The sequence below is a fragment of the Eumetopias jubatus genome, unplaced genomic scaffold (genome assembly GCF_037043125.1).
Source record: "Eumetopias jubatus isolate StellerSeaLion01/CBP00866 unplaced genomic scaffold, mEumJub1_p1.0 scaffold_4, whole genome shotgun sequence".
Taxonomy (NCBI): domain Eukaryota; kingdom Metazoa; phylum Chordata; class Mammalia; order Carnivora; family Otariidae; genus Eumetopias; species Eumetopias jubatus.
In genome coordinates, this window is record NW_028274810.1 from 52,083,286 (window position 1) to 52,197,541 (window position 114,256).

Below are 114,256 nucleotides of genomic sequence, written 5' to 3' on the forward strand. Positions count from 1 at the left end.
TTTTATTTATTTATTTGAGAGAGAGAGAGAGCACGAGCAGGGGGAGGAGCAGAGGGAGAGGGAGAAGCAGACTCCATGCAGAGCACGGAGCCCGACATGGGGCTCGATCCCAGGACCCTGAGATCACAACCTGAGCCGAAATCAAGAGTCAGGCACTCGGGGCGCCTGGGTGGCTGAGTCGTTAAGCGTCTGCCTTCGGCTCAGGTCATGATCCCAGCGTCCTGGGGTCGAACCCCACATCGGGCTCCCTGCCCCGCGGGAAGCCTGCTTCTCCCTCTCCCACTCCCCCTGCTTGTGTTCCCTCTCTCACTGTGTCTCTTTCTGTTAAATAAATAAATAAAATCTTAAAAAAAAAAAAAAAGAGGTGCTCAACAGACTGAGCCACCTAGGCGCCCCATATCTGATAACATTTTTAAAAATTAGGGTCCCCATTACCCCCATGAATATAGGAATCCCTTTCATAATTTGTTAGCAATATTAGGCCTTCTCTTTATAAATAACAGGCAAAACCAGGCCTAAAATGTTCCTGGTTAGAAGTTAACTACACACCCAATAGAATATATGCAATAATTATTATTTAAAGTGATGGGCTATCAGACAGTATTTTAGATTCAACTTTCATCAGTAACCACTATATGAAATATCACAAGAACCTATAAGAAAAAACAACCTGGCCCATGTATTTCCAAAAGAAAATATAGCTGTTTTTAAGTATTTGGGTGATCATTGTCTCTTTACCTTTCAACTTGCTGGAAGCACATAATTCCACTTCAGGGCCAGGTTGCTATCTTGTGGCCTTTATCATGTCCTCCTTCCCCACTGCCTGCTTGTCAATAATCACTTCAGATTTTCAGCAACGAGGCAAATGGAAATGTCAGCAAAGCCCTGACCTACATTTCAGATTCTTGAAGAGGAACTCAAAAACTGTCCAATTCGAAATGACTGGCTCACATGTCACTATTTGGGAAAACCCAGATTACTGAAAGTGAACTGCTTTGTCAGTACTTTTTTTCTCATTTTAATTTAAAATGATCTGTCTCATCCAAGAAGTAGAACACATACGTAGGCTCTATCTGTCAAAATATAACGCCAAAATATACAAAAATATAATGCTTAGTTTTAATTTGCAATTAACATAGATATTTATTAAGAACCAGTTTCTTAAGGCAGTTTAAATTCTACTGTTGACCATTTATTTATTTACCAAGCATTTTGAGTATCTAATATGTGTCAGGTATTGTTTTGGGCATTAAAAATATAATGGTGATTAATTACTGAACAGCTCTTTTGTTGTATTGTTTAACTATTACCCATGCTTTAACAGGATTCTGCAAGCAAATAAAAAATTACCAAATATTTGGTGTGTTTATACTCGGCATCACCAGGGACTTCTCCCAGCCTGCTCTTTCCTCCCACGTTCTTTATCGCTTCTACATGAATATCTTTTTACTCTGTGTATTTCTTTTTATTGTAAATGACAGTTAAGTTACTTGTTTCAATGAAATTCTTAAAAAAAATTTTTTATTATCTTATGTTAGTCACCATACAGTACATCATTAGTTTTTGACATAGTGTTCCATGATTCATTATTTGCATATAACACCCAGTGCTCATTACAACATATGCCTTTCTTAATACCCATCACCTGGTTACCCCCATCCCCCCACCCCCTCACTTCTGTAACCCTCAGATTGTTTCCCGGAGCCTGCAGTCTCTCATGGTTCATCTCCCCCTCTGAATCCCCCCCTTCAATTTTCCCTTCCTTCCCCTAATGTCCTCTGTGCTATTCCTTATGTTTCACATATGAGTGAAACCATATGATAATTGTCTTTCTCTGCTTGACTTATTTCACTTAGCATAATCCCCTCCTGTTCTATCAATGAAATTCTTAAAACCAGAAACTCCATCCTGCCTTTTAAATGTTTGTATCTTTGGTATCCAGCACATTAGAATACTCTGGGGAAACATCTGAAACATTTCTATGCTCAGATTTATTCTAGACAATGAAAATTAAAATTTTTGTGGGTGAAAGCTGGACATCAATTTTTTTAATCCCAAGTGATTATAATGAAGAGTCAGGGTAGAGAACTACTGGAATATAAGAATAAGAGGGTCTTTGAAGACCACACAGAAGAAAGGACTTCTTTCTTTCCGGGGCTTTAATGATTAGTAACAATTTTCCAAGCTGTAAAGGAGAGGGTATGGGAAATATTTCACATACAGGAACAGAATGTGCAAGTAATAGAGATGTTTCGGGACTGGCTAGTTGTTTCTTCAGGTTGGAGGGAGTAGGTTATGAGCTGGAAAACTAAAGTCAGTGGCAGCTTGTAATTAATTACTGGGCCTTGTATTCCTGCTAAGTAGTTTATTTTATTTTTTTTTCCTGCTAAGTAGTTTAACCTTTGTCTTGAAGTCAGTCAGAGATAGCCAAGATTGGTAAGCAGAGAAATAACATAATCAGATTGGATTATTAAAAGATAATTCTAATTATTGTGTGGAGAATTGAATGAAGATGAAGAGCCCAGTTAGGAGGCTATTGAAAAGCAAAAGCTAATGAGGGTCCAAAGCAAAGTCGATGCAGCCAGAACTGAGAGGAAAAATGCAACTGAGAGCTATGTGGAGGAAGACTGGACAGACCATTGTGACGAGTAAGGGAATGGAACCCCCTGGAGTTATGTAGTGAAAACACATGTGTGTATGGGGGGGTAAAAATTCAGGAGCATGAAGAGTGACTCTGGTGGTGATTTTTGTTGACCCAGTAGATAACAACATTAACTGAGCATGCAAATGGAGGAGTCGTGGGGAAGTGATGAGTTTGATTCTGGTTATGTTGATTTGGAGGAGCTTACAATATGTTCAGAGAGAACTGTCTGGTGGGCCATTGTAGATACAGGTAAACTTGGGAGAGAAGTTTGAGATGGAGATCTAAATTTGGAAGACTTCAGCATGTCAATAGTATTAAAACTAAGATTAGAATAAGAAAACTGAGAGAGCACATCCAGAATGATAAGGGAGGGAAATAGGTGACCAGAACCAGAAAATCTTACCAAAGGACAAGGAGAGATACAAGGAGTGTGTGGCCAACATCTAATGGTTAGAGATTAAATATGATAAGAACTAAAAGAAAGTATTGGATCTGACAGTGTCTTCCCTTAGAACAGTTTCAGAAAAGAAATGGAGGTAGAAAGGGGATTGAAGTGAGTTAGAATAAAAAATAAAGAGAACATTGGCTAATCTTTCAGGAATTTGAACAGTGAAGATGAGATTGATAGCTCAATGCAAATGAGGATTCATTTATTTTTTTAGTGGGGACCAGTGGTGGTTCTTCTTCTTTGGTGAGCAATCTGTTCTCATCTTTAATCTGTTTCATTGGTTGGTTGTTTTTCCTACTATTTAGTTTTGAGAGTTCTTTACATGGTTTGGAAACCAGTCCTTTATCATATATATTCTACAAATATTTTGTCCTAGTCTGTGGCTTATCTTTTCATTTTCTTACCAAAGTCTTTTTTTTTTAAGATTTTATTTATTCATTTGAGACACAGAAATACAGAGAGAGAGAGAGCATGAGCAGGGAGAGAGGCAGAGGGAGAAGGAGAAGCAGGCTCCCTGCTAAGCAGGACCCCGATGTGGGGCTCCATCCCAGGACCCTGGGATCATGACCTGAGCCGAAGGCAGATGCTTAACCATCTGAGCCACCCGGCTGCCCCACCAATGTCTTTTGAGATCAGAAATTTTTTAATTTTGATCAAGTCTAATTCATAATTTAATGTTTCATTTGTTTTGTCCTGCTTGCATTTTCATCAACGGATTAATACATAATCTTGTCTTATGTATATTTCTGTTTAAAGACACCTTACTTAATCTATATTGTTGATTAACATTGAACTCAGGGCCAACAACACTATAATTCATGCCTGAACAAAGCTCATCTAACACATGAAGTTTCTTTGTAATGTACATTGCAGCCTTATTGTACTTATGAACACTAGATGGTACTTCAGGACAATGCTTGGGGGTCATTTTGAACAGTGAAATCACCAAAAAAAAGTACAAAATGGGAAATGTGGCACTAAGAAGACCTCCCAAAAGACACTTGTTTATAGTACGAGAGCTGAAACAAGTATTATTAGCTGGGAACTTGCATGTTGGGTGACCCAAATTTTTCACCACTCTACACATGTCTGCAAATTACTGACAAATGCTGCAAATATTGATTTGGGGGTTACAAGTAAATTTTAGCTCATAAAAGAATTAACAAATGTGGAATCAGGGAATGATGAGGATCAACTATATCAAATCTCATATGTAAGTGGTTTGACTTCATTTGCTAATCAAAGACCCACTGTCTTGACTTTTTCTCCATAGACAAGGTTGCCATCTGGGCATACCAGGACAGTTTAATTTAAACTGGTTTAATTGTAAACTGGTCCCTGGTTATTATAAAGAACACTCCATTTTATTTTCAAAATTATTTTGGTTTAGAAGATATATTGTCACTCTTTTATAGGCCTACAAGTAATAGACTTTTTTCCTAAAACTATTTCGAGTTTTCTCTGGTATTTGGTAAAAGTTTGGAATAGTTGTTGGCTGAGAGGAATGAAAAGGGCAATTGAGTATAAAATGCATGATCCTGAAAACATCATATTAAATTAGTAAGCATATTTTGAGTTAGCACATCATCAAGGCAAATACATCATAATGGAATATTTAAGATTTTTTCCCAAATTTCAAAAAATCCTCTTTAGGGCACTTAAGGCTAGAACAGAAGAAAACAACTAAAACTGTAGTACTTATGTAATTGTGCTTTTCTATAAATTGACCTGCCTATTGTGGATTGAAAATATCTGCAGTTTCCCTATCCAGAGGCAACAAACATTGTCATAAACTAACTGGCTACTAGAAGGAACTCCTTGAAGTAGTTAGGATCTCCCAGTTTAAGAAGTATAGCTGGACCAAGACCTGGAATGTTAAACTGGTTGCCCAGCAACACTGGTCTACCCATTGAAGAGTAGGCCTAGAGGGCTCTACCTTGCCTCAGGACACAGATGCCATATGTTGGTGGGAATGAGTGGAACAGGGAGTGGACTGTTGACCCCTGAAATGGGAACCTAGTGACTTTTTACTGAAGAGAGATGGAAAACCTACCACCTCTATATGGGGAAGTGATACAGCCACCCTCGTGTTTTTAATAGGGCTGGTAATCTGGTTAGAGAAGGGGAGTAGGAAACTAGTCCTGAGTTTGTGCTTGCATAGAGGGTACACTGTTTTTACTTAGATTACAGCATTTATTTGTGGTAGCTTTAGCAGGAGTGTTTACACACAGTAATTCAGTCTCTCACCCCTGAATATTATCGTGTGTAAAGCTCCTTAGACATTCCGTTGGAGGCACCACTAAATTTGCAGATCCCATTAGATAGACTTAATGTGGGAGGCTTAAGATTTTGTAGAGTGATCTAGTAATTCTGTATGAAATAAAGAAATCAATATCATGGAAGGGTAGGGAAACTGTTGGTGATGGGTGGTTGGATGAGTTGGTTTTTGAAGCAGAGAAGATGGCAACAGCTACTCATAGGGGCCAGAAGAAGTCCCTTGATATATGGGTATGCTCAGGTAAGATACTTTGTACATATCTGCACAGTTCTTGGTAGGGAAGGTGCAGTGGTACAGCCTAGGCTGTCTCTATACCTGGGTGGAAAATAGGTGTCCCCGTTTGAGAAGGCTTACAGTACTATAATGGGTAAAGTGTGACTGCATCTGCATGGGTGGGTCCCCAGAAATTGAGGATAAAAGCAGAAAAGCCCACTGTGAACTGTGGATGGACATGTACAGTGAGTCACCCTTCATAGCCTAGTTAAGATCATTTCTGTATATGCTGCATTAAGGGGCTTGATCCTGGGGTAAAGAACTCTTCTGCACTCTCCTATATACTATAGACTGTATGTGTAATTGAAGTGAAGACTTATTTTGCTAATTTATTGTGACATCCTGCCTTTCTGTTATAGGCCCAATGAAAGGGCTGCATATTCCCGAGTGCCTTAGATGTACCAGCATACACGGTACTTGGGGCTGTGACTACAGAGAGGATGTTAATGGCTTTCAAGGACCCTTCAGTGGGAAAGAAGATTGTATTTAAAAATTAAAATGCAAAAGAATAAAATGCTAACGGGAAGATAAGAAAACAGTGAAGGGAGCAGAGAGGAATATACAGCAGCCTCAGGTCCACACTTTTGCAAGCTTCAGGCCTGAATGCCAACTCCTGTAGGATAAAATTTACCTGACCTGGGTCAAGGACTCAGGCTGTTTCTTGCGTGTTCCCTCCAGTTTGACCACCCTTGTGCCTCTGAACTTGATTTTATGGTATCAGCATATCTCTTTCAAGTGCCTCTCCTGCTGCCCCATCATCCTTCAGTGGGTGTGTACCATGCTGTGCCCACTTTGCTTCACCAGTGGTGTGCAACTCAGCGTCTGGGGCTGCCTTGCTTTTCAACACTCACAACTCTGAGTAACTATGAAAAATACAATTTTAGGTTTGCAGCCTTTATTTAAGAAGGTAACAGAAAATGTTACTCATTTCAGAAAGCTTTTTATCAAAAATACTGAACTTCTGTTTCTAACTTCATGGCCTTGAAGTTATCTTTTAATTATCTTGAGCGTAGTTTTACCTGGAAGAACTCATTCTTCAAATATGCCGGATAAATGAGGTGTCATTTTGTTAATTTTCTCAACCACTGAATTAATAACCCCATCATTCATAAAGAGATATGTAGACTCTTTGCAGAGAAATAAATACCATAAATCTTATGGCTCATCCAGAGGATGGTACCTACATGTAGCTTCTGGATTCCTTTCAGCATCAAACGCCCAATGGCATGTTCAGTTATGTTGGAGGCTGACATAGGCACAGGCTGAATCATCGCTATTTCTTGTGAGGTGTGCATTAAAACTCAGCTTTACCTTATTTCCTATGAGTGCGTTAGAGACTTAAGAATGCTTAGAAGTGGAGATGATTTCAAAACCTTATTTCTAGCTCTTGGACACATATACACTTTTAAGGAGGTCAATTTCCTGAGTCTCGATTTCCATCATGTGCCCTTTCCTAAATTTGATTCCTCTGAGAATGAGTCTGGGTATAAATAGCTGCAGGTGCTGTAAACACTTAAGGTTTCTCTCATCTTTGCCTGCATTTTATATATATTTTTAGAAATGTGAAGCTTACCAAAATACTTGTATTTCAGCCCATGTTGAGATCTCTGAACTTTAGCCAATTTGGGGATATTTGGATCCGTTTTGGAATAGTCTGAGTGCCAGGCATCAGAAGCACTATGGGGACTTATGGTTCCTTTCTTTCTTTCTTTTTTTTAAGATGTTATTTATTTACTTTAGAGAGAGAGAGTGAGCGGGGGAAAGGCAGAGGGAAAGGAAGAGGGAAACTCAAGCAAACTCCACACTGAGCTCAGAGCCTGGCGCAGGGCTCTCAGTCCCACAACCCCGAGATCATGACCTGAGCCAAAATCAAGAGTCTGATGCTTACCTGACTGAACCACCCAGGCACCCCAGTTATTTTCTTAAATGTAAATGAAATCTTTGATAGACTATTGCAGTTTTTCTAGACACATTGTATAAAATTTATGTGTTAAAATTTTACTTGATTTTTTTCAGATTTAATGTACATCATTCCATAAGGTAGTTCTGGCATATTTGTTCCTATTATAGTTTAGTTGAACCTGTTTCATCATCTAAAATGTTTAATAATTTCTATTGTCTATATAAAAGGAAATAAACTTTTTTAGACTTATGTTTAATATTTTAGATATTAATTAAAAATATGCCAGTGGGTACATATTTTTAAAAGCTTCTTCTAAGAGTATTTAAGGAAAATATTTGGAAGACCACTGTACTACAGATCAACTATACAAGCCAATCAAAAATCATGGTGGAAAAAAAATATATCAAAATATCAATAGTGGTTTCTTTGGATTATTGAATTATGGTTATTTTTTTTCTTCCTTTTGCTTTTCTATAACTTTCCATTTTTTAGGATGAGTATATTATATATGATAATTTTAAAACATTGAAAAAATACTAAATATGGGCAACCCTGTCAGGACCCCTCACTCTTGAGAGCTTTTTCTGTCTTCACTTAATAAACTTTTATCACTTTACTCACACACACACACAAACACAAAAGAAAAAATTCTAAATACATTAAGGACAAGGAAAACTTTAAATGAAGGGATATAAAGGGGAGTTTCCTTCCTAGTTGATTCTAAAATATGTGACAGCTGGAGGGAATTATTGATATGTCTACTGATGTACGCATTTCATTTATGCAAACTTAATTATAAGGGGCAGGAATGAGAAGAGTTTTTCTTCCTATAGAAGAAAAATGAATTCTTTCACACCTTTTAATATAGACCTTAAGCCTTTATGACTCAAAGAAAAGAAGGCCAATGAAAAATGCAACAATAATTATTTTTTAAATTGAAGTAAAATCAACAAATAAAATTATATATGTTTCAAGTGTACAACATGATGATTTGCTGTATATATATATGTATATACATATGCATATATATGAAATGATTACAAAAATCAAGTTAATTAACACATACTTTTTTTTTGGTGAGAACACTTCAGATCTACCCTCTTAGCAATTTCTTTTTTTTTTTTAAGATTTTATTTATTTGAGAGAGACAGAGAGAGATAGGGACAGAGATAGCAAAAGAGAGCATGAGCGGGGAGGAGAGGAAGAATCAGGCTCCTCACTGAGCAGGGAGCTGGACGAAGGGCAGCTTCTTCACTGCCCTTCGTCCAGCTCCCTGCTCCCTTCACCTGACACATTCAGGTCAGGATCCCAGGACCCTGGGATCCTGACCTGAGCTGAAGGCAGACGCTTAACTGATTGAGCCACCCAGGTGTCCCTAAATTTCAAGTGTGTAATACATTATTATTAACTATAATCTCCATGCTGTACATTCAGTCCTCAAAGTTTATTCATTTAATAACTAAAAGTTTTCACCCTTTAACCAACATCTCCCCATTTCCTCCACCCCATAGTCCCTGGCAAATACCATTCTCTTTTTCTATGAGTTTGACTTTTTTTTGGATTGCCCATATAAGTGATACCATACAGTATTAGTCTTTCTCTTTCTGGCTTATCTCATTTAGCATAATGTTCTCCAGATTCATCTATGATGCAAAGGACAGAATTTCCTTCTTTCTCATGGCTGGTGTGTGTGTGTGTGTGCGCATGCATGTGTGTATCATATCTTCTTTACTCATCTCTTCAGACACTTAGGTTCAATATCTTGCTTATTGTATATAATGCTGCAGTGAACATGGTTATAGGTATCTTTTCAAGATAGTGATTTTAGTTCCTTTGGATTTATACCCAGAAGTAGGATTGCTGGATTATATGGTAGCTCAATTTTTAATTTTTTGAGGATACTTCATAATGTTTTCCATAATGGCTGTCCCATTTCACATTCCCACTTACAGTATATAAGGGATCCCTTTTCTCCATATCCATAACATTTGTAATCTGTTGTCTTTTTTTTTAAACAATTTTTTTAAAGATTTTATTTATTTATTCATGAGAGACAGAGAGAGAGAGAGAGAAGCAGAGGGAGAAGCAGGCTTCCCCACTGAGCAGGGAGCCCGATGCGGGACTCAATCCCAGGACCCTGGGATCATGACCCGAGCCGAAGGCAGACGCTTAACCATCTGAGCCACCCAGGCGCCCTGTTGTCTTTTTATAAAAGTCATTCTAACAGGTGTGAGGTGATAGCTCATTGTGGTTTTGAATTGCATTTTGTTGACGATTTAGTGATGTTGAACACCTTTTCATGTACCTGTTGCCATTTGTATATCTTTTCTGGAAAAATATTTATTCAGTTCCTTTGACTATTTTTAAAATCAGATTATGTGTTTTACTGCTATTGAGTTGTAGGAGTTCTCTATACATTTTAGGTATTAACCCATTATAAAATACATGGTTTGCGAATATTTTCTCCCATTCCATAGGTTGCCTTTCCATTTTTTTGTTTCCTTGCTGTGAAGAAGCTTTTCAGTTTGATGTAGTCCCACTTGCTTACTTTTGCTTTTGTTGCCTATGCTTTTGTTGTCATATCCAAAGGATCATTGCCAAGGTTAATGTTGAGTTTTTCCCCCACGTTTTCTTCCAGGAGTTTTAGTCTTACATTTAACTCTTTAATTCATTTCAGGTTAGTTTTTGTGACTGTGCAAAATAGGGGTTCAATTTCATTCTTTTGCATGTAGATATCTAGTTTTCCCACTACCATTTATTAAAGAGACTATCCTTTTCCCATTGTGTGTTCCTGGCACCTTTGTCAAAGATTAATATACACATAAGTTTATTTCTGGGCTCTTTATTCTGTTCCACTGATCTGTATGTCTGTTTTTTTTTTTAAGATTTTATTTATTTGACAGAGAGACAGTGAGGGGGGAACACGAGCAGGGGGAGGGGCAGAGGGAGAAGCAGGCTCCCCTCTGAGCAGGGAGCTCGATGCAGGGTTGGATCCCAGGACCCTGGGATCATGACCTGAGCCAAAGACAGACGCTTAACGACTGAGCCACCCAGGCGCCCCTGTGTGTCTGTTTTTAAGCCAGTACCATACAGTTTTGATTAGTATGGCTTTATCCTATAGTCTGAAATCAGGAAGTGTGGTGCCCTCAGCTTTGTTCTTTCTCAAGATTGTTTTGCCTATTTGGAGTCCTCTTTGGTTCCATACAAATTTTAGGATTCTTTTTTCTATTTCTGTGAAAAAATGCCATTGAAATTTTGATAGGGATTGCATTGATTCTGTAGATTGCTTCAGAGGTAGTATGGGCATTTTCACAATATTAATTCTTCTAATCCAAGAACACAAGACATCTTTCCATTTATTTGTGTCTTCTTCAGTCTCTTCCATCAGTGTCTTCCAGTTTTTAGTGTACAGATCTTTTGCCTTCTTGGTTAAATTTATTCCTAAGTATTTTATTGTTTTTGATGTTATTATAAATGGAATTGTTTTCTTAATTTCTCCTTTAGATAGTTTACTATATAAAATGCAACTCAGTTTTGTATATTGATTTTGTATCCTAAAACTACTGAATTTGTTCCAATTGTTTTTTGGTGGTGCCTTTAGGTATTTTTTTAAGGTATATTTTATTTATTTATTTATTTGACAGAGAAATAGAGAGCACAAGTAGGCAGAGTGGCAGGCAAAGGGTAAGGGAGAAGCAGGCTCCCCGCTGAGCAGGGAGCCCGATGTGGGTTTTGATCCCAGGACCCTGGGATCATAAAATATCATGAAATTTGCAAACAGAGACCATTTTACTTCTTGTTTTCCAATTTGGATACCTGTGATTTCTTTTTCTTGCCTAATTGCTCTGGCTTGTTGACTAGAAGTGACAATAACAGGCATCCTTGTCTTATTTCTGATCTTAGAGGAAAAACTTTTCACTGTTTTTTGTTTGTTTTTTTATTTTTTTATTTGAATTCAATTTAGTTAACATATAGTGCATTATTAGTTTCAGGGGAGGAATTTAGTGATTCATCACTTGTATATAACAGCCAGTGCTCATTACATCAAGTGTCCTCCTTAATATCCATCACCCAATTACCCCATCCCCTCCACCTCCCTTCCAGGAACCCTCAGTTTGTTTCCTATACTTAAGAGTCTCTTATGGCTTGTCTTCCTCTCTGTTTTCATCTTATTTTATAAAGCTTTTCACTCTTGAGGATGATGTTACCTGTGGCTTTTATTATGTTGAGATATATTTCTTTTATACCTAATTTGTTGGGAGTTTTTATCATGAAAGAATGTTGAATTTTGCCAAATGCTATTTCTACATCCTATTGAGATGATCATATGATTTTTATTCTTCATTCTGTTACTGTTTCTTCATTTATTCTTCATTCTGTTATATTTATTAATTTGCATGTTTGGAACCATTCCGTGCATTCCAGGGATAAACCCCACTTGATTATGGTATATGATCTTTTTAGTGTGCTGTTGAATTCAGTTTGCTAGTATTTTGTTGAGGATTTGTGCTTCTCTGTTCATCAGGGATATTGGCCTGTAATTTTCTTTTCTTGTATCATTGTCTGGCTTTGTTATCATAGTAATGCTACCCTCATAAAATGAGTCTTTTCCACCTTTGTGGAAAGAATTTGAGAAAGATTAGCATTAATTCTCCAAATGTTTGGTAGAATTCACAAGTGAAGCCATCTTGTCTTTTCTTTGTTGGAAGTTTTTAGATTACTGATTCAATCTCCTTACTACTTTTAGGTCATTCATATTTTCTATTTCTTCATGATTTAGTCCTGGTACGTTGTATGTTTCTAGGAACTTATTTTTTCTAGGTTATCTAATTTGTTGGCATATAATTGTTCATAGTAGTCTTTCATGATCCTTTGTATTTCTGCAATATCAGTTAAAATGTTTCCACCTTCATTTCTGATTTCATATATTTGAATTTCTTTTTTCTTTATCTAGCTAAAGGTTTGTCTATTTTGTTTATCTTCTCAAAAATCAGCTCTTAGTTTCACTTTTGATCTTTTCTATTGTTTTTCTAGACTGTTTCATTTATTTCTGTTTTGATCTTTGTTATTTCCTTCAGCTAACCTTGCGCTTAGTTTGTTTTCTTTTCTAGGTCCTTCAAACGTAAAGTTAGATTATTTACTTGTGATCTGTCCTTTTTCTTAATGTAGGTGCTTATTGCTATAATAATAATTTGAACAATGAAACTTATCATTTATTATTATTATAATTATATTGGCTTTGATGGAAAATTTATATCATTTGCTAAAAACATAGAAGTTATTAGAAGAAAAAAGTTTTCCTTATCCATTCACTACTGTCAATTGATGGGAAAAATTATGAATTCTTTCACGATGTTCAAGATATTTTTAGAGAATTTTTCAGATAGAAAAAAATATAGCAGCATGATCAAAGCACACATTCATCACTCTGTTTTGCAGAAACAGACCCCCTCCTTCCTCTGGTCTTCACATATAATTCTGATAGAGGCTCACATTGTAAGGGTGACTTTAGGCTGTTCAAATTATCAGAGATATCAATTAGATATTTTAATGTTCAAATCCATTCATTAAAACAGTTTTGAAAATTGAAGTTTCCTCCAGTAAGATTTAGAGTCCTATCAACTCAAATGGAAGAGTGAGGACCCCACTACATGAAAGCTAATGATCTTCAGTGATTTTCATTGCCTCTGCTCATCTCCATGAAAGGAAGAATCTAAGATTTAAGAGGACTTTGGATGATACAATTAACATTTGAAAAGAATCATTTAAATACTCATCTTCAGTTTGCAAATGTGTGCTCAGCGTTGTTTGTTTGTTTTGCTGGTACATCTAAACAGCGACTAGATTATGCTTTCAGGGCAACCATTTCTGTGCACCACTCATGAGCTTCTCAAAGTGACAAGTCAGTTAAGTGCTAAAAAGATTTCAAGAATGGGCTTGAAAATTAAAACATACTAGTGAACATCATCATCCAAGTTACACATTCCATGAACAGCTCTAGGAGAAAATTCAGTCATGGAGGTTTACAGCAATCATGGGCGGCCTGAATCCAACTCCTGTGTTCATGTAGTGTTCAGATTAGCACTGCTCTACTTGCTTTAGCCTTATCTGGGAAAGTCACGTCCAGAAAAATCACATTTCTGTTATGCTAGTTTTATTTTTCCTAATACACATTAAAATAAGCACATGGCTATTAAATGGAAATGTTTGTGTATAATTTAAAATTACTCATTTATCACCAGAAATACACACACTGCACTAAAGAAACTTTTTTAGAGTATCCCTATAACAAGCTGATTTTTTTTTAGAGCACCAAAAAGATCTTTTTTTTTTTTAATTGCTTTATTTTGGCATATTTTCTCTGCCATTCTTTTTTTTAAAGATTTTATTTATTTATTTATTTGAGAGAGCGAGATGAGAGAGAGAGAGAGAGCATATGAGGGGGGGAGGGTCAGAGGGAGAAGCAGACTCCCTGCTGAACAGGGAGCCCAATATGAGACTCAATCCCAGGACTCCAGGATCATGACCTGAGCCGAAGGCAGTCGCTTAACCAACTGAGCCACCCAGGCACCCCTTTCTCTGCTATTCTACCCATATGTATTTTAAAATAACTGAACGAGAGTGTTTTTTATTAACAATGTAAAATATACTATGGAATCATTCTTGCCTTGTAAATGCATTGAGAGGTATAATTCAAGGGAAAAGAAAATTATTCTTCTTCATTTTGTTCTGACCTTCTGTACTTATCTATTTCTAGAACTTTCATTTATTGAAGAGATATTTATTGAGTGTTTCCCATATTCCAGTAATTATTCTACTCCTGAGAATAAAGTGTAAACAAAACAGAAAAAAAAATCGTCCTCATGGAGCTTACTTACATTCTAGTGTAAGGAGACAGATGGTAAGTAAAATAAAGTATAGTTTTAGATGATGATAGCGTTTGGTGAGAAATAAAGTAGGAAAGGCAGACAGAGTTCAGTGTGCTCCAAGATCTTGCTATATCACTTGAGCAAAGATCTAGTAGAAATGAGGGAGAGGCTATGGAGTTAATTTGAAGAAGAACAGAAAGAACAGTAGGAGACGGGGGAAGTGAGGAGAAAAAGCAGCTCTGGGATGCATTCAAGGACCAGGAAGGAGGTCAGCATGGAAGGAGCAAAGTAAGCAAGGGGGAGAACAGTGAGAGATGAAAACAGGAGGAAATGAAGTTGAAGTAACTGCAGTAAGGGGTGATGGGCAATAGTGTACGGCTCCATAGGGCCTTCAACTCTTCTGATGATTGAGATGAGAAGTCATTGGAGTTTTCTTTTTTTTTGTAATTCAATTAATTAACATAGAGTGTATTACTCGTTTTAGAGGTAGAGTTCAGTGATTCATCAGTCTCATATAACACCTAGTGTCATTACATCATGTGCCCTTCTTAATGTCCATCACTCAGTTATCCAATCCTCCTACCCTTTCCCTTCCAGCAACCCTCAGTTTTTTTCCTGTGGTTAAGAGTCTCTTATGGTTTGTCTCCCTCATCGATTTCCTCTTGTTTTTATTATTTCCCTCCCTTCCCCTATGATCCTGTTTTGTTTGTTTCTTTTTTTTTTAAGGCTTTATTTATTTATTTGACAGAAAGGGGGAGCACAAGCAGGGGGAGCAGCAGACAGAGAGAGAGGGAGAAGCAGGCTCCCCACAGAGCAGGGTATTTTTTTTTTATTATGTTATGTTGATAGGGATTGCATTGAGTATATAGATTGCTTGAGGTAGCATAGACATTTTTACAATATTTGTTCTTCCAATTCATGAGCATGGAATGTTTTTCAATTTCTTTGTATCTTCCTCAATTTCTTTCACGAATGTTCTATAGTTTTCTGAGTACAAATCCTTTGCCTCTTTGGTTAGGTTTATTCCTAGGTATCTTATGGTTTTATGTGCAATTGTAAATGGGATAGATTCTTTAATTTCTCTTTCTTCTGTCTCATTGTTAGTGTATAGAAATGCAACTGATTTCTGTGCATTGATTTTTATATCCTGCCACTTTGCTGAATTCCTATATGAGTTCTAGCAATTTTGGGGTGAAGTCTTTTGGGTTTTCCACATAGAGTATCCTGTCATCTGCAAAGAGTGAGAGTTTGACTTCTTTGCCAATTTGGATACCTTTAATTTCTTTTTGTTGTCTGATTCTGAGGGTAGGACTTCTAGTACTATGTTGAACAACTGTGGTGAGAGTGGACATCCCTGTTGTGTTCCTGGCCTTAGGGAAAAAGCTCTCAGTTTTTCCTTATTGAGAATGATATTTGCTGTGGATTTCTCATAGATGGCTTTTATGATATTGATGTATGTTCCCTCTATCCCTACACTGTGAAGAATTTTAATCAAGAAAGGAGTCTGTACTTTGTCAAATGCTTTTTCTGCATCTATTGAGAGGATCATTTGGTTCTTGTACTTTCTTTAATTAATGTAGTGTATCACATTGATTGATTTGTGGATGTTGAACTGACCTTGCAGCCCAGGAATAAATCCCACTTGGTCGTGGTGAATCCTATTGGCTAATATTTTGGTAAGAATTTTTGCATCCATGTTCATCAGGAATATTGGTCTGTAATTCTCCTTTTTGGTGGGGTCTTTGTCTGGTTTTGGGATCAAGGCAATGATGGTCTCATAGAATGAGTTTGGAAGTTTTCCTTCCATTACTATTTTTTGAAACAGCTTCAGAAGAATAGGTATTAATTCTTCTTTAAATGTTTGGTAGAATTCCCCTGGAAAGCCATCCAGCCCTGGGCTCTTGTCTGTTGGGAGATTTTTGATTACAGCTTCAATTTCCTTGCTGGTTATGGGTCTGTTCAGGTTTTCTATTTCTTCCTGTTTCCATTTTGGTAGTTCATATGTCTCTAAGAATGCATCCATTTCTTCCAGATTGCCTAATTTGTCAGCATATGGTTGCTCATAATATGTTCTTTTAATCTGTATTTCTTTGGTGTTAGTTGTGATCTCTCCTCTTTCATTCATGATTTTATTTATTTGGGTCCTTTCTCTTTTCTTTTTGATAAGTCTGACCAGGGGTTTATCAACCTTATTAATTCTTTCAAAGAACAAGCTCCTAGTTTCGTTGATCTGGTTCTACTGTTCTTTGGTTTCTATTTCATTGATTTCTGCTCTGATTTTTATTATTTCTCTTCTCCTGCTTGGTTTAGGTTTTATTTGCTGTTCTTTCTCCAGCTCCTTTAGGTGTAAGATTAGGTTGTGTATTTGAGACCTTTCTTGTTTCTTAAGAAAGGCTTGTATTGCTATATACTTCCCTCTTTGCACCGCCTTTGCTGCATCCCAAAGATTTTGAACAGCTGTGTTTTCAATTTTCATTTGTTTCCATGAATTTTTTAAATTTTTCTTTAATTTCCTGTTTGAACCATTCACTCATTCATTCTTCAGTAGGATGCTCTTTAGCCTCCATGTATTTGAGCTCCTTTCAAATTTTCTTGTGATTGATTTCCAGTTTCAAGGCATTGTGGTCTGAAAATATGCAGGGAATGATCCCAATCTTTTGGTACCAGTTGAGACCTGATTTGATCTATTCTGGAGAATGTTCTATGTGCATGTGAGAAGAATGTGTATTCTGTTGCTTTAGGATGAAATGTTCTGAATATATCTGTGAAGTCCATCTGGTCCAGTGTGTCATTCAAAGCCCTTGTTTCCTTGTTGATCTTCTCTTTAGATGATCTGTCCATTCCAGTGAGTGGGGTGTTAAAGTCGCCTACTATTATTGTATTATTATTGATGTGTCTCTTTAATTTTGTTATTAACTAGTTTATATAATTGGCTGCTCCCATGTTAGGGGCATAAATATTTACAACTGTTAGATCTTCTTGTTGGATAGACCCTTTAATTATGATATAGTGTCCTTCCTTATCTTTTATTACAGTCTTTGGTTTAAAATCTAATTTATCTGATATAAAGATTGCTATCCCAGCTTTCTTTTGATGTCCATTAGCATGATAAATAGTTTTCCATAGTTCACTTTCAATCTGGAGGTGCCTTTAGGTCTAAAATGAGTCTCTTGCAGATAGCATATCGATCGGTCTTGCTTTTTTATCTAATCTGATACCTTGTATCTTTTGATTGGAGCATTTAGCCCATTTACATTCAGAGTACTATTGAAAATAAGAATTTAGTGCCATTGTATTACCTGTACAGTCACTATTTCTGTATATTGTCTCTGTTCCTTTCTAGTCTATGTTACTTTTGGGCTCTTTCCTTAAAGGATCCTGTTTAATACTTCTTGCAGGGCTGGTTTAGTGATCACAAATTCTTTTAGTTTCTCTTTGTCCTGGAAGATTTTTATCTCTCCTATTTTGAATGACAGCCTTGATGGATAAAATATTCTTGGCTGCATATTTTTCTCATTTAGCACCCTGAATATATCATGCCAGTCCTTTCTGGCCTTCCAGGTCTCTGTGGATAGGTCTGTTGCCAGTCTAATGTTTCTACCCTTATTGGTTATGGACCTCTTGTCCCAAGCTGCTTTCAGGATTTTCTCTTTGTCTCTGAGATTTGCAAGCTTCACTATTAGATGTCGGGGTGTTGACATATTTTTATTGATTTTGAGGGGGTTCTCTTCCTCCTGGACTTGAATGCCTGTTTCCTTCCCCAGTTTAGGGAAGTTCTCTGCTATAATTTGCTCCAATATACCTCTGCCCCTCTCTCTCCCTTTCCTCTTCTTTTCGGATTCCAATTATTCTAATATTATTTCACTTTATGGTATCACTCATCTCTTGAATTCTCCCCTCATGATCCAGTAGTTGTTTCTCTCTTTTCCTCAGCTTCCTTATTCTCCATCATTTTGTCTTCTATATCACTAATTCTCTCTTCTGCTTCATTTATCCTAGCAGTTAGATCCTCCATTTTTTTTTAAGGCCTTTATTTATTTGTTAGAGAGAGAGAGAGTGGCAGGCAGAGGGAGAAGCAGGCTCCCTACTGAGCAAGGAGCCTGATGCAGAACTTGATCCCAGGACCCTGGGCTCATGACCTGATCCGAAGACAGACATTTAACCAACTGAGCCCCCAGGCATCCCTAGAGCCTCCATTTTTGGTTGCATCTCATTAATAAGCTTTTTGATTTTGACTTGATTAGATTTTAGTTCTTTTATTTCTCCAGAAAGGGATACTCTAGCATCTTCCATGCTTTTTTCAAGCCTAGTTAGTATCTTTATAATAGTTATTCTAAACTCTAGTTCCAACATCTTACTTATATCCATACTGATTAGGTCCCTGGCAGCCAGTACTGCCTTTTGTTTTCTTTTTTGAGGTGAGTTTTTCCATCTTGTCATTCTGTCCAGAGAAGAATAGATGAACGAGAGAACAAAATACTAAAAGGGTAACAATGCCCCCAGAGAAATATACACTAAGCAAATCAGAAGAGACCTGAAACCAAAAAAAAGTAAAAAGTAAAAAAAGGAAGAAAAAAAGAGAATATAATCAGATAGGTGAATGGAACAGAGCAATACACTGGACCCTGTGTGTATTTTGGTCTTTTTGTTAGAAAACTAGATCCTAAAATTGTGAAGAAAGAAACACACACACACACACACACACACACACACACACACACACACATATATATACAAATAAAATTAAATACACTGACAGGATAGAATGTAACTGTAAAAATGAAAATTAAAAGGCAAAAAAAAAAGGAAGAATATAATCAGACAGGTGAACAGAACAGAGCAATGCACTGGATCCTACCTGTATTTTGGTCTGTTTGTTAGAAGAAACTACATCACAAAATTGTAAAGAAAGAAAAACTTGTATATATACAAAAATAAAACTAAATACAATGAAATGATAGAATGTAACTGTAAAAATGAAAATTAAAACACAAAGAATATAAACAAATAGATGAAAAGAACAGAGCAATACCCTATATCTTGGGTGTATTTTGGTCTGTTTGCTAGAAGAAATTACATCCCAAAATTGTAAAGAAAGAAAAACTTGTATATATACACACAAAAGTAAAATTAAATACAGTGAAAGGATAGAATGTAACTGTAAAGATGAAAATTAAAAAAGACTTAAAAAATAGTTGATAAAATAAGAAATTGGTTGAAAAGGAAAGAGAAAAAAATTAAAATTGAAAGAGTAAAGAAACATGAACAAAAAACCATATATTCTTTATACTATTTTCCACTAGCGCTGGAGTTTTGCAGTTCTGTATGATCGGTAAACTTGGTCTTAGCCAGATGTTCTTGCTGATCTTCTGGGGGAGGGGCCTGTTGCGCTAATTCTCAGGTGTCTTTGCCCCAGGCAGAACTGCTCTGCCCTTGCCAGGGGGCCAAGCCAAGTAAGCGGTTCTGGATTGCTCAATGTGGCTTTTGTTCCCTGAAGGTTTTCCGCACTGCTTTAGAGGATGAAAATGAAAATGAAAATGGCGGCCTCCTAATCTCCAGCCCTGGAGCCGAAAGCTCCAGGCCCCGCTCCTCAGTGTGCCCTCAGGGAAAAACAGTCAATCACTCCTGTCTCCCTGGTCTCTGCCTGCAGTCTGCACTCCAGGTTCACCCAGCCTGTGACCAAGCATTTCTATCTCAGGCATGTGACCCTGCTTTGAGTCTCCAAACCCTGCAGACTCCTGTGGCCTGCCCCCATACCACTCCTCCTGGGGGGAGGGAGGGGAGTCTCACCACAGTCCTGCTGCCTGCTGGGCCCCTGCTCAGAGAGTGGTTGCCCAATCAACACAGTTCATGGTTTATGACAACACCAAGCTGAGAGCCCATTCCTGGGCTCACTGATTATAGCCGGCTTCCCCATTCCGAAACTTGGGAACTCTGCTGCACTCAGGCACCCCCGGTCTTCCTGGTACCCCAGGGATCCTGAGACCACACTGTCCCACCTAGGTTTCTGCCCCACTATACCACCTGAGTGTCTTTCAGGCAGGGAAGTCCCTCATCAGAGCAGACTCCTAAAAATTCTGATTTTGTGCTCCACTGCTATATCACTTTCCGGTAGCCAGCTTATGGAAACTCCCTCCCCCTGTGGTTTATCTTCTAAGATATCACTTCGGATTCACTTCTCCACACCTCCTACCTTGCAGAAAATGGTCACTTTTCTATTTGTAGAATTGCAGCAATTCTTTTCTTCGATGTCTGGTTGAGTTCACAGGTGTTCAGAATGATTTGATAGCTATCTAGCTGAATTCCCGGGACCAGACAAAACTAAGGTCTCCTACTCCTCTGCCATCTTGGACCCAACCTCCATTGGAGGGTCTAAATAGAGGAATGACAATGATTTGACTCCAGTGATTCTGGCCTAAGCAACTAGTAAGGTTGGGGTAAAACTTGAGATGGGGTAAAACTTGAAGAGGAAAATATTTTGCAGTGGAATGGGGAAGGGAATTAGAAATTTGTTTTGGGACATGTTAAGTTTAGAGTGCCTAATATGCCTCCAGACAGAGATGTTCAGTAGGCAGCTGGTCACATCAGGCTGAAATTCAGAGGAGAGAGAAACAGGTGGGATATAAAATTTTGAGTGTCACCTGCACACAGATGGAATTTAAAGCCACAAATATGAGTGAGATTACCAAGAAAGGAGATATAAACTAGAGATTGAAATGGGGAGAAGCCCTAGGACAGTGCCCAGAACATTGCTATGCAAAGATCTATGATCTTCTGGGGGAGGGGCCTGAGGAAAAATAAACCAGGGCAAATTTTCTACCAACTATCCAAAGAAGGTTATTAGGGAATGCATTTATTTATGATTGGAAAAATAATTAACTGCCTATTTCACAAAGCTAAAGAATCTTGATGCTAACATAGACCTTAACCTAAGGGATGATGACATTCAACCTGTTGACCTTTTGGCAACAAATACGTTGACCTTTAAAAAAACTAGCTGACTGAGTCATTCATCAAATTCTAACTTAGGGGTTTAATTTCAGTCAAATGATGGGCAATGATTGAAATATGAACTTCCTGTCTAAAGTAAGTGAATTAGAATAAATGGGCTTACTTGAACAAAAAAATAAAGAGATCTAGTTTTAACTCAAGGGTTTGGATGGGGAACCACACAATTTCACAAATATTTATTCAGTGCCTGTTATCACTTGAAAGGGTAATTGGGGAAATACAGATAATTTAAATTAGACACTTTTTCTTCAGAAAGATTGCAACAGAAAAATGGACAATGAGCTAAGTAAAACATGATAAGAGACATAGAGAGGCAAGCACACCTCATGGAGGTTCAAGCTTAAGAAGGTGATTCTCCATTGGGTGCATCTTAGAAGCTCCATAGAGGACATGGCATTTAAGATAGCCCCTAAAATATGGGTAGAATGGGATATTGACAGGTAGAAGATATAGTATGAGCAAAGGCCCTGAGGTGGGAAAGCTCAGGAGTATGTTTCCCGGGTGGGTAGTCATGTCCCCAAACCATTGTTATTGTTATCCATATTTCTTTCATTTTTTTCCTTCCAAAGTACAAAAGAAAAGATTGTATAAATAATTATTAGCTTGAATCCACTAAGAAAATAAGTGTATATTTGCACACTTATGTTCATTGCAGCATTATTCACAATAGCCAAGAGGTAGAAACAATCTAAATGGCCATCAGTGGATGAATGAATAAGGAAATTGTGGCGTATAAATGTAATGGGACATTTTGCAGTCTAAAGAGAAGAAAATTCCATCAGATGTTACAACATGGATGAACTTTGAGGACATTATGCTAAATGAAATAAACTGGTCACAAAAAGACAGATACTGAATGATTCCATTTCTATGAGGTATCTAAAGTAGTTAAACTCACAGAAACTGAAAGTAGAATGGTAGTGCCAGGGGTAGAGAGGAGACAGAAAAGAAAAATTGTTTCATGGATATAACATTTCAGTTTTGCAAGACAAAAATGTTTGAGAGATCTATTGTACAATAACATGCATTTGGTTAACACTACTGCACTCCATTCTTAAAAATGGTTAAGATGGTAAATTTTATGCTATCTGTTTTTTACCACAATAAAAAAAAAGAAAAAATGTGAATGTGCCCATACTCCTTTGATTGTAATTAAACCCAACCCAAATAGCTTAGTCAAACAAAGGAGAATTTATTGGTTCAGAGAACGTAAGGAAGGGTAAGGATGCAGCAAAGCCTTAATAAAAACTGCCAACCAGGGACTCTAAAAAACCACTAGGTGTTGCTCTTTGCCTCCTGACTCATTTTCTCTCTGCAAATGTACTTTCTCTACAGGCTGATGATAACTCCCAAGTTTTACACCTTAAACATCCTGCCATAGAAAGATTGCCTGACATTCTCCTTCCGAGTTCAAAACATTGAGAGCAGTTCTAAGTAGCCCAGTCAGCCTCTGGACCAACTGATGACAGGATCTTACAAGAGGATATTACAGATCTTATAAGAAGTTTGTAAGTCCTGTGGGAACAATATGATTGGGAATGGAGAGGGGTGACAGGTATATCAGCTAGCTATTATCACTTTAATGCTGTATAACAAACATCCCAAACTAGTGATTTAAAACAACTGTCATTTATTTCCATGATGTGCTGATTGGCTGGTGCAGCTCTACTTCAGACTGTGGTGACCAGGATATCTGTATTCCACACCTTGGTCATCCTCCCTGGGGCCAGTAAGCTAGCCAGAGCTCGTGGGAGGCCTCTGAAGTTTAGACTGAGAACCATCTTAATGCGGCCACTCCTACTCTCATGGCATTGGTCAATGTAAATCACATGGCTAAACAATAAGTCAAGGGGCAGAAAAATACTTTCTGCCCACGGTGAAGCTATAGTCAGAGTGGGATGCAGAGGATTGGGAAGGATGAGGCTGAATCATTTCATCCACCATAGGGGGTAAATGTGAGAAACAGCTCTCAGAGAAAGACTGGATACAATAGGTATCCCATATAGTATTATTACATAGATACAAACATAGTAAAACCAAGTAGTAGATTTTATCAATCCCAAAATGCTAAAGTAGAGAGCAATTAGAAGCGAACTAGTTAGTCTTACAACATAACAAGTACTATACTAAGCTTTTGCAATAGTCAGAATTTTTTTTACTATACCTGATAGAAATCCAACTCAAACTACCTAAGTAAAAAGTGAGAATTAATATGTTAATTAATGGCATGTTAATTAAGGGCATGTTATAGCACTAATGAAATTTCTATGGGGAGCAGATCACTTCAGGTATCTCAGGGAGAGAATTTCTAACTTGACACTTCTAACTTCTAACTTGACCAGGACTCATTCTTTTTCATATCATTCATCTCTCATCTGCTTAATTCTTCTAGACTTTGCTCTCTCCAAGTATCTTTCACATAGAAGCCCAGATTACAACTGTATTTTATGCCTCTATAGAACTATAGAATGAAGGAGTGGTCTTCCTGAAAAAAATCTCAAAGAAGGACTCTGATTGCCCTATCATGGGGCCTTTACTCATCCTTTAGAATAATCCCTTTTCCTAGAGGGATGAAGTACTATGATTGACCAGAACAGGGTGGTGTTCCTATCCCTGTGGGCTAGTATCCCTGTACTATAATTGACAGTCCAACCACAGCTAATTGGGAAGAGGGAAGGGCAGTTTCCCCAAGCAGAAGGGTAGCTGTTAGTAAATGAAGATGAGTAGAGGAGAGGTACTCCGCACTGATTAAACAAACAAACAAACAATAAATGTCTCCAGTCTTAATTCACTAGAATCTGAGCATGTTGGACCTCTTGGTTTTGGCCTTCTCTAGATATGTCTAAAGGTCTGGTGAGCTTCTATCCTAGGATTTGTTTCCATGAAGGACTTGGTGCCTGTCTGGAAAGATTTCAATCCAAGGGAAGGGAATGTCATGGCACAGAAGTATGATTTAAGGACAATGTCCAGGATAAAGGACGAGAAATGATTATGAATGTAGCACTATTTCTGTCTATCTCTCAGATTGGTTTTTGGCCATGACCCCATAGATTCATGCCTGAGTCCTAGAGTGAAAGGAGTATAATAAAAATGTGAGTCAATCAGAAGAGCTGTTTTACAATGATCTCTGTGGGACACTGAAGTGCAAGAAGTCAGCAGTATCCATGACAAAATTTCTGTAGTGACCTGAGAACACACCCCAGTGTAGACATCTGCACTCTCAACATTAAGTACCAGCAGCATTAGCAAAGACATTGGCAGACACTGGTAATCAGCCTGGCATGACAAGGACTTGCAAGGCACCAGAATCGTTACTTTGGTCATTACATGTATAGAAGACATGACCACATTAAGCCAGAATAGGAAAGAAGCTGTTGATTAGGCTAAGCTGAGATGTTCTTCTGTCCCCCATGATATTGATGGGGCATGCAGTCATCTTGTTTGGAATATCAAAATGACTCATGCATGGAGCTCGTAGCTTGTGCTGGCTGGCATTTGGGAAATCAGCTGGGACTGTTAAACAGAGTGCCTCAGTTTTCCTCCTTGTATGTTCTCCACGGCTTGGGCTGCTCCGAGCATGTTGCCTGGTTTCCAAAGAGGAGTCTCTGAAGCAAAGAAGTTAGAAACTGCAGATATTTTAAGCCCAATCTTAAAAGCTGCACAGCATCACTTCTTCCACATTCTATTAACTAAAACTAACCACAAGGCCAGTCCAGATTCAACGTGGGAATGGTTTACATAAAGTGTGAGTACTGGGAGGTATGATTCATTAGGGACTATTTTGGCAAACTGTATACCACAGCCAGAGAAGGCAATTTTATGGCTTTTTTAATGATCCTGCTTTTCCTACAAGCTATGTAAGAAATTATTATAGCTAAAAATATTATTCACTTATTCACATATTCATTATTTCATTCAACAGAGGTTTAATTATCTAATATGTGCCAGACCTTGTGCATGGTAGTGAAGACATTAACATGAATCTGACAGTGAGATGAACACAGACATGGGAATAAAGAGCTACACGCAGTGCATAAGGACTAGAAAAAAGAGGGCCATGGGAACACAAAAAAGAAGAGATGGAACAAAGTGTCAGGGAGGATTTCTTCCTAAAAGGCAACAATTAAGTTGAATTTCTTTTTTTTTAAAGATTTTATTTATTTATTTTAGATAGAAAGAACACAAGTGTGGGGGAGGGAAAGGGACAAACAAATTCTGTGCTGCGCGTGGAGCCCAACATGGGGTTTGATCCTACAACCTTGAGATCATGACCTGAGGAGAGATCATGACCTGAGGCGAAATCAAGAACTGGACACCTAATCAACTGAGTCACCCAGGTGCCGCCTAAGTTGAATTTCTAAAGATGCATAGAAGAGGCATTCCCAGGAGGAGAAACATATTAGAAAAGCAGAATAAGGTACCTTTGGGAACCTGAATGGGATGAATATAAGTTGAGGTTAGTGGCCAAGGATCCTGTAGCCCATACTGCAGAATTAGGGCCTTATCTACTGGGGCATGGGAAGCCATTTAAAAATGTCAAGGGAGAACAGGGCATTAATATATTATTTTAGAAGGGGCACTCTGGGCTGCACTGTGGAGTATGGATTGGAGATGGCTGAGGATGGGGGCAAGAAGATCAGTCATTTAGAAGATTGTGGTAGCTGTCCCAACTAGAAAGACAATGAGGGCTTAGCCTTAGGCACTGTGCAAAAAACAGAGAGGAAGAAGAATTAAGGAGGAATGAGATTTGCTGATTGATTGAATGTGGAAAGTAAAGGAGAGAGAGAAATTTATTGGCATATTACCTGTATTAGTTAGGATAGGCTAGGATACACTAGGCTCACAACAGACCCTGAAATCTCCAGAGCTTACTGCAGAGGTTTTATCCTTACTCATATGGAGTCTTCTTCATCTTGTAGCTATGCCATCTGCAATTCATTGCCTCTAAGGTTGCCATAGCTGAGGAAAAAAGACATTGAGAGGAATACCATTTCTTAAATACATTGGCCTGGAAGACATATGCATCATTTCCATTCTTATTTCACTGGCCAGAACTAGATGGATGGCCCCAACCTAACAGTGAGGGAGGTGGGAAAAGGGTTAGATACATATGGATATTTGGTGCTGTTATCATTACCAGTGTGGATTAGTAGTATGGACTCTGAAAACATACTGCCTGAGTTTAAATCCCAGTTCTTCTACCTACTAGCCATGTTGCTGTGGACAAGTCTGTTTCCTCATTTGTAAAATGATATTAACTCTAGTACTTACCTCATAGGCTTGTTTTGAGCATTAAATAAGGTGATGCACATAAAAGACTCAGTGCCTGGGACAAGGTAGGAACTCAATTAGTAATATGATTATTCACATTAAAATGATTTCAATATTTCGTTCTCAATGACCAGGTGAAAGGGAAAAGGCTGTGGGATGGAACAAGTTTGGGAACAAGTTTACCTTCTTGGGGCACCTCAGTGGCTCAGTCAGTTAAGCATCTACCTTCGGCTCAAGTCATGATCCCAGGGTCCTGGGATTGAGCCCCGCATTGGGCTCCTTGCTCAGTGGGGAGCTTGCTTCTCCCTTTCCTCGCACACCTTGCTCATGCTCTCTCTCGCTATCTCTCTCTCTCTTTCTCAAATAAGTAAATAAAATCTTTAAAAAAAATAACTTCTGGACATGTTGAATTTGCAGTGTGTGGACCTCCAGTGGAGATGTTTAATAGGCAATCAGAAAATAAAACTGGAGCTTTGGGGAGTGATGGGGCTAGGAATATAAGTCTAGGAATTGTCAGTAAGTGGAAGATTATGAACGTTAGTCATGGGTGAGATTGCTTAGGGGAAGTGACTAGGTTGAGGGAAAATAGAAGTTGGAATACAGAACCCTGGAAAATATCAACATTTAAAAAGTGAGGAGAGAAAGAAGAGCCCACTATAGAAACAATCAAATCAGTAGGAGGAAACCAAAAAGAAAGTAGAAGGGGAGTGTGAGAGCATATCAATCCTTTTAGGATTAATAACAATTTATCAATATTTAATTTTGCATTTAGTTCAAAAATAATGATGGTATTTTATACAAGCTTTTAATTACATTTACTTAGGTTTTTAAATGAATCACTGTAATTAGCTTAAGAAGAAATGTGAGTATAACACAAGAAGTGAATAAAAAAATGGTTATTTTATCAGCATTTATAATAATTCTTGGTTAGAATTTTTAGGAAAACAGCTCCTCTCTTACTAAAAAGAAAGATCTTTCTGTTCTATAATAAAGAATGCCAATATAAAGAGACAAATCAGACCTCAAATAGCAGCATAAAGAGACATACAAAGAAAGTGGTTTAAGCATTAATTCAATAATTTCACTGCACTGTAATAGTAATTTCATGATTGTAATAGGTGTAAAAATGGTCAGGGCCAGGGGCAGAAGGGAAGCACTGGAGAAAACCCTTCTGAAAACCCTACAATATAGTAGTAGCTTAATCTCCAACCGGAAAAAGGCACATTTTGAGGAAGTTGTTTAGCAGCCATTATCATGGGATATTTGGTGTCATTTCAAGTCAATCTTTCTTTCTTTTCAAGGCTTTCTTTTCTTTCTTTCTTTTTTTCTTTCTTTCTTTCTTTCTTTCTTTCTTTCTTTCTTTCTTTCTTTCTTTCTTTCTTTCTTTCTTTCTTTCTTTCTTTTTTCTTTCTTTCCTCTCTTTCCATCTAAACTTTGGTATACTGCCACCAAGTGGTAGGAGGATGAATACAAGTTAGAGAATATCACTTTTCTCCTCATTTTATTCTATTGAATCTACTTCTAAAACTGTGTTTTATTTACTGAAGTTACACACACACATGGTATTATTTATTGGTCGCTATGGCCAACTCTGTCGATGTCCTGCCTGTACTCCCTCAGTCCACTCTTTAGGTCACCTGCAGCTTCATGGAGAATTCCTTTATATGTCAATGGCATCTTAACCTCAAGCATTTGTGCTCTCTGCCTGGAGACTTTCTCTGGTTTCAAGAGTGAGCTTAGCCCATTTGTGGGCAGAATGGAAGTGCCAGGGATATAATGACACAGAATAACTATTAATCGATGAGGGATGAGTGTTGCAGATAAATACCCTAGCTTCCTTACCCATAGAAGAGAAAATTCTGCTGTGTGTTCTACATCAATTCCATCAACTCTCAGAGCTACCCACGGGAACTGAGCTCCAGTTGCCAGGAGCAGTGACCCACTCATTAACATATTAAATTTTCTTCTTTTCTTGCTTTACTTCCTCATCACACTTTATAAGATAACTTGCTGAATAAACTCCTTGTACCAAAACCCTTGTCTTTGCTTGTTCTGCTTTTGAGAGAACCCAAATAAGACAGTGGAACCCTTTAGTATGATCTTTATATTTTCATTATCTATTCACCTTTAATTTTACTTTTGAAGTGAAAATTCTTCCCAGCATTATACCCTAAGTTCTGTTACTCATTTTCAAACAATCTAAAGATTGTTTATCTCTTAGCAGACTGTCAAATTTGTCTTGAATCACAGACAGGATATTCACTCTGCTTGGGTTCTCCCCATGAAGCACATGTATAGCTTTTGATTTTGTTATGCTGTGAGGGGCAGTAGAAAGATCCTGTATTGGAAAGGAAAAGAAAAATTAACCTCTCACTACCTAAGTAACTTTGTCAAATTACTTAATCTATCTGAGTGTCAGTTTTTTTCATTTATAAAATGGGGATAATAATACCTCTTTCTTAAGCCTGTGGGGAAGATTGAATGAGGTTATGCCCTAACACAGTCCCGTTAAAAGTGGTTTATTCCTTAATAAAATAATGGAGATAAAACATCTAGCAACATACCTCACACATGTGTCTTTGCTCTTTCTCCCTACCCCCTTTCTCTTAAAGTTTTACCTTCTTTCTCTACATGGTACCAAAAAGAAAATAACAAAAGAGATATCTATGACATATTCTTATTTGTATAATAAAACCTTTTGTGATTATTTTTTCTTATTTATAAATAACTTATTTGCTCTTTAATCCCCTCCCCCCTCCCATTCAATTCATTCTGATTTCTCTCTCTCTTTCTTCTCTTCTTTCTACCTTTCCTGCCTACACTCCTCTGCCCACCTTTGATTGTGGTTTGTCACTGGTCTGTGAGGACTATAATAATAATATTTTTCTCATTTAGTTTTAAAGTATTTTTTAAGTAGTTTAAAATACTAAGATTTCTGGGAACTTTTTAAAAAAGTAACTGAATCCCTTTGCAAAATTTCAAAGAAAATGTATAAATATTTCTTTTTTTTTAAGATTTTATTTATTTTATTTGACAGAGAGAGAAAGAGCATGAGCAGGGGGAGTAGCAGAGGGAGAGGGAGAAGCACGCTCCCTGCTGAGCAGGGGACCCAGATGCCAGGCTTGATCCCGGGACCCTGGGATCATGACCTGAGCCAAAGGCAGACACTTGATGACTGAGCCACTCAGGTGACCCAAAAATATATAAATATTTCAAAATCATGTTAAACTCACTTTATATCACTGTTCTACAAAAGTTGAAAACCTGATTTTGGAGTTATAAGGTAACACTAAGTTAATCTAAGCAGGAATTCTATGTTCAATTCAGCATTTGAGATTCTATTTTAATTCAATTGGTTGTATCCTCACTAGTTATTGCAATAAAAATATTTATATCTGATTTTGAGTCATAGGAACAACTAATCTATTATTTCCACTCTCAGATACAATCTGTACTTAGGAGTCTTGAAGTCAAAATTTAAATGTCTTGCTCATTTCAGATTTTTCCTGCTTTAGGATTAAAACAGATTGTATTGTATTTGTAAACCATCTTGGAGAGCAAGCTAATTGGAGAAGCTCCAGCTCTTATTCACAGAAGCAGGTCTTGGCCCCTCCCTCTGGAAAAAGTGCCTCATCCTGAAAGAAGAGAACAGAAGGATTTTAAAGGGGTTTGCTCGAAAATTATCAACAATCTTTCTTTTGTCTACTTTCAGCTTTTCTATTTATCCTTAACTTTTGAAATCATTAAGTTATTATTGTATTTAGCTTTATGTACTTTTGTAAAAACTGTTTTGGGTGTTAAATGGAAAGACATTTTAATTTTTTTATTTTAAAAAGGCTTTTGACTTTTCAAATCTCGCAAGAAGAGGCCATATTGGCCATATTGAAGTTTTTAAATAACTTTTTGGCTGCAAAAATAATACATATTCCTATATATTCTCTATGTGTTAGTCTTTGTGCATTTAGAAAATACAAGAGTATTTTTACAAGCAGTAAAAATATTCCAAGATAACCACCTTTTAAGACATTTTATCACAGATCTTCTTCTGTGAACATAGACCCATACTTTATCTTGTTAAGAAAAAAATAATTCTCTATGTAAAGTCTTAAAATATGTTTTTTTCAACTAACACAAATATCATAAACATTTTCCTATGTCATTAATATTCCTTTATGTCACTTTTAATAGATGCATTATATATAACATCATATGGCTAGATAAGAATTTAGACAAGAAAATATAAAAATAATAGTAAAGACTTAGATTTTTGGAAACAAATATAACTGGGCTTCAATTCTGAATCTGCCACTTAATAGCTTTATGATTTTGACCAAGATGCTTAATGTCTCTGAATCCAATTTTTAAATCTATAGAATAAAGAATAAGTGAGGCAATGTGTGTGAAATTGAGATTTGACAATAAGTAAACAAATAATAGATGCCATTATTCTAGTTTTAATTTTTCACACTGTTATAAAGACTATTGTTACATTTATATCATTTCTAATTATGGATTTCTATGATTAATTTCTAAATATAAATTTTTGAAAGTGGAATTGTGGGGCCATAGATTATATATTTTTAAAGATTTTCTGTAAATTGTAAGTTACCATCCTAACAATTTACTCTTGCACCAGCAGAACATATGTATACATATTTCTCTGCTCCTTTCTCCAACTTACCAATATAAGGGAGAAATTCATATCTTGTTGGTTTAATGCATATATATGCCTTTGAATACTTTGTTGATATTAAAAATTTAATTAATGGTCAGTTGTAGTTATTCTTTTGCAAATGGACAGTTTATATCCAACACATATTTTGTTTTCATTATGGGTCCTTTTCTTAATGATTTGCAAGATTTTTTTTTTAAAAGAATTTTTTTTTTTAAGATTTTATTTATTTATTTGAGAGAGAGAGAATGAGAGACAGAGAGCACGAGAGGGAAGAGGGTCAGAAGGAGAAGCAGACTCCCTGCTGAGCAGGGAGCCCGATGCGGGACTCGATCCCGGGACTCCAGGATCATGACCTGAGCCGAAGGCAGTCGCTTAACCAACTGAGCCACCCAGGCGCCCGATTTGCAAGATTTTTAAAATACTCTGCGTTTACATATGTTGGGCAGTTTCCCAAGTTCAATATGTTTTAAAATTTTGTTATGATGTTTTTTAACATGCAGAAATTTTAAATATAAAGTCAGATCTAACAATCTTTTACTTTAAATATTATGTTTTTGCATGGAAAGCGGAAAAACATTTTAAGATGCTGTTACAGTTGTGGTTTTTAATAGGAGGAAAGGATTTATGGAGAAAAAGGTCTAGGATTTGATAATTGAAATATTTGAGAATATGTATTTTCTTTTTTTAAAATTTTTTATTGTTATGTTAATCACCATATATTACATCATAAATTTTTGATGTAGTGTTCCATGATTCATTGTTTGTTCATAACACCCAGTGCTCCATGCAGAATGTGCCCTCTTTAATACCCATCACCAGGCTAACCCATCCCCCTACCCTCCTCCCCTCTAGAACCCTCAGTTTGTTTTTCAGAGTCCATCATCTCTCATGGTTCGTCTCCCCCTCTGACTTACTCCCCTTCATTCTTCCTCTCCTATTATCTTCTTCTTTTTCTTTTTTCTTAAAATATGTTGCATTATTTGTTTCAGAAGTACAGATCTGTGATTCAACAGTCTTGCACAATTCACAGCACTCACCGTAGCACACACCCCCCCAATGTCTATCACCCAGCCACCCCATCCCTCCCACCCCCAACCACTCCAGTAACACTCAGTTTGTTTCCTGAGATTAAGAATTCCTCATATCAGTGAGGTCATATGATATATGTCTTTCTCTGATTGACTTATTTCACTAAGCATAACACCTTCCAGTTCCATCCACGTCGTTGCAAATGGCAAGATCTCATTCCTTTTGATGGCTGCATAATATTCCATTGTGTATATATACCACTTCTTCTTTATCCATTCATCTGTTGATGGACATCTTGGCTCTTTCCACAGTTTGGCTATTGTGGACATTGCTGCTATAAACATTGGGGAGCACGTACCCCTTTGGGTCCCTACATTTGTATCTTTGTGGTAAATACCCAGTAGTGCAATTGCTGGATCGAATGGTAGCTCTAATTTCAACTGTTTGAGGAACCTCCATACTGTTTTCCAGAGTGGTTGCACCAGCTTGCATTCCCACCAACAGTGTAGGAGGGTTCCCCTTTCTCCGCATCCCCGCCAACATCCGTCGTTCCCTGACTTGTTAATTTTAGCCATTCTGACGGGTGTGAGGTGGTATCTCATTGAGGTTTTGATTTGGATTTCCCTGATGACGAGTGATGTTGAGCACTTTTTCATGTGCCTGTTGGCCATTTGGATGTCTTCTTTGGAGAAATGTGTGTTCATGTCTTCTGCCCATTTCTTGATTGGATTATTTGTTCTTTGGGTGTTGAGTTTGATAAGTTCTTTATAGATTTTGGATACTAGCCCTTTATCTGATATGTCATTTGCAAATATTTTCTCCCATTCTGTCGGTTGTCTTTTGGTTTTATGGACTGTTTCTTTTGCTGTGCAAAAGCTTTTTATCTTGATGAAATCCCAATAGTTAATTTTTGCCCTGGCTTCCCGTGCCTTTGGCGATGTTTCTAGGAAGAAGTTGCTGCAGCTGAGGTCGAAGAGGTTGCTACCTGTGCTCTCCTTTAGGATTTTGATGGGACTCCTGTCTCACGTTTAGGTCTTTCAACCATTTGGAGTCTATTTTTGTGTGTGGTGTAAGGAAATGGTCCAGTTTCATTCTTCTGCATGTGGCTGTCCAATTTTCCCAACACCATTTGTTGAAGAGACTGTCTTTTTTCCATTGGACATTCTTTCCTGCTTTGTCAAAGATAAGTTGACCATAGAGTTGAGGGTCCATTTCTGGGCTCTCGATTCTGTTCCATTGATCTATGTGTCTGTTTTTGTGCCAGTACCATACTGTCTTGATGATGACAGCTTTGTAATAGAGCTGGAAGTCCGGAATTGTGATGCCGCCAGCTTTGCTTTTCTTTTTCAAGATTCCTCTGGCTATTCGGGGTCTCTTCTGGTTCCATACAAATTTTAGGATTATTTGTTCCATTTCTTTGAAAAAAGTGGATGGTATTTTGATGGGGATTGCATTGAATGTGTAGATTGCTCTCGGTAGCATTGACATCTTCACAATGTTGGTTCTCCCAATCCATGAGCATGGAACGTTTTTCCATTTCTTTGTGTCTTCTTCAGTTTCTTTCATGAGTATTTTATAGTTTTCTGAGTACCGATCCTTTGCCTCTTTGGTTAAATTTATTCCTAGGTATCTAATGGTTTTGGGTGCAATTGTAAATGGGATCGACTCCTTGATTTGTCTCTCTTCTGTCTTGTTGTTGGTGTATAGGAATGCCACTGATTTCTGTGCATTGATTTTATATCCTGCTACTTTACTGAATTCCTGTATGAGTTCTAGCAGTTTTGGGGTGGAGTCTTTTGGGTTTTCCACATACAGTATCATATCATCTGCAAAGAGTGAGAGTTTGACTTCCTCTTTGCCGATTTGGATGCCTTTGATTTCTTTTTGTTGTCTGATTGCTGTGGCTAGGACTTCTAATACTATGTTGAATAGCAGTGGTGAGAGTGGACATCCCTGCCGCGTTCCTGACCTTAGGGGAAAAGCTCTCAGCCTTTCCCCATTGAGAATGATATTCGTTGTAGGTTTTTCATAGATGGCTTTTATGATATTGAGGTATGTACCCTCTAACCCTATACTCTGAAGAGTTTTGATCAAGAAAGGATGCTGTACTTTGTCAAATGCTTTTTCTGCATCTATTGAGAGGATCATATGATTCTTGTTCTTTCTTTTGTTAATGTATTGTATCACGTTGATTGATTTGCGGATGTTGAACCAGCCTTGCAGCCCAGGGATAAATCCCACTTGGTCGTGGTGAATTATCCTTTTAATGTACTGTTGGATCCTATTGGCTAGTATTTTGGTGAGAATTTTTGCATCCATGTTCATCGAGGATATTGGTCTGTAATTCTCCTTTTTGATGGGGTCTTTGTCTGGTTTTGGGATCAAGGTAATGCTGGCCTCATAAAATGAGTTTGGAAGTTTTCCTTCCATTTCTATTTTTTGGAACAGTTTCAGGAGAATAGGTATTAATTCTTCTTTAAATGTCTGATAGAATTCCCCTGGGAAGCCATCTCGCCCTGGGCTTTTGTTTCTTGGGAGATTTTTGATGACTGCTTCAATTTCCTTAGTGGTTATAGGTCTGTTCAGGTTTTCTATTTCTTCCTGGTTCAATTTTGGTAGTTGATACATCTCTAGGAATGCACCCATTTCTTCCAGGATATCTAATTTGCTGGCATAGAGTTGCTCATAATATGTTCTTATAATTGTTTGTATTTCTTTGGTGTTGGTTGTGATCTCTCCTCTTTCATTCATGATTTTGTTGATTTGGGTCATTTCTCTTTTCTTTTTGATCAGTCTGGCCAGGGGTTTATCAATCTTGTTAATTCTTTCAAAGAACCAGCTCCTAGTTTCGTTGATCTGTTCTACTGTTCTTTTTGTTTCTAGTTCATTGATTTCTGCTCTGATCTTTATTATTTCTCTTCTCCGGCTGGGTTTAGGCTTTATTTGCTGTTCTTTCTCCAGCTCCTTTAGGTGTAGGGTTAGATTGTGTATTTGAGACCTTTCTTGTTTCTTGAGAAAGGCTTGTATTGCTATATACTTTCCTCTCAGGACTGCCTTTGCTGTATCCCAAAGATTTTGAACAGTTGTGTTTTCATTTTCATTGGTTTCCATGAATTTTTTTTAATTCTTCTTTGATTTCCTGGTTGACCCATTCATTCTTTAGGAGGATGCTCTTTAGCCTCCATGTATTTGAGTTCTTTCCGACTTTCCTCTGGTGATTGAGTTCTAGTTTCAAAGCATTGTGGTCTGAAAATATGCAGGGAATGATCCCAATCTTTTGGTACCAGTTGAGACCTGATTTGTGACCTAGGATGTGATCAATTCTGGAGAATGTTCCATGGGCACTAGAGAAGAATGTGTATTCCGTTGCTTTGGGATGGAATGTTCTGAATATGTCTGTGAAGTCCATTTGGTCCAGTGTGTCATTTAAAGTCTTTATTTCCTTGTTGATCTTTTGCTTAGATGATCTGTCCATTTCAGTCAGGGGGGTGTTAAAGTCCCCCACTATTATTGTATTGTTGTCAATGTGTTTCTTTGCTTTTGTTATTAATTGCCTTATATAATTGGCTGCTCCCATGTTTGGGGCATAGATATTTACAATTGTTAGATCTTCTTGTTGGATAGACCCTTTAAGTAGGATATAGTGTCCTTCCTCATCTCTTATTACAGTCTTTGTTTTAAAATCTAGTTTGTCTGATATAAGGATTGCCACCCCAGCTTTCTTTTGGTGTCCATTAGCATGGTAAATGGTTTTCCACCCCCTCACTTTCAATCTGGGGGTGTCTTTGGGTCTAAAATGAGTCTCTTGCAGACAGCATATGGATGGGTCTTGTTTTTTAATCCAATCTGATAGCCTGTGTCTTTTGATTGGGGCATTTAGCCCATTTGCATTCAGGGTAACTATTGAAAGGTATGAATTTAGTGCCATTGTATTGCCTGTAAGGTGACTGTTAACTGTATGTTGTCTGTGTTCCTTTCTGATCTTCGCTGCTTTTAGGCTCTCTCTTTGCTTAGAGGACCCCTTTCAATATTTCTTGGAGGCCTGGTTTCATGTTTGCAAATTCCTTTAGTTTTTGTTTGTTCTGGAAGCTTTTTATCTCTCCTTCTATTTTCAATGACAGCCTAGCTGGATATAGTATTCTTGGCTGCATATTTTTCTCGTTTAGTGCTCTGAAGATATCTTGCCAGTCCTTTCTGGCCTGCCAGGTCTCTGTGGATAGGTCTGTTGCCAATCTAATGTTTCTACCATTGTAAGTTACATAGCTCTTCTCCCAAGCTGCTTTCAGGATTTTCTCTTTGTCTCTGAGACTCGTAACTTTTACTATTAGATGTTGGGGTGTTGACCTATTTTTATTGATTTTGAGAGGGGTTCTCTGTGCCTCCTGGATTTTGATGCCTGTTTCCTTCCTCACATTAGGGAAGTTCTCTGCTATTATTTGCTCCAATATACCTTCTGCCCCTCTCTCTCTCTCTTCTTCTTCTGGGATCCCAATTATTCTAATGTTGTTTCATCTTATCGTATCACTTATCTCTAGAATTCTGCCCTCGTGATCCTGTAGTTGTTTCTCTCTCTTTTTCTCAGCCTCTTTATTTTCCATCATTTGGTCTTCTATATCACTGATTCTCTCTTCTGCCTCATTTATCCTAGCATTTAGTGCCCCCATTTTTGATTGCACCTCATCAATAGCCTTTTTGATTTTGACTGGGTTAGATTTTAGTTCTTTTATTTCTCCAGAAAGGGTTTCTCTAATAACTTCCATGCTTTTTTCAAGCCCAGCTAGTATCTTTAAAGTCATGATTCTGAATTCTAGGTCCGACATCGTACTAATGTCCGTATTGAGTAGGTCCCTGGCTGACGGTACTACCTCTTGTTCTTTTTGCTGAGGTGATATTTTTTGTCTTGTCATTTTGTCCAGAGGAGAATAGATGAATGAGAGAACAAAATGCTAACAGGTTAACAACGTCCCCAGCAAATATACTGTATACAAATCAGAAAAGACCTGAAACCAGGGGAAAAGAAAGGGAAAGAAAGAAAAAAGAAAGAGAAAAAAAAAGAAAAAAGATAAAAACAAAAACAGAACAATACAAAAAAAGCAGAATATGATCAAATATGATCAGGCTAGTGCATAGATCAGTGCCACACACTACATTTTGGGTGTATTTTGGTCTGTTAGAAAAAAGTGCCTCCTAAAATTTTAAAGGAAGAAAGACATATATGTATAAAATAAGGGTTGATACAATGAAGGGATGGAAGATGACTGTAAAGATGAAAATTATAAAAGATTTTATAAAAGGACTTGATAAGATAAGAAGTTGTTTGAAAAAAGAAAGAAGATTTAAGAAAAAAAAAAAGGAAAAAGGGAGAGAATGTGATCAGGCAGGAGACTAGAACAAAGCCATACACTAGTGATTTAGGGTATATTTTGATCTGTTAGAAGAAACTGTATCTCAAAATTTTAAAGAGAGAACAACTTATATATATATGCCAAAAATAAGGGTAACTACTATGAAGGGATAAAATATGACTCTAAAAATGAAAAATAAAAAAATTTTTTTTTTAAAAAGGGATTGATAAGATGTTGGTTGAAAAAGGGAAAAAGAAATATAAAAAAAAACAGTCAACAAAAATTAACTTTGATGAACTAATGAATCATGGTAAAAAAAAGCCATGAATTCTATGTGCAGTATTCCCCTAGCGCTGGAGTTCTCACCTTCTCCTTGATCGGTAAACTTGGTCTTGGCTTGCTGGCTGTTTGTGCTGATCTTCTGGGGGAGGGGTCTGTTGCTGTGGTTTCCAAATGTCTTTTTTTTTTTTTAAAGATTTTATTTATTTATTTGACAGAGAGAGACACAGTGAGAGAGGGAACACAAGCAGGGGGAGTAGGAGAGGGAGAAGCAGGCTTCCCACAGAGCAGGGAGCCCGATGTGAGGCTCGATCCCAGGACCCTGGGATCATGACCTGAGCCGAAGGCAGACGCTTAACGACTGAGCCCCCCAGGCGCCCCTCCAAATGTCTTTGCTGGAGGCTGAATTGCCCCTCCCTTGTTGGTCCGGGCTAAGGAAGCTGCTCCGGTTTGCCCTCAGGAGCTTTTGTTCCCTGCAAGGTCTTGGTACAGCTTTGGAGGACCAGGGCAAAAATGGTGGCCTCCCAATCTCCACCCGGAGGAGCTGAGAACTCGGGGCCCCGCTCCTCAGTGTGCCCCCAGAGAAAAGCAGTCACTCCCGTCTCCCTGGTCTCCGGCCGCACTCCGTGCTCACCCGGCCTGTGACCGAGCATTGCTATCTCTGGCACCCGACCCCGTGTGGAGTCTCCAAACCCAGCAGATCCCTGTGGTGCGTTCCCGCGCCGCTCCTCCCTGGGAAGGAAGGGGAGTCTCCCCAGCTCCCAGCTCTGCCGCTTGTTGGGTCCCTGCTGGAGGAGCAGTGGCCCGACTGGGCCGCGGATCACAGTTTATGGCTACCCCCACTGAGAGCCCGCGCCTCGGCTCTGTCTCTGCAGCTGGCTTCCCTGCTCTGATACCTGGGAGCTCTGGCGCACTCAGGCACCCCCATCTTTCTGTGACCCCAAGGGTCCTGAGACCACACTGTCCCGGGAGGATTCCACCCCCTGCTTAACCACTGCAGCGACGTCCCTCAGTGGAGCCGACTTCTAAAAGGTCCGATTTTGTGCTCTGCAGCTCTATCACTTGCCAGAAGCGGCCGGCGGAGGCCCCTCCCCCACCGTCTATCCTCCCGAATATTGTCTCGGATTCACTTCTCCGCACGTCCTACCTTCCAGTAAGTGGTCGCTTCTCTGTTCAGAGAGTTGTTGCTACTCTCCTCTTCGATCTCGTAGGTGTTCAGAATGGTTTGATCCCTATTCAGCTGAATTCCTGAGACCAGACGAAATCTAGGTCTCCTACTCCTCCGCCATCTTGCCGAGAATATGTATTTTCTTAGCACTATAAAATCAAGTGCTGGTAGCAATTTTGAATTGTGTCGTGTGGACCTTGTGGGGAAAGGGAGAGGGCTAAGGGCACAGAAACATAAAGAAAGTTTTAAGTATCTGCCTTTTGCTAGGCACTGTGCTTGGTGATTTCAGATTGGTAAATCACTTAATTCTCAGCTTAGTCCTATGAGATCATTAATCTCCTAACTTTACCATTTCCCTTTATTTGACAAGTATTTGTTGAGCACAGTATCAGTTTTTAGACTTCCTCTTATAGAAAGTAAAATAAATAAATAAATAAATAAATCTAAACTAGTTTATGTGTTGTGGAAAAATAATCAGACTGGTGAGAAACCAAGTGACACTCGGAGAAGTAGGAGAAGTAGGAGAACTCGTGTTATATTAAGCCAGAGGACCCAGACGAGCTCGCACTGGAAATTCTGAGCCCCAGGCAGCAGGGTTACAGGGCTTTTATAGGGGAGCGCAGGCAGTCAGGTTCCAAGGGCCAAGGGCCATGCTGACTGCAGGTAGGTGGGTATAAACTGCCCCCCGCCCCGGGAGGGGAGGCTGCTTTAGGCAGGAACAGCAGTTAGGGAGCTTGTGGCAGGAAGCCTGTTCACAGAAGCAGAAATGGCTGGTTATCCCTTGCTCCCAGTGGGGCTTCTGGTTATCTCTTACTCTACTGACTGAGCTAGCAACTTTCCATCCTCTGGGGCCTGCTGGTCTGGGCCTGCTCTGGGTAATTTTCCTCTTCATATGCACAAAGAGAATTTATTTCATCATGTGAGATGACAAGGTCTAGCAGTAGTTCTAGCATCAGTGGTAGCTTTACCCCAGGCTCAGATGATACCACCAATATCCATCTGTCAGTTTGTTTCCTCTGGATCAGCTCCATTCTCAGACTATTTATGGTGGCCCCCAAAGCCAAAAACACACTAGGAGAAGAGAGAGAATCCGCTTTCCTGGAGGCTCCATGTCCCAGAATTGAACTTTCTGGGTCCTAATTGGCCTGCCCTGAGTCATTTGCCTCTTGCTGAGCCAATCATTGTGGTCAGAGAGTTGTGGCCAGGGGTCTCATTGGCATTGCACAGATGAAGTGCTCCTCCTTTGGAGCCACAGTGTTGAATTAGTTCTTTTAAAGTGCCTGTGCACGGGAAGCAGCATGAACAAAGACAAAGAGATAGGAAAAACCTGGAACATCTGAAGAATTTACATTAACTGATAAGCTTGTCACTTTGTGTACAATAGGTTGGCTGAGGCAAAGCTGGAAAGGAAATCAGAACTCAGTTCAACATAGACAAGACTCAGATGATACAAGGTTCCATATTCTATGCTGTATAATTTTGACTGTATTCTGAAGGCAGTGTCAAGCCCAGGAAGGGAATGAAGGGAGAAGAAAACAATAAAGAATCTCAGGGAGTGAGCAGAGAAATAGGAGTTCATAAGGGAGGGTAAGAAGGAAATTGTCAGTAAGGCAGGAGAAGTAGGAAAGAGTGGGGTCCTTGAAACCAAGAGATGGGAACATTTCAAAGAACCATAATTAAAGTGTCAATTTCAAAACAAAGATCAAATAATATAGGGTCTGAAAGATGTCCATTGGGTTTACAAATGAAAGAGATGGAACTAAGGGGTGATTAAGGGACCAAAGAGCCTATTATCTGGAAGAAAAGAGGTAATGAACTAAAGGGATAAGAGGTTGTGATCAGGGATGATCTGTCAGAGCTCAAGATTTTAGACTCATAGTTTTAGAGGATAAAGAAGTAAAGGTAGCTTTAATATGGGAAGTTAATGAGTTTAGAGGCAAAACTTTTGTCTTTATGGATTTAATATGGAAAGGGAGACTGAGAACATTCCTAAAATAGTATAAGTGGGAAATGGTTAGAAATTTGTTAGTAAGTAGGTGTGGAGAGATGGTTGGCATGAACCTCATAAAAGGAGGCCTCTCGAAAGGAAGAGGAATAATAATGGTATGAAAGGGACAATAGGAAAGCTGAAGAATATTGACATGTCTCCCAGACCTCATGGTTTGTGTGAGAGGACAGAAGATGGAAGTGGTCAATCACAGGCTTTTCACCATTTCAGAATGGGTAAATAAAAATTTAGATACTTTCTAAACCAAATAAAGTAAGTGTGTAGGAAAGAATTTACAGTACAGAATCTCTTGCTTTGGAGAGAAGTTCTGGCCTTTGCCCTTGGCTATTCTAGGGGGTAATCTTTGGGTCCTAGGGATGTTGTGCCTGATAGAATGTCTTTGTTTGCTCAAGGGCCTTGGGTCATACTGAATAGTCTAACAGTGTGATTTGGGGTGGAGGGCTGGCCACACCCATATGTCTTAAGGTGGGGGCTGACCACTCTAGAAAGACCAACAATGTGACTTAAGGTGGGTGCTTTGGGTCAACATGGAAACTGAGATTAACCATGCAGGCAATCAGTCAAACATCCCTATATGATGAAGCCCCATTAAAAACTCTGGACACGAAGCTTAGGTGAGCTTCCCTTTTTGGCAGTACTCCTTATGTATTGTTATACAACCATACCAGGAGAGTAACCTGTCCTGACTCCATTAGAAGAGACAGTGGAAGCTCTGCATTTAGTCCTTCCCCTAGACTCTGCCCTATGTACTTTTTCCCTTGGCTTATTCTAATCTGTATAGTTTCCCCGTAATAAACCATAATCCTGAGTATAATAGCTTTCAGTGAGTTCTTTAAGTCCTAGCTAATTATTGAACCAAGGGTTTGAACTTGGTGTCAGAAGTGAGAGTGGTGTTGGGAATGTGCCCTCTAACTCTGTGGTTGGTCTAAACTCTTTGCAGGAAAAAGTCTGCAGATATTACTTTCCTTGCTTTCTTATAGAATTCAGTTTATATTTTAAGAAATTGTATACTTTTGCCTTTTTTTCCTTTTTTTAGTGAGACAGTGCACAGGGGGTGGGACAGAGGGTGAGGGAGAGAGAGAATCTGAAGCAGGCTTCATGCTCAGTGCAGAGCCCATCACGGGGCTGGAGCTCAGGATCCTGAGATCATGACCTGAACTGAAATCAAGAGTCAGGTGCTTAACTGGCTGAACCACCCAAGTGCCCCAAGAAATTGTATACTTTTAAAATAAAACATTCATTAAGCTCTTTTACTCAATATTTATCTATAATAGTTTCATGATCTCATTCAGTAATTTCCTGTTGATTGTTTTAGGGTACATTTTACCCAATGTTTTTTAGTAAAGAGAAAATATTTTTCATTATATTAATAGTTACTAATTGTATGATGTTGGGGAAATCGTGTAATTTCTTTGAGTCTTATCATTTCTAAAACTGAAGATAATACCTTTCCCATAGATACTAATTAAAGATTATAGATTAATGAAAGATGAAGGATGAAATGAGATATGTCATTAAAAATTTCTAGTGTAGCATCTGGCACATAGTAGGCATCCCATAAATATTAACTGAGATAATGGTAATATTCTAAGAATTTTATATAAGATTCATGCTTTGTAAATTTTATTGATTATAAATTGGTGAGTAGCTAACATTTCTGAATTCAGTTCCCCTTTATTTAAGAAGATAATGTCACCTTTGTGCAAATTTATGAGCTGGAGGCATTATAATAATCTTAGGCAAAACTCCACAGTCAACTAGATTCTAGTTACCAATTCCCTACAAATCATGTACTTGAATGTACATGGTTTTAAAATGTGATAGAATTAAACTACTGTGTACTTTTTATTATTGTATTTCTCATATTTTAAGTGTGTGAAATAAGTTGATTCCAATGTTTTCATGCAGACTATAAATAACAATGGCTAGCCAAATTTTGATCACTACATAGTAAAAGCACATTTTTTGCAAAATTTCTTCCATTGCCACTAGCATGGACCTGTGTTGGGATGTTAATGCTGTTTTAAAAAACTTTTATTTCTATTTTGCTTTGTATGATGAGGTGAATTCCTGAAATGCTTACCAACATAACTCTTGACTAACAGCTTAATTAAGTTGTAGAAATACTCCACCATTCTCAAATCAAGAACATTTTCAAGTCAGTCATTTTTTAATTATGATTCTGTGGTGTGTATGAATGGGTTGTGTGTGTGTGGTAGCGGTGCCCAAAGCTGCTATCTGAATAATAAAATACAAGGGTGATCTTACTAATTACACGGGCAGCTTCTTGATATTAAGAATAAGAATTTTGTTGTTGTTGTATTGTTTTTTATGTCCTAAGTCATGAAAGCAGCCTTTCAACAAATATTCAAATACAGGCTGTTGACTTCCACTCAGACCTGCAGGCTGCATGGAGGAAGTTTTAAGCTTCTTTTCAGAATTCTGTGTTTCCAGGAAAGTACAAAAAGAAGAAAGAAATAAAGAAAAGCGGAGTCACTACTCCCAGTCCTTTTATACTTGATCTTTTCCTTAACCTCTTTATTCTTCTGCTCTTTCAGCATAATTGTTTTTATATCTATAATATGTGGTGAGTCACTTTAGCTTTTGGTGACTTAAGTGTGTGGGTGAAACCTCTCTCTGGGGAGAGAAAGCTGACCTTTTCAAGGTAGGGAAAGTTCTGGAAACTTTCGATGGACACAGGATGTGTTTAACAGGGCTGGAGGTGGCAGGGTGGGGAGAGAAGGACTACTAGAGCCACAAGAGAAAAACAGGAAGTAGAGGCAGTGGCATTGGAAGGCCAGAAATTAAAATTTGTGTGGAAATGGGCGATGAACTAGGAAACACATAGTTTTATCAAATCTTAGGCCCTTTTAGTCCCCCCAGTCAGTGGAACTATCTCCAGCCAGATCTAGTTGGGGAGAGAGAGAGATTGAGTGGATGTGAAAAGTGGCATGGATAAAGCTGGGCTCCTGGGTTCCCCCCACCATGGTTTCTCAGGTGAGGGTAGGATGGAGGTGGGAGGTTGGTCTGGGGCTCTTCCAGGTTCTTTAAAAACAACCTTTGCACTTCTGTACTTTGTATTAAGGATCTTCCTCTTTTGCCCCTAGTTTTGACTTTCCATTAAAGGACAAAGGCATAGAGTGTTTTAGTTGGGCTCTCTATGTTCTAGCCATGCCCTCCACCACTGTGCGGGCCAGTTGGGAGTGGAGGAGCCACCTGGAAGGTGAACCTGGGGAGGGGGTCAGAAGTGGGGGTGGGGTGGGCACAAGGTGTGAGCCCCTTTAGGGGCCCTAACTGGTACATTCCAAACTTGCCAGACAGAAACAACCTGGAATGGGATGGTGAGAATTGATCACTCTTGCAATACTTGTAGAATTTTGAGATTCTTCCAAGTGTTATCTGATTGGTTGCTCACAATAATATTCCCCAGGTCCTGTACAACATATTTTTTCAGACTTTTATGTTATTTATTTATTTATTTAGGTAACTATTTATTTGTAATTTAAATTCAATTAACATATAATGTATTATTTTTTTCAGGAGTACAGGTCTATGATTCATGAGTCTTTTTTTTTGAGGCTCTTTTTTATTATTATTTTTTATTAACATATAATGTATTATTTGTTTCAGGGGTACAAGTCTGTGATTCCTCAGTCTTATACAATTCATGGTGCTCACCATAGCACATACCCTCCCCAATGTCCACCACCCAGCCACTCCATCCCTCCCACCCCTCTCCCCTCCAGCAACCCTCAGTTTGTTTCCTGAGATTAAGAGTCTCTTATGGTTTGTCTCCCTCTCTGGTTTCATCTTGTTTCATTTTTTCCTCTCTTTCCCTATGATCCTCTGCCTTGTTCTTAATTTTTTAAACATCCTTGACATTTTTCCTTAGAAGCCTCCTACCCAACATCAAGTTGGTGATAGGCAAATTTTAGTAGTTTCAAAATAAGTGTAAATTTTCTCTCCTTCTCTCATAACAAAAAGACAAGAAAATGTGTGGTATAGATCTAAGCACATGGGCCAGATTTAATACTTAAATCTTCTGATAGTGAGCTTTTAAATTACTACTCATAATTTGTGGGCTACATTAGTTCACTGGGTCTGCCATAACAAAATGCCATAGACTAGGGGGGCTTAAACAACAGAAATTTATTTCTTTCCGTTCTGGAGGCTAGAAGGTCAAGATCAAGGTGTCTACAAGGTTGGTTTCTGCTTAGGCCTTTTTCTTTGGCTTGGGAATGGCTGCCTTGCTGTGTCCTCACATGGGCTTTCCTCTCTGCATGATGTCTGTGTCCTAATCCCTTCTTACATACCACCAGTCAAATGGATTAAGGTTCAGTCTAATGACCCCATTTTCACTTAGTTACTTCGTAAAATAAAGGCCCTGTCTCTAGCCACATTCTGAGGTACTAGGTATTTGGGCTTCCACATAGGAATTTTGGTGAGGCATAATTCAGCCCATAATTATGGGCCATTTATCAATGTTTTAGACTTAAAAAAAAAAAGGATTTCCTTGTGTCTGTACTTGAAATGTGAGGTGGAGAAATTCAGCCTGGTATCTCATTATTTAGTAAAACGTAATCATTGAACAGCGAGTTCAATGTGCTCAATACAGTGTTTAGTGGATGTGTAAGATAAAAGCATAAGACAGAGGTCTTGCCTTCAAGGAGTAAATGTTTGAACTGATAAAACCAGATAATGGAAGAAAATTTTAATTTAAACTTCCATTTTCTAGATAATTGCTCAGTCTTACTCTTTAATTTGTGAATCTGAGACCCTTTTGGTTTTCCTGAGTTCTTCCTTTAATAGGAGACATTTAGAACTTACTAAAGAAGGCTGTTTAGCAGAGCCTATTATGTTGGAAGCATGGGGGTTTTTTGTTTGTGTGCTTTTTGAATTTTTTTCAGTTCCAAAGGTGCTAACTTTTAAAAATGAAGTATTGCTCTTAAAAGCAACTTTTTAGTCTGATATTGTTATTTTTAGTATGACTCAGCCTCTGATGTGCTTATACTATTGGCCCTGCAACCTTGAAATTGTTCATTATGCAGCTAAGTCTTCACAGCAAGGTCTGTGAGTGATTTACTGGAAGAGCGGCTGAGAATTTCGTCTGTCCTAGTTGGCAAGTTCTCTGTTTCATTGTGTTCTTTTTCAAAAAACTGTCATTACTGAGCCAGTAATTGAGAACATAAATCCAAGTTTCCTTTGAAAATAATTTTACTGAATTTAGATTTGGCAAGAACCATATTTTATAATCATTCACTCAACTTCGTGTTTCATCCCCCAGTAAATCATCCTCAGTTAACATCATCTATTACAGATAAACTGGGATTACTCTCCCTAAAATGATATAATCAGAGACATCTACAAATTAAATTGTAATTTTCAGATCCGAGTTAGGTATAAAATCCTTTACCTGGTGCTGAGATTCAGAGGTGGGTAATCATGAGCTTTCAACACAGTGAGGAGGCAATTTGTCAAAGAGTGAATTTCTATAGCACAACATACCAAAATCTATGGTGTAGGACAAAGCATGCTAGGAGCACACATGAGGAAGAGACTGTCACCAAGACAAGGAATGTGAGGATGTCAAGGAAAATTTCGCAGAAGAGGTAGCTTTCATACTAGGATTTGATAAAGAGTAAGCTTTAGACTGGAAGACATGAGGAGAGAACATTGCCAGGGAAAGGAAAAGCATGAGTGAAGAACATGCCTGGGAAAAAGGCAGGATGCATCCAGGGAATAAGAATCATAGAGTATGGCAGTAGAAGACTGGATATGGGGGGAGATTAACTTAAAAGGTGGACTGAGCCAGATCCTGGACTGCCTCTCTTTCAGACATCTCATATGTCATCTGAAGAGTTTGCATGTTATTCTGTAGGTAATGGGGAGCTAGTTAAGGTTTGTATCCTGGAGCTGGAGTTGGTCAACAATTCAGTATCATCAAAAAGACAGCTCTGATGGAATTATGAAGAATAAGTATTTGAGGGATGAGGAGGAAGATTGGGGCAGGCAAAATAGGGGCAGTAGAGTACAGCAAACAATTGGAAGGAAAAGTGAAACCTGCAGGTCTGGGGAAGACAATGACAATGAGATAAAGACAAGGATCAGAAAAGTCTTGTCCAATTGGGGTCAATGTTGCTTCACTGTTCATGGAATTATGTGAGAGACTATGACCCATTCTAACCCCAAGATTCTGTGAGTTAGGCTTCTGTGACCACATAAGAACCCTACAATCCAGAGTAGAGCATTTCCCTACAAGTGTAAGTACATATATGGACACTTCAGATGTATCTATACATATTTCAGAATTGAGATCATCTCTCCCACCCCAGTTAATGTATTGGTTGAAAGGGGGATGACTAGATTTATTTGCTTGAGCAAAACCTAATTATGTGTTTTTGATGTGTATCCAGTATGGAGACATGGTAATGCTTATCAGGGTTGTTTCCCTAAATAGTTGTTTTATATATTCAAGGCCTATACTTGTGCTTTATAGGACATAGTTTTAGTTTCTGTTAACTGTACTCAGGATAAGATTTTAATAGAAAATTGAGAAATAAAACTATGAAAGAATTAGAGAAGGAAAGGAAACAATACAATCAGATGACATGATACAGAAGATACTGAATTGCTGGATTAAAATAGAAGATACTAAATTGCTGAGTAAATTCTCATTGTTTATCAAGTTCCAAGGAGTTTGTGTAGGTATAATTAAAGAAATACACTGTGAAAGAAGTAAGCAGACAGACATATGGCAGGTATTGCAGAAAAAGAATGAAATGGAATGCAGGTGGAAAACGTGCATTTTGCAGCATTTATAGGTATCCCACACATGTTATCCCTAACAGGTAAGTGCATCATTACTTGTTTTTACTTATTTTATTTACCAAACATTATATGTCACTTATATTCATTCAACTGAACCTTGTAACAACCCCATAAAGTAGGTGCTTGTCTTATTTCCATTTTACAGATGGAACAACAAAGGGGCAACACAGAGAAGTTAAGCAATTAGCCCAGAGTCATACAGCTGATAAGTAGCAGAGCCAAGGACTCCAGGCAGTCTGACTCCATCTGTCCATGTTCTTAACCAACACATTATGCTGCCTTTCTAAGTTTGAAGGTTGGAGAGAAAGTAATGCTTTTAAATGCTATAGCTTGATCTAGAAGAACGTCAACAGGACTTTGACAATTACTTTTGCAAACTCATAAATGTAAATAGCCAGTTAAAAGCTGTTGTAACATTTATAGTTGTCCATTTCCTTTGTGGCTGATGGTAAATTCATTCATATTGTTAGGTAATAGGGATGCAAAGATGAATTAGACATGGTTCCTGCTTTCAAGAAACACATGGTCTAGAGGAAGAGTAAAACAAGAATATCAAATGGTTTAATAGAGAATGATAAGAACTGGGTTAGCAATATACATAGACTATCATGTAAGCGCGGACACTGGACATTTAAATCACAGTGTATGGTTTTTGGTGCTATTGTGCACTGATTTTGTATCCTGCCACATTACTGAATTGTTGTATGAGTTCTAGTAATTTGGGGGTGGAGTCTTTCGGGTTTTCCACATAAAGTATCATGTCATCTGTGAAAAGAGAGAGTTTGACTTCTTCTTTGCCAATTTGAATACATTTTATTTCTTTTTGTTGTCTGATTGCTGTTGCTAGGACTTCTAGTACTATGTTGAACAATAATGGCAACAGTGGGCATCCTTGACATGTTCCTGATCTTAAGGGAAAGGCTCTCAGCTTTTCCCCATTGAGGATGATATTCGCTGTGGGTTTTTCATAGATGGATTTTATGAACTTGAGGAATGTTCCCTCTATCCCTATACTCTGAAGAGTTTTAATCAGGAAAGGATGCTGTATTTTGTCAAATGCTTTTTCTGCATCAATTGAGAGGACCATATGGTTCTTCTCTCTCCTCTTATTAATGTGTTCTATCACATTGATTGATTTGCGAGTGTAGAACCACCTTTGCATCCCAGGAATAAATCCCTCTTGGTAGTGGTGGATGATCCTTTTAATGTATTGTTGGATCCTCTTAGCTAGGATTTTGTTGAGGATTTTGGAATCCATATTCATGAACGATATTGGTCTGAAATTCTCCTTTTTGAAGGGGTCTTTGCCTGGTTTGGGGATTAAGGTAATGCTGGCCTCATAGAATGAGTCTAGAAGCTTTCCTTCTGTTTCTATTTTTTGAAACAGCTTCAGTAGAAAAGGTACTATTTCTTCTTTGAATGTTTGGTAGAATTCCGTAGGGAATCCATCAGGCCCTGGACTCTTGTTTTTTGGGAGGTTTTTGATCACTGCTTCCATCTCATTACTGGTTATTGGCCTATTCAGGTTGTCAATTTCTTCCTGTTTCAGTCTTGGCAGCTTATAGGTTTCCAGGAAAGCAACCATTTCATCCAGATTGCTCAGTTTGTTGGCATATAGTTGTTGATAATAATTTCTAATAATTGTTTCTATTTCCTTGGTGTTAGTCATGATCTCTCCCCTTTCATTCATAATTTTATTAATTTGAGTCCTTTCTGTTTTCTTTTGGATAAGTCTGGCCAGTGGTTTATCGATCTTAATAATTCTTTCAAAGAACCAGCTTCTAGTTTCGTAAGATACCTCAGAATAAACCTAACCAAAGAGGTAAAGGATCTATACTCTAGGAACTACAGAATACTCATGAAAGAAATTGAAGAAGACACAAAAATGGAAAAACATTCCATGCTCATGGATCAGAAGAATAAACATTGTTAAAATGTCTATGCTACCCAGAGCAATCTATACCTTCAATGCTATTCTGATCAAAATTCCAATGACATTTTTCAAAGTGCTGGAACAAACAATCCGAAAATTTGTATGGAATCAGAAAAGACCCCAAATCGCCAAGGAAATGTTGAAAAAGAAAAACAAAGCTGGGGGTATCACGTTGCCCGATTTCAAGCTATATTACAAAGCAGTGATCACCAAGACAGCATGGTACTGGCACAAAAACAGACATATAGACCAAAGGAACAGAAGAGAGAGTCCAGATATGGACCCTCAACTCTATGGTCAAATAATCTTCGACAAAGCAGGAAAAAAACATGCAATGGAAAAAAGACAGTCTCTTCAATAAATGGTGCTGGGAAAATTGGACAGCCACATGCAGAAGAATTAAACTTGACCATTCTCTAACACCAAACACAAAGATAAGCTCAAAATGGATGAAAGACCTTAATGTGAGACAGGAATCCATCAAAATCGTAGAGGAGAACATAGGCAGTAACCTCTTTGACATCAGCCACAGCAACTTCTTTGAGGATACATCTCCAAAAGCTAGTGAAACAAAAGGAAAAATGAACTTTTGGGACTTCATCAAGATAAAAAGCTTCTGCACAGCAAAAGAAACAGTCAACACAACAAAAAGGCAACCCACAGAATGGGAGAAGATATTTGCAAATGACACTACAGATAAAGGGCTGGTATCTAAGATCTATAAAGAACTTCTCAAACTCAACACCCAAAAAAACAAATAAGTCAAAAAATGGGTAGAAGACATGAAAAGACACTTCTCTGAGGAAGACATACAAATGACTAACAGACACATGAAAAAATGTTCATCATCATTAGCCATCAGGGAAATTCAATTCAAAACCACATTGAGATACCACCTTACACCAGTTAGAATGGCAAAAATTGACAGGGAAAGAAATAACAAATGTTGGAAAGGTTTTGGAGAAAGGGGAACCCTCTTACACTGTTGGTGGGAATGCAAGTTGGTACAGCCACTTTGGAAAAACAGTGTAGACTTTCCTCAAAAAGTTAAAAATAGAGCTACCCTCTGACCCAGCAATAGCACTACTGGGTATTTACCCCAAAGACACAGATGTAGTGAAAAAAGGGGCCTTTTGCACCCCAATGTTCATAGCAACAATGTCCGCAATAACCAAACTGTGGAAAGAACCGAGATGCCCTTCAACAGATGAATGGATAAAGAAGATGTGGTCCATATATACAATGGAATATTATTCAGCCATCAGAAAGGATGAATACCCAACTTTTACATCAAGATGGTTGGGACTGGAGGAGATTATGCTAAGTGAAATAAGTCAAGCAGAGAAAGTCAATTATCACATGGTTTCACTTATTTGTGGAACATAAGGAATAACATGGAGGACATTAGGAGAAGGAAGGGAAAAATTAAGGGGGGGAAATCGGAGGGAGAGATGAACCATGAGAGACTATGGACTCTGAGAAACAAACAGGGTTTTAGAGGGAAAGGGGGTGGGGAAATGGGTTAGCCAGGTGATGGGTATTAAGGAGGGCACGTACTGCATGGAGCACTGGGTGTTATACAAAAACAATGGATTGTGGATCACTACATCAAAAACTAATGATGTATGATGACTAACATAACATAATAAAATAAATAAATAAATAAATAAATAAATAAATAAATCACAGTGTATCAGAGAAGCCTTCCCCACAGAGGTGTTATTTGTGTTGGGTCTTGAAGGATGAATAGACCTTAGAAATACAAGGAATGGAAGAACAACTTTGAAGGCAGAGGGAACAGCAGAAGCCAAGCAACAAGTAAAGAAGAATACAACACATTGGAGGAACTGCAAGTTGTTCCTTAGGAGTAGGGTATCATGTATACATGAAGAAGAAGCAGATGAGGTTAAAGACTTGGAGGCCAAATCATGATTCTTACATGGTAAATCAAGGAACTTGACCCTTTGTCCTGAAAGCTGTAGGGAGAGACTGAAGCCTTAATTAGGGATGTGGTGTGTGTGTGTGTGTGTGTGTGTGTGTGTGTGTGTGTGTGTTTTCCTGAGAAAATAAGTCAGACAAATGTGAAGGACAGAATGGAAGATAGAATGGATCAAATGTATAGACATAGTTTGAAACTATGGCAATAATCCAGGCAGGAAGTTATGGAACCCTAAACAGAAACAATAGCAATGTGAATGGATAAGAGGAGAAAAACTGAGAGGATATGTAAGATGTAGCAAAGACAAGATAAAAATTGTGTATATTTAGGGAGGGAATGAGAGGGAGTTTTCCAGCAGAGTGGTGACCAAATCCCGGTTTGGGGAATAGCTGAATCAGTATGGCTTTAAAAAATAGATTCCTTCTCTTCACCTCTGTAAATCCTGACTTAGCAGGCCTGGGGTAGCAACTGGTCATCTGTATTCCTTGGAAATTTCTGAGTTCATTCTGCAGTAACAAGGATTGTTATTACAATGACTAAGTTTATGGGCTGGATGTCTAAGAGATAACTAATGTGATAATAAAGGTTGAAAGAAGCTTTTGGCTGACGGAGGAGGATGTGGACAAGTTTACATTTAGATCTAATTTGGGCTACCTGTGAGAAATGTGGGTTGAGCTAGGAATATGGGTTTGGAACTCAGAGATTTTGTTTGAAACCAGATGGTGGCAGATGAAGCTATGAGTTTGGGAGGTCATCCCAAAGAATGTATGGAATAATGAAAAAGATGGCCTGAGCCTTTAGAAACACTAAGGATGAGGAACACTTCCCTCTCACAAGTATTTAGGAAGTGATTGGAGGAAGAAAGAATCTTCAGAGAGTAAGAAGATGTGACTGTTGTGATAGAAACCAAGAGAGGGCAGTTTCCATAGAAAGGAGTGGTCAACATGAATAAGAGTTGTAGACAGGGGCGCCTGGATGGCTCAGACGGTTAAGCGTCTGCCTTCGGCTCAGGTCATGATCCCATGGTCCTGGGATTGAGCCCCACATAGGGCTCCCTGCCAAGCAGGGAGCCTGCTTCTCCCTCTGCCTGCTGCTTCCCTTGCTTGTTCACACTCTGTCTCTGTCAAAGATAAATAAAATCTTTAAAAAAAAAAGAGTTGTAGACATTCAAATAAGGTAAATAAGAGCAGAAAAGGGCTCACTAATTTATAAGATGGTGACCCTGGTAGCCTATGAGAGTAGATTTAGTACCAGAGTAGAGAAGGAAGCCAAATGATGGTAAATTAAGAAGGAAAAGAAATGTAAGAAATTAGAAACCCTAAGTAAAGATGAGCATTTTAAGAAATGTGTCAATCAGGGAAGATGAGAGAGAATAACAGCTAGCAGGGTGAGGGGAAGAAGTTTTTTCTTTTTTAAAACTAGAAGAGGTGTGAGCATGCTAAGGAGAAGAAATTGGTGAAGAAAAGATATTGACAGATACCAGAGAGAGGGTGCAACCAATGGAAGTAATTCTTTTAGCAAGACAGAGGTAATAGAGTCTAGAGTACCCTGGGAGGGATTAGCTATGGATGGGAGAGGCAACACTTCCATTAAAACTAAAATATAAGTGAGATGGGAATAGATGCAGATAAGACTTTGGCATGAGAGAGAGAAGTTGAAGAAGTTCTTACTTGATGGTCTCTGTTTTCTTTCTTTTTTTTTTTAAGATTTTATTTATTTATTTTATTATTTTAGAGAGAGAGAGAGAGGCACTTGCAAGCAGGGCGAGGGGGAGGAGCAGAGGGAGAATCTCAAGCAGAAACTGCTGAGCATGGAGCCCACATGAGGCTTGATCTCACAACCCTGAAATCATGACCTGAGCCAGTTTAACCGACTGAGCCACCTAGGAGACTGATGGCCTCTGTTTTCTTAGTGATAGAGGGTAGCCCATCTGCGTTGCTCAGGAAGATAATGTCTGCCAGGTGCCAACTTCCTCAGTAGATTTGGTGGAATGCCTAGCACAATATCGCTCATGTAATACAATTAAGTAGCCAAATGAAGAAATGAACAATTAAATGTTTACCATCTGATGATAATATATGCTTAGAAATAGAATAATGAAGTAGAATATGTGCTCATAGAAATAGAAGTATGAAGTAGAAGTTTGAAATCAATATGCTGGTTTAAAGTAGACATTAAAATGAAAAAGATTGAATCAAGAGGGGACTGAAACACAGAAAGTCATATTGAGGAACACATAATACAGTATTTAGCATTAAAGGATTAGTTTTTAGTTTATGCAGAGCAGTTCAGATACACCATTGTAGTAGACCTGCCCGATGTTACTTTGCTGTCAGTGTTTATTTGAAGAGATATAGCTAAGCCCTTGGTACCCTTGGTATAATGATGAAAGTAAGCAAGTTAGTCTGTAGTGTTTCCTCACCTCCACTTTGTCCCAGGGCCATTTATCCATTAGAAACCACTGGCACACTGCCAAAGACCTATGAAAACATTTGCAAACTGAAAAAAAGCATAGGCTTCAAAATATGAACTACAAAATAAAACTACAAAACTAATATTAATAACATTCCATCAGTTTCATTAACAGTCAAATTTAGTATTCATAAAACTGTCACTGACATTTAAAAATAATTTGTTGCTTAGGTTTTCTCACTTCAAGAAAACCTTATGATATGCACAGTGATTTGCTAGAAATCATATCATAGCTAAGTAATTTACTATAGAAAAATAATTTTAAATAAAAAACAATTCCTTCAAATTACTGCTCTGTGTGTGTGTGTGTATGTGTGTGTAAATGTGATGATATGGTGCATCCTAAAATGTCTGATGTGATGTTGAAGATGTGTGACAAGTGAGAGGTGCAGGACATCTTATCCTTTAAAAAGACCTGCTTTCTGTTCCCTCTCACAAGTAAGCTTTGTGCCTCAGTTGTCCTTTGTGTAATTTATCCCTTCCTCAAACTGGGAAACCCATTCACTTCAATATTCTTGTTCTTACACTTATTTGCATTTCTATCCCTTATTGAGAAAATGAAATCTTTGTTCCCAATTAAAGAAATTTTGGTGAGAAATATGGGAGCCTTCTCCACCCCGTTGAACTCATATTATGCTTAAGGAAAAAAACAGAAACTACAATTCCTTTAGTTGTTTTTAGTATATATGAGAGGACTGGTTCCTGGCTTGGAAAAGACAACACACAGTGTCTAGATAATCTATATTCTCTTCTAAAATCTGTCCCGTACTCTTCAATAGGAGACCCAGAAAGTCTGAGGTACTCATAGTTATGCTTACACACTTGCCTACATATCCCCTCTCCAGTCTGCAACTTCAGGTTATATGGTTTGTAACAAGGCAAACAATCTGCCTGCAGCCACATGGCCCAGAAGAGTCCAAGAGTAGAAAAGACTGCTAAAAGAAACCAAGTACTAAATAATGTGAGCTTTTGGCATAGAATCCTTAATCCTTGTCTTTTCATGCATTATTGTTTTGGGAAATACTGATTGAATGATATACAATATGAGAGAAATAGCATAGATATTTTTGAGCTAGAAAGAACCTTCGTGTTGACATTGATGTTCCTTGGAAATATTGATGAATTCAGTACTTTCTGTGAACCATACCATGTTTACATTTAAATGCCACTGGAGCACATTCAATTCACTGAGCAAAAATCTAGATGGAGCTTTGGGTTAACATTCTGATATTTGCCTCTACTCTGCTCCTAGCTATTTGTAGTGCATTGAAAAGGTACTTTATGTCCTGATGTCTAACATTCAGGCCCCCAAGCCTAATATGGACTGCCTGACCCCAGATCTAATTTTCAGCAATATTAATTGACTAGAGAATTTGAGTTATTAGGGCAATAGGACTCAACCAGCTTGGCCACTTTCTAAGTGCTGTATTAACAGTCTTGGATCATTGACCAATTTAATTTGAATGCAATTAATTATACAAATGTGAACTCTTCACATTTGCTTTCATTAAAATTATATCACAACAAAAAGAAAATAGGTATAAATCAAGCCAAATGCCCTTGCTTCAAGTATGAGTCACATCATACATTTAAACATTGCTAAGGTCCACACACATCTGGGAGTTCTGATCATGTGACCTTCTGTCTAAAAAAAACTTGGATACCTCTATAATCCCATGATTGATTCCATGATCTATACAGTTCTCTTTTGTACCTCAAACAGTAATGTAAATGTGGGTCTCTTATGCCTAAATAATCAAATTATATGTTTAAATTTTAATTGTTTGGGAGATTTCTTCTCTTTTCTCCTTTTTAAATAGGAATTTACTGACTGAAAATGGCAGAAAAAATCTTAGAGAAGTTCGATATTCTGGATGAACAGGCAAAGATACTCTTGGCCAGAAGAGCAAAGGTTTGTAAATGAAAGCTAAAATTAAATTTCATCATTGAAATTTAATCATTTCAAATGTGAATGACTTTTACTTTTTAGTTAATGATGCATTCATATGGAAATATAAACTAATTTGTAAAAAGCAAATAATTATATTAGTTCAAAAAGTAGTCCATGTAAGCGTATACTATAAAGAATTAATTAGATATACAAGGTAATTTCTGGATAGCTGCCTTATTTTTTTCTTTCAAGATTTTATTTAAATTCAGGTTAGTTAACATATAGTGTATCATTAGTTTCAGGGTACAGTTCAGTGATTCATCAGTTGCATATAACACCCAATGCTCATTACAAGTGTCCTCTTTAATGTCCATCACCCAGTTACCCCATCCCCCCAACCACCTCCCCTCCAGCAACCCTCAGTCTGTTTCCTAAAGTTAAGAGTCTCTTATGGTTTAGCTCCCTGTTTTCCTCTAATTTTTTTTCCTTCCCTTCCCTTATGTTCATATGCTTTGTTTCTTAAATTCCACATATGAGTGAAATCGTATGGTATTTGTCTTTTTCTGACCGATTTATTTTGCTTAGCATAATATTCACTCTAGCTCCATTCACATCATTGCAAATGGCAAGATTTCATTCTTTTTGATGGCTGAGTAATATTCCAGTGTGTGTGTGTGTGTGTGTGTGTGTGTGTGTGTGTGTGTGTGTGTATCCATTCATCAGTTGATGGACATTTGGGCTCTTTCCATATTTTGGCTATTGGATAGCTGCCATATTACATTAGGTTATAATGTATCTAAAGTGATTAAGATAAAAAAATCAAATAGGCAGTCAAATAGTAAATGTGACTACTGTAGTTCTCACTAATATTTTAAACATATAAAAATTTATTTAATTGGTTTATTAAAAGGAAGAAAATATTTGGTATAGTTACCCAAATTAAAAATAAAGGTCATAAAATTTAAAGTAAAAAAGGTGAGACTTTTATAAAATTCAATATAAAATACTAATAAAGAATATAGTTTTTGGGGAGCCTGGGTAGCTCAGTTGATGGAGCGTCAGACTCTTGGTTTCAGCTCAGGTCATGACCCCTGGGTCGTGGATGGAGCCCTGCATCTGGCTTCCTGCTCAGCAGGAGTCTGCTTCCCCTCTCCCTCTGCCTCTGCCCCTGCCCCTCCCCCCTTATGTGCTCTCTCTCCCCCCCAAATAAATAAATAAATCTTAAAAAAAAGAATATAGGTTTATTTCTTTTAAGATTTATTTATTTACTTGACAGAGAGAGACACAGTGAGAGAGGGAACACAAGCAGGGGGAGTGGGAGAGGGAGAAGCAGGCTTCCCACCGAGCAGGGAGCCTAAGGCAGATGCTTAACGACTGAGCCACCCAGGCATCCCCCCAAAAAATACAGTTTTAAAAACCAGATTTTGGGGACGCCTGGGTGGCTCAGTTGGTTGGGCATCTGCCTTCAGCTCAGGTCATGATCCCAGGGTTCTGGGATGGAGTCCCGCATGGGGCTCCTTGCTCACTGGGAAGCCAGCTTCTCCCTATGCCTGCCCTTCCTCCTGCCTGTGCTCTCTCTCTCTATCTCTTTCTGACAAATAAATAAATCTTTAAGAAAAAAAAAGACAGATTCTTAGCACATATGAGCAATTTAATTTGGTTACACAAAAACTTGCAAAATAATATAACAATGTGAGTAAATGAGGCATAAAGAGCGTAGAGTCCAAGAAATCAAGGAAGATAGCACAGAGAGGAGCTCTAAAGTGACTGAACATATTTGTGAGCCTGAAAATGAAAATTTTGATGCTTGAATAATAACTTGATTTTCTTTTTTCCCCCATAATTGTCTCCTTTTATTCAGAAAATAAAGTAGGGAAATACTGGAAAAAACAATAAATTCATTCTATTATCGTTACCCAAATTTTGAAATAGCAAACCAAGAGTAACTTCCTAAAGCAGCCATATTGGACTTAAGCACCCCAAGTTCATTCCGTTTTAATTTTTTGTTTAAAATGAAATGTACTTTTGAAAATATAATCAGAGCTAAATCTATTTAATTTGTCCTGGAATTCCCTTTTATATATGATTAGTCATAATAATTCTTACCTTTTACTAAGAGTTTCCTTTGTGCAAAGCATTTCAATGCATTTTCTGATTTTGTGTTATTATGCCTACTTTATGTGTTACTGAGAGAGGATTATCTGGAAATTCTTTTGAGAGTATATATAATCAAAATCTAAACCTTTCTTATTTTTTAAAGTATAAAATTAAAACATGCTTTTGGAAATAAGCAACATACAGATATATATAAAAATTATACTTAAAGAGAGGCTCCTGAATGGTCCAGTTGGTTAAGCATCTGCCTTTGGCTCAGGTCATGATCCCTGGTTCCTGGGATTGAGCCCCACATAGGGCTCCCTGCTCCATGGGGAGCCTGCTTCTCCCTCTTCTGCTACCCCTGCTTGTGCACAAGCCATAATGCCCTTTAGGCTCATCTAAGTTTTTGCATGGATCAATAGCTTTATTATTATAAATAATATATAAATTTTATTGCTGAGTGGTATGCCATTATATGGATGTACAGAGTTTCAACCACTTACCCATCGAAGGACATTTGGGTTGTTTTCAGTATTTTGCTTTTAAAAATAAAGCTGCTTTAAAAAAAAGATTAAAGAGAGCTCCTCTGAATATTTGTGTACAGGTTTTTGTGTGAACATAAGTTTTCATTTCTCTGGGGTGAATGCCCAAGAATGTAATTGTTGGTGCAATTTCTGTCTCTTAAAATCAACAAGGTTAATTAAGGCCCAGGGTTTGAAGTGACTCCCCCTCCCTTGCATCTCAGTGTGGAAACTGCCTCCAATAAGTAGGCTGAGCTATTGTGGGATTTACCTCATTTGTTTCCCTTTTCTTGGGGATTATGGTTCTCCCACCCCACCCCACCCCCGCCTACTTTCTAATGCCTGATTACAGTTGTTTTCCTATGTTTTGTTTGGTTTTCTAGTTATTTACAGCAGGTGGGCAATTCCTGTAGTGCTTAATCCTTCATTGACAGAAACAGAAGTTCTTATCCTTTGACTTGCTTTCACATTTTTCATCACTTTATTCCTCTGTGCAGTGCTGAAAGATTTTTTTAGAAAAGATTTTTGGCTCCTTAACTAACTCGTTAAGCTATATCCTTTTCTTTCTTTGGCCGTCTCTATAAATATTTGAACAAAGTCTTTTGATTGCTTTCTTAACTCGATTTCTGGCTCATGCAACTAGACAAATGTTGGAGTGATTCATCACGTTCGTGGGGACAGTGAGAGCAGCAGGTTGGAGACCATGTTGCTCTCCTTCCAATAACTCTGTGTATGAGGATTGTCTTTGCTTAATTTATAGGTCATTCTTCAATTCTAAATTTTAGAATTACAAGGGAGCCTTCATGATCATCTAGTCCAAAGTTCCTTCATTTCATGAATGGGAAAAGAGCAGCTCAGGACACACAACAACAACCTAAAAAATGTTGGTACAAAGGCCCCTAGTTTTCAATCTGTAATATTTCTCCATTATTCACTAGCACATAAATTCTGTGTGTGTGCATAAAGTGAGGCTAATTTTACTCCTTTCCACACAGGATTTTCCCTATATGAAAAGTGCTCATTTTTTCACGATGTTGTACTTTGGCTTTCCTGCAGAAAAACAGCCTTCAGAGTCAAGGAAAGAAAAATACTTCAGTTACACCACTGACGTTTGACTTTCACTTAGAATTTGAAGAGGCCATTGTTCCATCCATATCTAAGAAAGTACCTAGGATCACAGAAGATAATTCATACAGAATTAAAAAGGCAAAAAGGTAACCATCTTAATTACCTCAGACTTTCAGTTTGGAGTTTTAAAGCATTACTGTAGATTTTTCTTAAATTATGTAATCTGTATTAAATGTAAGCTTTGTCAAACACAGGTATGTTTCATAGTGCCTATGAGTTACAACATACTTGATCAGCATTGTGAATATTCATCGTTTATAAAATATTTGTTAAAATATCTTACTATTACAGATGGTAATTAGGTACTAATTACAATTCTGAATTTTTAAAGAAAGACTTGTCTTGAATTCTATTACATTGCCCCAAATTAATGTCAGGATTTATTTCAAACTTTAGACCAATAGACTCCAAAAGAAGTCCACCTAGAAAATCAAGTAAGTCAGTTTCTCTGTGTACTTACAAAGGGTAGCCTGAATATGTCATACTTGTTTATTCACTGGCATTCTGTATGTGCATTATGCTATATAATTTTTCTAGGCATCAGAAATGCAGAGGAGAATCCAGACCAAAAAAATAATAAGATGTAGAATTAATAGAATTTCAGTCATACATTGGTGATGGTGGGAGGGGGGACACTGTTCTTACCTCATTTTTTCTGTGTGACCATTCAGTGTGTTCAGTGCATTTTTACAGATGAAAAGTCCATCTCAGTGAGATTAAATAACTTGCCCAAGGTCACACAGATATGTGGTCCAAGCTGGATTTAAATTCTAGCAGTCCAATTTCAGAGCCTGTGCTCTGTATCACCACCACCGTGTTCTGAACATAGAATGACTTGCATCTTCCAGGCTTGGTAACTAGCTGCATTATGACACTTTGTACTCAGGAGAACATATGATGCAAGGCAGATTGGGGTGGTTAAGAGGATTAGAGTGAGAAGAGCTGTTTTATTTTGGATGTATTAAGTTTTAGATGTCTGTGGGGTATTCAGGAGGGGGGCATTCTTCTTCCAGGAAGCAACCCATTCTTGCAGTGAGTCCTCTTTAGCTATAACAAAATGATTGCTTAAATAACAGAGCATGAGACTGAAAGTTTCTCATATCAATAATGATATCCTGGTTTCATTGGTTATATTGGATAGATTCAGTTCCTCCATATCTTGAGATGCAGTTCCTGGTCTTATTAGTTATGGTAATTATAATTTAGGAGACCAGTCTCCACCAGTGCTTGCAAATCCCGAGCCAAGATGTCAGATCTAATTCACACAGCTCTCAGCTTAGCCTAAACTTTGTCATAACTGCTCCCACCTGGACCAGTGACTTTCTGGTCACTGCAGGCTTCTTTCATTTTTGACCTTTAGCCCCTTTGCTCTTCAAAGGGTGGTCTTCCATCTAGCAGCATCCTATCACCCCAGAACTTGTTGGAAATGCAGAATGTCTGACCCTTCTCCCAGACAGAAGCTGCAATTAACAAGATCCCCTCGGTGATTCCCCTGAACACTAAAGATAAAGATGCACTGCTCTAGCCCAGTGGGTCTCAAACATGGAGGGCTCCTTAAAACACAGATTGCTGGGCTGCACCTGCAGAGTTTTTGATTCAGTAGGTCTGGCTGGGGCGTGATCATTTGCACGTCTAGTAAGTCTCCAGGTAATGCTGGTGCTGCTGGTCCAGGGACCATCCTTTGAGTCTCTGCTCAGATAAGCTTACATAAGCTTATGTGCTCCTCTAATCTTGCTGCCCAGCACAAACATCTCTTCGTTCCATTTTTTTCCATGGTTTGTTGAATATCATAGCAACTCTCAATCTGGTGCTGTGGTCACCTAATTGGTGAAATCTGCCCAGGTTTATTTGTAGCTGAGCTTTGCTTTCAGAGTAGTAGTTTTCAACCCATCTGCACATTAGTATTACCTGAGGAGCTTTAAAATAATTGGATTCTACTTTAATTAGTTTGGAGTGAAGCCCAGGCATTACTATTCTCAAGATTCCCCAGATGATTCTTACATAAAGCTGAGATTGAGAACCATTCAAATTCCTAGGGCTTCTTTCTCACTTACTCCCAGAGACATATTTTCCATGTTATTATTAGTTCAGGATTTCTGCATTTTTCTTGGATAAATGGGAATTGATAAAATATTAAAAATAGCTCTTTATTAATCTGTATAAAAAGTCTCTAAGATTTCTCAGTAAACACCAAATCTACTCTTCTCTACAACTTTTCATAATTGGATGTTTTACAAAAGAGTCATACTCATTTTAGGAAAAATCCCTTTAAAAAATTACCTGGACCTGTAACCCTGCAACAAATAATGTGTTATATGTTAATTTATTGAATTTAAATTAAAAAAATTAAATAAAACTAAAAAATTACCTGGATAAGGAATTTTTAAAGGAGAGACAAAGTGATTTCTCCATTACCTAAGCATTTAGTACTGGATTATCAGCTGAAAATGGCAATTTTACCACTTATAAAGTGGTAAAAAAATAGAAAACAAGTTAGGGGCAAAGAGACAGATTAAGAGTATTTAAGTTGTCACCAAAAATTGCAAGATTACTGAGGTTACAACAAAAAAATACTTTTTCTTTAGATTAACAGATTAATAGGGGTTTCTCATTAGAAGAATTATTTTCCTAACAATAAATCTACAATGAGACCTGTCAAAAGAATATTCCTTTTAGGAATAGTTTTATGACAATAGGATAAACTTGCATGTAAAAAAGATAATTAAACATGAATAGAGCATTCACTTGCATCCTATAGTGAAATTTAATTGGCCAAAATCCTTGTTCCTTTAGTTTAATACTCTGTGTGACATTAGCCTGGAATAGAGATGAAGAGAATGATGTTTATAGGCCAGTTGCCAGGTTTGTATTTAGCTTTACTTCCTACTAGTTGTGACTTTGGACAAGTTATATAACCTCTTTGTGCCTCAGTCTCTCTTTGTGCCTCAGTCTCCTCATCTCCTCATCATTATCCTGTGGATATTAATAGTACGTAGTACATAGGGTTGTTGTGTGAGTTAAATGGATTAAAATATGTGAAGAGTTTAAAATTCTTCAACATACAGTAGGCACTCAAAAAAACAAAAACAAAACCCAGCTAATACAAATATAAGCTGTATTTTTTGAAATATACAATCATATATTCCAATCATTAAAAATAAGATAGTAATGAGATACGCAAGTCATGTTTACATATGGCAATCATTTCTAGAATCTTAGGTAAAGCACAGGTAAGCAGGGTGGGGTGAGGTGGGAGCCGTAAGGATAGAGAAGAAAGAGACTTTTATGTCAGTGGAAAAAGAGATTCATGCCTCGCTTGCTACTGCCCACACCATTTCTCAGTTATGTGGGCACAGGCTCCTTCAAGGCCCCACAAGGATTCTGGGAAGGTAACAGCCTCAACTCTAGCTCTCTGTGGGGAGGGCTTCACTACTGGGCTGAACATTCCTCTTCTCTGTAGCTGGAAGAGGACTCCTACTTACTGCTCATAACCGGAGAAACCTGATGTTCTGGAGCAGGGCTTCTCAACAGTGACTGCCCATTTGAGAGCTTTTGGAAAATATGCTGAGCCCTGCCTAGAGATCATGATTTAACTATTGGGGAAAAGTCTGGGCATCAAAGCACCCTAGATGATTCTAATATACAGCTAGAAATTTGAGAAACATTTCTAGAGGCCTCTTCATTTGTCCCTCCCTCAGTCACCCTCTTATAACAGCTTATTTGCGGCTAATAAATGGCAAAAAAATCTTATTTCTCCCTGACTGATATTACCTGAGTTTCAAATAGCCTGACTTTTATAGGTGCTGAGGGAACCTACATTCACTGAAATGAGAGGCCAAAGAGAAATCACAGGTCACTCATATGAAGGAGGGAGACAAAACAATCAGAAGAGGTGACTCCTAATAAGGCAGATTATGGAAGAAACAGAAGAGAACTTAAGAAAATATGTATCTTAAGGACACAAATAATCAGGGATTTAAAAATAAGTGAAGGGATTTAAAAATACTTCTAAAGTAAAAAGGGATTTAAAAAATATTTCTGGGGTGCCTGGGTGGCTCAGTTGGTTAAACGACTGCCTTCGGCTCAGGTCATGATCCTGGAGTCCGAGGATGGAGTCCCGCATCGGTTCCCTGCTCGGCGAGGAGCCTGCTTCTCCCTCTAACCCTCCCCCCTCTCATGTACTCTCTCTCTCGGTCTCATTCTCACTCTCTCAAAATAAATAAATAAATCTTTAAAAAAAATAAAAAATAAAAAATAAATAAAAAGTATTTCTGGGGGCTCCTGGGTGGCGCAGTCAGTTAAGCGTCGAACCCTTGGTTTGGGCTCAGGTCATGATCTCATGGTTGTGAAATTGAGCTCCATGTCAGGCTCTGTACTCAGCACAGTCTGCTTAAGATTCTCTCTTCCTCTCCCTCTGCCCCCCCCATTCTCTCTCTCACAAATAAATAAATCTTAATGTATATATATATTTCTAAATAAAAAATTGAGTAGGAAAATAAATAGAATACAGATGCAAACTGGATTGATAATCTAGAAGGTCAAATAGAGGCACAATCAGGATATTTGACCTGTAAATATATACTTAATACATAAATCAGGAAAATAAGAAACATGGTAAGGAAATAAAGAAATATTAGGGGAAAAATGCCCCTTTTTTGAAGACATACTTGAATTTTCAGATCAAAAGAGTTACCAAGTGCTAGACTTACAGTAAAATTATTTGATTATTTAATTCCAAAGGTAGAAAAAAGTTGGTTAATTACAAAGGAAAGGAAAGCAAATGAGTTTCATACATCTCATCTGCATTTCTGAGGCTAGAAAATAATAAACCATTTTCAACTTTTGAATAGAATGGCAATCCAAGAATCCTCTATTTGGATGAATCATCATTTTTTTAAAATTTTTTATTTTTTTGAACCATCATTTATTTATGAGAACAAAAGAGAGACAAATTTTAGGGTATGAAAAACTATACAAGGTTATCTGCCTATGTATTCTTTCTGAGGAATTTACCTGGAGAACTATTTTATCCAAATTAAAATGTAATATAATTAAAATAAAGATCCAAACTGGAAGTCTTTATGACACAAAAATGTATTTGGAATTATCCCATGGCATCAGAATGAAAGCTCTGGATTTCATCTCACAGTGGCTGTTCTGTAAAAACAAGAAAACATTCCAAAGCATTATCAGGGAAGTTATCCATAAGAGATTTCCAGGTGGGAAGAGGCAGCTTTTAGAGCAGCCCCCATGCTTCCGTCAGAGCTGTGCCCTTCTCTTGGGTTACTTCCTTTTATGTGCCAGTGCCATTTCACATTCATTCCATGATGTGCAGCAACGTTCCTTTAACTCTAGCCCATGCAGTACAAAATCAAGGCCCTTACCTATATTCCCTTAACTCAACTACAACAGGATATAATTTCACAGGGAATTTTCCTAAATATAAGACCAAAAAGGGGGAGGGAGAGGGGGATGAATTAAAAATATATATAAGCAGCTCAAAACCAATACAATTTATAGAAAACCGATTTATGATTTTATGCTAGTAAATTAACCCACCAAATTTATAATCCAGGTTTCATTATTCATATTGTATGAGAGCCTAGTGCTAGGAAATCAATTTTTATTCCTAGGTTCTTAGCCTCCCATTCCTTCTCTGCTGTTGGAAAAAATTCTCCATGGATCTCTTGTGTTTTTGTACATCTTGTGAGCAGAGGCACTGGATGCCTTTGTTCCTATCTCCTCAAGGACTTTTGTATAACAAAAAGCCTTTAAAGAGATAGTGTTTTTGGGGCACCTGGGTGGCTCAGTTGGTTAAACAACTGCCTTCGGCTCAGGTCATGATCCTGGAGTCCCGGGATGGAGCCCCACATCGGGCTCCCTGCTCAGTGGGGAGTCTGCTTCTCCCTCTGACCCTCCCCCGCTTTCACACTCTCTCTCTCTTATTCTCTCTCGCTCAAATGAATAAATAAAAATCTTTAAATAAAAAAAAAAGAGATAGTGCTTTTCTCTGAGCAAGAGCAGACTTGTTACTGTCCATTGTAAAAGATTTGGGTTCCATAAGTTCAGGGTTCCACTCCTCTAACATTACCCACTGTGTGTGCAGGAATCATCTGGCCCTCTGCCCTGTGGAACTGGGGCTCAAAGAACTGGTGCAGAAAATGCTATTCCTATCACTGTGAGCAATAATTAGGCTTTTGTCCCTGACCCAGGAGTCTACTTCTTTACAAGCATAGATGAAACTATAGTAGGTACCTTGTTAGCTTGTAAGTAGGGTCAAATCTCAGACCTTTCACAGTTCTTCCCACCTACTTTGAGGAAAGAAGCGTGGAGGTCGAATGACAAACTGTGACACCCTTCCCCCCTCTTCTTTTGCAAACTGAGTGGTAAACATACTTTGGGCTCATTATTCAGTGAGTAAGAGAACACCCTTATCCAGGTCCCTGCAGGCTTAGAAGAACTCTGTGTATATACCCATTTTGTCTACCCTCTAAGTCTATCTGTTTCTAAGTAGCAGGGTCTATAATTTAGGTTATTCACAAAATTAATCCCTATAATAAAGTTTTTTAAAAGAAGTAAAAACAATATGACAAGAGACATTGTAAACTAGAAAAGAAAATCATGATCACTTGAGGACAGAGTTTGTGTATAATTAATCTTATAAACCAAATATCTAGCATTTGGTTCAATTTATTTCTTATAAATCATGTTAAGTGTGCATTTATTGAAAGATAAAAAAATAAAAATAAAAACCCCATCATTTCCTGGTACTTCCACCAAGTTTTGACTTTCCTCTCATAAGCATACGGGACCTTTAAAAGTGTTTTACAAAATTAGCATGTCTAACACCTCCCAAAAGAATGTTAAAATGACCATAATTTGAGAAATTGAAGGGAAAAAATAGGCAAAATAAAGGCACAATATCAGTAATGAGGAAGGAGCTAAAACTATGAATATAGAAGAAATTAAAATAATTATAATGAGTACTTTGCTTTGAAACACGGGTGTAATAATGAATAATCTGGGAAAGTATAAATGGGGAAAATAGTCTCAACAAGAAAATGAAAACATAAATAAATTAATAATTAGAAAATTTTGAGAAATAGTCAAATAATGATCTTTTACAAAACTACCATCTTGAAGCTGTGTCAGAGGTCAGTTTCTTCAAAGTTTCAAAGAAGTATTTAAATGGTTTCTGAGCATAAACAAAAATGGAATAGTTTCAGTCCTTTTTAAAAAGATGTCTTTGATCCTCATGTCTGACCACAAGAGTAAAACCACTGTTGAATTTCACTTACAAATATAGTTTTTTTTAAAACCTAAAATAAAATATTAGCTTAATTGTTTCATTTGCCTATTCTCAACTCAGGAACACGTAACATAAAACAGTTTTATATTTCTCCAATTTCGCTCTGATCACTTTTGGTTATTAAAAGTCTGTCCAATTTAGTATTTTGATCCCACATGCCAGTTGAGGCTTTCCCTTCCCCTGTCTAGCCAGTCTATTGACACTGTGGGAGCTGAAGTGGAAAAGGAGTATGGCCAGTGAATTGGAGGTGGGTGTAGTCTTCCTAGCACACCTCCCCTTCTTCCTTCCTATAATCTTTTGTGCTTCTGGTATGGGAAAAGTGTTGTGCTAGAGCCAGCTCCTACCAATTTGTTAGAACTGACTGACTGTTGAATTTTCAGGGATTTTATGAGATGGTTAAGTTATTATTAAAAATTAAACTATATAAGCTAAAAATTCAACAACATAGTAAAAACAAATACTCAAAACTCATCCCTTCCCAATTATTTTACTATATTTTACTATTATCTGTGATTGAAATCATTTACAGCTATTGTATCCATATGGTGGAACTATTATATAATATCATGTTACTACACATTTCTTTTCAATTCCTCATTCAGTGATGTCCCATCACTGAAATCACTTGAAATCAACCATGGGCGTGTTTACACCGTAGAAACTGGCAAACACTACAAACAGGGGGCTTGATTTGTTATTTGTCTAGATTTAAGAAAGTGGGGAAGAAAAATGTTCATGAAGATTAAACTTAAAAGTTTGTCTTGCCTGTCGCCATCATACACTGAATAGCACACAAAATTGAGGACATATTCTAGAATTCAAAAATTATTGTCTGGCTCAGCAGAAAAAAGTAGCTTATGTCATTGATGAATGAGTGAAGTTCCAAAATATGTCTTTATTGTTTCACGTTCATGTTATTCGTTAAGGTAAATGAAAATGTCAATCAACATTCGTGTTGGAACTACACTTGGACAAAAGGTTATTAAATATTTACCAGCACCACACCCCCTGCCCACACCCTTGTATGGGAGTAAGAGAGGAGGGAGAAGGAAAGGACAGTGCTTCTTACTTACCTAGCTACTGCTACCATCTTCTTTCTCGTTTGTCATCTTCCAGCCAACTGTAGTCAAAAAGAGCCTTCCTGGTGAAATGGGTGAAGATGGTCATAAGATAGAAACTTCCAGTTTATAAGATAAATAAGTCTAATGTACAGCATGGTGACTATAGTCAACAATATTGCGTTGCATGTTTGAAAGTTGCTAAGGGAGTAGATCTTAAAAGTTCTCATCATAAGAAAGAAAAGTTTGTAACGATGTATGGTGATGAATATTAACTAGACTTATTGTGGTGATCATTTCACAATATATACATATAGCAAATAATTTTGTTGTACACGTGAGACAAATACAATGTAGATCAAATATATCTCAATTGAAAAAGAAGAAAAGCTTTTCCTGTGTGCTTATGTAATAAGTGTTAGGCATTTGGTGTTGGCATGAGAGGTGGTGTTTGTCCCAAGGGAAGAGGAGCCTCAGAATTTCTATATTTGACATAGTGCTTGCCCTCAAGAAATTGCAATCCTTACAGTTGCAAGAAGAAGGAGAAGACAAAAAAGAGCCTAACTCTTTAACGATGCATGGTAACAGTGCCTCAGACAGACCAGTTCCCTAATGAAGGAGAGCCTCCTTCAGCCACACCTCTTCAAATTCACCCTCAACTCTTACACTCTCCTATATATGTTACAACCTCTTTTGCTAAGGATCACTAGCTTGGCAGTCAGCAATCTGAGTGGGGAAACAGCAAAGTGGCCTAAGCCCAGTAATAACCCCAATGTCCATTTTCCCCCTCAGAAACTCAAGTATCCTTGCCATACCAAACAGTGGGATGCGGTGTGCTCTGATTTCTCGTCCCCACTCTACCCTCCAAATTTGTTTTTATATAGCTAGACATAGGGCAAATCAGCAAGTGTGCTAACGGGTGTGCAGCTGAGGAATGAGATGGCAGAATATTACAGACAGAAGGAAGAGCAAATGCAAGGCTTTATAAGTGATTCCTTAGGAAACCCTATGCATCCCTGCTCCCTTCGACACTGAAAAGAGAAGGAAAAGCCACGGCTGACTCTATGAGGTCAATGACATAATTCTGATATGTCCCCCTACCCCATTACAGTTTTCTACTACTTGGGAGAGAAGAAGGGAATGTCTAACTCCAAATATTGGTGGGCCTTTGTAGAATACAGACTGTTTATTCCTTTTTACTCAGCTGTGGCTAAAAAATCATCTGGTCATCCACTTTAAAACATCAGGATAAGTGCCTTTCAATAACTTACTGTATTAACAAAGTAGAATCTAACACTATATTAAATAAATATTACTCTACTATAACTAAGTGGAGTAAATTTCAGGAATAATAAAAAGTACTTCACATTGACCTCTTACTATGTCACAAACATTTGCTGAGCACTTTCTAAACCTTATTTTACAAAATTCTTATACTAACCCTATAAGGTAGCTAATACCTGCATTTGGCCTGTGAAAGACTGAGATTCAGAGGCTATCAATATTCTGCAGAAGTTCACATAGAGTCAAGATGCAAAGTAAGATCCAACTCCAAAGTCCACACTCTTTAGTTCACCATAAAGAAATTCATATCCAAACACCTCTATATATTCTGCAAATGTATTTGAAAAATGACTTAATAAGATAAGGCTAAAAAAAAGATCTCCTTAACAAGACTATATAGCCAACATCATCCTTAGGTTGGAACACTTGACACATTTCCATTTAAATTAAAAGCAGAAAGATGCTGTTCTCACTATACTGCACTATTCTCGAAGTGCTTGCCAGTGATATTAAATAAGAACATAAGACAAAATATAAATGTTTGGATAAGAACAGATAAATTATGTTATGAAGATTAAATGGTTGTTTACTGAAAAACCCGAAGAGAATAAACTAAAATCTCATTGGAAATTATAAGATGATAAGAAAGTTTAATAAAAATTTACCAGAACAATTTGTGCACTCAACACATTTATTACACATGTACTACTATGTGCCAGTCACTGTTCTAGGTGCTGGGTATTCAACAGTGAACAAAACAAACTCTGCCCTCAATTTATGTTTTAGGATAAGGTGGGGAGACAGATATCAAACTAAATGAACAAATGAATATATAATATAAATCCACTAGTGATAAACACTATGAAGAAAAATATAATAAAGGAATTAAGATTGGTAGGGATTACTATTTTAGATAGAGAAGGGGAAAGAAAAGACCTTTCTGGAGAGATGGAAATTTGAGTAGTCTTAACAAAATTCTCTCTTATAACTTAAGGAAGTAAACCTTGGCAGTAGCCGGGGAAAGAATATTACAGACAGAGGGAAGAGCAAATGCCAAAGTCCTTAAATGGGAGCTTAAGTTCCTTTTTCCTTAAACCAAAGAGCTGGAAAATTCACTGCTTCCATGTGGAGGTGGGGGGTGGGTGCACAGAGAGAGCCCTGGCGGGGCATTCAGTGGAAGTTCCTCTACTTAGAAACATGAGCAATGGCAGACAGTTTCTGTCTTGGAGTGAGAATTTTGAAACTTAGTTTAGTCTAGTAGGAAACAATTGGAGGGAAATGCCAATCACGTTTATATTTTATGGGTGCCACCATGGTTGCATTGGCAATAGACTGTAGGGGATGAGTGATAGCAGAGAGAAACAGAAGGCGAGAAACCTATGGAAGTAGCTCAGTTGGGAGATGAAGGTGTCTTGGACTAGGGTAGAAGTAACAAGGAAGGAAGTAGCTGGATTTGGGATGTGTTTCAAAGAAAGATCCAGTGAGATTTGGCAACAGTTGGGAATGGGGAATGAGGGAAAGAGAAATCAAAGATATTGTCAAGTTTTTGGCCTAAGCCTCTGGTTGAATGCAGCTGGGGAAGCCTCAAAGAGGAACAGATTGGGAAGGAAGCAAAAGCCAGGATTTGGTTTTGAATGTGTTAAATTTGAGATGCCTACAATATACCTAAATGCAGAAGTCATGTAGCAGTTGGATATATAAATCTGGAGCTCAGGGAAGAGTTTGAGAGATTATAAATTATAAATTATAAATTATAATTATAAACCTGGGAGACATCAGTCTATAGATAATATGTAAAGATGTGAGATTAGATATCAACTGAAGGTGAGTGTCTAAGGTTGGATGACTGAATCATTCCAGCATTTAGTGGTCAGAAATGTGAATTATGTAATACTTTATTATTATTTATTATTTATTACTTCCTTAACTGTATTACATACCATCAATAGTCAGTTAAAGGATTTAGTGGAGAAAATTTCCTTTATAATAAATAAACACTATTATTCTATCTGGTCTACTATTTTGGTATCTGAACTGACCATAACTCTGTGTCCTATGACTGTAACTCAGGTCTGACAATGTCCCCAATAGCTCATTTAATGAATTTCCAGCATATTTTTAAAGGGTTAATCAGCTTATGAACTATAGTTTCCTAGAGTGCCCTCAATCCTATGACAATAGCAGCTTCCTATCTGTCTTTACTTCAAGTGATTATCACTAATATTTTCAGCTCTGGCTTAGTCCCATCCTTCTACATTTTGTATTGTAATGTTATTAATACAACAACATCTAATCTATATAACTGGGACTTAACCACATTTCTCCAAATTTATTTTTTAGATTAGTTTCATAGATTTTTCTGAATATTCTAATTTAGATTAATTTTATTTTTTCTAGATATGTCTTCTTCAAAGATGAACCTGAACCTAGAAAGAGTGATTTTGAAAAGTTAAATTTAAGACCACACTTTGCACCAACAAATATAAAAAATCAAGAAAGCAAGTCAATAGGTAATGCTCCATGTAACATATTTATTTCTCCTTTAATGTATTAATGAGTGCTTTTATTATATACTTTATTATTTATTAACGTGTATCTTAAAAGTTCTTGATGATTTGATGTCTCTGTTGAAAGAAATTGCTTGAAAGTATAGGGCTTATAACTGCAGTGTGAAAGATTTCAGTGAGCCAGAAAGAAGAATTTCCTAAGAGGAAGAGATGTTCAATATCAGAATGGACAATTTATACAAGTCACAAATTAAGAATATATTTTTATGTTTATTTTTCTAGAAAGAAGATATGTGAGTTTCCTTTCAGGTCAACCCTAAGAGTTTTCTTGTTACTGTTAAAAAAAGAAATCAATCAAGTATGGACATCTTGCTTAATAAAAACTTACTTTATAGAAACTGTAAAGTAAAGGAACTTTCTTCGAAACTTAAGGAATCTGTAAGCTAGGAACTAGCACTGCAGATCTTCAGAGAATTTTAGAGTTTTGTGTTGCCTTTGTTTTTCTTTGGGATTATCAAAGAACCATTCGATTGAATCATTTTCATTGACCCCTTTGACTGAGGTTCCCTGACTCTACATTACCCTATATTGCCTCATTTCTCTGAAACACTTCATCATCTAAATTCTCAAAGGACTTGTTTACATACACTGTCTCTACTTTCTCAAATTTTGTTCAAACTTCAGACAACTCCAGTCTGGTTTCTGCCTCCACCATTCTACTAAAGCTACTCTGATCAAGAGTACCAATGATCTCCATTGCTAAGTACAAATAATATTTCTCTGGTTTCATTTTCTTCCACTTCTCAATACAAATATAGTTGGTTGATCAGTCCCTCCTTCTTAAAACTCTCCTCTTTGGGATTTTGGAACCCATATCTCTTGTTTTCCTGCTATATCACTCTTCAGTCTCTCCTCTTAATTTATCTTCTCCATCGTTAAAATAGTGTACAGTTGACCCTTGAACAACATGGGCGTTAGGAGCACTGACTCCACTGCACAGTCAAAAATCCACATATAACTTTTGATTTCCCCAAAACTTAATAGTCTACTGTTGACCAGAAGTCTTTCCAATAACATAAACACATATTTTACATATGTATTATATGCTATATTCTTGTAATAAAATAAAGAAAAAATGTTATTAAGAAAATCATAAGGAAGAGAAAATACATTTACAGTACTGTACTGTATCAAAAAAATCTATGTGTAAATGGACTCATGTAGTTCAAACCTATGTTGTTCAAGGATCAACTGTATATCACAATTTATCTATTCTACTGTTGAAATTTTGGGTTTTTGGTTTGTCAGCCATTACAATGCTGAATGAACATTCTTGTTTATGCATCCTACTGCATACGTGTAAGTTTCTTGAAAGTGCATATCCAGGATTTATATTGCCAGATATACTTATCTTCAACTATAATAAATACTGGCAAACTTTCCAAAGTATTTGTACCAATTTGTGCTCCCATCAGATTTGTGAGAGTTCTTTTTGTTCTGCTTTCTTGCTAACATTCAGAATCGCCTGATTTTTATTTTAGTGTACATAATAATATATGATTATGTTTTAATTTGCATTTCCATGATTACCATTAAGTTTGAGAACTTTTTCATAAAACTATTGATCAATTAAACTTACACTTTTGGAAATCATCTGAGCTTTAGCTCATTTTATTTTATTTTAAAGATTTTATTTATTTATTTGAGAGAGAGAGAGAACATGAGTGGGGGGGGAGGGGCAGAGGGAGAGAGAGAAGGAGACTCCCCACTGAGCGCAGAGCTCAAAGTGGGCCTTGATGTGGAACTCGATCCCAGGATCCTGAGATCATGACCAGACCCAGAGTCAGATGCTTAACTGACTGAGCCACCCACATGCCCCTTAGATCATTTTAAAAGTAGGTTTTTGTCCTTTTCTCATTGATTTCTTTATATATTTTGGTCACTAGTTTTTTGTTGTTTTTATGTATTGTGAATATCTTCCCTTTTCTCTTGTTTTTTCTTTTTTTTTCTTTTTTTTCACTCTATGGTGTCTTTTTGATGAGCAGAATTTCTTTGGCTTTAATAAAGTCAAATATACCAAATCTTTCTCCATTTGGTTAGTTCTTTTGTTCCATATTTAAGAATATTTAAGAAATGTTTCCCTACTATTTATCTTATAAAAGACCTCAGGTCTTCTTTTTACATTTAGGCCTGAAGTCTACCTGTAATTAAATTTTGAGTGAGGCAAGGGTCAAATTTAATTTTGCATGTGGATATAGTTATCTCAGCATGTAATTTAAAAGGCTATTCTTTCCCTAATGCTCTGGGCTCTTTGCTCTGGGGATCTTATTCTATTTCATTATTTGTCTATTTATCATTAATACCATACCACATTAATTTATGTAGCTTAAAATAACCATTGAATTTGGTAGAGCAAGTCTTCCAACTTTGTTCTCCAAGAATATCATGGATATTTTCTATTTTCCACTATGTTTTTTTTCTCTGACCCTTTGGTTATTTAGAAGTATATGTCTCCACTCAAAATATTTGAGGTTTTTCTTTTCTTTTCTTTTTTTTAAAGATTTTATTTATTTGTCAGAAAGAGCAAGCACAAGCAGGGGGAGCAGCAGGCAGAGGGAGAAGCAGGCTTCCCACTGAGCAGGGAGCCTGATGGGGGACTCCATCCCAGGATCCTTGGATCATGACCTGAGCTGAAGGCAGGCACTTAACCGATTGAGTCATCTAGGCATCCCTATTTGAAGCTTTTCTAATTATCTTTTGACTATAGCTTTTTAGCACAATTACATGGTTGTTTGAGGATACACTCCTTATGATTTCAGTCCTATGTAATTAGTTAATGTGTGTTATCACTCAGTATATGGTTAATTGTTGTAAATGCTCTCTATGTGCTTGAAAATAATGTATATCCTACAGTAGCTGACTACACTGTTCTGTATATGTCTTTTAGGTCAAATTTGTTCCCTATATTTTTCGACTCTTTTATATCCTTATTGATTTTTCTATTTGCTCTTCTGTCAGTTAGTGAGAAATTTCAGACTTTTATTTTTCCTTGTAGCATCAAATTTTACTTTATACATTTTTAATATAGTTTAGGCAATGTTACCATTTACATAAAATTTAAAATTATTATGTTTCTAGTGAACTGAACCCTTTTTCATTGTAAAGCGATTGTCTTACAATGAAATTGTCTTACTACCCAGTATTACTGTAGTTGCCCCAGCTTTCTTTTGGCTACCATTAAATGGTATATCTTTCTCCATCATTTTATTACCTTCTTATAACATTGTAATCTAGATTTATTTCTTGTAAATATCATAATATTAAATTACATAAAATTAAATCATAATTAAATCTACTGTAGTAATCTTTGTCTTTGAAACGGAATGCTTAGTCCATTTCCACTTAATGTAATTACTAATATCTTTGGATTTAATTTTGCCATCTTATTTTGTTTTTTATTTGCCCTTTTAATTCTATACTTTTTTCCCTATCTTCTCATCTTTTCTCTAGGATTGAATTTCTTAAGTTTCACTTTTCTCCTTTATTAATTTGGAAGTTATTTACTCTGTTTCTATTCTTTTTTAATTTTTTAAAATTTTATTATTTTTTAATTTTTATTTATTTATTTTTTTAAAGATTTTATTTATTTGTTGGATAGAGAGAGAGCACAAGCAGGGGGATCAGAAGGCAGAGGGAGAAGCAGGCTCCCCACTGAGCAAGGAGCCCGATGTGGGACTCGATCCCAGAATCCTGGGATCATGACCTGAACCAAAGTCGGTTGCCCAACTGTACCACCCAGGTGTCCCAATTATTATTATTTTTAAATTATGTTCAGTTAGCCAGCATATAGTAAATGATTACCCTATGCAATCTTTTAAAATCTAGTATTACCCTCATTCTGGACAATAAAAGGATCTTAGAACACTTCAATTATTTTACTGACATCTGACTTTTTAGGTTATTGTTAAAATCCAGAGTCTTATTTAAATATTATCTTAATCAGACATTGGTGAGACTCAAGGTATGATTTCTCCTGATGCAAAATTCTTTGCTAAGAAATTACAGCTAAATATCGTTTCACCACTCATAATTTCTACCTTTCACAAAACACTAGAATGCAAACATAATTCAGCCAAGTTCTTTGTCACTTTATAACAAGGATAGCCTTTTCTCCATTGTTTAACAATATTTTTCTAATTTCTATGAGACCTCATCAGAATGGCTTTGGCCATCCATATGTCTATCAACATTTCTGTACATGATTATGTATTCTCTAAGAAGATGGAAGAATCTTGGAGAATTCTCACCAGAATCCCCTTTAAAATCCCTTCATGGAAATACTGGACTTTTCTACTCTGTACGTTGAAACTCTTCCAGCTTCTACTCATTACCCAGTTCCAAAGCCACTTTCCTATTTTTTTGTTACAGCAGCACCTCATTTCTCAGTGCCAATTTCTCTCTTAGTCAGTTTGGGCTGCTCTAACAAATTACTATAGATTGGGTGGTTTAAACAACAAATATTTATTTCTCACAATTCTAGAGGCTGGAAGATTGAGATCAGGGTGCCAGTATGATTAGGTTCTGGCTAGAGCCCTCTACCTAGTTTGCAGACTGCTGTTTTCTTGTCTGTATCCTTACATGGTGGAGAGAGAGATTATCTCTTTCATGTCTTTTCTTGGAAGGGCATTAATCCCATCACAGGAAGTTCACTCACATTACCTCATCTACCTCATTAACTCCCAAAGGCTTCACCTCCAAATACCATCACACTGAGGATTAGAGCTTCAACATATAAATTTTGGGAGGGACACATTCAGTCCACAGCAACTACCCTATCTAAATTATACCTCCCTCTGTTGTTCTCCCTCACCAAAATCTATTTATTTCTATCATAGCATGTATCTTCATTTATAATTATTCACTCCTTTGTCTTACTTGTTTATTTTCTCTATTACCACTAAAATGTTTGCATCATTGGGTAGGAATCAGAATTACAGAGTCCAACACCAGTGCTTGGCATGTAATAGGTGATCAATAAAAAAACTGTTGATTGAATGAATGCCAGATACTATTAAGTTTTTAAATCTATTATCTCATTTAATCCTCACAGCATTCCTCTAAGGTAAGCACCATTATTTCCCCTTAACTGATGAGAAAACTAAGGCTCACAGAAGTTAAATAACCTGAGGCTACAGGATTTACAGAAAAAACATAGATTTTGGTCCCAGGCTATCTAAATCCAAAGTCTGTATGCTTGACCTGATACCATACCTACCTTAAGAAAATCCATTAGAGGGTAATCCAGATTAATAAATAATTAAGGTTTGGGGGTGGATTCAGGTTGAGAGGAATATTTCTGTCTTCAAAGGAATAATGAATGAAAAGTTTCCTTTAATTATTGTGATTCCATTTTATTTAGAAATCCATTTTTTTCCCTGAAGATACCACTTTGTTGTGTGTTCTGAAGTCATAGTTCTGACCCCCCATAGTTTCTGATAAGTAGAAGAAATAAATAATCAAAAGTTGTATTCTGTTAATAGAAACTCACTTTTAAAGCAAATTAGAATATATTTAGCTCTGAAAATGTAAATGTAATGCATTTGTAAGCACCTAAGTTTATTAAATTACATTTCCGAAAAGTTTATTAGAAGTAGAGAAAATGGTTTATTGATAGATTAGAAGTAGTCTAATAGTATGGAAAGATCAGTTATGTTTGGATTTGTTTCTTTAGAGCCATTGAAAGAAAATCTGAAATCAAGATCTTTTAGACCCTTTCTTTATCTTAAGGATACAACTGAGGTAGGTTTAATTTGTCCACTTAACAATTACTTGGTAGAAAATCAGATTAGTGCCGACAATTTTATGTATACTTCTATAAGTCCCAAATTCAAATGTATTTTAGGATTCAAAAATGTAAAATTCTAAAGTGATTTCATCTTTGATATTACTAAAACTTTATGTACAGGGATAATACAGAAAATAATATATTATTTGCTTGATGGTCCATACAGCAGAAATTATTTATTGAATATGATAAGGCATTAACAGTTACCATAAAGTCAGTTAAAACAGGACATCATAAAAAACTCTACATGCATAACTTAAATATTTAATTTTAATTTAAAATATGAAAATATGCATCCATTTGTAATCTTTTCATGTGTAGCCAAGACCATTTTTTTTTTGAGCATGCTATGGTTATTTATATTATATAATTACATTTAACAATTACCATAAACAGGTTTGGGACCAACAATACAGACTTTTTTTTTTTAATTGAAGTATAATTGATGTATTGAAGTGTAATACACAATGTTACATTAGCTTTAGGTGTACAACATAGTAATTTGACAACAGTATTGACTCTTGATAACCATTTGAGCAGAGGTTCATGGGCATCCTGGAAAGTAGTTGACTAACCTTGAGCATTGAGCATGCCTTGGATATTATTCATTAAGTTTTATCTAGGAGACTACAAAGAGAAGTTATCCAGAGAATCAGCAAGGAAAAGTTATTTAAAAGAGTTTCTTAGGTATTAATTAATTTATTATTAACCCTGATTATTGCTAACATGGAGAGTGAAACATGAAGAAATACATACTTTGGACCATAATTAAGGACATTATAATTTTTGTTGCATATTGCTGCCTTTTATAATTTTTAAGAAGATTTACAGCATCCACTGTCTGGACTATTTTATCCTCAACTACATGTTTTGTTTGGGTTCATTTTTAATAAAAATCTTTCAAGAAATACATATTGTAACATCACAACTTTACTCATAATACTAAATTTATTAGCATCTTTTAGAAAACCTGCAACATTTTAATTTTTAAAAATAAATTGAAATATTCATATGAGTTTAAAAAATTAAATAATACAGAAACACTAATAAGAACACAAAGCACTTGCATCCCATACTTTTTGTTCTAATTTCCCCTTTTCAAAGGTAACCACGTTTAACTTTTAGGGGTTTTTTTAATTTCTCTTATGATTCACTCCATAATTTTAAAGAATGAATTTCTACAACTATTTTTTATTTATCTACTTTAAATATTATCTACTGAATAATCAGTAAGACATACTTGAATTAGCTTATTTACACTGCTCTACACTTCACTTCTCTCCGTTTTTTCTTCTGAATCTTTGATAGTTACCTTTTTGCTTTTTCTGTTGTTAACTTTTGTACCTATAAATAAAATATCTAAAAATTTTTTCTTTTGTATCAACTTTAATCACTAACTCCTGATTCCCCTTTAAATAAGATGAAGATTTTAGCAGTCCTACTCTTTTCTCCTACTCTCCTCCACATCTTCTTCCCCAAGTCAAGTATGTTTTTACTTTTACATTATTGAGGTCAATGATTATATTCAACTTTGCAACTCTGATTAAGCCTTCGTGTTTTGTCTATAGCTTAATTCTAAAACTCAAAACTATAAATAATATCTACATTACTATGACATTGTAAATAACCATCATAGTAGAACAAAATAATGTGCTAGGATTACAGTTCTTCTCAATGGCTAAAAATGTAAAAACAAAGGCTCGCTTTTCTTATTCTCCATCAGTTACTTGAAAAGTAATGCTATATGTTAGTCTGCCTCATATTGAGACCTTGACTTTCCTGTATACTTTTGAATTTTTTTCTGAATATTCTAGTTGCCTTCGTTTTTTTCTTGTGGAGAATGATAATAATAGCAAACATCTATATAGTACTTATATACTATATACCTAGTACTTCTATAGTATATAAATGCATACATATGTATGTGTGTATATATGTGTGTGTCTATAATTTACATCCCCAACAACTCAATGAAGTAAGTACTATTTTTATTCCTATTTTATAGATGAGAAAAAAGAGGTACAAAGAAGATCAGTAATTTGGCTGAGATCAAATTAAAAATAACAGAGTTAGGAAAAACCTAACAGTCTGATACATGCTCTTTTACCTCTAAGATACGCAACCTCTGAAAAAGAAGCATGTAACTTTCTCATTATATGGGGATATGGTCAAGCTTCCTTATTGGTTCTCTATTGAGTAGAATCCATTCCAGTCTTCTTGGAGGAGTTGTTCATTGGAGCTCAGTGACTCTTTGTTCTAAATTTGACCCATTACTTTTAAGCCTGCTCTGCAGTTGTTACAGTCATTCCATCCCTGGTTTAGTTGCCAGATTCTAATACTCCATGTCTTATTTCTTCTTGGATTTCATCTTTATTTTCCTAGAATATGTCTTCAAGAAACTTCCCTAGAAATGGCATATATTTATTTTTCCCATGTATATGAATGATAGTTGAGCTGAGTAGCATTATATGTTTAAAATCATTTTTGATTTTAAAACCCTAAACTTTGATGACATTGCTCCATTGTACTATGCCATTCAATGGTGCTAATGAAAAGTTCTCAGTCTTCTGTAAGTGATCTTACCTTTTTCTCTGGAAACTTCTAGGATCTTCTCTTTATTGTTGTTTTGTAATGTTTTGAGGATATGTCTGAATGTGGTAATTTTACTTCAATTCATCCTGTTCAGTGTTCAATAGACTCCACCGTAAAGTCAAATATCTTTCTTTAGGTTTTAAAAAATGTCTTTCTCTTATTTCTTTTCTAATTTCCTTTCCACTATTTTCTCTGTTCTCTAATGGTCAGATATTAGATTTCTTTGACTAATCCTCTGTATTGCTATTCTCTCTCTTTTTTTTTTTTTTGTCTCTGAAAATTTGTCCTTTATTCTGGTCTTTTTACTTCATTTTGGTTCGGTAATGACATTTTAAATTTCTTTCTTGTTCTTAGTTGTTTTTTTCTTTTCGTAGTCTCCTGCTATATTTGTTCTCAACATTTTCTGAAGATATTAGAGTTCATTTTCTTAAGTTATTTTCTGTTTCTTGAATTATTTCTTTTCTGGTGTCAGTGTTCCTTTTGTTTATCATGATAGATACTTTTGAAGTTATTGATTTTTATTACACTGATAAATCTTCATTTGTTCATATTTAAGAATGGAGATATGGGTTAATCTTTCTATGAAACTGCCATTAATTTTATAAATAAGTATCTCTCTAGAATTGAGAGCCAACTCTTCTGTGTATACATCAGAATTCTCAACCAGCTAGCTTTACTTTAGCTTAAGAGGGCAGAGAGCAGGTTAATTTGACTGGTAGTCTGTCTTTCGGATGCTAACATGAAGAGAGTTTCACCCTGCAAACCAAACTCAAATTAGCAGTAAGTTTATTAGCAGAAGAGCACTTATTTTATCCTGGGATTAATTAAATAAAATTTCCTGTAACTTTGTATATGGGCTAGGGTAAGTGGGAAATGGGGGAAGTAGCAACTGGTTCAGAAATTCCATAGAATTTCAGTTAACCTGCCTCTTTACAATTTTTGTTTTCGTTCTCAACCTAAATATCTGCCAACTCTAAGCCTGGAGTTTCATCAGAAAATTATTTTAATAGCTGCAAGATTTAAAATACAATTGATAAATTCAATAACCATCATTGATAAAACTACAGAAAATACTTGTTTAATATGATAAAGAATATCAGCATAATTTAAAAAATTATACCTTATATATAAAACCAATAACCAATTTCATAATTAATAATAGTCTATGGCATGGCAAGAGTGACACTTAATCACCATGATTATTTATAAATAATGTATTGTTGCAATGCAAGTATTGAGCAATGCAATAGGAAAAGATAATGGCAATAGTAAAAGCTCTGGAGTATTCTGATGCAATATGGCTGAGTAAGCTCCTATTATACCACACTGTCTCAGACAATGACTATAAACTCTAGACAAGATACTCAGAACATACACACACACACACACACACATACACACACACACACACAAATTACCTGAAGACCCTAGAGAGTAAACAAAAGAAGGTGACAAAGAAAAGGCATAGAAACTACATAGTAATAACTGACTTGCATGGAGCAAAGTTGCCATTTTTATGGCTTTTAACTTGAAGGGTGGATGAAGTTGGCATTGCATGGGGCATCTAAAACTCCAACAGAAAACTTATGTATTTTTCTAGCCAGAAGAATCAGAGAGCAATGTTCAGGGCAACCCAAGCTTCTAGAAAGTGAGGGGGGACAAATAGAAGAGAGCCAAAGATGGTAGCCCCTATCCAAGTCTCTCACTAACTCCTGAACCATGCATGTTTAGGGAGACTGCAAGCCGCTCAGCTAAGGATACAACAACTGAACTGAAATTTGAGCTGCTGCTCCAGAGACAGAGTGTATTTTGAATCTGATCAAATTCATTGTTAAAATAAAAACATCAATAATCTTTGTAGGGATAGTGTAGGTTCACCAAAGTCTCCCTCTACACTAGAGCCAATCTGAGCCAATCTAGGAAAAGCTAGATCACTTTTTCCAGTTCTCCGCCTTTACTCAGAGGTATTCTGCTGTATCTATGTATGAGTAGAGTTTCTGTGTAAACTAAGAGGGCTTTTTTTTGGCTCAGTATTTGAACTTTAGACTTTCCCTGCATTTGAAGAAATAAATTTTATATACGAATATAATGGAGACAAAGAAAATAAAAGTTAGCAAAAAGTGTGAACATAGTCCAACTTTTTAATTTCTGTAGATTTGTTTCCTCCTCTATAAAGTATTATTAACATCCATATCATAGGGGTTTTTTTGAGGATTAAGTAAACATTATATTTGGAAGTATTTAAAGAACTAGACAGCTATTAGTTATCATAATTAGATATGCCAAATATGAATAATCAAATTTAAATTATTTATCAATATACCTGGAAAGGAATAATTTCTAAGATAGTTTTCCATTTTTCCTGATGTTCAGGTGAAGAATGCTAACCCTTTGCATGATTTATATTTATATCCACAGAATACACAACCATGTAGAAGAACACTGGGTCCTACCATCATTTCTCCTGCACCCAGGATTCAATCCAATGCTAACAAGAAGGAAAAAGACTCGACTTTATTTGCAGGTATATATTTTGCATTTTTTATATTGAAATAGCTGAAAATTAACTGCATCTAACTTTAAGATATAAGCATTAAGAAAATCTTTAACCAAAGAATATCAGCATCTGATCATATCACCACTTATTTCTCTACTTAATAACATCTGAATAATCTCTATTACAAAAATGGTAAAATCTAGATTCCTTAGGATGGTATATAAGATTTTTTCAGTCTTCTATTCTGTCTCTTTATCCTTACTGATCCTAGTTACAATCTGTTCCAACTGTTGTGTAATTTGATCCATTCTGATCTCTATGCTCAGAACATACTTCTCCACCTGATAGATGCTTATTCATCTTGAATATTTGGGACATTTACAGCTGTATTTAAAATAAAATCTGACTATCTATGGCTCAAACAACCAAGATATTTATTATTAATTAATTAATTAATTTTAAATATTTTATTATTTATTTGACAGAGAGAGAGGGAAAGAGAGAACAAGCAGGGGGAGTGGGAGAGGGAGAAGCAGACTCCCCGCTGAGCGGGGAGCCCAACGTGAGGCTCGATCTCAGGACCCTGGGATCATGACCTGAGCCAAATGCAGACGCTTAAACGACTGAGCCACCCAGGTGCCCCAGAGATATCTATAATCTCAAATAACAAGACGTCTATCAGTAAGGCAGCTCCAGGCTTGGTTAATTCAGGAGCTTGATGAGATATATCCAGTCCCTCCATCTTTCCTCAAGTTTCTTAAAAAGTAGTCTGTCCTCCTAGCCCTACTGTACGGTGTGGTGCCTACTATTCAAGATAACTTGTATGGGTAACAACATCCACTGAAAAAGAGAAAAGCTCTTTGATCCCTTTGTAAAATGAGGAAAATGCCCCCCAAGCACTCTAGCAGACCTCCCCTGCTGTCTCCTTGGCTAAAATAGCTTAAAGCACCCTTAACTAAACCAATAAATCATTATCAGTTTAGATAAGTTTTTCCAAATTTTAACATATATATATAAGATATACAATAATATAGAGAGTAATATATTAATAATTAATGATATAATATATAAATATTATATTATATATTATATATAATCATATATAATATATGATATATAGAGGGAGAAGAAGATTCAGCTTCATGGTGTCCTAATTGTCTTTTTCTGTTAGCTGAACTTGATTGTAGTATTTTAGTGTTTTTTACAGTTATTACTAAAGGCACATGTAATATACACTGTACTCTATATCACTTTTTAAAAATGTTGGTCAGAAGATGCTAAATTAAGTTAGTGTCTAAATTGATGTGTTATAGCTCACATTTTGAAAAGCACAGGCTGAGATCATTTAAAGATTCACTTCCTTGAGTTAGGAAGGAGCCCAGCCTCCCATGAAAGACATGGTTGTTTGGAGAAAGATGAATAAAATCAGAGTTCTATTAGCATAAGAAGGGGAAAGGAGACAAGACCTCTTTTTACCACATTATTTTCCTCTGCAGTGGTTCCTAATAGCAGACTGTTCTACTCATTCAGCAAAGCATATTTCCCTTTATAAAATTTCTTGAGTCTCTCTACTGAAGAAATATTATAGTTCTTTTATCAAAACTCCAAATTAGGACTTCTGGGAAGTTTGGCAACATAAATACAAATTTATCCTGGCCAAAGTGAATAACAAAAAGAAAAAAACTTCATTAAATTGAACCTAGGACATTTTATCCTAAACTCAAAGAAAATCTGTTACATATTACAAAATGAAGTAGTTTGAAAGAAGATTCCAGAAGTTGATTCACAATTCCATTTCCTAAAAGAAAGGAAGAGTATTTAAAAAGCCAGTAAAGGATATTCTGAAAATACTTCTATTAACCACTACCTCCTCCCCCTTCCCCTCCCACCCCACCACACACTCAAAGAAAAGGGGATTGTTATTAATGATGGATCACGGAAAGATGGAAAAACCTCCCCTTTGGGATCCGTTTCCTCTTTGCAAGTCAACAGCAGTCCAAATCTGTATTAGCAGTGTTTTGAGAGAAATGTAATGATCATACCTAGCCCTTTCTTTCTTAAGTTTCCCAGTATTGCTTCAGATGTACTCAGTTAAGGGGGAAAACCTCCTAACTTAGAAGAGCTAGGTCTTGAAAGGAGGGTTGACAATAGAACAGACAAGATATAATTTCCTAGGAATCATTTTTCCAAGTATGAATAATAGCCACAAGGGTAACTGTGTAAAGAAAAAATATATGATCCCATCAAACAGCCCAAAAGCTATGAGGCCTTTCTTCGACTAAATGCCTCCTCAAACTTGCTTATCCCAAGAGAGAGGACTCTAACCCATGTGGCACTTCACACATAGATGGACAGAGTACCCACCACCATCACCACCTCATTAGAGTCATGAAGAGGTTTCACAGAACGTATAGTGCATAGAAACAAATTTCCCCATAATGTTTCAGGGCTCCAGCTCCCTCACCAGCTTGCTCAGGCAGCTGAATGCCTGAACTCATAACATAAGGTAACATCTGGATTTGCCTATTAGTTTCTTTTTTTTTTTTTAATGTTTTCCCCAGGATCTTTTTTTTTTTAAAGATTTTATTTATTTATTTGACAGAGAGAGACATAGTGAGAGCAGGAACACAAGCAGGGGGAGTGGGAGAGGGAGAAGCAGGCTTCCCGCGGAGCAGGGAGCCCGCTGTGGGACTCGATCCCAGGACTCTGGGATCATGACCAGAGCTGAAGGCAGACGCTTAACGACAGCCACCCAGGCGCCCTCGCCTATTAATTTCTAAGGGGAGAATTTAACAGTATCTAGATAAACAGGGAGAGTGTCCAAAGATTTTCCTCTATTATTTTTGGACTAGTCTCAAGCCTGGATTTAAGTGTCCTGATTCAAAGGTGAGTAGAAGGAAAAACAAGAACATGAAACTTTTTAAATATCTTGTAGCAAATAAAGGAGAGACTTTAAAAGATAGCTAATGGTCACATTCTGATGGAAATTGTACCCCGTGAAACAGGAGGAAATTTAGACAATAATTGTTTCATATGCTCAAGAGATTAAAAAAAATGAGGATTCTCTGAAACAAGATTCGAAGATACAAAAGATAATTGCCAAAAATGAAATGGTGCTGTCAGAGCTAAAAATATTTTTAAGGTAATATACAACCTAAAATTACATTAAAGTAGTGAAGAGGAGAATAAACACTGGAGTAAACCAAATCAAAGGTCTGAATGGCAGGTTTAGGAAAATTACATAGAATGCAATGTGAAAGGACAGAACTATGACAGGATTCGACAAGATAATATAATGAGGGAACAAAACAGGTATCCAAACCTGAGATAACCAGTGTGTTTGAAAGAGAGAACAGAACAAATTGAATAAACTTGCTGAAAAAGAGCATAGGAAAACTACCTTGGAATAATAGAAGTACTCAATATCTTGATTTTGTTGATGCTTATATGAGTATATATATGTCAGAATTCATCTAACTATACATGTAAAATGCATGTATTTAATTGTATGCAAATTATACTTCCAAAGTTAAGTTAAAAAGAAAGCAAAAGACTAACACTGCAAAAGTCTAAAACACCAAAAACAAAATAATCTAGGGGCTCCTGGGTGGCTCAGTCAGTTAGGTGTCCGACTCTCGGTTTTGGCTCAGATCATGATCTCAGAGTCATAGGATCCAGCCTCGCATGGGGCTCTGAACTCAGCACAGACTCTGCTTGAGGTTCTCTCTCTCTCGCTCTGTGCCTCCCCCCTCTTGCACTCTTGTGTGTCCTCTTTCTCTAAATAAAACTTTAAAAAATAATTTATATCTAAAATAATCTGAAGAAAATAATAATCTAAAACAATCTGAGAAAAGAGTTTGTATAAATGCAATAAATATTAATGTTTCATTTAAAATACAAAATAAGGTTAGTTTTAAAGTCAATGACAATCAAATACATAACATACTTTATCAATTTCTGCTCTTCTCTCTGTGCATTCCTAGTGAATTCCTTGGCATTTTCTTCCAGCTCACTAATTCTCGCTTTGGCTATGTAATCTAGAGATATATAATTTTTCAAGATTTCCAGGTTTTTTTATATTGACTTTTTTTGTTCTTACTTCAGCCTGTTTTCATCTCACAATATCTTGGTTTTTTATATGAATTTTTTTCACTTATGTTTTTGAAGTTCCTAAACATACCACATTTTGCCAAGTCTAAGATGTCAACAATGACACTGTCAAACTATGACATGATGTTAATATATACCTTAGAATTTTAAAGTTGTTTTTGGATTCTTCTATTTAATTTTATTACTGAATTTATCTTCTACTTGTTAACTTTGTTGGCTGTTTTTCTTAGCTTTATATTTTTCATATGTTTTAAAATTTTAGAAGTTTCTCTCTTCACTTGCCATTTACTCACTTCACCTTACTCCTTCCTTTCCAGAAGTTTTGAAGTTGCTGCCACTCAGACCTCATGGCCCTCAGGCTGAACCAGATTTTAGAGTTGTGAATGTTCCCTCCCCTGCTAGGGAAATACTGGGGATATGGCAGATCCAGTCATCATGCCTGAAGTGGTTTAACTTAGTTCCTGGTTACCCAGTTGGCCCTGGGAAGGAGTGATTTTTTACAAGCCAGGGAACCTCAACCCAGCCCCTTGTTTCAAGCAGTGGACCTGTTTCTCCCACTTGCCTATCTCATTTCTGTAAATAACATCTACTCAATCACTGAGGCTAAAACCTAGAAATCATTCTTGATTTCTCTATTTCCCATATCCATCCATGAATCAGGATAGTTGGATTAGCCTCCAAAATATGATGTGAAGCCAGCCATTACCCAGCACTCCCTCTGCTACAATCCTTGTCTAATCCATGTCTCATCTAGACCACAGCAATAGCCTTCTAATTGGTCTCTCCATTGCTACTAGCGCCCTCCACATTCCTCCATACCTCCACAGACTGTCCATCTCAGAGCCGTTAGAGTGATGTTCCTAAAGCATAAATCAAACTTCTTTCTTATTCTGCTTAAAACTCTCTAAATGATCTCTGTTATAACCAGAATAATGTCTTAAGTTTTCTGTATGGCCTATGTGCCTCTATATGATTTGGCTCCTGCTTCCTGTCTCCCTCAGCTTTCTCTCTCTCCCCCTCATGTACTACACTCCAGCAATATCGGCCTTTCAGTTCCTTCACCATTCCCAGCTGATTTCACAGTTTGAACTTAACACTTGCTATTTCCTTTGCCTAGTAGTCTGTTTGCCCAAAGCTTCACCTGGTTGCCTTTCTTTCTCAGACTTCAATTCAAATATCCCCTCCTGAGAGAGGCCTCTATAGCCACCATAGGTGAGGTGCCATGTTTATTTGTTTTCATTACTTACAAGTGGTTGAAATTATTTTATGTATTTATTTGTTTGTTTAGTTACTTGTTTATTGACTGTTTCCTTTTGCTGGAATAGAGCTTTTGTGGTAAACTGTTATGCTGAAATATTGATCCTTCAGCATTCAAGACTGCTGGGTTGGCCTTATGTCAGTCTGGCTAAAAAGTGTACTCAAGTGTTTATCCCAGAGTACTGTATAAAGAATATTAATTATAATGTTTGCCACTGGAGCACCTGGGTGGCTCAGTCAGTTAAGCATCTGCCTTCAGCTCAGGTCATGATCTTGGGGTCCTGGGATTGAGCCCGGAGTCAAGTCAGGCTCCCTGCTCAGTGGGGAGTCTGCTTCTCCCTCTTTATCCCTCTTCCTCTGCCCCCCTCCTCTGCATACACTCTCTGTCAAATCAATAAATAAAATCTTTAAGTAAAAATAAAAAATAAAATGTTTGCCATGATGTGGAAAATGTTGGGAAGCACTGCACTAGAATACAAACTACTTCAGGACAAGAGAAAAGTTGAATTTACTGCTAATAACATATGTGTCTGGGAACACTTCTAAGAAAGTAGGGAAATGCTGGAGTGTCCGCTAAGCATATTTGGAAGAGTTCAACCCTGGACACCTCCTTCATGCCGGATGGCAAGCTCTGTTTGACCTCTGCTAACTAACCTTCCTCTTTACCAACAGTGTTTAACCATCTGAAGCTTCCTGCTGGCTAATAAAGACTTTACATATTGGAAAGATTTGAAAATTTGAGAATGTCTTTCTTCCACAAAAATGTCCAAGACCAGTTTTATGTTTGATTTGTCTTAGCCAAACATTAGGTCCTTGACCTCAGTCTTTTCCAGTTCTGTCTTGTTCACTTAAGTTCTTACTTTAAAAAAAATAAAAGTTCTTACTGAGTAGCTACTACAGATCAAGCACTATACCAGGTGCTTTTCATTGTTATTTTACATTGTAAAATATTTTATACAAGATATTTTCTAAATGCCATTATATATGTGTCACTTTTATGAAAATTGTTTATAATTTCAGCTCAAACTGTAAAAAACCCTGAGGAATCATTACATTTGTCTGGTCACTTAGAAGATTATATCAATGAAAGGTAATTTATTTTAATGTTTTCATATTTTATTGTGTTCAATAAAATTGATGTTTCTAATAGGAAGAGTTCTGCCTTTTATTTTTTAGTAGACCAGAATGGATTTATTCGGGCACTTTATTACCATTTAGGCCTGTACTACAATCCAATGACTGGTCTAAGAGTGCTCTACTAGTCAGCCGCACTTTCATACCTTGAACTCATGTTCTATCTGCTTCAAGTTCATAGGCAAATGGAAAGAAGGACATGGGAAAATGAATGGAGAGAATACAATTGTGTTTTTCTAGTAGAGACAAGTTTAAATACACTACAATATGGATGTAAGAAAAGTAGCTTTGTGGTTTTGTATAAAGTTCTGATCTTTCTTATTAGATCCTCAGATTGAGTAAAATCATGTTAAACCAGTGTGTTTTACACTTTGGAACAATAATATACAGCCTTTCTAAATTTATCTCAGTCCTTCTGTTTCTAAGATGGTATCTGAGTATATGATGAGATGCTCACTGGACTTTTGACATTGAGGAAAATGTACTTGAGTAAGTATCTTGGTCAATGCCCTTTTACTGCTGGTCTCATTTCTAGGTGTTCTGTGGCTGCTGACATCTGTGGTTCATGAATATATGGTCTATTCTCTCTGACCTTGGATTGGGTCCACTCTCAACTCTCATTAGTGTGGTAGAACCCTTTGAGCCTCCGTCATGACCTTCATCTGTCCTTAGACTATCCATACCTCACTCATGCCAGGCCTTTGATATGGGCTACCTCACCCCTGAAATGGCAAACACCTTGGTAAGCCTAAACTCAGTGTCTATGTCCTATGTGAACCAAAGGAAATCTGGAATGAAAACTATATCCTCTTTTGGCCTTTAACAATACCATATCATTGTTAACAAAGCTAGGGCCACCCTATGTTGTCAGGAAGCTGCCTTGCAAAGCACTTTTTCCCCCAGAATCTCAACAAAGGATATGGCAAATACCTCTCTACCTTTGGTGGTTCTCCTCACCCTACATAATATACCTCGTCCACATTCAAAAGCCAAAGAGGCATATATGTTATTGTATTGCTTCCACCCCTGCTTTTGCCATTTCCCCCACACACAAAGCAGGGAAGGCATGGTCTTATCATGTGGAAAGTGTATGGCTGAGGATTTGGGGGAAAAGTTGGCAGTGACTTTGAGGGATCAGGGAGATAGACCAGAACTGACAAACTGAAATCAACCCTATCATTATTTATGCTGACCTTGTGCTTATTTTCAGAAGAAAATCTCCCCCACAGATGGATGATTTTAGCACTGAAGGAAACAAAACCATCAAAAATGATCAATTAAGTGAATATTGCTCCATAAGAAAGAAAAGCTTGCTTCCCTTGTGCTTTGAGGATGAATTGAAAAAGCCAAATGCCAAGATAATCAACATTAGTCCACCAAAGACAGTAACTTCTCACGTGGTAGTAATATCTATTATTGTTCAGTAAATGTGTGTATAATTGCCACTTGTAGGAATCTTATATTCTAGTGACTGGAATCTTTGATAAATCCTTTTTACTTTTCAGTTTCGCATTACAAAGTGACAACACTTAGATTCTTAATGCTCTTTTTAGAACTGCCACCCCAAACATGGGGATTCCTTTGCATCAACTGAAAGTTTTGTGTTTTTCTTTATGAAGAAGGCTTTATCAAATTTTCTTGATTATAAAAGAAATATAAATCAAAAATGGTATTTTCAAAAGGGGACTGCATGATGTTTCACTTTACTAACAGTCTATTTTAGCTATTTGAAACAGAAGATACATGCATTAAAGCCTATTTGGTAGCTCACAGAGTCTCTCAGAAGGCTGGAGAGACAATCTGGCTTGAAAACTCTACAGTCAGGAAAAAAAAAAAAAGAAAGCTATACAGTCAGGAGTCACCCAGTTACAACCCCCGACTGCTCCACTGGGACCCATGCTTTTGTTATGGAGTTAATGACTTTGATTCTGGGCAAAAGATACTATATTTAAGATCTTTGCCACTGCTGCCCTTCAAAGCAGATATATCTGCTGCCATTCTCACTAGAGTGGTTTTTCACAATGCCCAATTTCACCCAGTGCTTGCCTTCTCTGAACTGAAAACTATCTCAGGTGTATCTAATTGGCAGAGCTTAGGTCACATGCCCTAACCTCAAGGGAGGCTAATAAAGCTAGTTTCTGTCTCTATTTAAGAGTACGTAGATTTGTAAGGTGGAAAATTCCCAGAGGTGTTGGACAGACCAAAAATATGACAAATCTCCACTACTGTGGCTAAATAGGTAGCATTGACATCCCAGTGGATTGCAAAACTAGATCTGTCATCATCTTTTAGCAATTATAGGCAATAATATACCTTTGTCACTAAATATACTGATGTACAGTTAGATGATCCTTGGTTTCTTACTTCATTAATTATATTTCTAAAGGAAGGGTAGCAATCATTGACTTAAAGTTTGTAAAGTAAATACTGGTAATATGCATAGTTGACCAGTTTCTTTGAAGTTAATCTTTTTGCCCTGTAATGGAAATATGGGAAAGAGTTTAGTGAGTAGCTCATACATACAAATTTTGCTAGTACTGTGACAAAAATAATCTATTTTTAAAGTCAATCTATTACTTTGGCTATTTTATTCTGCAAATATATATTGAGTGCTTTTTATGTGCTAAGTAAGGGTTGGAGTACAAGAATAAATATAATATTGTAAAGATACTTTTATATTCTTGGAATTATTTATTAGGATATCCAGACTTTGTAATTTTGGCTTATAATTAGTTATGTCTCTTAAGATCTTTGGCTCAATTCATTTTTTTGGTATGCTTCTTATTTCTGAATGTGGGAACCTAAGAAATGCCAGAACAATGTTTCATCCCACCAACTATGCTATTTTCCAATGACAACATCTCACACATCTAAGAAATAGATTTATTTTGTCATATCTCAGTTTATTCAAAAAGGATTCTAGTAGGCCAAAAGTTCAGATTTTACCCCTAATATCTCAGCAGAATATTAAGAGAAGGAAGTGTGTCACATACAAGTACATTTTTTGTGTGTTTGAATACGATTATTGTTCATATTAAAAACGTCTCTGTAGTCATTTTTAGAATATTTTGCCATTTTATTTTCATGTTGAAAAATATGTATAGCCTTCTTGTCTCACTAGACTGATGACTAAGTACTCTTTTCTTTAATCCACAGGAACAAAATGACACAAATCCCATAATTTTCCATGAGACTGGATATGTACAAATGTTACTTTTGACAAAAAATAAGCTTCCTTTCCATCCTATGGAAAAGGAAAACATTTACCCATATAAAAGAGCAGATTTTCTTTTAGAAAGAAATTGTGAAATCCTCAAATCTTTAATTAGTGATCAATTTATTATTCCTTCCAAACCTAAAAGAATTATGCCTACAACATGGAAAAGAGATATACAAGCAATATCTTTTGAAGTGGGCCATAGAATTGTAGAGGGTAAACTAAGGAAGAAAAATAATAAGCAGACACTTGAAAACTTATCCCAGAGTAAACTCTACAATTTCTCACAGACTTTTTCCGGCCTAACAAAAAAATTTGTTGGCTTCTTTGATAAAAGTGTTATTCAGGAAATGAGTGCTAGACATGGCAACTAAGAAAGAATGTTTTCTACAGTAAAACCAAGGAACAAATTCAGTGCCTTACTGGTCAAACATTGCTCAAAGCCTTTGAAAAATATACTCAAAGTTAATAAATTAAATAATGTAACACCAATGGATGATTTGTTAAACTAGTCAAATGAAATTTAGATACCTCAAAAAATATTGTTTATACAGCAATATTTAGGTAAAAAAAAGTAAATAACGAAGTTCCAAGATCATAGAAGAAATTCTTACCAAAATAATGTTCAAATGGATGGTATAAGAAAGCAAAACATTGACATTGGAATTACACGTCAACAGTCATCTCTTCAAGAAAAGCCAACGTTTAGTAAATAAAAGGACAAAATTAGGAAATAATTATCAACAAGAGGAACTAGTTCATGAATTTTTATGATCTCAATTAGATTCCTCAATCATCAGCATTTCTACGGTTAAGTCTGATTTGGGACCAAGAATGACACAGACTGTTTCTGGAAATTTGCTGTTGGAAGCCAAATAACATCAATAACCTTGCTTAATATTTGAGTATCAGGTAAGACAAATGTACCATTAACTTGATGCATGTGGAATTAATCATATATCAGCATTTTGGATAATCATTGGAAAATAGTATTACATTAGCAATTCATGCAATTAAAAAGACTGTAAAATTTAAAATAGCTTTTTGTTAGTAACACTGGAACTTCATTGCTATAGAAGGCTTTTTCCAAGTATAACTTTGATTTTTTTCAGAACTGTTAAATAATTTAACAGAATAACTTATCCTTAATAAGCTAAAAAAATTTGATAGCAAGTCCTACAAATTACTGAACATTACCTATATTATTATAGTGCTATTTTACTGTTTATCATTAACCCAAGCAGTATAAAGGCAGAACTCAAATTATAAACAAGTTGGATTTCAGAAGTTCATTTTTAATCCATTTGTTTATTTATTTTTAAAAAAGATTTTATTTATTTATTTGACAGAGAGAGACACAGCGAGAGAGGGAATACAAGCAGGGGGAGTGGGAGAGGGAGAAGCAGTCTTCCCGCTGAGCAGGGAGCCCGATGATGGGGCTCAATCCCAGGACCCTGGGATCATGACCTGAGCCAAAGGCAGACACTTAACAACTGAGCCACCCAGGCGCCCCTAATCCATTTGTTTAAAGATTTTTTAAAAATCTGAACTGTTAGTATGTAAGGAGAAGTAGGTTTAGTTAGAAGCATTTCTGTTAGGGGAAGGCTTTGGGGGCCTTTGGCAACTTTCAAAGGTGAGGACATAAATTTGTTCAGGTTCCTGTTTCCACTTCAGACTAGAGGTTTTCTTTACCACATGCCAAGGCTCCTCTTGGGCACCTCTTCCCAAGGAGAGTCAGGTTTTGGCTCTAAAACAGAATGAAAAGGGGAGAACATGGGGGTGGGGGAAGAGTTAGGGACGAGGGGTGCAACTGGAAACTCTAAATGAGGGAAGAGCAAGAGTAAAAGGCTTTAAGATAAGATGATGGGCTCAGGTACGGAGGAGGTAGAGGAGGAGCAAACAAGCTTTCCTGGTTACTGAAGGAGATGCAGCAGCAGCTCAAAGTTACAAAGTCATCTTTCTCTTTTCTAGCAAATAGGGATGGATCCTCTCCTTCTCTTGGTTTGCTATGATCCAGTCTCTTCACCTCCACTCCCACCCCATCCCCCTTTTCCCTCTTCCCCTGCTCACTGCAAAGCAAAACAGTTTCCCTAACTACCCTGCTGGCTCAGAAGATAAAACGCAAACTTTTTAATCACCAACAATAAAAAGAACAAGAAATAGAAAACGTACCTAATAATATCATAAGCAATGATGGTAGTTTTTCCCCGATACTCAGTGTAAGATAATGACATGTGGACCTTGGATATGGACATACATGAGTAGACATGGGGAAAGAATGTAAACTGAGCCTCAACCCCAACAATACCTTATTACAGTATTATTATTTTCAGTGTTAAAAAAATAATGTGGAGTCCCCGAGTACTTAAGTGTAGTAAACATTCATTAAAAATTCCCTTCCTATTTCCACCCTTTCCTCTGCTCTTAACATAACATCTTAAAAGATGCCCTCCCAAAGTCTCTTACTCCAGTCTTTTCTAAATTAAATGCTGGACCTAACTACAGGATTCGAACTTTAGCCCAAACTAGATGCAAATTAGAACTAAGGATTTTTGTATTCGTTGTTTTTGGAAGTTTCTGGTGGAACTTATGAGCTTTATCTTTTAGGAAGGCACTAAATCAACTTAAAAATTCCATTTGGCTGAGAATTCTCCTTTAAAACAGCTGGACAGTTGGGAGCAGTGGGTTCTGGGAAGGTAATGACCTACGCTCAGCACCTTTCTCCTCTACTCTCAGCTTCCATCTGTCATCTTCTAAGCTAAACAGCTGCTGAGATCATCAGGCAGTAGGGTGCAAGCATAGACACGGTTTCTCTTCTGGTGCTGGGATCTGAGTATGGCCCTGGAGACCAAACGCCGAGTCACAAGGCAGTGATGGAGGTTGTGCTGTGTCCCAAGACCAGCTGGCTGTTGGGAGCTGTGGATTACCTGAGGGGAAGATTATCTTTGTTCATATGTGTTTCTGGTCTCATTGGCCCCAAGAGGCCAGGAAGGAACCACTAAGCCTGTGAGAAAACTGGGAAGTCAGAGCCCCGTGATTTTTCCCTCGGAAGCCTCACCAGGAGACTGTGGTCTGCTTGCTTCTATAGCACCACTCCACAGTGGGCAAGACTTTACCTTCACGGTACTGTAGTCACTAGATACTGCAAACACCTGCGCCTCCCTGAGCCAACTAAGAAAATAGCAACCCATCTAAAGGGGTCCTGCAGCTGCCAATGGCCAGCCAGGCAGCACTGTGAGAGAGAAAAGGACAAAATTACAAAAATTGCCAGAGATCTCATTCAGGGATGGGGAGGAAGAAGTAAACACAGTAATTCTATAGGATTAGCAGTGAGAAAAATAATTAGAAAAAATAAAGTTGTTTCCTGTTTGCTAAAACCCTGCCAAATCCAACTCTTTCAGCAACCAGCTATAAAATATACAACGCACAGAGCTGCTAGAGGGGACAAGGAGTGATTTGATAAAAAAAATAATAAGACACTTAAGGAGATTCAAGCACAGCACACTATATACCACACTTGCACACTCACTATACTATTTTCTTTAAGATACTGGTGGGATTTGTTATTACCTTCGAGCATAATCTTGATAGAAGAATTAATGATTAATTGAATAGAACATATCATAAGACTCCCAAAGAAAAGGGGAAATTTGATTAATATGAAAAAACAAGGAAAATGAAAAAACAAATATAAAATAAATCATAAAAATATTGAAATCAAGTATCATTATGTTTATATAGATTGAATTTTCCCATTAAAAGATAAGACTTTCAGACTGAATTTAAAAAATAGCACTTAACTATATACTGTTTATAAGAAATATAGTTAAAGCAATAAAGAAGTCTTGAAAATAAAGGAGTGGGGAAAGAGATATCAGACCAATGAAATAAAAATAAGTGGGAGTGGCATTATTAATATCAGATAAACTAAAATTTAGGGTTAAAAATAATAAATAAGACCTTATACCTTATGTAATAATAAAAGCACAATATATGAAAACAGCATCTTTGGTGCACTATGTACATGCCAAAGAAGAAAGTGGCTAATATATAAAGTAAAAATTACTGGAAACCCCAGGAGAATGTAATAAAAATAAAACTATAGTGGAAGGCCTCAGTTCATCTCTCCCAGAGTTAAACAGATAAAACAAAACCAAACAAAAAGTATGGATGCAGAGTAATTATATAATGCAATTAATAAAGTTGATGTAATGGATATAGACCTCTGTTTCTTTGAAACAGAGGAAAATAGATTTGGGGGTTTGTTCATAGAAAATTGATTATATTGTGGGCTACACAGAAACACCCAATATTCTTTTTTAAAAATAAATGTAGAGACTTGTAAAAAAATAATTCAATAAAGTTAAGAATAAACAGAAAGTGAAATCCAAATTTATTTACTATTTGAAAATAAAGAAGGGATGAAGAAGAAATCAAAACTCAAATTGTAAGGTAGAGAATGAAAAAGAAACCATTTCATTCCAAAACATTTTGCACAACAGCAAAAGCTAGTTCAAAAAAAAATGTCAAGTTTTCATTTTTCTCCCCTCCTTTTCCTCCTCCTTCTCATCCTCCTTCTCCTTCTCTTTTTTCCTGAAAAAGATATAGTGAAAAAGATCCCAAGGTTCTCATCTCAGGAAAATATAAAAAGTATAAAATAAACCACAAGAAATTATGAATAAGAAATTAATACAGAAAAACACTAAAAATACTTAAGTAGAAATAAAAATTGTATAAAAGGATAAATAAAAGCAATAGTTATTTTGTGTATTTGTTTTTAAAATACACTAAAATGCATAAGTCCTCCTCAAGCCTGATTTAAAGGAAAGGAGCAAAAAAGGAATATAAGATTATGAATGAGAAAAGAGACAACCATAGATATAGAAGAAAGGAAAAGAATCAGAAGAAATATTACATGAAAACTTATTCCAATAAATTTGAAAAATCTAGAAAAAATGGGTGATCTCCAATCAAAAAGGACATAATCAGAATTGACCACTAGGAATGGATATTTGGAATAGGCTAATTTCCTAGATGACAGGAACTAAGACTAGATGAATTCACAAGTCATTTTTCTTACTTTATTATTGAAGCCAGTGTGGTAGGCAGAATTCCAAAAATATCTCCCCAAGATTCACGCCCCTTGTTATTCAGTCAAACACTAATTTAGATACTGCTGTGAAAGGACTTTATAGACAGATTTAAGGTTGCTAACCATCTGACCTTAAAATATGGAGAATATTCTGAATTACTGGTGGACTCAATGTAATCATATGACCCCTTAAAGCAGAAGAATGCAGAAGTCAGAGAGACATGGCAGAAGAGAAGATAAGAAAGATGGGTTAGAAGTGGAGGTTGGAGAGGTAGCTGGGTGGCTCAGTCAGTTGAGCATCTGACTCTTGGTTTCTGCTCAGGTCATGATCTCATGGGTTGTGAAATCGAACCCTGCCTAGGGTCTCCACACTCAGCCAGGAGTCTGCTTGAAGATTCTCTCCCTCTGTCCCTCCCCCCACTCTCTCTCTCTCTCTCTCTCGAATAAATATTGAAAAAAAAGTGGAGGTTGGAGACTTCAAATCATAAGGGCAAAAATTTCAACTACTACTGTTTACAGTATTTCAAATTTGTTCACAATTACTTCCTCCTTGCCTTTGACACGCTTCTGCATAGCTGGAGTGTATTTCCTTGCTCCACTGACTTGGGCTTGGTCATGATACTTACTTTAACCAATAAAATATGAGCACACATGACTCAAGTGATTTAGCTTTGCTCCCATCTTCCACCATCAGAAGAGCGTGTCTCAGGTAGTAGTCACGCTTTGAGCCTGGGTGCTAGTATGAGAAGACATTTGGAGCCCTGGTCAGCTAAGCAAAGCTCAGAAGAGCCTCAGCGAACCCATGGCCTTCAGGTAACATGATCAAAAAATAATATTTTGATGTTGTAAATCATTAAAATAATGGAGTTATTTCCACAACAAGAACAGACTAACACAATGTAGGAATGATGACTCCATCTTTGGCCCTCCATCTTGTTCTCCCCTCGGGTGCACAGAGGGCACCAGTTTATTTTATTTTTTTAAAGATTTTTTTTAATTTATTTATTCATTTGAGAGAGAGAGCGTGAGCATGGTGGGGGGAGGGGCAGAGGGAGAGGGAGAAGCAGACTCCCTGCTGAGCAGGGAGCCAGAAGCAAGGCTCTATCCCAGAACCGTGAGATCATGACGAGCTGAAGACAGACCCTTAGCCGACTGAGCCACCCATGTACCCCCAGATGGCACCACTTTAGATAACTACCCTGTGTCCTCACCACCATGTCCTTCACTCCATAAAAGCTGGGGGTGAAGGTACAGAGAATGAGCAGAGACTATGGAGCAGATAATAGCTGTGTAGTAACACCTGGATCGTCTGTCCACCAGCCTGATTGTCCCTGTCAGTAAATTACCCTGAATAAAACTCTGTATAAATAATATGGAGTGGCTTGCTTTGTTTTTTGGTATTAAAGTAACTTCTTAGTCTGAAGGATTCAGTACTGACCCTCTTCCACCTTCTAACATACTGTCATTTTGACCTTAATTTTTGAATTTTCATGAGGAATTTTATAGTAGGAGGGGGTTTATATTTAAAATCCAGTATCTCTATGTTGTTAGCATTTTATTATTGGAGTATGTTAATCTCATAACAGAGCCTCTGATGAATCATACTGGGCAATGGCCTGGCCATAATGTGAGAATGGAAATAAAATAGTAAATGAAATTTTTATTTTGATGCATCATGGTCCTGGAGCTAATTTAGTTAATGTAAGGATTAATGTATAGTTTAGAGTCTTCTGGATGCAAAATTCACATTATTGACCAACATTCCTAGGAGAATTCAAAAAGGTGCAATCTCACAAAAGGTAAGGAATAGAGCTTCCCTGATAGCTACAAATCTCCTCTCCACATCCCTGATTGACCCTAACCTTAATGACTAAGTTCAATAGGTCAAGTTAGGGAAAAATACTTATTTCCCTGCTCCTTATGTTTCCCTGTGGAGAGTGGGACTTCCTCATGGCAATATCCATGGTCTTCTGCTCCATTCATTATTCACTTTTCCCCATTGAGGAGGAGTGAGATGCCTCATTAAGGGTGGTAGTGATTAGCCCAAGTTTCTTGACTGGTAGGACTAATCTATTAAAAGACTCTAAGCACTAAGGAATTGATTATTTTCTTCCCTTCTTGCCCCAATTCAAAGGAAGCAGCAATAAATGCAGTGCACCTGCTGTGCAGACTCAAATGTTCCACTGGGTGGGCAATCTCACAGTTGAAGACAGGGGGGCAGAAAATAGTCCTAAACCAGTTCACTTAGCATTCAAACCCAAGCCGTGTTCTCCAAACAGCTCAAACTAGGTTATGACTATGTTATCACTGCCATCAACCTACCTGCTGCATTTATCTCTCTGTTGCTTTCAAACTCCAGTGAGGAAGATGGACATTATCTGTTAGCCCTCCTCAAATTCCCACATACATTTTCCAATGTACTTTCCCAAAAGATCTGTTTTCAAAGACATTGATTCCATCACATAACTTTGAGTGTGGATGTAGATGGGGGGCAAGGAGAGAACTGCCGGGGGGATTTAAACTGTTTGCACGTCTTCAATCTTCCCTTGCTCCCTGAGCCACACTTTCCTGGAACTCAGAGTCTAATACCCTGGTCCTCATCTATTTCCATGCTGACCCCAGCTCCTAAGACACCAGCCTGGGCTGAACCGAGGCTCCTACTTGTTCCAGCATGGTGACTAGAAATTTAACATGGGTTAGCTGCCCCCAAGGAATGCCTTTCTGGAGAATATGCATTGTGCTTTAAATCTGAGATGACATTTCACCATCTTGGCCATACTGTAAGCTGCACATCTGGAAACTTTTCTTCCTGCTACATGGAGTAAGAGACAGTATACCCAATTTAAATTTATACCTGTAAAAAAAATAAATCTATACCTGAGTACTATAAGATGTGCATACTCTTACCAGGAGTCCACAACCAGGTACTCACATTTCAAAAGAAGAGACCTAAAATTCTGCTAATTTTGACACAGATGATCCAGCAAAATCTCTCTTTTAACTCCACTACTTTCTGTTACTAACCAAGATGTTCCTTCCTAGTATCACCAACAAATCTCCCTTGACTACATATTTGTTAGCAAGGCGATAAAGTCCCATTTTACTTCTTCTTTTCTTTCCCTATTCCCATCACTCCTACAAACACCACACACATACACACACACACACACACACACACTACAGTTTTTTGTGCGTGTGAGACTGTGCAGTCTCCATATTTAGAAAATCATAGTCCCATAATTATGCCTTCCTCCAGAGCAGAGAACTCCTTCATGGCTTTGGTGTACACTGACCCTCCAGCTTGGCTTGAACACCTCTAGCAGGCAGAGAAGCCATTCTTCTCAAAACAGTCCATGCCATTTTCAGGACTTGCTAATTGTGTATCACCCAGGGACCTGACAGGAATCAGATGGTCAAAATTATCCACAACCAAAGTGGATAATTTGAGAACTTAATAAGGGCCTATTTACCAAGGCATCAGCTCTGTAAGGAAACTACAAGGATGGCATAGGGCCTCAGAGCTAGTAACCACCCTAGGTCTACAGGCTGAAGGGAAGGAGGGATTAGAGGAATGCAGACAGGGAGAGGAACATGTGATGCAAGCCTATGGTTACATCCCAGGGAGGAAGCCAGGGTAAAAATGAGTACCCTGGGACCTCACTTTCCTTTTGCCCTCTGGTGCCTTTAGCACCTCCCATTGTCTAAAATCAATCAAAAGTCTGGAGTTAAGGGGGGGACCAGAGTGAGGCAAGTGGGGTGTCTAGTGCACAACATACAAAGAGACACTTCCTGTCAGAGCCATGCAACTGCAGCATCAGCCCATCAAAATATGGGCTCTCTGTTCCATATATGAATTATACATGTTTAGTGGCAATAACTGGTAATTGATGCCACTAAAGACAGTTCCATTCATTCTTTTGCCTTTTTTTATTTTTTTCCTCCAGGCATTATTACTGTCTTGCTCTTTTCCTCTTTTCTTTCACTGATTTGCTTAGGACCTCAGAGGTAGAAAAGACCTTGAAAATCTTCTGGACCAGAGCTGTCCAGTACAATGATGGAGACCAGTGAGGGACCAGAGTGAAGCAAGCGGGGTGTCTAGTGCACAACGTACAAGGAGACACTTCCTGTCAGAGCCATGCAACTGCAGCCATCAGCCCTGGGAGGGAGTGCCTCCTTAAATGCCCTGCCTTAGGTGCCTCTCTTGCTTCATCTAGTCCCAGCCTTGGGTGAGGAGAGTCCATTGATATAATTCATAAAAATCAACCTCCCAGGGCACAGAGCTGGGTTGTGAGTAAACATGAGAATCAGTTGGAAGATACTGAGCACACAGTCTTGGTTAGTTCTTCCTTTTGGTAAGATAAAAATCTGTGGCTTCCACTGAACCCATTTGATCCAGGAGCATTACTTGACTAAGTTAGATTTCTTTTAAGTATACATGGCTCTCACAGAAATATAAAATGAACATATGTCAAGGATTTTATTCAACCCATCCATTAATGAGTAAAGAGTGAGATGTTAAAACCAATACTAAGGAAAATATGAAGACAGATTTATATAGTCAAGTTAGCCAAATGAATGTTAAAGTGAATATGCTAATAAATGCAAAACTGGTTAATATCTTACAGGGCAATAAATTTAAAGCTTTACGTTTATCTATTCTACCAGAGGGAAATCAATTATATCTCAACAGATAAAATTTATCTGTGCTATAGACAAGAGTCATTTGTGTCACAAGTGGTTTTCTAGAAGATAATTTTTCTATTAGAAAACCAATCAAAGGTGCATACCCTTATAAGAATTAATTAATACATTAAGAATCCATCTGACAATTCCCAGCATTCCACCAAAAGAATATCCAATAATCACTTTTCTTTTTTTCTAATATTGGATACTTTAAAAAAACATTTCTCCTTCAGCCTGGAAGCCATTGAGATATTTAAAGACATCTCATTTTCCTCCAGGAGTCAGGTGCCCAGGATTAGACACAGGTGTGGTATGAGCAGGAAGGTGTTTTATTTCGGTCCCCAAAGAGAGAATCAAAACCAATCATTATTAAAGCTGAGGGGATATTATTAAATGTAAGTCCTATTTACCACCTCTTTCACTCTAAAGACAACTTTCATTTCATATGTTCTCTGCCCAGAAGAGAGGTAGGGCACTGCATTTATAGCTATAGCAGTGGGAGGAAAACAAGAAAGAGACAAAGAACTAGTCAGACAAGTAGCCACAGTATAGATTCCCAGGTGGCATTTAGTTTGTCAACATACTTAGTTAATTTTAGTCAACAGTTAATTTGATCCAAACAGTACACTTTTTTTTGTGAACCAGAATCAAAATATGGGCTCTCTGTTCCATATATGAATTATACATGTTTAGTCGCAGTAACTGGTAATTGATGCCTCTAAAGACAGATCCATTCATTCTTTTGCCTTTTTTTTTTTTTTCTCTCGGCATTTTTACTATCTTGCTCTTTTCCTCTTTTCTTTCACTGATTTGCTTAGGACCTCAGAGGTAAAAAGGACCTTGAAAATCTTCTGGACCAGAGCTGTCCAGTACAATGTTCTGCAATGGTGGAGATGTTCTATATTTGTGCTGTTCAATATAGTAACTGCTAGCCACACGTGGCCATTATACACTTAAAATGTTTCTAGGGCAGGGTTTCTCAGACTCAGCACTATTGACATTTTGGGAAGGATAATTCTTTATTGCTGACAACATTGCTGAGAAAATTCATCCACCGTACTGAGTAGGTCCACACACAGTCATCCTATTTAATGTCAGCCTCATTCTCTCAGCTCTCAGCAATCTTTTTAACTCCTGTTGACTTCCTTTCACACATTCATGGTGGCTGTTCCAAACTCTCCCACTCTGCTCAAACTCATGACTTCACCCTGCCCACCAGTTCCAAGAATAGGAGGAAAGCAAAATCAGCTGCAGCTGTAATATGAGATTTCTTCCTCATGTAATCCTGGAGTTTACTTAAATCTTCCAATTCCCATGTGGGTGACAGTACTGAATATCTGAATTTTTCTGTGCTACAAGAAATTCAAAGTACGATTACCTGATTCCTTGGAGTCAAGAGAGACAGCTCAGTGTAGTGAAAAGAGCATTGGATGGAGATATAAGAGGCAAGGGTTCTACAACCAGTTCTGTTAATAATTCATCATTATTTGGGTAAGATCTTCAATCTGTCAAGCCTCAGATTCCCCCCTTGAATACCAGGGAAAACTTTCAATGATTTTTTCCCCCAAGATTTTGGATCATCTTAACAGATGTAGACCTTTCAAGATTCTACTTCCTTTTTTACGTTCATGTTCTAATAAAAAAATGTTTATTGAATACTTACTGTGTGCCATCACTGTACTAGTTGCTGGAAATCTTACAGTGACCAGAATAGATCTGACTTATGCCCTTTATGTGGTTTGATGGGAAGCTGACTACCTGTCCAATGCTCCACCCTGGAAAAGCTCAACTCCAGGGAAATCAATCAATCTAAGCAATAAGGTTGTAGTACTCTTTTCTTAGACTAACCCACAGGATACCCAGAGGTGAGACTATGCCTCCTCCCAGATCACGATTTCTCCCATGCAGCTATGTGGATTGCTTAGTAGAACTGGGATTACATGCAAAAGATTTTACAGTGAGCACAGTGTAGGCAATGGCCAATGAAACTCATGGCTGAAGCAGGATGTCACTCCTAGACTTATTCCTTTGGTTGCTGGTTTGTGGGGAGGTCTGGGGGATCCCAGAGGAGAGACTGGGGTGACCATGGTCAAGTCTCAGAGAAACTGGGGAAGTTACTGTTTACCAACATTTATAGAAATATAACTATATCCTAACTACAGAGTGGTCAGTGGCTATTGAATATTAACCCTAAGAAGAATTGAGGAGGCAATGTGGACACACAGCTATGTGACTTATCAACAACATTGGCTTTTCCAGAGTCAATAGAAGAAGCCTGCAGTACCCCAACATTTTCTAGAGATGTCTGCTTCGATGGACATATGTATGTAAACCCTCCATGGAACTTCAGTTTCTTCTTTTGACTCTACCCAAGTTTCTATCCAGAACCTTTCTCTCCTGGGCCATCTTATAGTTCTCCCTACTTCTGAGTCCAGATTACCTCCTTATATTGACATATCATCTTAATATGTGGAGTTTAGGATCCTAGATTACCTCATTTGGCCTAATTGCATTTTCCTTCCTTGGAAATAACTTTAATGAGTTATTTTCTGCCAAGTATGAGGAAACTACATTATACTTCTGTAATGAAATTATGCAAAGAACTACTCCTCTTCTCCTCTTTTCCTTCTTTCTTTCCTTCCTTCTCTCCTTCCTTCCTTCCTTCTTTCCTCTCTTTTAACATATACTTATTGAGTGCTTACAATACGCCTTTGTGTAAGGCACTATTCTAGGTATCAAGAATACAGCTGTGAACAAAAACAAAGTCCTCCACTCATACAGACAGGGACTATGAAGTTGATGAAACTTAAGCTTCATGCTCCTCACTTGTATGAACTTTTTCTAAGGCCCCAAGGGGCTGTAGAAATATGTTATTCTGCTTTATATATTTTATCAATTTTATAAAATTTGCAGAAGATATTTTAGCTATAACTGGTTAAGAATGTTGTCTCTTTCCATCTCAGTTTTCCACCATCATATTTCCCTTCATATCAGATGACATTTGAATGGCAGAAAATATTTTGAGAATCCTTGTACAGAGAAACTGAGTTAGGAATATATGTCCTGGGTTTTAGTAGGATGTATATAGATGGTATGCAGTCACTTCTGGATAGAGTTACTTAGCCGTTTTAACATAGGAATGGCTTCTTAGAATACTTCTATTACCTACTGTGATATTTTATCTACCATAGGACACAAAGTTACAGGTCCAGAGGACATACCATGAAATAAAATGTGTCCTACAATGGCCAGCACCAAACGTCCGTGACTAGATGAGGAGAAACAAGATCTGAAACATACAAGGTCAGAAGCTATCTAAGAAACCTTTCTCCAATCATCAGACAAATAAAATTACTGTCAAACCATGCTAGAAGAAAGACTGAATTATTTTTCTATTATCTCAATAATTACAAAATTATTGTTACATACAGGAGCAGTCAAATAAATATGCAGCCAAAAATATAGAAAAAAAGCACAGAAATGTGACAGGCAATTAATTAATAAAAACAGGAATTTTCTATTTGTCAGCTTTAAAAAGATTTCTTTTTTTTAAAAGATTTTATTTATTTATTTGAGAGAGAGAATGAGATAGAGAACATGAGAGGGGGGAGGGTCAGAGGGAGAAGCAGACTCCCCGCTGAGCAGGAAGCCCGAAGTGGGATCGATCCTGGGACTCCAGGATCATGACCTGAGCCGAAGGCAGTCACTTAACCAGCTGAGCCACCCAGGAGCCCTAAAAAGATTTCTTTTATTATATTAAGTAGATATTCATTTTGTACCCCATTTACATTCTTAATTTTGCATTTTTTTTCTTCGAAAGGGCTCACAAAAGCTTCAGGTTTTATAAAACTTGGATCCATGCCTACTCATGGGGCTAATATTTTACTGGGAAGAGAAAGACAAAAACTAATATAACATAGTCAAGGAGTGGTAAAACTATGAAGAAAGGTAAGGTATTTGCAATGGAGATGAAAGACATGTACGCTGAAAAATACAAATCACTGAAAGAAATTAAAGAAGACACAATTTAATGGGAAGACATCCCATGTGCATGGATTGGAAGAGTTCATATTGTTAAAATGTCCATAACACCCAAAGCAATCTACAGATTCAATGCAATCTTTATCAAAATTCCATGGCTTTTTTTTTTAATAAATAGGAAAAACAATCCGAAAATTCATATGGAACCACAAAGAAGCCTGAATAGCCAAAGTAATCTTGAGAAAGAAGAACAAAACTGGAGGCTTTACACTTCTGACTTCAAAACATATTTCAAAGCTACAGTAACCAAAATAGTATGATACTGGCATAAAAACATATAGACCACTGCAACAAAATAGAGAGAGCCCAGAAATAAAATCATGTATATGGTCCAATGATCTTCAGCAGGGGTGCCAAGACTACACAATGGGAAAAGAGTCTCTTCAACAAATGGTGCTAGGAGAAATGAATATCCATTTGCAAAAGAGTGAAATTTGACTTTTCTATTTCACCATATGAAAAAATCAACTCAAAATGGATTAAAGCCTAGAAGTCCAGATTCTCAGAAGAAAACATAAGAATAAACTTCATAACATTGGTCTTGGTAATGATTTATTGCATATGACACCAAAAGCAGAGGCAACAAAAACAAAAATAGACAAGTGGGACTATATCAAACTAAAAAGCTTCTGCACAGCAAAGGAAACAGAGTGAAAAGGCAACCTATGGGATGGGAGAAAATATTTGCAAACATGTATCTGGTATGAGGTTAATATCCAAAATATATAAGGAACTCCTACCACTCAATAATAGCAAAACAGAGCAAAACAAATAATCTGATTTAAAAATGGGCAAAGAATTTAGTAGACATTTCTCCAAAGAAGACATACAAATGGCTGACAAGCACATGAAAAGATGCTCTCAATATCAGGGAAATGCAGGTCAGACTTACAACAAGAAATCATCACCTCACCTGTTGGGAAGATCATTATATAAAACAAAACAAAAAGAAAATAACAAGTATTGGTGAGGACGAGGAGAAATTAGAATTCTATCCACTGTTGAAGCAAATGCAAAATGATGCAGCCACTATAGAAAATAGTGTGGCGTTTCCTCAAAAAATTAAAAATAGAACTACCATATGATCCAGCAATTGTACTTCAGGATATTTATTAAGTATTTAAAAAACTTGAAATTTTTTTTTACTTCTTTAGATATGAAATTTGATTGATTTGATTTTTTTTATTTTTTTAAGTTTCTGTTTAAATTCCAGTTAGTTAACATACAGTGTTATGTTAGTTTCAGGTGTACAGTATAGTGATTCAACACTTCCATACAACATCCACTGCTCATCACAAGTGCTCTCCTTAATCCCCATCATCTCTTTCACCCATCCACCCTCTGGTAACCATCAGTTTGCTCTCTATAGTTAAGAGTCTCTTTCTTGGTTTGTGTTCTCTGGTTTTTCCTATGACCACATGTTTTGTTTCTTAGATTCCATATGTGAGTGAAATCATATGGTATTTGTCTCTCTCTGACTGACTTATTTCACTTAATATAATGCTCTCTAGTTGCAATAATGCTGGTATTTATTATCAAAGAATTTAAAACAGAATTTCAAAGAGATATTTGCACTTCCATGTTCATTGTAGCATCATCACAATAGCTAATATATGGAATCAATACAAATGTTCTTCAGTGGATGAATAGATTAAAAGATATATATACCTACAATGGAATATTATATTAAGTGAAAGTTGGTTAAGCATCTGCCTTCGGCTCAGGTCATGATCCCAGGGTTTTGGGATCAAGCCCCATGTTGGGCTCCCTGCTCAGCAGGTAGCCTGCTTCTTCCTCTCCTTTCCTTTCCTCCGGCTTGTAATCTCTCTCTCTCTCTCTCTCTCTGTCAAATAAATAAAATCTAAAAAAAAAAAAAGCCTGTAGATAAATTTGGACAGAATTAACATCTTAACAATATTGAATTTTCCAATCTATGAACACAGTATAGCTCTTCATTTATTTAGCTTTCCTTTCATTTCTTTCTCCAGTTGAGAAGACTACTTTATTAAGATGACATTTGAGTTAAGACCTGAATTAAGCTATAGCATGAACCATGAGGCTATCTGGAGGAACAGTATTCCAGGCAGAGTATAATAAGTGCAAAGGTCCTGAGGTACAGTGTTCTTTGAGTGTTCTAAGAACAGCACGGAGGCCACCGTGGCTGAGTGGAATGAGGTAGAACAGAGAGGGGCAGAGGATGAAATCACAAAGGTAACAAGAGACCAGGTCATGTAAGACCTTGTAGGCCATTGTAAGGTTTTGGATTTTATTTAGAGTAAGATGAGAAGTGATTGAACAGTGTTGAGAAGAGGTGTGACATTTGGTTTATTTTTTTAGGTCACTTTGGGTGTTTCAGTGAGAAAGGATTAATAGGGAAAGGTAAATTGAAGATAGAAGCAGAAAAACCATTGCAGAAAAATTTATAATATTTTAGCAAGGCCATATGGTGACTTGGACTAGGATGACAGTAGAAGTAACAAATGTCAGAATATAGATATATTTTAAAGATAGAGTTGATGGGATTTGCTGAAAGTTAGATGTGGGCTGTGAAAAAAGAGAGGAGTCAAAGATGGCTGTAAGGTTTTGGGCCTAAACAATTGGAAGAATAGTTTTCTTCAGTCTCTGAGGGGAGATGTTTTGGAAGGTGTTTATCTGGCTTACAAGGAGTAAGAAGGGGAAAAAGATTTTTTCTAAAATTTTTACGCACCATTGAATTTTAACCACAGAATTCAAGAATTTGCAGTCTATACTCTTGAGTATATTTCAATAGCAACCACCTGTGCATTATGGTCTGCGCATAAGTGGTAAGAGGAAGGCAATAGGCAAAAAGTAGGAAAAGAATATTTCAATTAGTAACTGAAGTTATTATGCCTCTTCAGGAGCATGCAGGAATGGGTATTAATGAGTCTATGGGTAGGGAAGACCTCACTGAAGATCATCTATTTTATTTGAGACTTGAAGAAGTTAGCCAGCAGAGGGAGGTGGGGTTTGTGGGGACAGAAGATTAATCTATAAGTCAAGTAGTGAGCAGGTTTAAAGATCCAGAAATGAGAAAATGTGTTTGAGGAACACATTAAAGAGAGTCAAGTATGAGTATAGAGCAGGGAGAACCAAAAGGAGAATGTTGTGAAATAAGGCAGTGGGTATGTTTAATCCTAACAATTAAATCTGCAGTTTTACAAAACCACTGTGGCTTGCTGTGGGGCTCCTCAGTAGAGAATGAACTGAAGGAGCACAGATGCTAGTTATCGAATCTTGGTGAGGGATGACGATGATGGCAGTGGGTTCAAACTTCAGAGACATTCAGGGGCTTGTGGACGACAAATGAGAAGAGAGAAGCTCTAAGAATGACTAGTTACTAGGTTTCTAAGGTGAGCAACTTGGTGGATGGTTGTTCCTTTTATGAACACTGGAGTGCCAATTATGAAGTTATTGTCTCTCAGCTCCAAACCTTGGACTAAATTTGGACTATGTGTTTCTATTCTGCTTTGTGAAGCTGATGCTTGTATTTTGCAAACCACATTCCTGCTTTGCCAGCTGGCTCTATGTGAGGCTTGGCCATCGGTGGTGCTAGGGAGACTGCAAAGTTGGAGGAGAAAGAAAGAAATGCCCTTTACTGTCTGCTTCCTTTTAGCATTTCTCCAGCAATGATTCTTCACCCCAGAAGCAGCAGGCCCTCCCCAGAGAAGTAGCTGAATGCAGTTTGCAGTTTTCCCTGCATTTTCAAAGTCAGTCTAATCATGCTCCTTGGAGCCAACAGCACCTACAAGATGGTTCTCCCTCTTCAAAGCCTGGATCCCAGGCTTATGGGGAGCCTCCTCTGAACTCAAAGATTCCAGTATCAGTTGAGTAGCATCTCTTCCTCAGATGTCTGAGTTTTAGCTATTGGGGGGACCCTCTACGTTTCTAGGTTTAATAATTCTAGTCTCTCCCCTTTATTTCTTCTGCCTTTCCTGCAGTTGCTACCTCCATGATTTCTTAGAGAATTTTTTTAAACCTTTCATTTACCAAGTTAGTATTTCTTTATATTAAATTCTCTCTAAGCAAATAAACCAATGTGCTTTTTGTCTCCTAACTAGATTGGTACAGAAATTGTTGCTAGGAATAGTCCCAGGAAACAGACCCTAAAAGATGGGATCCGGGCATTAGCTTGGTTTTGTGCTTGGGCTTGACTGTAGTGCTGAGCTCCTTGTTAATAGGAAATAAATGCTGGTAACCCATGTATGCAGAAGTATCACGATTAATTAAGTCATCACCTGTAGTTGATTGTGATAAAGTGCCTACTGAAACAAGTGCCTTGGAGCATGTACCTGCTACATTTGACTGTTACAACAGTGGCAATGACTATGACTACTGGTGGGAAATAGATTCTTCTGAGTACACCGAAGCACTTACAGAAAAAAAGTACCAACCTCGGGTCCTTACACTCTCTGCTCCGGTCTCATCAGAAAGGCAGAGACATTCCATGGCAGCCCTAAAAGAATCTCGTAGTTCTTATAGCAATGGGGCTTCCATTGCTAAAAATGAACGAACATTTAATTGTCCAGTTCACAGTTTTTATATCAGTTGAATCTATAGTCTTGCCAGGGCTCTCATGTAGAAATTAGGAAAATGATAGGGAAGGAGAGGGGACCCCAAAACCCAAAATTGGGGATACATCTGGTTGGACTTAGTTCAAGTTGAGAATTTTGAAATCTCAAGTCACTTTGAACTTCTTCTGTCAGTGGCAGCAGTCTGAGGATATTAGCCTTTCCTGGCTTGAAAACTATCCACCATCCCCATAACTGGGGTCAGATGTCAGCATGCTCCAGGGGAACAAGTAGAAAGTCTGACCCAGGAGGAAGCAGCTTATAAATCCCCCAACTTTGCAAGATTTTCCTAATTTATATCACTATAAACCTACGGAATATGTATAGGAATGGATTTTAAGGAAGATGGAATATAACACTGGATTAGGCCAAATGTATTGATATGAGTACACTTACCGGAGGTTCTGGATTCAATGTGTTAGCCAGGCAGGTGGAAATAGTCTAACAATTTCATTTATCAGTTGACAGAGACTCGGGCTCTATAGTGACCTCTTAATGAGACTGAGATATCATAATGTAGATGAAGGAAAGTATAGGGAGATAGGGATATTAGAGTGCCTTTATCATGTGTAATTTACACATCCATCACTCAACTAAATCTTGAGGATCCAGAGGACACTCTCATCACCAACACACTGAAAAATCACATTGTTTGTAAGGCATGTACATCCTTGAGAAATTCTTTCATGGCTGTAAGCCAAGTATAATTATGGGAAATTTCACTATTGAAATACTGTATATTTTCCTTGAAGTATTCCTCAAAGGGACCTGTAGTCATTTACTAGAGTGACTGTGTGCTGGGGAAAAAGAAATACCTAGACCTTTTGGGGATTATCAAACATTGGCGAATTGATATTAATTCCTGGGTATCTATATCACTGTAATCTACCAGTGGAACTGGGGGCTTAGATGAGTCAGATATTAATTGGAGTCTTAGCCCAAATTTGAAACACAGTGGACCCAGTAGGTCTGCAGACCCACTGTGTGGCTATTTATCCAGTTCTTGAATGCATAATTAGAAGAGATACACGTTTAGACATGATAGATATACTTGGCAACTGGCAAAATCCTTACATTGGCTCTTTGACCCATGGAATAATAACCATAACAGTAGAAAGAAGGAAGCTTCTGGAACCCTTCTATCCTACCAGGAGAGTAACCAAAATGAATGACATATCTTCAGGGAACTTGCAGAGATTAGTGTCCATCACCAAGACTTGGAAAGATGCATGAGTGGTGATACCTATCACATTCTCACTTAAGTGGCCTGTTTGTCCAATGCAGAAGGAAGATCTTGACAAATATCTGAGGATAATCATAAGCTTAATCAGGAGGTGATTTCAGTTGTAGTTAATGTTCTACATGTAGTATTTTTACCGAAGCCAATTAACACTCATGTGGGGAGATAATAAAAGTAGTTTGGGATGGGTTGAAGAGTGATGGGGGGTGGGTATAGAGAGGGTTAGAACCATGGTCAATCGGTGGATAGTAAGGCCAAGTTTGCTGAGATAGGAGGATCTCAAAGCAGCCGATTTATGATGGATTTGTATGGAGTTCAGTTGTAAACACATGGAGTTTGAAATGTCTTTGTATTTTCAATGCCTAATTTGATGACTGGTATTTGTGAATGGGTCATGATTGACTATGACTTCAATAATTTTTCATTTCTTTATCCTAGTTATTCTTCTTCATACAGTTGATAAACACTAAACTTGGTAATTGAAGGAGGAAACGGTATTGCCAGACTTCTTATAAAAGCAAGTTTGTTCACCTACCCCAAATGAGACAGGACTGTGTAGTTTAGAAGCACAGACTAAATGCTCAATATACTGGGGCCAAATCTGTGTACAGTCACTTAGAACTGTAGGACTCAGGGCATGCCTAAGACTCCCTCTTGGCCTTTGTTTTCCTGTTTGTAAGTTGTTTTACCATACCTACTTCCTAGAGTGGTAATGATGAAATAAAATAATAAATTACAATAGCACATGGCCAGGCTCACCATCAGTAATCAATAAGTTCATTCCTTCCAGCCCAACATAGAGAAGTATAAGGCATTGCAGAGAAGCTCCATGCTCCTTCCATGCTTTTTGGTTCTCGGAATTTTCAGCGTATCATTCAAATAGGAAACACACATGACCTTTGCTCCGTGGCTGTAAAATAATCAGTGGTGCAACATGGCAGGTCCGTAGGATGATCTAGGCAGGCAGTGAAATAAGAAATTGATAAATGGAGGTAGACACCAAAAAAGCCTACATAAATTCCACTATAAGAAGAGCAAGTGAGGGCGCCTGGGTGGCTCAGTTGGTTAAGCGACTGCCTTCGGCTCAGGTCATGATCTCGGAGTCCTGGGATCAAACTCTGCATGGAACCCCGCATCAGGCTCCCAGCTCAGCGGGGAGCCTGCTCCCCCCTCTGACCCTCTCCCCTCTCATGCTGTTTCTCTCTCGCTCGCTCTCTAATAAATAAATAAATAAATAAATAAATAAATAAATAAATAAATAAAATATTTAAAAAAGAAGAGCAAGTGAGCTAAGGGAAAGGGAGAAGTTCAGGGAAAAGAAATAGCATGAAATAATTTAATAAATAGTATACAGAATTAATTTTCCCTTGTGGAGAAACATGATGGCTAAAGCAAGGTTTTGATAAAAAGACATGATTTAATTACAAAAAAGATTTTTTCTGCCAGTAATTCCACCTAGCAAAATATAAAATGTGTCAAGCTGCAATGTTGACATTTCCAAATAGAGTAGACTTGTATACCAATGAGAACATTTAAATCGTTTTTCCAATCTTGCACAATTTTAGATGTTTCTACCTTTATTCATTTTTTTAAATGACATATGAGTCTCCCAGATATAGTTCTGTGATTAATATTACTGAGGTTAGGAAACAGGTCTGAGCACCTGAAATACCTAAAAGTACCAAAAAGTCTAAATACCTATAAAAAGAAAAAAAAAACAACTAGAGCATGAGCACCTATCTCTATGGGTACCTGATACAAATGCTTGACTCCATTAGACTTCACAGCATT

General features: G+C 37.2%; 1 protein-coding gene across 1 annotated transcript; it reads left to right on the forward strand.

The window, feature by feature from the left end:
* The first annotated feature begins 47,997 nt into the window (after positions 1-47,997).
* On the forward strand, positions 47,998-93,332 carry CUNH1orf141 (chromosome unknown C1orf141 homolog). Its single transcript, XM_028102444.2, is given in 9 exon segments — positions 47,998-48,049; positions 56,194-56,285; positions 59,939-60,096; positions 72,059-72,171; positions 77,900-77,967; positions 82,979-83,129; positions 89,490-89,559; positions 90,814-91,003; positions 92,760-93,332. Coding segments are annotated over 8 exon segments (1,398 nt in total). The 5' UTR covers positions 47,998-48,049; positions 56,194-56,210.
* Positions 93,333-114,256: the final 20,924 nt, after the last annotated feature.